This window comes from Diadema antillarum, unplaced genomic scaffold (genome assembly GCF_040938485.1).
Source record: "Diadema antillarum isolate AM-2024a unplaced genomic scaffold, OU_Dant_1.0 seq00000782_RagTag, whole genome shotgun sequence".
Classification (NCBI taxonomy): Eukaryota; Metazoa; Echinodermata; class Echinoidea; order Diadematoida; family Diadematidae; genus Diadema; species Diadema antillarum.
Window position 1 is genome coordinate 757,194 of NW_027271670.1, and position 140,916 is coordinate 898,109.

The 140,916-nt window shown below is 38.9% G+C and overlaps 4 protein-coding genes across 4 annotated transcripts; 2 read left to right on the top strand and 2 right to left on the bottom strand.

Annotated features, from left to right (window-relative positions):
- Nucleotides 1-17,932: 17,932 nt before the first annotated feature.
- LOC139739073 (lysophosphatidic acid phosphatase type 6-like) lies at nucleotides 17,933-106,702 on the bottom strand. The gene is made up of 9 exons (XM_071649685.1): nucleotides 106,380-106,702; nucleotides 99,916-100,047; nucleotides 99,352-99,482; nucleotides 98,689-98,777; nucleotides 97,544-97,770; nucleotides 88,473-88,660; nucleotides 78,070-78,238; nucleotides 74,446-74,621; nucleotides 17,933-18,382 (listed from the first exon to the last, which is right to left on the bottom strand). The coding sequence occupies exons 1-8, from the start codon at nucleotides 106,638-106,640 to the stop codon at nucleotides 74,502-74,504; spliced, it is 1,317 nt and encodes a 438-aa protein (XP_071505786.1). The 5' UTR covers nucleotides 106,641-106,702; the 3' UTR covers nucleotides 17,933-18,382; nucleotides 74,446-74,501.
- Nucleotides 106,703-109,154: 2,452 nt separating this feature from the next.
- LOC139739079 (haloacid dehalogenase-like hydrolase domain-containing protein 2) lies at nucleotides 109,155-115,202 on the top strand. The gene is made up of 6 exons (XM_071649695.1): nucleotides 109,155-109,285; nucleotides 110,416-110,624; nucleotides 111,296-111,380; nucleotides 112,361-112,577; nucleotides 113,043-113,106; nucleotides 114,444-115,202. The coding sequence occupies exons 1-6, from the start codon at nucleotides 109,185-109,187 to the stop codon at nucleotides 114,545-114,547; spliced, it is 780 nt and encodes a 259-aa protein (XP_071505796.1). The 5' UTR covers nucleotides 109,155-109,184; the 3' UTR covers nucleotides 114,548-115,202.
- A 10,364-nt stretch (nucleotides 115,203-125,566) lies between these two features.
- LOC139739094 (uncharacterized) lies at nucleotides 125,567-128,878 on the top strand. The gene is made up of 4 exons (XM_071649714.1): nucleotides 125,567-125,680; nucleotides 126,099-126,158; nucleotides 128,537-128,733; nucleotides 128,764-128,878. The coding sequence occupies exons 1-4, from the start codon at nucleotides 125,567-125,569 to the stop codon at nucleotides 128,876-128,878; spliced, it is 486 nt and encodes a 161-aa protein (XP_071505815.1).
- A 6,844-nt stretch (nucleotides 128,879-135,722) lies between these two features.
- On the bottom strand, nucleotides 135,723-139,496 carry LOC139739081 (transcription initiation factor IIA subunit 2-like). Its single transcript, XM_071649696.1, has 3 exons — nucleotides 139,357-139,496; nucleotides 137,442-137,546; nucleotides 135,723-136,671 (listed from the first exon to the last, which is right to left on the bottom strand). The coding sequence occupies exons 1-3, from the start codon at nucleotides 139,426-139,428 to the stop codon at nucleotides 136,525-136,527; spliced, it is 324 nt and encodes a 107-aa protein (XP_071505797.1). The 5' UTR covers nucleotides 139,429-139,496; the 3' UTR covers nucleotides 135,723-136,524.
- Nucleotides 139,497-140,916: the final 1,420 nt, after the last annotated feature.

The following is a 140,916-nucleotide window of genomic DNA, read 5'->3' on the forward strand; positions in this document are numbered from 1 at the left end:
TAGTGTGTGTGTATTTGTGTGTCTGTGTTTTAAATAATATAGCTGATCAGCATGCGAGGAAAAAATGGAATGAGTTAGTATACTGGAAGCACGCAACATCCTGCCGACATTTGACAAGGGGAGTTCCGTCCCCACGTGATCAAGGACCAGGAAGTTCACATCTCCCTAAGAGATGTGTGAGAACCATGCATAAGATCATGAGAATGTGATGACATTATGGAATTGAGCAGCAAGGCCTGAAAAGAAGACAGCCAAAGAGAGATGACTGTTATAAGCGTATACACCAATGATGTAGGAGAGGGATGACTGTCGATAACTTCACATCTACGGAAGACAAGAAATTGTTGTACACGATTACACACTTGCTGGTATCGAGCGGTAAGAGAAAACACTAGCACCACACACAAACATACGCCCGCACACACACACACACACACACTGAAATGCTAATATGTATATTAATATACACACATTATATACATATACATATATATATATATATATATATTAATGAGAACATAAACATATATATTGTATATAAGATATAAGTATAATAATATAAACCTATGCACACGCGTAAGAATATCGTGTGTATTTGTTCATATGTAAGCCTACGTTAACTGATTGAAACATAGCACAGCATTAATCCCATATCATAAAGGTAATAAACTGCTACGATAAAACGGATGCTATATACAGTGTTTGTTATCAATGATTGTAACTTCTTTGTATGCCCCCCCCCCCCCGTCCTGAGGAAGAAGCATGCATTAATTCGGTAAGTGCTACACATTGGTATTAGAGATGGGCTATAGAGGGTCAATTTTAGGTCACATTTTCAGAACATGCTCATCACACCTTAGTTTGATGACTTTGTGCCTACTGACACCATTTTTGAAAAAATGAACGAAAAAAATGCGAAATCCAGGGTGCCCCGGCCGAAATCGTTAAAAATCCAAGATGGCCGCCATTTCGGCTTAAAAAAGACATTTTTGGCTATAACTCGGCTATATTTTGGTCAATTGTGATGGTTTTGGTGTCTAACCCCATGTTTTAGGGGTCAAGGAAATGGAATATAATGATAATTTTAGCGTAAAACTGGATCTTCCACTTGATACTAACCTTTTTCCCATATTTAGGGTTAAATTTTCCTTGTCCTCTAGACCTACCCCACCCGCCATTTTTAAACTTTTTTTTCTGTATTTTTTCAAGTCATAATATCAACCATACTCTTAATAACAAGTTCTAGCTATCAATCTGGTTTTTCTACCATTGATACAACAAGAACAAATAACTGTTGTTATACATGTATGTGTCATGCAGATACCGGTATGTGGCAAGTGCATTCAGGATGCATGCTAACTGTGTAACTATTGCTAATACTATTTCTGCTTTATAGTGCCCATTGACATAAATTGGTCATTAGACCTTTAACAATAGTCAAAGTGTACAATTCTACTGTAGGTGTACAATTTTGTAAAATGACGTGAATAAGGCTTCTTTGATATGCCAATATTGTCCAGCACAAAGGCTGGATGATGCATCCCATGAGCCTGTATATTGTACATTATGGAAGAATCTGCATCAGCAGTACTGTCTGTACATCAGCTTGCTTGGGCATCACTAGTGCTGATGCTGATCTGTCCCTTTCATTCTTTCCATGTGCTCGAATCCATATGCCTCATGCTCTTGGTGTCAACACATACCAAGGTGCCAGTTTCGTGCACCTTTGTATGTAATCCAATATCGCAATATTTGCAGAATCATTGATGCCCAGTTAACTATCAACAGTTTCTTCAAGGTTGGAATGGGCGGTTGGTTGAATGATGCCATTGGTTGACTTTAGATTGAATGTATTCACCAGGTCATCTTCAGTAGGCAGATCAGGGGCAGGAAGATTATCAGCCTCTCCTCCAGTAACTAGAAGAGTCAAGTTCACATTTACTTCCATCTCAGAGATTTGGTATCAAGACCTTAAATACACGTGTGGGTGCACAATAGTCTCGATGGGATATGAGTCTGCGGTATGACAGCTCTCCACGTAAAATAGCTTTGAGTTTGGTGAGATCTCGGGTATGTAGGCATTCCTTGAGTTCGTCAACTTTGTTAATCAATGGCCTCCCCATGTTTTACGATTCTGTAACAGACAGCCTATGCACATACTGGCACTCTAACTGCTTGTTGTGCTTGGGTCACATTTTGGAAATGGAAAAGAGAACCTAGGGACTGATAATAACAGATAAAATCAACAGATATTAATTACCTCAGCTTTAGGCACTTTCAGTCACAGAGAGTGAGATGATGACTTTACCATTATGATGCTATGTGAGGAACATACACGTACATTGTACATAACATTTGTTTGTCATAGAACTGGTTGGATAATCACCCAAATGGTATCAAATTTCCCATCAAACATGAGGACTCTTGCTTTATAAAAGTACAGCAATATACCGTACATGGTAGGGCAAAGCAGGCATGAGAAATAAAGGGACCAAGTGGTGATGGTGAAACACCAAAACTAGGCTAAAAGATGAAAAAATGTCTGAGTTATAGTAAAAATGTGTTTTCTAGGCAAGACGGCAGATACAATGTACATTGATCATCCAGTCAAGTATGGTGCTGGACAATTGACATGAAGAAGGCTTATTCAAGTCATTTTACAAAATTGTACACCTACAGTAGAATTGTACCCTTTGATTATTGTTAAAGGTCTAATGACCAAATGTCAATGGGCATTATAAAGCAGAAACAGTATTAGCGCTGGTTGCACAGTTAGCATGCATCCTGAATGCACCAGCCACATACCGGTATCTGCATGACACATACATGTATAACGAAAGTTATTTGTATATTTCTTGTTGTATCGTTGGTAGAAAAACCAGATTGATAGCTAGAACTTGTTATTAAGAGTATGGTCGATAACATGACTTGAAAAAATACAAAAAAAAAGTGAAAAATGGCGGGTGGGGTAGGTCTAAAGGACAAGGAAAATTTAATGCTAAATATGTAAGAAAAGGTTAGTACCATGTGGCAGATCTAGTTTTACGCTAAAATTATCATTATATTCCATTTCCTTGACCCCTAAAACCTGGGGTTAGACACCAAAACCATCACAATTGACCGAAATATAGCCGAGTTATAGCCAAAAATGTCTTTTTTAGGCCGAAATGGCGGCCATCTTGGATTTTTAACGATTTTGGCCGGGGCACCCTGGATTTCGCATTTTTTTTTTGTTCTTTTTTTCAAAAATGGTGTCAGTAGGCACAAAGTCATCAAACTAAGGTGTGATGAGCATGTTCTGAAAATGTCACCCTCTATAGCCCACCTCTATTGGTATGCATTTCTTTTCTAGGGCCTAATGCACCTTTGAACAAGAGTGCACTGCATTGTTCAAACTGTCGAGACCTAAAGCGAGGAAAACTCGTGTACGGAGAACAGACAGCGGCGGGACGGGCCTGATAGGCGGCAGTCACACCTTGCCTCGGGAACCCGTCAGAAAGTGACTTCGGGCGGGATGATGCAGTTAATTAGCACGAACGCGTCTGCACTGCGCGCGCGCGCACGTCAAATCATCTTCCCGCCATCCCAGTCACGTCTGTCCTTTGAAAACAAAAAGCGCCAAAACGTTACTCCTCCCTTCCGCACATGCCTTCTGTTCGTCAATTAAGGATGGAGAGAGAGAGGGGTAAGAGATGGAGAAGGTGGAAGAGAGGGGTAAAAGAGGGATTGGAAATGGAAAGAAGAGATGAAAATGCTAAAAGATACTGAAATTGCGTGAAGGCATGAAGTTTTCCTCCTATCTCGTAAATTAGTTCTGCCAAATTTGGCACCTTATTGAGTGGAATTCTCTCGTTCACATTTCGTCAGTTCAGGACAGAATTTCTTTTGATTTAGTGGGCGTAGGAGGCAGCGAGGGTGCAGATCAATTTGAGTTTTTTTTTTCTCAATTCATTTCATGTGTGTGTGTGTGTGTGTGTGTGTGTGTGTGTGTGTGTGTTTTGTATATGTGTGTGTGGGCAAGGGAAAGAACAGCTTGGGAGTTTATGTGTAATTCTACCTTTTCCTTAATCCACGTTCACCTTGTGATGCATAGGAGCCTAGCCTACGTTACTTTGTAAGCAAAATGAAATGACCCTGTGCATGTTCAATGATAATACATGTACTACACAATGTCGTGTCCATCAACGGGTGGTCCTTTTTTTGGGGGGGGGGGGGGTTAGTCCTGATAAATCATCATGGAGCATAATCACTTTGGTTGAGTCGTGATTGATGTCAGGTGATGTGATAAGTGATGTGGTTTCTCATGTCACTCCGTTTGAGAGGAGTGTAAACATTGTCATGAGATTTGACAGTGCGGGTGCAGTAAATCTAGCCAAATTACATCACACCCTCCATCTTGTACTCGAAAACTTCAAGAAGATGACACAATGCCAAGATTACTTACTGCAGGTGTGTGTTTTTTTAAAAACACTTCATCCTATATACAGGCGCAAAAGCGTGACCATTTTTAAGGTTTTAAACTGACTAAGCGTAGAAAAAGATTTTTATTTTTTATTTTAATTGAATACCAAGCTCGGAGAATCAATCAGTTGGTTCATGTTGACTAAAATTTCTGCTGTTGAATTTGATTTCTATTGAATTTAGATTTGAATCTAATTTCATTTAATATGAGGCAAATAAATGTATGTTGAACCTATACAAAGCCAAAGTTTACACTATTAACATAAGTTGAATAATATAGTATTTGATCACACCTACTCAAACAAATAAATCAAAACGCCTGAAAGAAAAATGTACTATCCTAATTACATGAACACACCCAATACTTTACACCCCTCTAGTCAACCAGTATGGGTGAAGGTGGGGACGCGGCTTTAATAGGTGTGGTCTCATGGGGATTACTGAACGTTGTGAGCCCATTGAGGAAGAGTAATACAACTGCGTTTTTCCTATTGGCTGAGCCATAGGATTCCTGGTTTTGAATTGAGTTGGACTCTAAAAGAACTATATCATTATCTTCATTCTCTCCCAAATGATATAAGACAATCCTGCAATAGATAATCGGTGATATTGGGCAAGGGAATGGCCTAACCAGTGATTGTGGAGAGGCAAATATAAGAACGAAAAATGATATTCAAATATATATATATATATATATATCGGCATGATAATAGAAAATGTCTTGATCCATACAGTTTTCGTTGATGCACAGTAATTTCACATACTTCTATGTCGAATGAAATTCAAAAGAATTTGAATGTTTGTCAGGCAACGACACTTTAATACCACCACTGCTTTTTGCAAGAAGAGAGCTATGAACAGAAGGTATGAGTGAGTTAACATTGTGGAGGTTTTGGATAGATTAAAGGCATAGGATTATATATTTCTGCGCTGCAAGGGCTTTTTATTTAAACTATAGTAGTCGTGCAGTCAACCCATAGCTTTTTTCGTATACTTTTTCACACACCACATGGCTGCGATCTTCTCAGCTTGGAGAGGATGATGGTCACGTGGTCAGCTTGTTACAACTTGATTTGCCTATCGTCCGGGTGTAATGGTGTGTGTGCTCATTGTCCGTTTACGATGCTCGAACGGTGAAAGAGTCGCGTGTGAAAATTCATGTGTGTAAATATGGGGCTAGAATGGAACTTTAATACCGCTTTCAAAATGTGCGAGACATAGCAGTGTTGGCGGGCTTCTTATCTTCATCTACGCACAGCAGTCGAAGTGTCAGATATGCAGATAGATCTTGTTCATGGAGATTTCCTGGCCGCAACCTTTCTGTCTCTTTCAATTCAGTAAGTTGAAGAGTCGTATCTGAAAACCTTTATTGCAGAAGATTTGAATCAGGTTATGATTAACTCTGATTCATCTTTTGAAGGGCCGTTGTTTTGTTAATCTAGTTTTTGTAGATAAGAAAAAAACAAAAAACAAAACAAAACAAAGAGAGAAAGAGAGAGACAGAGAGAAAAAAAAAGGATACTGAATCTTCCAAAGTTTGGATATCACAATGATTCCTAACGGCGAAGTGCCCATTCTTCATTATTGGTATTCTTCATAGCAAGGCGAAGATTAAAAATATCAATGTTTTTCTTGAGGAAATCAAGAACGAACTGTATTTAAATCAGTGTAATGATACAATGTATCTATATGATGCTTCGAAAAATGAAAGCTTGCATTTTTCCTGAACTAAAAATGACATTCTCCATAAAAGCTGGCATTTCATTGTTTTTTTTTTTTTAACTAAAAGAACATTCTCTATTCTGCTGCAAATGTGTCCACCTGCTCTTATTCTCATCGTGATTTGCACTCTGATATTGTAGCGTAGTATCTACAGATCTACACATCATGACCAACATTGTTCCTTTGCACCATTATTAATAATTGGTATGGAGAGTCCGGTACGGGAATATGGAAACAAGCGAAAGCTCGAAGACGGAAAAAGTCCATCGAGTCTAAACAGCACCGAAACATACTTACCTATTTCGGTGTTGTCTCTGGCGGTATATTCTTGTACCATATGTTATAAATCATATAACATCTAACATATACTCGATATCATATACTTTATATTATATATTATATATTATATATTATACATTATATATCGTATATTATGTATTATATATTACAATCATACATTATATATTATACATTACATATTACATAATATATTATATAATACTATTATGTATTATGTATCCTATATTCTATATTATTATACATAATATATCATATATTACAGATGAATAATTAAATCTCCTTTACTGTTCTGTGATTAAATGATTGCTATCCAATTCTGCATCATCCCTCGTGGGCAGCTGTTTCTCGGGTGACTAAAGTCGACACTTCAGATCATCACTTACTCATTACTGCTTGTCATCTTTTCCCAATCAAACAACCGGCTTACTTCAGATGTGTGTGTGTTGCACACCCCGTGGCCAAACACTGCAAACATAACTGTACAGCATGCTCTAATGCCTACATGATTCATGCATAGTCCAAGCTTATAATACAAGTTTTTATATATATGCACCTAACGATACACAGAAGAGCAAGTGTGATTCGGATTGTATTGCTTTTAGTTTTAATGCTACCCCAAGGTCTCTTTGCCGATCGAGTCATCAACACGTGATTCTGTAATTTCCGTCCCTTTGCAAAAAAGTCTTCTGGGAGTCGGGAATGAGCTAGGTTCAAACGATGCCGCTAGATGGTCCTAACTAACCTTGCGGCACCTGCGGAATAATATCGTGCCTGGAGCAGATTCAGCTCAACCTTCCCATTTCTTTCACGTTCAAACACGTCGTCTTTCTTTCCTCTGTTATCGCATATTCACGAGTTTTCTCTTCCCATCGCGCTCGTGCGCCCCGCATAACAACCCCACATCCATCTCAGTCGCAGGTTGCCATAGCAACCGAAGCGTAGTCCCGATGAATAGATGAAAAGGGAGATTGGATTTTTGAGGCATCCATTGATGGAGCCATTGAGGTTGCAACGGCGGAAACGGCACGCGGCTGACTCTGTCCACGCGACAAGGGCAGTTCGAAAAATGTTTTTGTTTGTCTCAAGGTAACTGACCAATTTGGAATATCTGTCGGAGAGGAAAGTGAAGGAGGGAAAAAAAAACAGAGAGAAAAATATTCGTCGCGGGGACAAGGTACGCTGTTATATGATCATAGGGCTCTGTGTTACCGTGACTCAGAGAGAAATCGAATTTCGGATAAAAGAGCAGCCTCTTCAGCGAAAAGGCGAACGCATCTCGTATCCATTTACGCGGGAAGGGAGGCTTTTAGGTCAGAATGGAGGAGGCGAAGAGAATAGAGGTGCTCTTACTACCGCTGAATGAAAACGTTTCGAATTACCGCGATCGCCCAAACCGAAGGCGCGTGTATCATGTATGGCATGACGCGCTTGACTGAATGAGTGCGCGCGGCTCTTGTTCCGTCTCCCATCGTTACCATGGTGACCTTAGACTCTTGTGAGGAGGCATGAATGAATGATAGTGGCAGAGGGACACATACTCCAGAATACTGGATCTTCGTGAAATTTTAGAGAATCGGGATTTACGTGTGCACAGACAATGCAAATTTTCTCCGGCCGTTTATTCACGACATATTCTCTTCCGTTAGCATATATCACTCCGTCTCTATTTCCCCCCTCCTACATTCAAACGACGGAGAGAAGTTATGAAATTAGTCAATACGTTGTCCGTTTACCCGGCTAGAATTACAGGGAGAGGACACATCAAACATAGATTTTCTTCCTGAAGAAAAATAAAAAAAGATAAAGGAAACAGAAAGGAAAGTCAAGACAGGGTTTATGACTCATCGCAATGTTTTTTGGCTTGACTATAAATTCTTGCTTTTTATTTTTGCAGGGGAGGGATGGGTGATGAAAAACAGGCTTGATTTTCCTCTCGTATGAGAACCGATTGATATTACTGTGGAATAGAGGCAGGCTGCTTATCCCTCAAACACACAAGTAAGACGCTGTGTGGGAACGAAAATATTTAACAATATCAAAACAAAAAATTCATATTCTCATTATTCAGTTGGTTTACTTTAAGAACAACATACGAAGGATATTGGGAAAAGGGAAAGTGAGGAAATGTCGATAAATAGGAACAGAAATTGAGAGAACAACATAAAAAAGTGAGAAAAAACGAAAGAACGCGAAAGGAGAAGACATGCGTAGATGCTCTGTACAAGTGAAAAAAATGACATATATATAATATAATTGCCGGACTGACGAATATAGAAGGATGCGTCTGTATACAACAATGAGTAGAAAGATGGTGATAGGGAGATGGATAAATATTTGGAAGGATGGATAGAAAGATAGATAGATAGATAGATAGATAGAAGATAGATATATAGATAGATAGATAGATAGATAGATAGATGGATAGATAGATAGATAGATAGAAAGACATGACCAAGAGACAACTAGACAGGAAGTCGGACGGGTAGAGAAAGCGGTGTAATATTTCGGAGATCGTGATGTTTGGAAAGTTAGTCCACTTTAGGTCACGTGACTGGTTCGTGCACTCGGGCTGCGATCAGCGATCCCTGCGACCACGTGGCAGATTTATGCGCGGCTTCATTTGTCAATTGCCACTTCACTGCAATAAATCTGGGAAATTAAGACGGCTATGTTAGGCACGTTCCAAAACGTCGCAGTGTCTTAATCTGGTCGGGAGTCAATATCGGCATGGGCCGCCGTGATTTAAGGCGAAAATATTTGGAGCGGAACATCTGGTTTGACAAACGATCGAGAAAGGAGTTAAGTGAATTAAGTGGAAGTAGGACCCCCTCTGAAAAACACACAAAAGACGAAGAATATTTACAGCACGAGCAGTGCAAATTTGCAACATTTGATCATGCATGGTTCTACCTAAACATTTATGTGTTATCATTCATTCCATCCTTCCAAGTACACTGCATTATGCGATGAATCAAGTGAAATGTACGGAAGAAAATAAGAGGGAGGATGAATTCAGGAGCATACATTAAATCAGACATCCATAGGCCTAATATCTGCTACAAACTTGGGAATTTCCTCGCAAATATACACTGTATTCTGATAGCAACGCAAACTGTCCTAACAGACTTTAATGAACGAGTACAGTTATTTTATACACACAAAGTTCACACATGCAGTCTGTGTCTGTCTGTCTGTCTGTCTATCTGTCTCTCTCTCACACACACACAGCACACAGACAGAGAGAGAGAGAGAGGGAGAGAGAGAGAGAGAAAAAAAAAAAGGAAGAGATGTACAGAGAGATTATTAGGCAATATCCGCTACAGACACCTTAATGTGAAGATCATTCGAAGCAACTTTAGGGAATCAGTCGTGCAGGGAGTATTTTCACAAGCGACGCCGACAACTCTCACGTATTTTATACTGATAAGCGCCTATGATAAGGCAAGCAAAAGTGTCGCCGCAAACCGCGGGTCAATGGCCAAGAAATAATGATGAAGACCGCCATATTGTACAGCAAGCAAGCAAGCAAGCGAGCAAGCTAACACATACGTGTATACAAACAAATAAAGGGATATTAAAGGGGTTGTATAGTTTTAGTTAAGACCTATTTTCACGTTTCTAACTTTTTCTTTGTGAGATAACGACAAACCTCTAATGAAATATGAGAGAACAATACATGTAATTCCCAGAGGAATTCACCATTTCATGAAAGTTGGTTTTGAAATGGCTGAGATATCCAAAACAGAGCGATCCTAATAAAAGGTGGGACCCACCTTCTATTACGATCGCTTTGTTTTACTTTGTTTATAGATGTCTCAGCCATTCCAAAACCGATTTCCATCAAATAAACTTTAAATTCCTGCCAGAATGATATGCTCTGTACTATTTCATAAGTGGTTTCTTGGTATCTCGCAAAAAGTTAAAAGCCCAACCTCATCTCCACCAATACTATGCTATCCCTTTAAAGAATGACGTCCACTGTCACTTGATTTGATAATTTACCTGATGAGTTGAGATCAATGACTGGAATTTCGTGGGATATGTACGAATGTACACCGGGTATAAATTGGCGGAAAGCGATGCACGTCATGACCGGGGGTCTATCTACTTTGAAAGCAAACATCACAACTGACCAGCTGCGACGCCAAATAATGATAATGGTCATTTGACTTCAGCATTCAAAGATTTGTTTACATTTTGTGGTTGTTATTGTTGTTGCTGGAAGGAAAGCCTGAATGAGAATCAAACCTTGTCGCCAAACTTGAACTTTGTATGTATGTGTGTGTGTGTGTGTGTGTGTGTGTGTGTGTGTGTGTGTGATATTGGAGTATTTTGTGGGTTAGGAGCAGACAAAACTACAAAAATAAATTATCAATAAGTTACAAAACAAACGAAAAGCTCAGATTTTTAGTATAGAGTTTGTCATTTTTTCAACACATCGCGATCTACCATACTGCAAACAAGCCTACCAACGAATGTCTTCCTTTGTTTTATCGACTTGTAATAAGAACCAATTTTAAAACAATCAAACTGTAAAAATAAATGTAATTATTCAGACCACCCTGAATAAGTGATTTTGGTCGGATTCAGTGACATTTTACATGTCATTTGGCGACATTCTGCTCCCGGAATCTAACCACACTGCATGAAACCAATATGCAGTTACGTGGAAAGACAAGACTACCGTCGTGAAGTATCAGAACTACAATTATAATTAGCTTTAAACAAGAGCATTCTGTTGAATTTCGGTCACGTGAAATGAATGTTTGTCTAGTCAACGATAAATCTGCCTCACGAGTCTTACCCTTCTTGGATTAGATTATGACGTTACTGGGTTGCAGTGATTACTCTAATGTCTACAAAGGGCCCGCCATTTACGGACACGTTATTTCTGATCGTCTGCTAAGTGGCACACGTACGTGCGATGAAATCGTTTATTGAAATGTGCCAGATCGAGAAAAATGTTGATCGTAATTTTCCCCCCAAATGAGAGATAATGTGTCAAGACGTCTCCCCGAGACAAACAGAACGATGTAAGAATTGACGCCGTTTCGACGTGCGTTGCGCTTCAGTACAACGCTAATCCCACTATTGGCAAGGTTATTGCATATTTGCCCGTCACCACAACACTTAGACTATACCTTCTATCATTTCTACGTGTTGTCTATACACTTTGACAAGCGCAAGCTCGCATCATCAACAGTTCTGAATCATCGGACTGTTTAAGGTTTATATAGCACGAGTCAGACTTACAATGTCGCAAGTTTACAAAATGCAGCTACTGAAAGTCGAAGCCACGAACGTATGGATGTAAGACTTATATTGTAATTACACTGTACTGAAAATGATTTTGCTAATAAGAATTATATCTAGGCAAAAAGGTCAAGCGATACGATTGTACGGGAAACGGCAAATATAGAAATTCATACAAAGAAAATAACAGAACAACATAGGATTCATCAACCTTAGAAAATAAATCACAGCAGTAAAGCAAGCTTGAGATTGAGTTAGTGCTTTATCACAGAAAGTGTTATTTATTTCCTCTTGTACGAATACCTAAGAAAAATACCAGTGAATGTGTCAATTTGTGCATCACTGGATTTTTATTTTTCATGGACAGAGACTAGTGTGTAAAATGTCCATACATTTTACAATGCAATGGATAACTAGACAGCAAGTTATAGCCTTGTGGATGAAGTACTTTTGAAGTCAACTGTGACCATGAGTAGCACATAAAAATTAGATATCATGAGAAAGTACACATGAGAAAAAAAAATCACACAAAAATCATGGTAGTGCATGTGATGACAATTTTTTTCAAGTTTCCACAAACTACAGACTCTAGAAGGTATATGCAGCATTAAATTCATATGAAAATGCTGAAGTGACATGCACAAACGAAAAATTAAATTCATGAATAAATTTCATTCAACAGAACTTAATCTAGAAACTGAAATAAAATGAAACGGATTGTAGCACCTTTGCTTGTAGTTTATATTGTAGTAAATGTGAAAAATTTCCCACACTATCTGATGTCGACAGTTATCAGCTTGAAAAATTAACAATGCCTCCATGGTTGCCAGAGTATTGCCCATCCCCCTCCCCCCTCCCCCCCCCCAAAAAAAGGTGTAGGCTTCATTTACTTTGCACTGTCCCAGAAACAATCTTTCCATTATTCTCTTGGCATTCAATATACTACAAACAATGGCAGTCTGTGATTAAATGACCGAATGTAGTCATACTGGAAACAAGGCAACAACTGCAAATGATCGTGCTTTGATGACAGTTTGGATCATATTAACAGAGAAACAATTGAGTACAATTTAGTAGACTATAAGTGCAGTATGTACCACTTACGGCACTAAGGATGACAGTGGTATAGTGATGGCAATGACATGATTATAATACTAGTACTACTATACTGCTGCTCCTGAAAATGATACTTGAAGTGTTTATAGCAGTTAAGATAATACTGATAATTATGATAATGATAACAATACCGTATGTCCTAAAAAAAAGTTTCAATGGGACCCTCCGCCATGATAACTTTAAAAATAGTGACTCAATCCAAATACAAGTTCAGGGTATGAAAATATAACTTATTACCCACATCTTACAGAAAACCCCATCCGATTTGCTTCAGTGGTCAAAGAGAAATGAGGAGTTTTGTAGAGCATGTCAGGAATCACTTCCCTCCAAGTTCTGTCCATTGTATTCACACATTATGCAGTTCCAAGAGCATCCAAATGCCTAACTTGGAAGATGACATGCGTTACAATGATCCACATTTATTTGTGACCACTAAACCAAATTGAATGGGGTTTTCCGCATAATATAGCTAAGATGTTGTATTTTAAAACCCTGAAGTAGCATTTAGACGGTTAAATCATATTGGAAGTTATCAATGCGAAAATCCAATTGTATTTTTTGGGGGACATAATAACATGATCATTCTCCCTATCATCATCATTACAACAATAATCAGAGTAATATCAACTTTTTCCTGATAAACCAGGCAGGTGCTGTGGGTAGGGTATCACTGTAAACATCTTTCCAATATATGTCATATACCACAAAACAAGATCCATGAAAGGCACACACTTCTAGTGACATAAAATACCCCCTTTTTTAAATGGATGCCTCCTAGTTTACTGAGAAGAGGATGAATGGTAGCAGAGGGGGAAAAGTGAAATAAATACTCCATCAATCTCTTGATGCGGTCTGGTGTTAACAGGTGGTATCAGCTGCTTTCACTAATGCCAGAATTTCCACTCCAAAGTGTGTACAAACTTCCCCTGGCGTTGGGCTCAATCTTTTGCCTGTACCCCACACTCATGAGCACCCAACTACAGTGTATCACATGATATCTACTCATGAGCAAATAAATGAATGCATCTGCTCACATATACAGACGAGAAAGTCCATGTAATATTAACAGCCGGGTTTAATGTTTGATGCAGGGTAGACCTAAAGAGGCATCAGCATTTTATGAAATATTCAGAAAGTCTGGATGTAACTGCCCACAGGAGATTCCAAGGAAAGGAGGTTCATGATGATGAACTTCCATTATCAAAGAAGAAAAAATGAAATATCCATGTGGAACACATGCAAACGACAATGTTTACAGACCATTACTCTTTCTTTCATTTTGCTTGGCAATACTCCATCCAAATATTAGTCGGCACATGGATGATTGAAGATATTTCACCACTTTATTTCCCACATTTTTTATATTCAGATAGGCCATTCATCAACCTTTTTGCATTAGCAAACTGGAAAAAGTCTGAACTGCAGGCAGCAATAGGAAAACAATGAATTGCCTACTCCTCATTTGCATAGATGCCTCTTCCATCATTCTACAAGAGAAGATACCAGTAAATTAGAAAGAGGTTGCCATGATTTCATTTCTCTTTCAAAAAGCCTCTCACAGTAACAAATACACATAATTATTCCTGGGCACCATTCTATCAAAAGATAAAATCGATTATAAATTTCCTTAACACACTGGCTGCCATAGATTTATGATAGAAATCAACTATATAATCAAATATAACTCTTCATAGAACAGGGCCCTGGACTTTTGATCATAACCTATTTAGCATTTGCAGGAGCCGAAGAGCGGTAAGACACTGGTAGAAAAATGTGTCATCCCATCTTAAAAGGGTGGCACAGTGGAACATTTCTCCCTGTGATAATGTTGATTCAGTCAATAAACACACTTAAAACTGTCAAGTAAAGAATAACAAAGATACTTGCAAGATGTAACTGGTAATCAATCTCACGCTCATAGGCATACTACACATAATTATATTCAGCATAATATATTTTATATCATTACTTCAAGATGAAGCCCAACTTCGTAAAAATCAAATGTCACATTGGATACAAAGGTGACCTGATGAAGCAAGTCATCTGGCATAAACAAAGACATGGAAAGATAAAATCTGATTCTTCAGAAACCTGACATAATGTGAAAAATGCAGAGACAACAATGAAAAGTCCACTCTTAAATATACATATATAAATATATACAGCACACACACACATATACATATATACATAAATATATATATGTGTGTGTGTGTGTGTGTGTGTGTGTATGTGTGTGCTCCCTTGTGTGTGTGTTTAAAATAAGTATTAAGCATCAGTTAAATTTGTTCACACAAATCACAAGACAGGATGAAATTAATCTGTGGGGAAAGATTTGCAGACTTAGATTTCTCAATGATTTTTTTTTTTTTTTTCAATCCACCTTGTGACAGACGTTTATCTATGTATCTACGACATAACGCTATCTATGTATCTTTCTACTTATTCATTTTTGATATACATATACATACATACATATATATATATATATATATATATATATATGTATATACATATATATACACACATATAGATAGATAAGCAGATAAATGTCTTGTGATCTATTTATCTACTTATCTATCTATCTATATATATAAACTGTTGGTAATGACGGCATGAACTTGGTTTATATACATATATATATATATTCATATATGCATCTTCATGTAAAAAAAAGAAATATTCAATTCAGAGTACAGACAATGCAAAATGAATTGACGTGAATGTTGCCAAGACCCTAAAACAATGCATTTTTCTGGACAAATTTTCTGGTCAATCTGTTTGAATGCCAAGCAGTGATCAAGACCAGTTACTCTGCTATTCTTACTTTCTTATTCTCTATTTTTCCCAATGCAACGTTATTCATTCATTCATAATTGTGGTGAATGATGAGTTAAGAAATTGAAGAAGTATCGTGATTGAGTTTAAAAAAAAAAAAAAAAAAAGGGTTCTGGGAGTAAAAGATCCTGCGGTATCAGAAACATGACACTGGAAAAAGCCATAAAAAAAAAAAAAAAAAAATTCGCAAATTGCCATATATCCACAATTCCAATGCTGCCAGCTTCAGTTATTGCTAGTCAAAATATGGCAACAGCCATATAATGACAATGGGATCACATTTGTGTGCAAAGAGGCAAATGTAAGATGCCATATATGCATTCTGAGAAAACAAGATCAAGAATCATCCTGTCCAGTACAAAATTAGGTGAAAAGGTTCTACCTGAAACTTCATATATCCTTTGATAATGCTTTGCAAATTCAGGGACCCACCTAAAAATATCCCTTTGGTATCACCAGAGTTATAACAATATAAGTATCTTGAAGGTACATTTAATATCCACTCATATACAAATATTTATACCTGTATATCCGTAATACTGAGACTATATTTGAACACTTTTTTTTTTTGTATTTGTGTTTGTACAAGATTATCTGCTGTGATGAAATCTTGTAAACCTTGTCACATTTCTATTCTGAGCATGATTTTACCATTATTCGTACCTTGCTTTTAGTGTAAGAATCTAGTCATAAAATCACTGCATTCTTGGCTGTAAGGCAAGTCACATTTTTGTGTGAAATACCAATGGTGAAAATATATATTTCTTTTTGTATAAATTCAGTATACAATATCAGCTTTCACTCATGCACGTCTTTTGCATCAACTGATCCAGCATCCAATAATGGAAAGAACATTTTATAATCAAAGCATATATTTGTATTATTACATCATCACACAGTAATATATCACATATTTCCTTTATTTCCTAATGATAGAAAATACATTACATGATCAAGAAATAAGGTACTGTCATGTTGAATATAAAACCTGTATTTTCCCTGATAATTCAGGTGAGCTCTGTATATCATAACCTCGCCATATCAAAATTGGCTGCTTTGATACCGGGGGCAGCTTTCTCAGCCCGATCTGAAAAGAAATTCCCTGGACAACAGAATATCCAGATGTCCTGAATCCTGAAAGATATATATTACAGGTCATCACCCAATAACACCAGAATACAGTTGGAATCTAAACATAATTTCATTTCTCAACAAGATATGACCTTCAAAAGGTTGGAAAAACATACCAAAGTGTCATCAAAGCAAAAATGCTTCTATAATCCTTTTACGATAACAATCTCATTCCTTGTCTAGAATATCTAATTTGCAAATTTGCAAATAACAAATAGTAAAACTTCATAGATGAACAAAAATATCACAACTGGAGATAAACATATTTCCAATAATACCTGCTCAAACTCTTCGTATATGTTAAACTACACAGAACTGTATCAAATCAACATGATTTTCCATGTTTCATTATGTAAGAAGGTTTGCCAACTGCAATACTTAGATTGCCTTGTCGGAACATCTTCAAAGGGTTTCTTCAATGTTGATTGTTTGTTATCTTTTATCATTGTAATTTCTCAGGCGTCAAGAACATGAAGCAATACCAACATTATCAGTGTTCTGGAAATCTCACATCATACAAAGGAAAGAGGATTTTGCTTTCTGCATTAAGTAAATTTTGTGTTGTTTTGATTTATACTGTAATCTTTTATCATTATGACTTTTGTCCCTGTACTTAGACCTTTCACAGACATTAGGGTTGTGTAATTTTTGTTTAAAAAAAAAATTACTTGCAGAGCCATATCTCTTACATCTGTAGCATCATCTGCAGCACTCATCATCCACTTCGAAGGTTTCCATGGCAATGAGCCATGACGGAATGCATCATTGATGGTATCAACATGAGGTCAGTGATGCAAGAATCAGAAGACAGACTTCAGAGGCTACCAATCCAGCAACAGCAAAGAATGATACATAGTAGTAGTAGTAGTAGTAGTAGTAGTAGTAGTAGTAGTAGTAGGAAGTAGACAGATAGATAGATATATAGATAGATAGATAGATAGATAGATAGATAGATAGATAGATAGATAGATAGATAGATAGAGAGAGAGAGTATATGCGTGTCTGTGTGTTTGTGTGTGTCTGTTGGAATCAAAATTCTGCTCTGCAATCCTGACATTCATTGATCATTGAGACATTTTAACAGAAGCTTCCATGTTTCCTTTGCCTGTTCAAATGATGTTGCTACAGAGAGTCCATACTACACACAAATGGCCTACATCCTGTCATCAAGGCCCTTCTGCTTCTCACAGTAGACCAATCCTTGAGGCTATAATGTCCGGAGAAAAGCAAACGGGCATGAACACAATAATCACTTGTATTAAAGTTAACATCCTTTTGTGCCTAACATGCTGCAACGTCCATTGGCTCTCTACATTGCAAAGTGCCCAGACAGAATCACACGCATTTGCACATTGGACTTCCAGCGATGTGCGAGGGCTCCCTTTGAACATGGTAGATGTTGATGTGGGCTGAATGCAGACTGTTGAAGTAATGCCCAAAATTTGACTTCAAGAGGAATGGAAGCAAAATGCCCAAACCACCAGACTCAGACTACACACAGAGATCTGCTCATCATGTGCAGTTCCTGCCGGGATCAGCCATCATCTGATCTCTCCAAAACCTGCAGGTGAGAAATAAAACATGAAAGGAAATTGGACAGTCTTGCAATAAGATTATAAGACATATGAATATGGATCACTTCATAAGCTGAGAACCACACGGGTGCTATCACATTCTAAGATTTTGGCATAAATAAAAATGAAACAATCAATTTTCATGAAATAAGTAGTTTACTTAATCAAAAATGGGTAGATCTATAAGCATTGCTCTAAATATTGGAAAAAAAATAGAGCCCTTGTGGCTTTGATTTTCAGCATTTTAACTGAAAATGAAAATAGTTTAAAATTGACACCATAATGTAGAGGAGATCAATATCTACAATGTGATACCAACTCAATACCCCAAAAAATTGCAATAACACCCTTCTGGTTCTCAGCCGATGACTTGTAATGATGCCTGTACAAATGGCACTGATTTGGCAGAATGCTTTTAAACATCATTTTTTTTTTGTACTCTGTTAATGTACAAGAGTTGATTTCCTGCTTGTGTTGCAAAGTGATTAGGGACAGCTCTTTTTTAGACCTAAAATTCACTTGGTAAAAGAGATAATATTCACTCTACAAAGAGGGAAATTCACATGGCAAAGAAATGAAATTCAGTCTGAAAGAGCTAAATCATTCACTTATCTCACTCCAAAAGAAGTATTCCCTAATCACACTTCCAAATGAGCAAGCGTTTAACTCATTTACATTTACAGAGTTCATGTATTACATGCTAAAAAAAGCTTGCAGCCAATCTTTTTTTTTTAAAACATCAAAGAACAACCACTTCAAAAGAGGTTTATCACATAGCCGTTAGCAGTAAAACATTGGTATGAAGGTAATTACATCCGTCTGCAACTAAATCAAATCTTGCCAACAATGCACTGTGACAGCATTAAGCTTTGCTCCAGTTTCGTACATCTTGTCTGTAACCCCCAAACTTCTCAAAAGTTTCTTAGCATGGAAAAAATATGATGAAAATACAGTCAAGCTAAATCAATCATCCACTCTATATATCACCACATGTAAGTAATTTTGGTGTACTCTTCTGGAGCAATGCACAGATAATTTGCAGTGAAAACAAAGGCAAAGTGGATTTGACACAATGTGACCCCTATCGTGAAAAAAAGAGAGAAGACGATAAAAACAACAGGCATACAGGCTTCTCATTCCAGGAAAAAAATTAATATTATTTAAGAGTGCCTTAAGACATGCACTAACAGTGCAAGAATGAACTAATCCTTGAAATTGGTTGTTTGCCCTCAAATTTGATGGGATATTAGCATCTGAATCCACCAAGTGAATTTGATTGAAGGAATGTAATAAAGTCGCTGAAACAGCACACGATGACGCGTACATTGACACTGGTACATGTAGCTCAAAACAACTTTATGATGTTCTTAGAATGCATCAAAACACACACACACACACACACACACACTTACATTTAATTGATATACGTATTAATATAATGTGTGTGAGTGTGTGTGATGAAAAGATGTGTGCATTACTGTGAAAGAAATATCCCCAAGGGGATGGGTCTCGATAGACTAAAAGCTAAAAGGCAAAACAAAAATAAAACAAAACAAACAAACAAACAAACAAACAAACAAACAAACAAACAAACAAACCCCCAAACCATAAACTAATATACTAACAACTTAACAAAACCTTCATTAAAAAAGACAAAACAATACTATATACCTAAAGCTGTCAAATATAAAATATAAAATCGAATTTCAAAAACTGAAGAAATGGAAAAAAATAATGAAAACTACAAACACTTGTACTGCAATTAAAATTTACATACTACAGCAGTATGAAACAAATTATGCTTATTCATAACATTGTCACAGGATTGCACATGGAATAAAAAAAAAAATGGAATACCTACTAAATGAATATCACCTGTCACCTGTGAAACCATAATACCATTTTGATCAACCTCAATGAAATCAACCTCAATGAAAATTGCTGTGAAATCTATTTCACAGCAATTTAGTGTGGTTGAATTGCAATTCTGGTTTTGATTGTCTGATTAATAAAAAAAAAAAAAAAAAAAAAAACCCGAGATGAACAAACACTATACAGATTGCAAAATCTACCTAATGTTTTCAAAATTCATGAATTTATACTTCTATTCATGGCAACTGCAACAACGTTTGCTTGATTCATGCATAAAGACAAGGACTTAGTTATTCATTGCTTATACAGTCTGTACAGGCATTGGTGCAATTGCATTTTTTTTTTTCAGAGAAATGTGTTTTTTTTCCTAATGCAATGCAATATCTCTTTGATAATCACAAGTCCTACATAACAAAATTGCTTATGAAACATAGAAAATTATTCATGACAATGCTGTAAATGACAGGAGAGAGAAAAGGTATGTTCTGCCTCTTCAAATGAAGTATTATGATTAAGATTAATACAGTATATGCTCAGATTGAAAAAGAGAATAACCTGCATGAAACAAAATTTAAGCAATTGACAGAACTTGTACTGTGATAAAGTATCTACTTATTCAAAGTCTTCTACTGCCCCTGCTTTTATTGAATCAGTGCTTATGCCTGATGTCTTCCTTTTATAGTGCAATGTAGGTAAATGTAAATAAGTATATTGTTGACTTCTTTAATTCTGAAAGAAAGATAGTATTCAGAGGGGTGAAGGCTCAGGTTTGAGTTTCTCCACTTTGTCTCCCTCTACAAATGAAAAATTTGTTGAGATCGCAACTGCTGATCTGTAAATTAACAAACATGTCGAGTCCCACTGGTTCCTTTTTTCCGACATGTTTGTTAATTTACAGATCAGCAGTTGCGATCTTAACAAATTTTCTTTAATTCTATTGTATCTGTTCAAATACTTTACAGATTTTCGTGATCATTATGGTGTGAATGCATCATAATGGGGATTTCTTTGTTCAAATACATGCATTGTTAATGCCTATACTATTTTCATGGAAATATGCAGAAATAAAATCCAACCGAACTGATGTGGGTACTTGATTCGCTATGGCAAAATCTATTCAGGAATAACTAATGCTGACTAGTAGAAGACATATTCAACAATTCAAGATGAGCATTGGACTAATAGTCCACAAGTTCCCACTGCTTGATTGATATGGGTGATTCAAAGAGATTTACAAATTCATCATCCTAAAATCATTTTCACTGAGCCACTTTGAAATTGAAATTCAATCTGGGGATACACATCCATCATAATCTTGCCCTGCTTTTCGGATGCGCCTCGCTCCCGTAAAAAACACTCGCTTGTGCAAATTCATGACGGAATGTTCACCCATCACGCCCCATAATCCACATGTCTGTCACCATTTGATGCCTAATCTTTTTATGGTGACAATTTTTACTATTCATCATTATACAAATAATGCACATGTGGGAAGGCCAGTGGAGATGCAGCGCACTGGAGGGAATTTACAATGGTGTAACATTCACGAGGCACAGGCGAGTGCATGTTGCACAACATTGTGAATAACCAAGAGTGAGCTTTGTCTCTGCTATCAAACATCCTGAACTTAAACTTGTACAATATTTGCTTTATAAAATGATTCTACAAACTATATTTCATTTACCTTTATGGGTAAATACCAGCCTGCTATATGTAGAGCTTGCTTTTGAAAGCCAAGATGTCCGAAGAAATGTTCCAAACACATTGGTAGTGGCATTGAACACAAACTTGTTTACGGTAAGTAGGTGATTGAGCGTGCGCTTGTACCTGAGTCTGCATTGATAAAGTATGCAATTATGACGTCATTGAGTGTGATTATGGCAAGCCACAGTCACAAGTGTATCTCTTAGTGGTTGTTAGTATCGGTCATTAGTATGTGGTCAATGGTAAAAACTTATGCCCCCTGGGCATGCTGAGCAAAATTAAAGACTGGTCACGTGATTGCTCTCGGCCAATCATTTGATAAGGATTCATATACTATTTTTATAATAGTGTTTTATGAGGTAGAATAAACTTCTCTTTGTTTTTCCACTGCTTGCTTCAGAATTGGAATTATCAAAAGCCTTTTAATTTCTGAATCTCTAACTGATTCTTAAACTTGCAACACATTTGAATTTCTTCTTGTCTTGCAGTTTGCAAAATTATTCAAATTTCTGATTTTGTGCATACCTGAAGAATGCACTCAGTTCTGTCTAATCATTCTCCAATATGTATCATGTATACTTTCATATGTACATAATAATGTACATGCATATCCATACTTTGTATAGGAATACACATATACATATTATACAGATGCAGTAGAGTAGATCATACAACACCTCAGAATGATGTTGAATTGTGATTGGCCAAGAACATGTCACATGACATTCAATAGAAAATACCTATCAAACTCATTGAGAGTGACAGCCATGCAATAGGCCCCTGGCATGGGCCTATTGCACGGCTCGAAGGTACTATAGCACGGCTTCGCAGGGGGCTACTATTGCACAGCCGCTCACTGTAGAGTTCTGTGGCTCACACTAGCAAAGCGCCAGCAAACTACGTGCTGGCCGGCTGCGCTGCGCTGCCGGTAAGTCTCACAGACCAGGCGCGGCAGAGTACTGCAACGTTAACGTGTATGCGCAGCTACCTTACCTAGCTAGTTGCATGTATTGTGGCCTTACTGTATACCTACTGCTGTGTTTTTACTTTTGACTCTGATCTGCTACATGGACCACAGTGATCCTAAAATCAAGACTTCATTTCAAGTTGAGAAACCGTAATTTGATTATTTTTCTGTGTTTTTATACAAAATCATTTTCGGAAATAGACAAAGTCTAGACCTACTACTAGATCTACCGACATCTCAGATCGGCCTAACAGTCAGGCCTAACTCGATCCAAACGTTAGTGTAGAATGGGTATAGACCCTGCAGAGTTTGTGATTCCTGTGACTGTGTGGTCGAATCATGATGAGTGTTTGAAAGCAGTACACAGGGTGGTTTACAATTCTCGGCCTAATTGTTACATTTATTTTTGGGCCTTCATGAGTTGGCGGTCACCAATTTAGTACTGTGATTGTGGACAAGGTGTTGTATAAAACGAATAATTTATGATTTTGTTCGTGCATTGGGGCACGTAATATCGCACTCGGCGCGAGATTTGCCACTGGTCTATTCAACGCGGCGCTACGCGCCTTGTTGAATAGACCAGTGGCTTATCTCGCGCCTCGTGCGATATTCGTGCCCTGATGCACTCACAACTCATAAATTATTCGTATAATGATTAGTATGTTGTTCTACTATTTCATGCTCTAATCTTAGCTCGGATTTTGCATATCAGTACAAGCTTTGAAAGAAATTATTTCATCAAATGGTTAAAAGTTAATGATTTCTGACATAAAGTACCAATGATTTAAACCTTTATATTATTTAAACATGTATACACTAGGAAATTTTCAGTTACACAAGTTATTAGATATAAAACATCTGAGTTTTTGGTATACAAAGTAAATGTCTAAAATTCAATTCCATGCAATAACCAGTTTGGTTGTAGTTGTTTAGCCTAAGAGAGGAGAGTAACAAGACCTGACACATCCTGGTATGATAAAGGGTAAATTAGCAGTACAATAATAGTAGCACTCAAACAGTAGGAAACTACATCATCAGCTGCTTCCATTACACTACTTATCAACATTGGTAGTCAATAAAGATATCAAACCCATACAGATGAATTACTACACTTGGCTTTAAAAGTTGACACTGTTGCTGGATATATAAATGATGTATGGTCAATTGTAGGCTGTTTTGACATGAGAAGCCATTTTGATTGCACAATAAAATGCAGACTTGATATTCCAAAGGAGGAATGATGCCAATGCTTCTCAACATCTCTTCCATTTGGTCTCCATGGTAACACCTATTACAGGCCGCACATCAAGAGGTGATTGACTAGAGTAATATGACCAGGGGGAAGACATCACAGCTAATCCCCGATTCTTGATGAGAGAAACGTATGACGTCAAGACAAAGACAAGAAGGTGGGAAGACGGGATGATGATATCCCCCATTTGACCGATGAATATTCTCTCAACCTAAACAATACATCTGCCTGATAAAGAAACACTTTCACGATGAAAAAAAAGGGTATTTCTACAGTAAGAGGGGTTGTTTCAGGGATGTCACATTATTTTTTGTTTCCATGATGCATTACCCCCAATACAATACAATCTTATAGAACACTTTAATGAGAGATTACTTTGCCCCAAAATTGCTTCAAACAAGCAATCTATTGGATACGAATTTTTGCCAAAATGAATATTTTTGAGTGAACATATGTTCTCCAGCTGAATGGCCTGACATACAACTTAATCAGAAAAGAAAGAACAACTCTAAAATTCTATTGAACACTGTGTTTCCATACCATTTCTAGACTTGGTGGTGAATGTATGTAACTTGTGACACAATGTGACAAATGCATAAACATATACACATATGGAAGAGACAACGACTCAAAGAGTGTGTGTGAGACAGTGAGTCAAGGTATATGCGTTTGAGAATATGGAGCAAAAGCGGGCAAAAAAAAAAGGACAAATGAGAATATGGGCAAGAGGTACAGAAAATCCACCACATGAGAAGAAGACCAATGTTCTTATAATGTAGGAGAAGTGCTTAAACAAACTCTGGCATTAGAATGACACATAGAGAAAGAAGACAAAAAGAAGGAATAAGATTACACAGCCCTGTGAAAACTGGTTACCATCCAACGAGGCGGGCATCAAATTGCTCAAATGGGCCAACATTTGCTCACAAAGGAGTGCGGCAACTCCCTCTCCCCAAGCACACATGATGACCAATCAAGGGGGGAAAATCGGGGCTACCGCTTGATCTCGGAGACTCCTACCAGCGGAGGGGGGCTCCTTGCTCTGGATTTCATCAAATTGTTTTCGTGATGGCCAGCGAATACACGTCGCAAGTGCCTGTAAAAGGAAACCACCAATAACTCCCTGCGCCGAAATGTGGCAACTGTCGTGGTTCATTACCCAGCTCATCGTCAAAAGGACGACAATCTGTCTACCCCCGAGATTGGAGTAAATGTTTGGATATGAACTGGTCATGGGCTCTCCCATCACCGTGAAAAGCTGCAGACCCAAAAAAAAAAAAAAAAAAAAAAATGCCGCTTGGATATCTCTGACAGTGTCCCGATTACTACCATCAGTGACTCCAATCGCTTTTTAATGGCTACAAATCGGTCGTTCATCACTTATGGCCTGCAAAGTAATGTTGCGATGAAATTGCAGGGGCGTGGCCTGGAACATGGGGCCGTCGCCATGGAGATGACTGGCGGCTCAACCGATGACACATACCACAGACACGGAATAACACACGACCTACATTTCAGCCACTGCGCCTTGGGTTCAAGATCTTCCCATCTTGGGATGACTGGTCAAACTGGTAGACAAGTAGACTTTTCAAGGCCGTTCGAAGAATCATTGATTCATGAAACCTTTTTATAAATCCATTCTTCTCTTCAACTTATATCTTTCTGATCTATTCTCCTTCACCGCATTGCTATCTTAGCCAAAGTCTATATTACAAGTGGTGACACCCATAACAACATTATAAGATCCCGAGAATTTGATTTACAGGACAGCCTTCAAATTAAAGTCAGAAAAGGACAGGTGTAATATCAGTCACAATTATGTGGGTTTTTTTTCACTACCCTTTTAAGTTAGAAATATTCCAAGAGAGAAAAGTTCATTTTTATGATCTTACAATGTAGGACCAATTATAAAAGATATCTATAGCTACGACATGCAGACAAAATGTATCATCATTTTCAAAGCCTTCATTTAACTGCCATTTTGCTGTAATCATCTTTGATACCAATAACGCCTTAGGAGTCAAGTGTATCTTTTCTATGTTTGATAAAAAAGAGTGAGCCCCTTTAATCACTAAATTTTGATTCTCTCTGTCAAATACTGAAGTGATTGAGGAAAGACAGGGAGAAAAAAAAATCACTCGGATTCCAGCAGAAAAACTTAACCAAACCCTAGCATCAAACCAATAAGCGGGCCTTCCACTTTTGGCGCGCCAGGCTGGCGACAATTTCGAGGGTGGGGAAAGAGGGGCGAGCCGGGCCTAGGAGAAGTTCAGAGTGACGGGAGGAGACAGTCCCTAGACTGACAGGGAGGTTAATTAACCCCTTGCTTGTGAAAAGCTGGTACTGTAAGAGTGGAAATTTTTCACGTGAATAAATTTTTGCACTTGGCCAGGTAAGATGAATTTTGGCATGTTTTTAATTCTGCAGAATCACAACATTAGATAGTGTTATGCATAAGAAGCAAAAGTATTTGCAAGCTTTTTATTTTTGCACAAGTTTCTGTTCACATGAAATGCAAGAGAATTTCCACTTTTACAGTAAGTCCTATTCAAAGTCTCTGCATATTTCAGAATCCTGTACAGAACAGGTTAAATAGCAATTCATATATACCACTGAGTGGGAATTTTCTCCTGGAAAAAAACTCTAATGGCAGGGATGGTGTTGTAAAAAACAAAACAAAAAATGACCGGATTTTGTAGTGGTAGTATCAAGTAGTAATTGTAAGATACATAAATGAAAAATCTACAACAATTAAAATCCATATTGTGATAATAAGCAAGAGGAAGCTCATATTCCTATGAAAAAGTCTCGCCTGCTTCTATCTCTATGTCTACTGTACATGCTGAACAATTCGAGAGGTTTTTATTTTCATGAATTTCGTGAGTCAGGTGCTATTCACGAAATTAAAGACACGCGAAAATAGTGACTCTGATCCCGATATCAATGTGACGCACACGTATACATTTCTCCATTCAGAACAGTACTCCAAGATCGCGAATTTAACCCCTCGCGTAATTGTCGGGGAAGCCCTATTCGCGAAAATTTAGACTCGCTAAATATATGGCATATACCATATCTATCTCTCATACAAGCAAATATATATATATATATATATATATATATATATATATATATATACTCCTAGATGGGTCATTTGGAAGACATTTCCATTTGTTTTATATGCAAATTTTAAAATACATGTTCAATGGCAATTTACGCAATGGAGACACGAAAATTGTCTCCTTAATGACCAGTTGTCTCCCTAATGAAGACACTTCCCCCCAATATGTCTCCCTAAGGTGCCAACTAGGGATATAAATATATATATATGTATATATATATGTATATATATATATGTATATATATATGTATGTTGTATATATATATATATATATACATATATATATATATATCCACACACTTAGAGTCCTTTTAGATTCTCTAACCGTCTCTATTTCTCAGTCTTCGTATTTACTTGTAAATAATGGAAATACATTTATTTCTCTCCCCATTTACTTTTTTTTTCAGTCTCTTCTCCTGCACTCTCTCTCTATATTTGGCCTTTGTATCTTTCTCTATCTCTTTCTTACTCTGTTCTCTTTCATTATATATATATATATATATATATATATATATATATATATATATACATATAATTTTTTTTTTTTGGGCCACATGAAGAACCCCCCCCCCCCCCCATTTGATCAGTTTTTGCATCGGCAATCTATATCCCCACCTCTCTCTTGCTTACTCATCTCTGCTACTGGAAGAGAGAGAGAGAGATGGGAAAATATGGAGTTCCTACCACCAAATCAGGTGTAACACATCTCTACAATGATAGCTCCCTCTTGGTTAGTTTCGTCCAGCCAGCCGTGGTTAAAGCATGTCACATGACCAAGAAATTACTTGGATCAACACACCATGGGGGATTTCGGTCGGAAGGCTTTTCATGTGTCGCCGCGGTAACGTCTCCGGAGAATCGGTGAATGGCAACCAGGTTAGGCATACATGTTACCAATAACAACGTGTCCACGGCCGACTTAGCCCAGACAAGCGGACGCTAACGAATTCGGCAAACAATCGCCGGTACGGAGGATGTGTCACACCGGTGGACACAAAGGATGAGTCATAATGTGTAGGATATGAGACAAGTATATATACCTACACATTTATTGATATCTAAGTCATGCATGTGGTAATCTGAAGTGACGCATTGTTTGTTTGGTGAATAAGCTGATATCGGTGATTTGATTCCTTTGACCAAGAATCCAGAGTCCGTGCTGTTATGAAAACAAACTATATCATCCACATCTAATTGATATGGATCATGACTTTTCAGCTACACATAACAAAGAAGAAAGTTGTTCAAAAGGGGACAAAAAGCATAGTTTTATTGCCAGTAAGGACCATGGATTCTCCGGGATCTCACCATGTCCTTGTTGATCCTGTGCAGTCCGGTTTGAAGTTTTGCTGTCGGCGTAGGCAATTTCTGATATGAAGCACAATATCATCGTTACACTAGACCTCTCTTCCCTTGTCAAACTGAAGTGATGTGTCACTACCTTGACAAAATTAATGAAGGCCTTGATGAGGGACAGATGAATCAATAAACTGACACACCTTTTAAAAGAATGTTCACAAGAATCACGAAAGAAGCAAGTAAAAAATGTACACATGTGCTTGGACATCCTCTTTGTCAAAGAGAGCATCTCTTTTTTTTTTATTCAAAGAAAGCAACAACAAAAACTACCATGCTACCATACTTGAATAATGGAAATGGAGCTAACAAAAGCTTCTGCAACAACACCTTACTATCTTCCTTAGATGTCAAAGCACTTTTTGCCTTGCTTACACTGGCACACAACATGTATACAAGTTTAAGACACACAATGAACAGTTCTGCCCCTGACATACAAACCCCAATAGACACGGTGTTAACCTCGCATGAGATCAGGTGACATTGAAAGATACATGTTGGCCAATCTGGTTTTTATCATGAAGCCAGACTCGTTTCTGGTCCATTTCTCACTGGCACAAGATTGCTAATTCTCAGTCTTATATGTGATAAATGGGCAAACAATTGCTGGATGTGTCTCCTAATGCATTTCCTTTGAGAGATTTAAAATTACACGGTTAACTCCACCCAAATAACCATTCCTCTTGAAGGCCTATACGCAAAATCCCTGGAGTATTAAATCTCAACATGAATATTGATGTACAATGTCAGTATCAAAGAAATCAAAGAAATATGTCACAGAAAAAAAGTAATTTACTTGTGTTAAGGTGATATATTTCTGATATTAGGTTGCCACATTGCACGATGGGAAATATGGTGAGTGATTTGGGGATGAATAAAGAGAAAAAAAGAAAAGTATCTAGGGTTATACCATATGACCCAGCAGCTAGTGTTGTAGCATATCAGTAGTTCAGGTACAGTGTCATAGCATGTAAGTGGTATTGGGTGTTTCTAGGGTAAGTTAGCACTCTGTATAAACACAACAGGTTCTCATAGACTAGTTCACTACAGACCACTGTCATTAGGGGAAAGGGGTTATTAGGGACACACATTAGGTGAAGGGCTGGAGTTCATTGACATGCTACCATTTTTGTAATTGGGTATCATGCTCTCGACATCTGCGTATCCTCCGGGCATGTTCCGTAAAGCCTTACCTCCTCCATTCTCCATCCCCCCTTTTTCTTACATGCATCCTCTTTGCCCTGCCTCGCCCTCAAGTCCCCCCCCCCTTTTCCCCACTCTATGGGCTTTTCCACTTTCTGACTCATTTTTATGCACGTATCTATACTATCTTCCCTCAATCTGTCAATCCAAATCACCTTACCCTCTTCTCTCTCTACCACGTAATATCCTCTTAATCACCATCGTCTCATAATCTATTCCACCATCTTCTTTTTTCATACACACCAGTCTGCTTCTGCTTTTGTCTGCATATTTTCTCACCCCTTTTGTTCTATTTCACGGCTCTCTCTCTCTTTCATCTCTCTCTTCATCTCTTTATCTTTCATTGTTTTTCATTCATGCTTTTCCAATATTTGTCTTGATTCCACTCTTTCTTTTTTCATTTCTTTTCCTTCATGGTCACATTTCATCTTTCTGCTTGTGTTCATATGTCCTTCTGTCTCAATGTCTCTTCTGTGTGAGTTCCTATATTAAATTGCTCTATTCTGCTTGCATTCTGGTGTCCATCTCTGTATTTGGAGGTTCTACGCTATTTTACCTTTTTCTCTATCTGCCTGTCTGCTCAGCTAATTTCCCCACTCCTCTCCTTCTATATACCCTATCTCTCTCCCCCACTCTTGTCTCTCTCATTTCTCTCTCTAACCAAATCTATTCCCCTCTCCCCCTCACTCCCTCACTTTCTTTCTTTTTTCTTCTCACTTGCTCTTTAAAGGGATGGTACAGTTTTGGTTGAGGTGGGGATTCAGATTTTAACTCTTTGTAGAGATAATTAGAAACCACTTAAAAAATATTAAAAAGCATACAATTCTAAGAGAAACTCAAAATCTATTTCATGAAAATGAAATGGCTGAGATATAAAAAACATTAAAAAGTGCTGGGAAATTCTTTGTTTTTGGATATTTCAGCCATTTCTAAACCAATTTTCATCAAAGAAACTTTCAATTCCTCTCAGAATTGTATGCTATTTAACATATCATATGTGATTTCTGATTATCTCGCAGAAAGTTAAAATTTGAACCCTCCATCTCAACCAAAACTATACCATCCCTTTAAATCTCTCCCTCTCTCTTTCTAATTCTCTCTCTCACATTCAGATCTCTCTCTCTCCCCCTCCTTTCTCACTATGTATATTCGTAGTCTGCCAATCTCTCTTTCTCCTAATGTCCAGGTCTCGCTGCATCCCATGAATATTCATTGTGGATCAGAGGGAGAAAATGAGCCACTCTCACTCGCAATAATGCTGATCCTCTGGACGGGACAGTGGAATCATGAATGGCTACCAGATACAAAGTGTGTAACAATGTTTAGTCATCTTATTCACTCTGTTGTACTGCCTCCCTGTCCCTCTCCACTCTTCCTCTCAATGATCCCCCCCCCCCACACTTCAATTTTGCCCCTCAAATATGATTGCAGCAGGTGATTTTATGCGGAATTTCCTCACTTTTTCTCATCCCTTCCCATGCATCATCCCATATAGAATCACCTCATTTCATACATAATCTACATGTCTTTCTGTGTCTGGCTGGTCTTTGAGCTATGATATGAAGTCTGCCCCACATCAGCATTAGTTGAGTTGAAAAGGGGTTGGGGATGAATGATAGCACACTAGTATCTGAATTAAGCAGCAGTCAGAGTATATCTGTTTCATGAGCGGCTCTAAACACACACATTTCTGTGCAACAGTCTGGTATTCTGTGATAGTGTGTGTGGTGATTTCTTCCTCATGTGGTGGGTTAGGATTGGAAAGGGGAAAAAAGGAACAATATACTGACTTCAACAATCTGTTGTCTATCTGACACTAATCTGGACTTTGTACCATTTTATGCAATCATTCGTGATACAAAACACATCATCATGGCCATCATTAATCATTAATATTCTTATTTTCATCTAATATAATCCAAGTATGTACAGTGTAAGTGCTAAAAATGTCACAATAAACAAAATATAAGAAATAGCAGGCAAACTCTATACATAGATATGAACAAAAACATGAATACTGTAAACGTCAATATTTTCACGTGACTAATTTTTCCCACTGAGCAGCTCACAAAAAATATTCACACGTTCCTGAATTTGCACTGTGCAATTGCCAACCCATTCTAAATGTGCAGAGAAAATTGTGATGATATTTTTGTAGGTTATACAATTCACGCTAAGCCAAAAGCAGTGTGAAATACTTGAAAACTAATGTACTGCATAAATTTCCGCATTAACAGTAGACCAAGAGCAGACAGGGATGATTTATAGCCTTCTATAAACTGTGATAAAACATATGTTTTGTGGAAATGCACATTCCTCCATTAGTGATGAGCATAAAATGTCAGAGTACTGTCAATAGTGTCAACAGAAAATGCTCCTTACACTACAAGACTGTCAATTTTGGTCAGCTTAAGAGCTAGCACATCTTAAATCATTATGAGAGGATGCACACACACACACACACACACACACACACACACACACACACACATACACACACACACAGACACACTTTAATGAGTATGAGATCTTCCCTACTCAAACATCCTTATGCCTCAGTTTCAGGGATGATTGGAATCTACATCTAGTCTTCTTGCCATATCAGATTAAAGCTACTGGTATCTTTGAATCTTCACTGAGTTTCCTCCATTGACATAATACCAACCTGTTACCCAAAAGACTCTATTAAATAAAACGTACACACATTTTGCCCAAAGTGCCTATAGGCTGAATTATACTCTTGGAATCACATGATTGCAGAACTATGATAACTTTACTCTGGTCACAACATATTATTTATCAAAAGCATAACATATACCCAACACTTTTAATGCTGATGTGAATAGAATAATGGATCATGTTCAAATGGTTCATATTCAGAGACATAAAAGGAGAAAGGCTCACACAACCTATGAAATATTACGTGTGGGAATTTTGTATTTTCTCACAGATACTAAAAATAACTAAATTCCAATTCATCATCAGACTTTAACTCCATGTTGATATATTGCTTTAAAGATCTAGGTCTCTATCTCCATGGCAACTGGGGTCAACGGTAGCATCTTGAATAATGCAGAGCTATCCCCAGCCCCTTGTCAACCCCTGCCCCCCCCCCCCCAATCCAGTTTATACCTACAGAGGGAGCACTTTACAATTACAAGTCTTTTTCGCAGAAAATTTGACACTAAAGTCACGGCTGACAGAAAACTTCAGTAAAAGTATGCATAAACAAAGCACATTTTCTGTGGCACCGGTAATGCCTCACTGACACATCATGAATATGCGTAGGGTTTACTGATCTACATGTACATTTGAAAATGCAACAAAACAAACTATCTAGCATTTCAAAGATACAAGATTCAATAGGAAAGTAATGTTGTATACCAAGTAATATACGTCCAAACATACTAACTACGCTCACAAAATATTGTGTGAAGTCTACATATAACCTGACTCTCAACTATGCAAAACTAGAAACAGAATTTCCTGATCTCTTTTGACCTTCGACCCTTTAAACCAATGCAACAGGTGCAACAGTTGACAAAGGGCCTGGAAACTAAAAGAGATCTCGAGTCCAGGAGATTTGAACTTGAAAATAGAAGCTTGCTATGTATGCACACAACATTGACATCTATTACTTATGATCTAGTGTCTGAAAATGTGATTATGCAAACTGGTTGTGCCATGTAACTACGAATACTCACAAAAAAAAATATGAATGCAACGAGGGCGGGCATTATCAATTGCTCATTAAGGGCTCAGCCTTTTTAATCAGCCACCTAATATTCTTTTAGCATCACTTTATAAAAAAGAAATCTGTGATAAAACATGGAATGCAATACAATAAAGGCATCAACATTAACTACTTCTACATGTGTCCCAGAATAATACACTCATCTATTTCAGGGTCTTAAAGACGTCTGTCTGCATTTGACGACTATACACAGGTAAAATCAATCTTACTGACAGAACTGATCTCTCTCCTCCACATATATTTTTTTAACAACAGTCAAGTGTACAGCCCCATCGGACATTTTTAAAGCAATATGAAAGCATGCATATCAAAACTCTTTCCTCCTCTTGCACCTTCGACAGAATGGATCCTCCGACCCATTAGTTCTCCGTAATTGAGTCAAGTTGCCACGGCAACAAACACCCGAGCAGAATGCCCTTGGCGTATCGATGCCCCTGCAGAATTCACATTCAATATCATATTTCCAGTATTTTGACGACAGCTTTTGCAACTCCTCCCTAACCAACCAACCAACCCTCCCCCTTGCATCTTGATATATTGTCTTTCTCCTTCCCTTTCCCGGGGAATACACTGAATTGGCAACAAATCTTATCAGTCACTGACACCCAACAACATGGTTGGTTTGTACCACCGAAAGGTGATTCGGTTTCAGATATTTCTTTACATTCTGACACTAGAATGCCTGACAGGAAAAAGCCTGAAGCCGATGGCTGATAGCCATTAAGATATTGTCCTTTCCATTTCCAAACTCCAGTGACAAGCTAATACATAATGTGTTGAACTTAAAACGGAATATAACACAAGTGAAAAGTAAAAGACAGTATTCATGGCTTTCAGACTCGTAAAGAGACTAAAACACAAGGGAGTAAACTGCCGTATCGTTATCAAAATAGATCTGAATGCAACCAACATATTGTGGTTAAAAGATGTGAAGTTGCATAGTCAAAGAAATCTATGGCATACACAGTACTTCCAAGTAACTTTGCTGGTTGCAATGAAGAGTTACTCACAACTATTGTCAAATGCAGCAAAAATGATGGGTAGGATATGTATATTTGCTCAATCAATATACAATTGTGTGCATAGTGGCATGCCTGCAGTGGGCATACTGGCATCTTGCGCCTTCCACCTTACAGCCATGAAAGTAACCACTTCTCGCTAATGAAGATTCAAAAAGAAAGAGGGAAAATTAGGATAGTGCTTGAAGTTTGACGCAGTCAGCATACTTACATCTTTTGTGCAAACACAAATAAAATTGTTGGTGGAATTTTTATCAAATCTTTTATTTTTCTTGACTCCCAAAGTCAAGGTGATTTTCACACACGACTTTGACGTATACTCCCCACTTAATTGTAGGTGCTAAACACACAACATACACTGTCTCAATGCTTCATCAATTGGCAAAAAGCTAGAGGACATTAATGATAATCATGAAATACTGAAAGGAATCCAAAATCTGCAACTAACAGATACAGGATGAAATGATGCCCATGATTCCAGGCATGACAAATAAACATGAATTGATTTCCAACAACTATTACTCATTGCAAGCAGCTACTTTAAAGAAACAGAAAAAAAAAACAATGGAGGAACTTTGACAAGTCTAATTTCTTGCACACTGGTAAAAGGCTATAAAACTTATGACTAGTACATCAATGTGACCAGATCTTAGTCAGATAATTCAAATGAGATGATGACGAAAAAAAATCAAACAGATCGTTTTTAGACATATTACTCAGTTTTTTGCAAAGACTGAAAAGTCACATGGCTCAAATCCCCCTCCCTCTCCACTCTCTGCCTCCCCCCTCCTCCTCAGGATTAATTGGTGGTGACCTTCTAGACAATTACCTTCCCTCTGGTATAATCTATTGTGTTACTCCACAGGCACGGTAAGACCGGAGGATTCATTTGTGGCAAATGAATGAAATGAAGTCATCTTAGTCTCGTCACACAACATGCACGAAGTTCGCTCCTCGTTTTTATTTTTGTCTCTCTCGTTTTGTGCTCTCCCTCCCTCTTTTCTTTGTTTGTTTCATCTGGTAGGCTGGCCTCGTCTGGAAACCTTGGGAACCCATGAGTCACGTCGGTTCGCTGGAGTTGCAAGGCGTGCACTCGCTCGCGCTCGCTTTTAATGGGCGAAAGTTAGGGATGTGCCCGGCTCGTTTTGGTGGCTGTCGTCATTACTATTTGTTGAATCTGTAACAATTATCTCTTTCCGACTCTGTTCGTCCAATACTCTCTCTCTCTCCCTCTCTCGCTCTCTTTCAATTCCGGTTCTTTTCTAGAGTTGGTATCCTGCTGGCAACCATGATTAACCTCACGCAAATGGCTGTGCCCAACCTTCCGATGGGAGCGCCGTATTAGAGAAATTAACTTGAATCAGTTGGGTCTTTGATATAATATTGTCTATCAGAGATAATGAGACAGTAATATTACCTCTGGCCATAATTTGAAATCCAAATGCTGCCCACTCAAAGTTTCCATTAGCCTTAAACTGATGCTGTGTGCCTGGCTCGCGGGCAACTTGTTGCTTATGTACTGCAACCTGTTGATCATGGTCTTTTGAGCTACAAACAACCAGTTTCATCAGAAGGAAACATTCTGTTGTTTCAAATAGGAAATGGAAAGTCCTTCATGTCAATTAAACTCTAACAAAGAAGACAGTGTGAGGAACATGCTAATTCTGAAAGATTTCTTGCTTTTTCATTAAGTGTCTGTTTGAGCATTGTATCATTGCATCTTCCATAAAACAAAAAAAAAATATCTCTGGTACAGACAAGACAGAACACACCCTCTGATTTTATAGGTCAACATTTCAGAGATGAAATGAGCTCAAATAAACCTATACTTCATTGCAACTGATTGACAAATTGCCCTACACTTGAGGTGATAAAATCCTTTTAAAATTTTGTTACAAAGTCGAAGTGTGGGCCATGACATATCTTTCATGATACCCTCAAAACAAAAACAAAAACAAAGACAAAAACAAAATCAACAATCCAATTCAATAATCTTTGTCACAATTATCATAAAGGGGTGAAATAGGAATGATGACATACAAATCGTCGGGTGCCCGTGCATTGGCCGCTAATGCAATACAAATTGTATTGCGTTAGCGGCCAATGCACGGGCGCCCGACGAAATGTCATATGATTTAATCAAAGGAAGACATATAGTGCAGAAGAGAAATAACTTCCTAATGAGGGACAAACAGTAACAAAAACAGCACTAAAATAACAATCATCACAGTCTCTAACTATCATAATTTCAAATTGATCAGTTGATTGCTGAGTTTAAAGCTGTGTTACTCCCAATGACAGACAAGAAAGTTAGCTGGAATCACATGAGGAAAATGAATCTGAGATGCCAGAGACAGGTCTGGTAGGAGACAGCAGAGCAATTAATGCATCAGACAACCTTGGATGACAGCAGAAAGATTTCTTTGTGAGAGCATGATACATTCACGACTTTCGCTGGATGATTCACCATCTCAGGACAATCGCCAAAGAAGAAAACCCCAACAACAACATTTAAACATATCCCAATAGAAAACATGAAAGAGAATGAAGAAGTAAAGAAAAAAAAAACTGACAAAAGAATAATGATTAATTCCAAGAAAGACTGAAAATGATTTCCCTGCCTGGTAGGAAACCAATTCATTGTACAGTTGAATACAAAAAGAAAGAAAGAAAAAAACACCAACAGAAACAAATACGTGTGAGTAGTGGTGGGATGGCTTTGGTCGGCATGGAAACGGATACCAAAGCAGATGCTCCTCCACCAGAGACCAAATCCACCAGCATCTTGAGGTGTGGATGACTCACAGGCCTTGCTCTTCCTGACTTTAACCACAGCTCCTCCACTCCAGACACCACCAGCTTCCTCCTCCCCAACTCCATCTCAACACTTGTTTCATTTGACACTCTCCTTGTTCACTCATCATTCTTGCTGCCAATCCTTTGTCCATTTTCTCTCCCATTTTCTCATCAAGTTTTATTCTAATTGTACATATTTTCCTTTTTTTGGGGGGGATGGTGGGGAAGAGGTTGAATATGTGGGAATTCATTCTTTATGTATGATTTATACATTTCAAGTATATCTATCACCTTCTGTTTTTTTTCTTTTCATCTCTGTTTTTTTTTCCCATCTCTATTTCTAGCAATCTACTAGCTATTTGTCATAAGGCATGCATGTGCATGCACAAAAGCGCACAGACATACATACGAATATATATGTCTGTCTGAAATATTAATGATGTGTATGTTTGCATATGATGTCATCACAATGAGTCTCTTTGCTTTACCAATGACTCATGTTATTAAGCAGGACTTGACATTAGCACTGGCCCGGTGGCCTGGGGCAACTGAAAGTCGATTTCGGTCCACTAAATCCCCTTCTTGGTGGCCCAATCGGGCATCTAAAATACAAAAGGAAGTTTCATACTTCTTTTCATTTGGGGCACCAAAATTTCATATTTGAAGATTTCAGTGGTCTGAATGGGCCACCAGAGAATTGAAATACTGTACGAGCTGAAATTTTCGTGGTGGTTTTTATTTTCGCGAATTTCGCGAATTGCCTTTGAACTGCGAAAATAACAACACGCGAAAATAACAACGCGCAAAAACAACGCAGGGAAATGAAAATCAAGCCATGCCATGTGCTGCAGGATCGTGCCAACTTGTCGACTGTGCATGCATGTTGCACAGTACAGCTAGCTATAGCTGTTTAAAGTGCGTTCAGTCTACTCTTGCAGCTGCATTCTTGGTGTTCGCCTGTCAATGTCCGGCATGAATTTCGAAAGTCCTTGTAAAGTATTTCTTTTTGATATTTGTTTTACTTTCAAATTGAGAAAGTACTAGTACTTACACGTGTAAGGTACTTTAAGTTTAGACAACTATAATTTTTTTGTGAGAGTTCAGTAAGTTCAGTTAGACCCTCGCAACCGCGAAATTAACAACGCACGAAAATGTCCTCCAAGAAGCAATTCGCGAAAATATCTGTACGCGAAAATTTCAGCTCATACAGTATCAAATTTTTAGAAAGATATACAAAAGTAAGCAATCAAAATGCAGATCATCATATTCTTGTATGAATATAAAGGAAATGCCACAAGTGTAAGAGAGAGAGAGTAAAATGAAGAAAAAAATTAACAGGCCAAGTGAGAATTGTGTTTTTCAATAATGCCCTAATTGCTGATATGACATATTATTACTGTAAACATCACATCTCTTTTCTGTTCACAAAAAAAAATCAACTTGCCCGCAGTACCACATATCACACCCTGATATATTTCATGCGTATTAAAGTAACTTTATAGGGCATCCAAGCAGTCAAAGTTAACAATCTGTTACTACCATGGTGGTCATATTGCAGAACACTTAGTTACATGTTTTCATCAAATTCATGTAATTTGGATGCAATAGTCCATGACCTTGTGTTGTAAGTGTTCAGCTGGTAGCAACTTTGTTCTGAGCAGGTCTGGAACAACTCAGTTGGCAATTAAAAGACTAATGTAATACAAATGCATGCTTCCATACAATGTCCTATGATTAACAAAAGATATTGCATGCTGGAAACATGCAAGTGATGCTTAGTTTAAGTGAAGTTGCACCCCAATATTTTTGTTAATCATATTACTAATTTAGCAGTGATTGACAGATGACGTCACTGACAGAATCTTGGTTTGGCAATTTTTTATGTTTGTGTGTGTGTGTGTGTGTGTGTGTGTGTGTGTGTGTGTGTGGGTTTTTTTTTTTTTGGGGGGGGGGGTTGTTTTATAACTAAAACTGTTCTGGTGTAACTTAAATCTATGTAAATATCTCATCTTAAATAGTGACCCCAGCTCAAATGTTAATTCATGGTTTGAGTAAAAACTGCTATGAAAACCATGTCAGCTGAAAACAATCATATACACACTACAGATAGACACCTTTAAGCATAGGTGAATGACTTTTCAAGTAGGCAGCGCGGAATAATCGACACAAGGAGGAGGTTTCTCCATTTCTTCATTTTCTTTTTTCTCCCTCAAGATGCAGGGAATACGAGAAAGGGAAGCATCAACATGAAACATCTATCCCTTTCCTCTCCCAGAACCCCCCCCCCCCATCCTCCTCCTCCTCCTCCTCCTTTTTCCACCACGTCTTTGTTCTCCAGATAACACCCAGACAGCTTGCTCCTGGATGCCCCTGGCTCAGCAATCACCTTCCCTCGCTCACTGGACCCCCACAAACTGGAGCAGTCCCTCACTCGTACTGCGAGTAATCCCACCACTGGTGTTGGGTCCTGCTACCACACACTTTTTTTTCCCTCGGTTCCCCGGGAGAAACTTTCTCCCCTTTCTTTATATACCCTTTGTTTCTCCTTGGTATCAATGCACACTCATTTTATTACTCACATCTTTCCTTTCCTCTCATCTTAATATATTCCCCCCCTTCTTTCTCTTCACTGCTTTTTCTAGATACTGCTGCTTTAGGGGAAATTTGATTGGAAGTGATAAAAAAGTGCAGCTTTGCTAGTGCAGATTGCTAGAAATGGGGTGAAAAAAATTAGAAATGAGCAGGTTAGATGATATTGGTCATAAGTGATGCCATATTGTCTTGCACGACTTGATTATTTTCTGTTTCAAAGGCAGCAGTCTGGCTTTGTCAGCTAGTCTTCTTTCATAAGCGAACTCAATAAAACAAAAGAAATCAAATCTTCTAAAGACAAACCTTTTGTATTTGACAAATTATGTATTACAATTTTGATTGATTTTTGCCAAATTTTGACAAGCAAATACAGATCTTATTTTATACTATTTTTTATCATTCTATGTTATTGTATTGTAACAATTTTTTTTTGGTCAAAAAGATACATAGTCACAGGCAACAACCATCTAGTCCAAAGTCGATCCATATTCTGTTGACTTCAATCAAATGAGTAAATTACACAAGAAAATTGATTGAAGTTTCATCAAAATGGGACATTATGCAAAAATACAAGATTTTACATGTTTATATAGATTAGTACTATCTAAAACAACCATATATGCAAATTACCTCCAGTAATTGTATCATCACCATACCACTTTAGGCTGACACACAAGAATAACCTAACAATGTTTTAGATCAATAATGTATAGATTCTTGTAATATTATTACAACACTACAATACTATAATATAACTTCTTTCTTATTTCATTAGAAAAAAATCCAAAGGAAAACAAAGTAATTTTTGTGTACAGGAATATCAGAAATGTTTGAGGCCATGACATTATCACTCCTAATTTGTATATCTAGTCAAGACTAATAACACTGTTATATGAAAACATGTGAACATTTAAAATACACCAACTTGCTTATGCCATGTCCGATTGTGATGAAATTTGCATGTATGTTTGCTTAATTCTTTATCAATGTCTACCTAACTGTTTCAAGACCACTGGGATAAAATCCTGTTGACTTTGCATATAAACATCATGTTAACAGTTCTGAAAGAGTTAAAGGTCCTGTTTACCTTCGGGAGCAGTGATTTACAAAATGTTCAAGATATCACATTTGATGCATATGTGTAGGTCTGTTGTATCACAGAACATCCTACCATATAAAATTTTTGCAATAAAGCCTAAGATATAAGGAGATATCAGTATTTATCTCATTCAACCGTAACTGTAAACGGTTTAGTATGAAAACATTTTTATTATAACTATTGTTCACATTTTGTGTATTTAACAATACTTAACATCAATAATACAGATTCACGTTTTTACAGTGGTTGTTTCTATCTCTAACTCACATTTCAGAACTATTTTATAGCACTAATGCTGGGTTTTATTTCTTCTGCAAATGGTAAATTATGCCTTTAAACAGGGAGGGGTATTTCAAGGAAAAACTTCCCACATAAAGTCACAGTATCAATGCCCTCTCTTCACCCAAGAATGACCTGAAGAATTGGAAACTTCCAAAAATGATGCGTTTCTCCACGACCACTGACACTGATTGACAGCGGAAGTGAATAGATTGGTCAGTCAAACTCGGGCCGCACAAAGCATTCCTCGGTCAATTTGAGCCACTGCCCTCCGAGAGGAGATGAGACGTGAAAAAGCTTGGGTAGATGGAGGGGGCAAAGCCACTTGCTGGATAACATTAATGAATTGAAATCACAACATGAGCCACACATCATTCCCTCCTAGGAGGGAACAGATGGCGTGCACTCATTGAACCCCAAGATTGCATCCTGGAGGTGATGAAGCTGAAAAAGAAGGAAGCGAGGCACATCGCCATGGCAACAGAATAATTAGAGAGAAAGAGAGAGATGAGAAAGAAAGAAAGAGGGAGAGAGAGAATGAGAGAGATGAGAGAGAAAGAGTGTGAGAGTGAAAGAATTAGAAGATGCTGTTGATTTTGCTCCTTTGTCTCGGATCGGTCCAAGCAGGCGAATGTGGAGATGACTGAAAGACAGTGTTACATCCCTTGAGAGAGGGGAACTATGCAATGCAAATTGCCCATTGCTCTAACTCTAAAGAGACATGCTGGCACACCTTCCAAGACTACTCAAATATCTGGAAACCAAAAACTGTTTAAGATTTGTTCTGAAAGACCAATTACAACCATTCATACAGAGTCATACATGCAAAAGGGCTGTCGGGACAAACAGAACTGAAGAAGAAGAAAAGACCAATGTGCAACAAAAAATATTCACCCAGACAGTGTAAATTCATTGAAAAATATTTGGCTGTGTAGATATTGTAATTTGTTCACATACTAAAACATGAACATCAAATGTGCCATATGTGTAAGCATTATTTCCACAGTAATATCAAGAGTTTTTGATAAACAACTAGAAACACACATGCCACATTTCTGTTTCTTGAAATTTATCAAAATGCTTTACTCTATTTAGATGACTGATTAACTCATTGCTTTCTATAACAGGGGGGATGCTGTCTAAGTCTGAGGAGGTTTAGGAAATTCAAATAAAATGGGTTAAATGAGGATTTTACAAAGTAAATCCCTAAGACATCATGTGCTAAGGCGGAAGTCAAGATTCATCAGATCTTGGATTCAATAGATTTTCATATCCCTCTTCTCGTCAAACAATGTTCAACTTTTTTCTTGTTCAACTGAGAACAATTAATGTTGACCAAGCCATGGAACATCTATGATGCTATACTACAGCTTCATGTACAGGGTGTTTAAAAAAAAGGAAATCACACGGTACTCCAAAAGAAGCTGCAAACACTACACTCACCCGTCTGACTGTGCATCAATTTGATCTCGTATCATCATCATTAATGATGCAAACACCTAGCTCTCAGAGATTTACGGAGGAGAATGGAAAAAAAAAAGACACATGATACTGAGATTATTTTCATAGCAGACGATATGCAAAGCTTTGAATAAATATTACTCATCAGTCATTCTAGTTCTCTTTATGTCCAAATTGGAGCACCACTAATGACCGGAGGGACAGCTGATTTTCTTCCAGTCCCCGACACCTCAGATCCAGCCGTGATGCCATTTCAGTCAAGTCGGCTTCCATTCATTACGGAAGATATGAATTCGGGGGGCAAGTAATGGATGAAAATAAGGACGGGGTAATTCGGAAGAGTGTGTGAGTGTCTGGCTTGACTTAGCCACCCACAAATGACACCTGTTATATTTGCTAATGCACACACACCGCCTCTCATTCTCTCTCCTCCTATACCAATCCAGCTCTTCTTTTTCCCCTCGCTTTCTCCAGTTGTGAGAACATACAACACCCCTGTTTGTATTCATTACCAGAGTTTTTTTTTTTAAAAACTTGCCAGGGTATCACAGGTCCTCGCTGGACAGTAGGAGCAGCAGGGATGCCCTATTTTTCACCCTCCTCCCTTCTTTGTCGACCAAACTCACGCCAGTGACTCACAACCTATTGTCCAAGCGTCTTTGTGTTGGAGGAAGAGGCATGATTAAAGCCAATCTAATCACCTCTCCATCAGGGCTGTAATGGCGGGGCTTTGATCTCCCCCGTGTACTAATAATTCTTCTCTTTGGGGGAATGACCTATTTAGTTTTGTGCGACTGCCAACATGAATGGAGGCTGGAAAGAAATTATGACAAGATGGGGGTGGGGAGGGGAAGAAGAGACAAACAATACATTTTACTGTACAAAATATTTTCCCTCATCTGCCATAATAATTATGGCCTGGCTGTATTCTACACACTATCCCCTTCAAGGATGATAGCACTGTAAGCTGGACAGGGAAACGGTTTCCAATGGCAACAGGCAGTGAGACGCATCAGGTAGGGAGGATGCGGTGTATGCTCCACTGGTAACTCTGGAGATTTCCAAGTGGTATGCCGGCCAACACCGGTTGAGCCGAATTGATGGGAAGCACGAAGTGGAGTTCAATAAACTCTTGAAATAGACTAGGTGAAATATTAATAGCTTTAAAAGGGAAGTGTCACCATTATTAGTACATAAAATGGGGTAGACGATGTGCAGTGGTTGTGCTTTTCTTTAATCCACCCATCAGTTTTTCTAATCTTTTTGAAACCCTGCTTCCTTCTCATTCAAAACAATGCTAAAATTGCAGTGTTTTAACAGAAGCTATGATGCACAATTTTGAGAAAAGGCAAAAAAAATTGGGATAATGAAAGACTAATAAGTAGGGGGGAGATGAAATGTCTTTAGATAGACAGAAGGATTAAAGGATAGGTGGATAAATGGATGAACAATTTGATGGATCGCATATCAACGCAAACATTTAGTCGCTAACAGTTGGGTCCATATGCTGGTCCAACGCTACATGCCAATAAATGAGGTGGTCTTGTGCATCTGTGTGTAACACACAGAGGTCAATCGGGGTCACACTTTCATGGTTCACTTGTGCACTTCTGGTACTAATGCAGAGTTACTGTGCAGCAGGCACTGGCACAGCATATATATATCAGCAGTAATCACAATTTAAAGGGATGGTTTAGTTTTGGTTGATATGGGGATTCAGGTTTTAACTTTTTGCCTGATAATTAGAAACCACTTATATGAAATATCTAAAGGACATACAATTCTAAGAGGAATTTAAAGTTTATTTGATGAACATTGGTTTAAAAATGGCTGAGATATCCAAAAACAAAGAGGTCCTAATAAAATGTGGTACCCACCTTTTACTAGGACTACTTTGTTTTACTTTGTTCCTTGAAGCTTGGTATTTGAGGTGGCATAGCTGTGCCCTTTCTTGAGGGGGGGGGGGGTGGAGATAGACAGGGCACTGAAAGGGAAAGGTGGTAAGGGAAGGGGAGGGGAGGGGGAAAGATGATGAAATGACTTTGTCATCCTCTGCACATTAATGCCATGATGACTTGTTTGTTGGCAGAGCCTCCACAAATGGTGGCAATCTCCGACGCACCCCTCCATCCATCTCACCCAGGCCCTGTCAGCTCGGCTTTAGCCCCTGACTGACAGTAGTCATACATCAAAAAATCCCCCTCCATTAGCAACGGGGGACAAAGATGATGCCTCAGACAAAAGAATTGTTGATGAGCCCCAGCGCAGGACCGGCTTAGAGTCCGTGGGGGGAAAGAAAGACGACTGGAGAAAGGGGGATAATCTCTGAGGGAGGATGCTCTCTTGATGCCAGTTAGGGAGGAGCTTGAGGGGTTGGGGGAGTTGGGAACTCCCTGCACATAGTTCTGATTTATGATGCCCTGTTTCGTGAGTGAGTGTTATTACTCTCCAGCATTTCTTCCCTTGACTCTCTTTGGAAGAGTTTCACTCCAAAAGGAGGCGATGGGTAGCTGGGGTCGGTGGTGATGGGGGTAGGGGTGCAGGGAAATCTTCTCCATAATTCAGTAGCTTTGGCTGATTGTGCTGTCACATTTCATTCTGTGCTATGTGGCCTGCAGGTGATAATTCTGGTATTACTGTTACTACTGCACATCCCATTGAGGATTGTAGTACCCTCTGCCCTCCTTTTTTTTTTTCAAAGAGGCCTCATTGCACTGAATACATTAAACACTGGCTAAACTTGCATGTAAAAACACTGCATTTCAAAACTTCAATGGATATGATCTAATGTTCGTACACAAGTGCAAAAATTTTAGGCAAAATGTGCTCAGATTTGTTAGTTTGTTTGTTTGCTAATTTGTTTCTTTCTTTGTTTCATTTTCCATCTGAGAAAATGGCTGGATAGCCAATATTCAATTACTGTAAACGTCAATATTTTCGCGCGATTAATTTTTCGCGCTGAGCGGCTCGAAAACGTATTCGCGGGTTCTTAAATTCGCGCTCCGCAGCAGGTTACTTTACTGTAGTACACATTCACTGCTTTCATCCAAAGCCTCTGCTACATAGCTTGCTATGCCAGCGTACGACAAGCGACGTAGCGAGCGGCTCGACTGCGAGTACAAGCACTCAAATACGTAGTACAGCTGTGACTCTAGTACCGTAGTCACGGGGGACTGTAGCATCGATGCGTGCGGTGCACACATGCATGCTACAGTACACAGCAATCTAGGGTATCGTCTCTTCGCACAGTACTAGTAGCGTAAACATGCCTGTACATTGTACTACGTAGCAGTATCATCGATGAGTTGAAGCGCACACAATTCATCCCGTTCAAAATGTGCGTAGAAAATTGTGAAGATATATTCGCGCGTTTTTGAATTCGCGCTAGCCGAGCGTAGCGCGAAATCCGCGAAAATTAATGTGCCGCGAAAATTTCCACGTTTACAGTACACTATACAACAGTGTAGCTGGCCTTCCATGAGGTCCAGTTGGATATGAGGAGGACCACTTCACCATGTTATGCACCATGGTTTTAAAAATGAATGAATAAAGTAGGATCTTTTAAGTGCATGAGTTGTGTCTTTCTCAAATGGTACCTTCATTTTATGTCCTATATGATGGACAGAGTGTTTTGACTAAGGAGATATGAAACTGTCTTACACACTCACACACACAAAAAAAATAGAATGTATGGATTTCATAAATCATAAGTGGAATCCACATGGTGTTTGATAATGTGATGAAATGTAAGATTACCATGTTATAACAAAGTTATGTTTGTATCAGTATTTTTGACAACAGAATTCATCATCACTGTAGTCAGTGTGCTTGACTAACAGTCCCCATTATAAGTGTATGTTGTTTCGCTATGCATTCATTAGAGAGTGCTAACTTTCCCAGGAGATGAAGAGGGGAGCATGTAATTTGTCAGCGATAAATCGTACCGGCCAAGTCCTCCATAGAGAGCGCAAAAGTTACTTTCTATAAAAACGCATTTGAAGTTTTACGTTTCGCGTGATTAATCATCAATGCAGAACAGGCAAGGCCACTTTTTCTCAGAAATCATATCAAATTTTGGGTCTAAAATTTTGTCACAACATAGACCACACCTTCTACCATTAGATAACAAGAAAACCTCAAATTCAAATATTGTGCATTCTTAAACATGCATTTGGCTGGTTCGATTTATTGCTGATGAATTGTGCATGTTCTCAGGATAAACAATGAAAACTGCACATAGCAACAGACGACTAGGTATCATGTCAATAAGTGTAAACTGATACCTCCACACTTATCTAGAAAACTACTCTAGAAAAAAGGTACAGAAAAAACACAATTGAAATACAAAGTTGCATTTAATTTTTACCTAAAATAATCTAGCTTTTCCAATACACCCTTGTTTTTTTCTGTCTGTTTCTCTCTCTCTTTCTTTCTCTGTCTCTTCCTCTCTTTCTATCTATCTCCCTATCTATCTATTCATCTATCTATCTTGTCCCCTCCCTCCCTCCCTCTCTCTCCATCTGTATCCCCTCTCTCTTTCTATCTCTCTATCTATATATCTTTCTTTCTTTCTCTCTCTCTCTATCTATCCATCTATCTATCTCTTCCCCTCCCTCTCTCTCTCTTTCTCTCCATCTATATTTCTTTCTTTCTCTCTCTCTCTCTCTCTCTCTCTCTCTCTCTCTATCTATCTATCTATCTATCTTTCTATCTATTTATCTCTCTCTTGCCTCATCCCTCTCCCTCGATCTCTACCCCCATCTCTTTCTTTCTCTCTATCTTTCTTTCTATCTATCTTCCCCTCTCTTTATCCCTCCCTCTCCATCCCTTTCTCTCTATCAATCTGTCTATCTATCTACCTTTCCCCCTTTCCCTGTCTTTTGTAGTAGTAGTTTGAGCCTCTAAGAAAAGTAATTACAGTTCCAATGCCGTCCATGACTCTCACTGATTACATAGCAATGACCCACTGCCAAAGGTGAGTGTTTGTCTAAGAGTCAAAATGACAAGTTAATGAATGTATGGAGGAGATAGCCCTGAGTAGTTCAACCACTGGACACTCTCTGTTTGTATGCATAGTGAATAATCCATTGTTGAGGGTTTTTTTGGGAATCCAATGCAGACGGAAATTAGCTCTGCTGAGAGGACCTTTTTAACCTCATCATGATGACATGTGTATAGTACAGGAGACAGCTTACGGGGGGGGGGGGGGGGGGGGGTGGTAGAAAACGAGAAAGGACAGAGAGGGGGATGTGAGAGAGAAAGAAATACCAAAAAGCTGCAAAAAGATGAGAAAGAAACAAATATAAACAAAAAAGTATTCTCTTTGTGTATGCACGAAATGACATTTAAGATGCCATTTTTTTTTTTAAGCAGAGAAATCTCAAAAGTTTTACAAACAGTTAAAAATATATAATATGGGAGGATAGAAAAGGTAGGGGATACAAAATATATTTTTTTTAGCAAATTAAAAAAGAAAACACTAGCATGGCATATGATCATAGTACTATTTTGTGCATACTCTGGCACTTATCAGCACACAAAACGGTCAATATCCTTTCAAACAGCCCTCAGACACAGAGGAGTGAATCATAATTATCTGAACTCTTCCATGCTGCAATATAAACAGAAAACCTTCCTTCCTTTGAGCCATATGAGAGGTGAGTGTCTATTAGAAGAAGCAATTTCTGGTTCAGTATTCATTAGCTTTGAAAAAAACAACAACAACCCAGCAACTACAGATGAAGACACACTGTTAATCAGAGTCATATGTCAACTCAAGCCTAAAGATGAACAAAGATGCCCAGCTTCTGACCCCCCCCCCCCCCAAAAAAAAAAGAAGAAAAGAGAAAATGGTGGAGAACTCACGCGATCCCCTTCCTACCACTACCACCGCCAAACCAACACCCCAAGGGGTGGGCGAGGCACTCCCCTGCGGTATTTTTATGAATGATTAACGGGTGCGAGTGCACTGTTGTCAGAGGGCAGACCCAAGATGCTGCTACACTCTGGGAGAAAAGTGCATCCTCCCGGCCCGATGACATCATCAGTGGGGTGGGATGTCTCCTCCCGAAGGAGGATGGAAGTCATGTGTCACCTCCTCACATCACCTCCACTCACTCATCTTCCAGGCATCTCCCTCCACCACCTCCTCCTCCTCCTCCTCCTCCTCCACCCTACCATAGCTTATCAACGCTGGATGCTGGTAGAACCAGCCTCTCTCATCCTATCTCCCCCATCTCTCTCTCATTTCTATCCCTCCATCACCAAAAGCAACCGCACCAACAAAACAACTGAAAGTTCTAACCGCAGAAGCACCATTTTACTTCATACGATGCCTTTCCATCAATAATTCCCATCTATACTAGAATCCACAAAGATAAAACAGTAGTTAGATTAATTTCAAAGATGATCAACATTGCTCACACAATATTGATACAACAAATTTCCGTATTCAATACAGCTACTTGGTGTATTCCAACAAAATGTAGGACCCCCCCCCCCCCATAATTGTTGGAAGTACTCATTTACCACACTAAATTCAACAGAAATTAGGTCTATGTGGGGCACCAAAATCAAAGCATCATTCCTGATTGAATATTTTGCCTGAGGGAGTTAAAGAGGCCTGTACAAACTCTATGGAGGTTTAGATTCTGAGAAGAAGTGGGTTAGGACCTCCTACACCCATCAGGCATTCTAAAATGCATTAACCCTGATCCATATGGTAGAAACAAGTTATTCCTATAGCTGAATGATGGGTCACATGAATGTGTAGGCTCATCCCTTCAAAAATATTTTCATAATCTTTTAGTCACTGGTCATCCAAATTTGGTTAAGCTCAGTACTGCTGGAGGGAACCAATGTGATTGGCCTACTAAATGGAACAAAAAAAAAAAAAAATCTCCTGAAAAAATATCCAGGCTGGCTATAATTGCTCATAATTATCTGCACAGTGGTTCCATAACAGTTGTTCCTCCAACAATTGCTCCCATGAAATTTCTACATGCTAATCCAAACATAAATTCTACCCACAAACCTAACCCTAACCCTAATCCTAACCCTAATCCTCACATCAAACTAAACCTAAAACCCTATTACAACCCTAACCCTAACCCCTTAGTCCTTGGATAAAGTAAGACCAGAGCAATTGTCGCAGGAGCAAATGACATGTCACCCTGAACAGTATACAAAAATGATATTTTAGCGTTATTCAGCCATGACTTACAACAGAGAAGACAGTGTGGTACAATGGTGATGCAACAAGTCATTGGCACTCCTTTACTGTTGTGAATAATCATGGATTCCAAATACAACCTAACACTTTTCCATGTGAGCTTCACTAATGCCAATGATAGGAACTTGTTTGACTAGATCCACAAAAAGTCAATGCCTATAAATAATTTGTATCACAATAGGTTCGTTTGGGTGAGAATGATAACATTGCATGGGGGAGAGGTACAGACAGAGAAGAAGAAAAGAAAAAACCCTGAATAAGTGAGAGTGTAAGAAAGAAGGGTAGATGGAGAGAACAAGGGAGAGAGAGAAAGGAGAGAGATGGAGAGAGAAAGATAGCAAACACAGAGAGAGAAATCAATGGAGATGTAAAACTTATGTCCATCGTAAATATGGCCCTCATCTTTGAAGTGTGAAAATCACAGCTCAGGTAAAGCTACAGCTTATTACTCATCGCCCCTAATTCTGTTGTACTCTGAATCACTGGTGACAGCGTGGGTAAAAACAAAGGACATCCAACACAATTCATGAGGTGGTCATCTTCCACTAACCATTAATGACGGCAAATCTAATTAGTGTGAAATTTCATCCAGGAGGCGGGCTCCATGGAAACGGAGGGGGATGCTAAGACCCCCAACACCTCATCCCGGACCGAACGGTGTTTTCCCCGAGATTACCGTCCCGTCATTAGCTGGCCAAGTCAATCCTTTTGCTTCGGCATTTGTCATGATTTTTTTCGCGAACAAAAGAAGAGGGAGGGGGAGGGGGTTGTCCAGGAAACTGACCCACCGACAATAATTGGCTCCCTCCTAACTCCCAAACCTGCCCCCATTGTCGACCCACGAGCGAGAGAGATAGCGATGAGAGAGGATCATTGAACGTTGACAATGTTTGGTGTGGGATTAGGAGGAAAGGGATGTCTTTCTGAATCATTTCCCCTCCTCCCTGCCCACGTGGGCTTCTGGAGTAATTAGAAGAATATATTAAATGCAAATAATGAGTCACGCCATAGAGGCGGCAACTTTCCCTTTAATGATCTGACCACTCACCAGCACGGGGGAGGGGGGTGTTGGTTACTAGTGGCTACTTCCTACTGGTATCACATTTTTTATTGACAAGCACCTGAAGGTCATGGTAAAGGGCTTTGATATATTACAATACACTTGTTCCTATCTTTTTGTCTCCCCAACTCCCTCCATAATGGACTATTTAAAATGAAATTGTGGTACCATTATTTATTCAATCCTAAGTTTCCCTGAGGGCTTTTGGAGCACCATATTCCAAGTGGCTCAGAGTCCTTTCTGACACACGATGAATTTGATGAGTTATAGAATGCCTGCAGCAATATAAACAAAAAGTAATCTGGTCAAAATGCAATGATATTGCTCCAAAACTAAATGGCTCTTCTTGTGTATGCGTGTGTGTGTGTGTGTGTGTGTGTGTGTCTGATTTATTGTTGTACATATGCCATCTCAGCAAACTGAGCTATTGTTTGTGAGGGAAAGAAGTTTGATGCACTTTTATTAGCACAATAATCTTTAATTAACATGATAACCAAGAAAACTAAGGTAACCTGAAGGAGAAAAAAAAATCGTCCAGGCCTAAACAACCAAAAATCCATTATGATGATTACTGTATACCTTTTTTTTTTCATATGCATGATCACATAACTTCGATTCATTAGCAATAAATGATGACAAGTATGTAGAAAATTCAAGTAGAAAATTGGCAAACTTAAAAAAAGAAAATAGTGACCATCCCTCATTTCTTGAGGGCAGGATGAAAAATAAATTCACTGCATCAGCATTTGTAATGACACCTTATATGACTGTATGTGTATGATCTATACTGGGATAGATATTTATATTATTATATTATTGCTAAAATAAGCTGGGTGTTCCATTCTCAAATTCATTGTTCATATCACAAGGATATGATATATTTTTGTTCCTGGCTCTCCAAGATGAAACAGCTTTCCAGAAGTAGATGTTATTTCTCACATACCCCCTCCCCCACAAAGAAACAGAAAATCACCTTTCCCAATCATCTATATTTCATTCAAAATTGTGTACTTATCCTGTTTATTGATCGGGGACAATTCTGTCCTTCTGAACAATTCCATTTTTGAGTGGGAGAAGCTGAATTAGTGGCTGCCACAGAAGAGGTGGAGACCATACAGAAAAAAAACTTGAGGGGAGCACGACTCTCCCTTCTTGAGGTGTCCAACGCAGTTAACCCATTCCATACTGAATTCTGAAATCCCCATAGACTTAATACACAGGGCACCATGTTCCCGTAGGGAACGGGTTCATAGATGAATGACAGACCCAAGTTCAGACCGGTCGCAAGTTCACGTTTGTAGTCAGATCCACAAACAATGAACATCCAACCCTCTGGGGGGAGTACAGACACGAAAGGGGGCCAGTCTATACATACAGGGTCTGGTTTCCAAATTTCTCCACTCTCTCTCATTTTTTCCCTCCCCTACCCCCTTTGTCTCTGTCACAACCCGCCCCTCCTTTTCTCTTTTTTAACATCAGAATGATGTCTAGTCTACCTAAACAGTTAGCCACTTCCAACCTAATTCTCTCATCCTTCATCAAACAAAACATACTCAGCAATCCATCCGAAATGAATAGACAGTGATTTTTTTTTTTTGGGGGGGGGGGGGGGGGGGGAGGGGAAGGGGTAATTCTTTGCATTGTTTGAGTCTAGTGAAACAACATATTAATGGCCCATTGTCATATCTCCACTCTGGGGCCCTTGGGAATGGCTATCTAATTTAGCCATTCCTCTGGGATTCCCTAACTCGCAGAGACGAGCATCAGCGCTGTTTGCCATTCCAGGATGAGTGCACAAAGAAAGCACTGCCACAAAATACATTTTTAAAAAGACCACACTGAGAGGGGGAGGGGGAAGGGGGAGAGGTCTTTTAACTGCCTTGGAGGGGACTGTAAATATTGATCACCGGGGATACAATGTCGGCAGAGACAAAAAGTGGACGAAGGTTGTTTAGTGCTTCCCGGCAGGCTTCGGTTGCCGGGCGGAGTCCCTCGGTCAAGGCATCTCCTTGTCATAACATTTATCAATTGGGGAGGAGGGGGTTTTCACAGTCTTACTCACAATGATGTTGGTAAACTTTGGAAAAGGGTATGGGATTACTCGCCAAACCCAACGCGAGTCATCCGCGCCTGCCTAAGTCCATCTCTCCTGGTCGAGGTGCGCGACATGGACTGGACGAACCACTTTCGCCATGGTCAGTATGAGTCAGTCAGGGATATCTTCTCCCTGCCTATCAGAAAAATGTTTTGTCTTATCCAGGGTTAACGTTCCATGATTTCAAGATTGCATCAAACTAACTACAATAACTCAGACTATGAGGGAATGTCAGTAACCCATGTTATATATATATTTTTTCATAGTTTGCACATTTTCTCTTCTTGGCCTGATTCTATGCATGTACCTCACTAATAATTAGTGTTCTGCACGAGGAAAATGAGATCACACATTGCTTTCACTTAAAATTTGTCAGTAATGACATGTTAATGCCTTTATGTACCATTCAATATGTTATAACTCTTGTCCCATTTTCAAATTAACCTCCAGCTCATGGTTCAACGAAGCATTTTTATTTCTCTTGGGTCCTGCCCTGATTCTAACCATGTATTCCACACCAATAATCAATGTTCTACACGATATCTGGGGCATGCAAAATGGGGTACTGCAATTTTCTTTACTCTAATAATTTCTGCTCAGTCCAAGATTCAACTGACACACTTTAGCAAGTCATAAATGCAACATACACAAAAACAGCAACAAATGGGCAACAGAATGTTGTTCCCTTTTCTGGATAGGATATCGAATGCCACTAAATCAATTTGGAACCAAGTGCAATAATCTATATTTCATATGTGTGGTAGGACTAAGCCAGAAATGACTGCATGTGTGAGAGGGTCTCTGACACAGAAAAATCAATCTCTAGTCCCATATATTGGAAACGGTGGTTATCACACTTGACTCCGATGAGTGATAGAGAGCCACATTATGACTGACCTGCCAGTTTTAATCCGTGGCGTATACAGGATTTGGGGTGGCATGTATTAAGGCTACGGGAAATAACAGTATATCAGTCACAACAGGTTAAGCAAAAGAGCCCCCAAAACTTAATAACTTGGAGTTCCACTCTACTATCAAGATATGTATTATTGCAATACCGCCCTCTACTGCATATTCATTAAAGGCTACTTATTCATTAACTATTTTTATACTGATATTTCACACTAGAAGGGAAAAGATCAACACTTAATATGATGAAATAAGACTTTCTTCAATGTAAAGTATTTGATATTTGTATATTAGTATTTGATATTATCCACTGACACAGAATATCTAAACTCTAATTGTTTTAATTGCTTTAGCATAGGTAAAAAAATGTCAGGGGTTAAAGGTCAGAAAAAACACTGTCCCAACAAAAAAGTGAAGGGGAAGAGGCATTAATCTGTTATCAAAAAGCCACAAGGTCTGCTATAGATCTGACAGACCCAACATTTTCTACTCTCCACATTTTCATTTCTGATATTCAACTCTGGCACAAACATACCAGTGATCTATGTTCACTGCACTGCCACTGTACGATTGCCTGTCTATAAACTAGTCACACCTGAATTCTTCACTGCAATGGATACTGTTAAGATACATTGGTGAATTAATCACTTAAGCTAACCTTTTACTCATATACAAATGATGCACAAGAGGTGCCTTAGTGTAGGCGTATAGTGCACTCGAGGGTATTTACAATTGTGAAACATGCACGAGGCAAAGCCGAGTGCATGTTGCACTACATTGTAAATACCCGAGAGTGAGCTACGCCTCCACTAACGCCACGAAATAATCCTGTGCATCATTTGTTTTATAAAATGGGTCGAAAATACGAAAACTAACAACATTTTTCAGTGTTTTTCACGTACCTTTGTGGGTCAAGACGTCCGAAGATGTTGGTCCCAAACATTTACGCACATTGCACTCGGAAATCCCGCACATACAGTATAAGTATAATGGGGGGTTGGGTTTCCGGACACTTAAGTTCCCGCATGAAAACTTACTTATTTTACTTAGAATATGCACCCTTTACCTTAAAGACTTGATATAGACTCCTCATATAGGCCTACTAGACAACATACTCTGAAAACGGCGTGAGAATTAACCTGCTAAATCGTTGGATTTGCCCTTCAAAGTGACTCCATGTACGCGTCCGGTCCCACAACGCTTGGTCTACTGTACTGTACAAAGTGTACGTATAGTAGAGTATACGTACGCCACACATGTTATGCACAAGGGAAGAAAGGCCGGCCGGCCGGCAGCCCGAACTAGAAGTTGTTTACAGGATTGACAGCGCGTATGCATGCAATTCAAAGGAGCCGCCGCGCGCACAGACGATCGGCAATAGGATTTAACACGCAGTGCAATGGGACTGAGTAACCAAAGCACACGTGACTCATTTCAGCGCTTCCTATTGGCTACATTCTTGAACCCATTTTATAAAAACACAATAATGCATTTCTCCAATGTTAATCTCACCTGATAAATTCAGAAAATCAAGACATATGCATATGGTAGACATTAAAAAAACTACACTATTTGTTTGTTACTTTTCTTATCATTTGAGAGCATACAAGCACACTGTAAATGACTAATCAACTGATGATGTATCATTCAGTCACATCTAATATAAGCAAAGCCAATCTGTATCAAGCCAAATCCATTCAGGTGATGTACATGTACTTAGTAAATACGTATACCACACACTAAACGTCCAAAGCAGGTGAGCTGATACTAACCCATGGATACTGCATCTATGGGATACACACAACAGATTAAATGCCTCCAAGCACTGGTATTGTGCGGTGAGAATGTATGCCCCCAGGGTGACATATAATACTCTTCATATCCTGCTCCTTCATATATCTCAATATCAAGTCTTGTTCCCAAGTAACTTTATCCCAACTCAGTATGAACCCATGCTCAATATTTCTTGCCCCTCTGTAACCTTTGATCCATCTCCCCCGCCCCTCTCACTCCCCACCCATCCCATATCTCAAGACATCTTTCATGCCATACACCATCTCCTTACCCCAGAACAGGTGCTCCCAATACAGTCTTCTTCTTAGTCACTACCCTTTATCTGATCTTATCCCCCTCCCCAAAGCATCTCTATCATACAAGTCACCCCTCCCCCCATCACTGATCCAATAGTTCCATATCCCAAAGTCAAACCCTTCTTTTCCTGAATGCATCACAAAACCATCCTCCTCCTCCTCCTCCTCCAGCCTGCCTTCCAGATTCCTCCCTAGCCGTGGTCACACAGGCAAAAAATCGAGAAGTTTAAAATGGCAAAGTCTTCACAATCTTTGGTCGTCTGTTCACACTGGCAGTCAAACTTGTCAATGTTTAAATCAAGAAGTTTGGGTCATTAGTGTGTGTGCACATGGAAGAAGAAAGAGTGCGCCGTCTGATGGTTAGTAATTGTGACGTAACGATAAACATCTATACAACACAATAGCCATGCGCTTCTGACGCACCGCCCGAAAACAGTTGGAGGACTGGTCACGTGACAAACATCACAAAGTTTCCGTTTCTAGCGTTCACAGTGGCAAAAGATAGAGAAGTTAAGCGGAGGTGGGGAAATATCCCTAATTTGAGTGGGAAGTTTTGTGAGAAGTTTGGCGGAAAGTTTGGCGGGAAGTTTGCAGTCACACTGGCAAAATGCCAAAACCTGAAAGATCGCGATCTTAAATTTCGCGATCTTTTGCCAGTGTGACCGCAGCTACTGATGCTGCTTCCTCATCAGTGACTACTCCTCATCATACTTAACCCTCTTCTTCCCCAACCCCACCAGGGTAAGCCTCACCCCTCCCCCTTCCCCCCTCCCTCCTAACCTGTGGTACCTCGGTGGTTTCATATCTTCCTTAGATGGTGTAACGATCCAGGATCTGTGTTGATGTACGATGGCCCAAACGGATAGTGACATGGCTAATTGTCTCGTGTCATAGCGTTACAACGTCTCCCTGATTAAAACAAGAGCAGAAATGTTTCCCGAGGCAGAGCCGCAATTAATTGAGACATATATCAAGTGATCACAGCTCATCATGGCTCTGTCTTCCCCCATCCCCATCCCCTCCCTACTTTCTTTCTTTCTTTCACCAAAAGGATAAAGGTAAACGCCCTATTGGATGCAATCTGCATACTGCTTAATGCCATAAACTGCACTTTGTAGCACAGATTCTGTGCAGGTGCATTTAAAGGGGAAAATTCCCCTGCATATGTATGGTGAATGTAGAAAGATTAGTGACATATTGATTTAAACTTCTGAGGAAAACTGGATAATCCATTCAAAAGTTATAAATGACTAGTCTTGATTACTTCCATGTACTACCCTCTGTGGATGGAAACTCTACATCAAGTTGTGATGTCATAGTAGAGCAATATCAAGTATTCCTGAAGTCCTACAAACTGGTTGTGGCGTAACATGTAAAACTACTTTTCTGTACTTGCTACCGTTACTTTTCAGTAGTTGTAGCTTTTCTACACACGACTGACCCCTTTTCTACATCTGACTGTAAAAAGAAAATATTTCACACTTTTGAAAACTTTGTGCATTCTGTGCCATTTACGATACCAGTACAATGATACACGTGTGCCTAGACTATGCTTACCTCGTATTTCATTTTTTTCCATGTGGATATGGAGAAAAAAACAAAACAAAAACCAAAATAAAACATGCGAATGTCCTCTCCTGAGACTGACTGCGCAAAGGTGAATTGTGGAAAAAAATTTCGATTTCTACATGATTTGGCAGGCATGGTAATTTGACCACCCAAAAGACATGAAAATATGATTACATGCAATAAATGTCATTGCAATTCATTCCTCTTTGACCTGAACCTACCACCTTCTGCAGCTGACAACTCTGTGCTATCTTGTGAGTAACTCATCCCACACGTGTGGGTTATAAGTCCTCTTGCAGTATAAACAACACTGCTATCACTTTGCTCAGCACAAATTTGACACAAGCATAATGCTGAAAGTTTCCTAGTTCGGAATGCTGGGAAGGTTGATGTTTACAACATAAGAGAGAACACGACCTACCAAGCAAGAAACACATACCTTCAGGGGGAAAACCCTGCATAATTCAATGTGTTTAACGCATTACACATCATGTATCTAGCTTCAATATTTTCAGATGAAAAACATCATCTTTCCACACGAACCCGAATATCTCCGGGCGGTACTGCAAAGCCCATGTTTTGCATCTCAATCGGAGAAGAGAGAGAAAGAGACCCTACGTTCACGTGTGAGAGCGTAAACCCACTGATGAATTGAATGCGACATCTCGCGGAGACCGATAAAACTTTGCGGGGAATGAGGTCATATCCTGGCCTGAAATGTAAGACGGGGGAGCCGTTGGCGTAGCCATTTACACCGGGTGAAGAACTGGAGCACACAGTTGTCAGTCGCTGCCCAAAGATGGATAGAATACAAATGAAGAATTTCTGTGTTGATAGCACATGGCAAATACTGGAAATAGAATCAAATGTATACAGTTGGGGGTGGGGGAGAGAAAAACAATCTCAATGAAGAGGCAAATGCAATATTAATTGTCTTTAATCTTGTTAGCACCTGCCTGTGACTTGGTCACTGCAAATTCTGAGAATTCTTGACCCACACATTATTTTGTAACTTCTTCAAGGAATTAAAGTCCTGAGATTGAAGGAAAACTGCACATGAACCCCAAAAAGAATAAAAAAGACCCCCCCCCAAAATACAACCAAACACAACAACAAGAAGAAGAAATGAGTGATGAAAAAGGAATAGAAAGATATAGTGAGAGCTATCTAAGTAGTACATCACCAGCCAAAATGCTTATGGAAATAGAACCTTTCCTACAGTTTCTATGTCTTCGAAGAGCCCATTGCTTCTACAATACTGTATGTCCCATAGGGTTATTGCATGGAAGATTCAGTTCCAGTATGTGATGGGTTAAAACTTACCCTGCAGAAATCGATGTCGTGGTTACAAGACTGTACACTGATGTTCATGCATGATTTTTAGGCTAAGCAGGATTAAGGGAGATGAGACCAGAGGGAAGCATGTGCTAAATGGCCTGGCAAGCTACAAATCTCATTACGAATATCATGCAATATTACTGAGGGATCATCTCCAATGTGATGATTATGCTCTGATAAATACATGTGTTTTCACAAGTATGTGTTTTCATATCTGTATAATGAAATCATCTGATTTAAATTGATTCCATCCCCAGCCTTTCTCTGGGTGTGTATATAATCAGCAAATATATTAAAGAGGCAAAGAGAGTGATATTTTGATGAAATGGAATTATCTGCACAAAACATCAATAACCTGTAACAATATTCAGAATTCAACTCACACTAGAATGTCTGCAGTACAGAACTGCACAGCATGGGCAGCACATATACAACTATATTGAGTGAGGGACCCATCTACACATCCTAAGTAAGACACACACACACACACACACACACACACACAAAGTTATAAAACTTTGTGGAAATACATGAAAATATAAGAGACTGCAACTCTGATAGGTCACGTACCCCCATACTGCATTATCTATCTCACAGGAAAATAATGTAATCTTCTCCCTCACTCAGCCATGGCAAAAATTATCTTTACCACTCAGGCATGCCATAGTTGCATAATTTTTTTTCACTTGTGGGGGAGTGGTGCCAGGTTCATGTGAGGTTGCATCCAGTAGGTGAAAGTGGCACGTCCGCCTCACTTTCTTACCTCAGGGGTGTAAGCTGCAAGAATGTGCTCATTACTGGATAGTAGCTCAAGCTGGTAGTTGTTCTTTCTCACCGTCATGGTACGAAAGAGAATCCTGGTCAAGGTGTCATTGGTGCATATAATCAGAGATTGTGGCAATGCTCCCGCAGTAGGGAGGGGCAGAATTTACACAAACCATATCCCTCAAGAGCTGCCAGTGCCAAAGTATCTCCTAAAGTTTCAAAATCTCAACACTGTCATAAGAGACACAGTTGATAAATTTTGCTGACTTCATAGTATGCACTTTCAAGACAGAATTTATTTCATATTGCAAAAAAAAAAAAATGTTTTGTGAAACATTTCACTCTAGTAAACTTTAATTTATGCTATTGTAATATTAATATTGGAGTGCAAAATGTCATCTGACAAAGTAAACTATTTGTGACTTATCATACATGTCATGTAACCTTAAAAGTCAAAAACCTATGAGGGTGCATGATATTATACTGTATAGCAGGTACATCCCCTAAAGCAAGTCGTGGAGAATAAAAGCAAAAGGGCAGAGTTCTTGTAGTCTATACATCCAAGTTTGGGAGTTTTGTGGATGCCTCAAAAACTCTTTTATCTCCTCATACGATGAGTCGAGCGATAAAAATAGGGATCTATGTCCTTGTCCCCTCCAAAGACACATCTTTAACAGTTGATTTATCATTTGTATCTTGCAGTGTTAGAAGCACAGCGCACTTCCTATGTAGTCTGTACTTGGCGCATTATACGTAAGTGCCTCACGTATCATTTGATCCACAAGGGCGCAACAGCGTCTGGGCTGATAATGCTGAGCAATGATGATCTTTGTGTGGATGCGCGCCTTCCGTTCGCTGGGTCTCACTTCCCGATGTCGAAATGCAAAGATTTTGGAGATAGAGGGATATATGCGGGACTCAATTCCGGCCGCGAGAATACATCCTGAGCAGACGAGACTGCTCCCAAACACCGGGAGTGTGAAAGCAGCCCAACAAACATCCCTAGCCTCCCAGAGGCTATTACCGACCTAGATTGGAAGACATGTAGGAAAAGAGGATGGGCGGGGGAGGGGGTGGAAAGACAACTAATACTACAGTTGTGAGATAAACTAAAGCTTTGGGTTACACAGGCAATTCTTCCTTTGGAAAGAATAACCATTATTTTTTTTTCCTGGTAGTGCTCTAAGAATAGAATTCATGATTTCTTTTGCCACCTTTGCCCCGGGGGATGCTATGAAAACTATTTGATGATCACTGATCGCGATGAAGTATTAGCCAGACAAACACTGGAAGAAAGAGACCAAGTTCTTTCTCCGGCTCATATGCCACAGAAAGAGAAGACAAGAAAGGATGAGAGACATAGAAAGAGAGAGAGAGAAAGAGAGAGATGGAGAGAGAGAGAGAGAGAGATTGTGAGGAAGATGCCTTCCAACCATGGTGTGTAGCATTAACCTCCCTTGCATCCACATGCTCTTATTTAGGAATTTTGAGTCTAAACATCTCTCCACTTTATACCAATATTATCACGTTGACACTGATGAACATCAAGGTTACTGCCCCCTGTCAGGGGAGGACAAGCCAGATTTCCATGGATGACAGGAAAGTCGAGTCTTAAATCCTGCTTCAGATGAGACAGAATGCATAATGTTTATTCTTTTGATTAATATGTGATTTCTAGTTGGGCATTAACATTGCCAAGATAAAGTTGACTTAGATATCATTCTGATATTATAACTTACTTCCCAGGGGAGAATAGGAAATGACAAATTCTGTCCTTGTGAAATATAGATCAGCTAACTTTTTTGTGTGCCATGAAATGTATTATTACTTTTGCTTTTCTTGTCTGTATGCCATTTAGCAAAGTATTCTCTCTTTCCACTTAATTCTTCAATCAACCATAATTTTGCTACAGAGTTGGAAAATCATACTGACAACTTTCTTTTTGTCACAGAAGTTTTCAAGTCTTCACACTTTCAAGACATCATGATTTGCTTAAGATGCTACTTATTCCATAATTTCTTAACTTTTTTTGATCTCCAGTATGGCCATCAATCAAGTTTATTAGTTTTCAGTGCCTTAAATCAGAAAAGATTAATCTCTTATAACACAGCCTAGCAAAGCAGCAAAGAACAAGACACCTCATATGAGTTGGAGCAGAGGCTATCAACAACTATCCTCCAGTTATCTTGGCAGCGTTACTTCAATTTCTTGGCAATATTTCCTCCAACAACCAAAAACGTGATTATTGAGTAGTCATATCAACAGGACAAACCTTTTTTTCCTTTGGGAGCTAAGTCTAAGAGCATGCTCCATGAGATTTTTGTAAGACTACTTGTAAATCTGATACAAAGAGCATTTTTTCCTTTGTTTTTGTTTTAATTTTTCTGATCATCATTTACTGTTGTCCTGACTTCCTCACGATCCAGGAGAACAGAGCGCTTGAGATTCCATCCTGACTGGGGATGCAGACGTAAACAGATGGGGGCCCCCAGGAGAGAGAAACAAGAGGGAGGGAGGGTGAGAGAGAGTCTATGCCCTGGGTCGTCCTCTTGGAGTGCTCCACAATCACAGACTGACAGGTGAGTGACATCGGTAAACATTGCCATGGCAACTGCACCAAGGGGCATCTTCACCAACGCCCAGGTACCGCTGCCTGGGAGAGATCGGAATCTCCTGAGATGGAGTGGACAGGATTAGAATCAGACCCCGTCTCCATCTCCTCCTCCTCCCTCTTGTCCCACTGCGCCAGGATGCCTTCCTGGATGAAAAAGATGACAGGGTTTCATCCAATGTTTCTCCTTCTCTCGCTCAAGATTCCATTTCCTGAGGTGAATTTTCAGGAAATGATGGTGATATTGTATACACCATGGAGAAATTAATATATTCAGCATGATTATTTTTTGTTGTTGTCGGTAATCACTGCGTAGGGAGACAATGGAGTAGCCGACTTCTCCCTGGACCCTGGCTCCAATATTTTGCTTCTCAGAGCAGCCACAGAGGTCCCATTTGGTTAGGTTGCGGGGGCACAAAGTCCCTTACTCAATATCCATCATGTTATCAGTTGACATATCTTTCCTCAGTGGCAGCATAATATCAAATGAAGTTTAAAGTCCCCAGTCAGTGTGTAAAGCAATCACAAAGCTACATCATACTTAAAGACAATGCACTGAAAATTAACTATCAATGTACTTCATAATCTGAATACTAGTATATTTCATGGTTTGTATATCTGGTGGTGGGGTGATTTGCGCAATAAGCATGTAAATGCCGACCAGGCTAGAAACATTCGCTTGATGACAACTCACAAGATCTCCTGTCAGTTGGTGGTGACCATTCTGCAAAAGTTAAAGAAGTCCCATTCCATACATTAACCCAGCAACAATCTGGTTGCACACAAATCAATGGTAGTTTGATGTGATGGGCTCAGAGGGGTTAAGGTACTTGCGAAGTTCTCTCGGCACACCACATTTGGTCGAACTTTGAATGCTACAAGAATGTCCGTTAGTCCCTACACTGCCTTCATCACCTTGGGTAATTACATGTATGTGACAACTCAGTATGTGATTGTCTCGGATGCAAAGCTACAACAGATCAATATCTTGGATGTAGAGCAACACACTGCAGCCTCAAACAATTCCATTCAATTTGAATATTCTCTAACATCACAACATTTAGATACTTTACCTGTGGTGTGATCCCTAATTCTTCTTGGATTAAAGGTACAGCCTATAACCATTCAGAACAAAGATTTTTGGACTTTAACGCATGGTTAGAAAAAAAAAAAACCCAGAATGGAAATGCTTCAGTCTCTAGGAACTCTAAATGAACATTAAGACTTAACATGAAATGTATACCAGACTTTGTCACAATCTGATTTTTTTTTCTCCCCAAGTTAAAGTTGCCCTTAAAGTTATGAGTAAGGATTCAAAGCTACATGTAATTTGGGCTTACAGTATCACTGTGACTGAATGATTAAAAATGTATGTAATCATAGCAATCATGGCATGCTGTAGTTTGTATGACATATGTTGACACATAGTATATGAAGATTAAAGAGTTGATGAAAGGATTCAAACTTTGACATCCTTTTCTTTTTTGATAGCCATGAAGACAGGATCCAAATATATCTCTAAATCCCATCTTGTTTTGGGAAGGAGGTAATGTAAGCTCTTAAGTAAGTAGTCAGACAAGCCAGTGCACTTGTGGAGTTTAAGTGGATTAGCATTATATGCCCCAAATGCCTGAATCTCCTCTTTTAAATGTGAGAGAGCATTAACCCAGAATGTCTCCAGTCCCCTCCCTGCATATCAAAACAAAATGTCAACACACATCTGCCCCCCACACACACATACATACACACCCACAGACCTACACACACACACACACACACACACACACACACACACACACACACACACACACACACATCTACACACACATTGACTATTCAAAGAAAAAGAGGTTATAAAGCATATTGTTCATTGCCCATAGCCATGAACTGCTCTGCACTCGCTCGGCCGCCAACTGACTGGAGTCAGATTAGTTGGCAGATCACGTTTATGCCATTTTCAAACGATCGGTTCATGAAGGATTTAATGCTACATACTGAATGTAGACAGATGGACATTAATCTTTATTACCTTTAAAAAAGAAAACATCATGGCCTAGTTTTATACATTTGATCAGCAGCCATGCTGTTTTCCATCATTAGTTTTTAAATGAGCAAGTTTCTCACTTGTGAACATTTACCGCTAGGTTGTTGACATAGCCCCAATATTTCTAAAATCGAATTTCACAACAAAATCTTCTGAGAGTTCTCACATTACTTAAAGTGTTGATATTTCTTTTCAGCAGAACTAGCACAAATGAAACTTTGAAGGGATGGGGCTGGATCATTTGCCCAAGTAGTACAAGCACTTTGCTGCTTCCAACACTAACAGCCCTTTGTATGGCAGGTGGGAGCAGCAAACACAGAAGACACCATCACATATGTTCAGATTGTGTTCCTGAGTGTTGCTACAGTATAGCTAATTGAATGTCATTCATAAACTACAGTGGTATCTAGAAGACTGAGGAACCATTTTCATTTTGGTTTTGAAATTATCTTCTTGAGAGATTTCATTGAACAGTTGTTCTGAATGACTGATTGTGCTATCAATTTTTAAGTCAAACAGTGTTGGACTTCATGAACTAAACATCTTTAGAAAAAAGAGCACATCAGAACATTATCAGAGACATAACTGTTCTGAAAACTAGTACCAGTTACACAAATATTAGTGAATGGAATGGAGTAGAGCGAGCAGACATAATATACCTTAAACTTCCTGAGAGTGTTTGAATGCTCTTTTTGAAGCACTTGAAAATGAACTTTCTTCCGATGTGGTTTATTGAGACCACTTGTACATATTCCATTAAATTCAATTCAAAATCTTATTTCCAATATCACATAAATTCTTTCAAACAAATACAATAATTTCAAGAAATCACTGGTATACAAAATGAACATATATTGGAAAGTGGAAAAGAAAAATCAGCAAGAGCATAACCTATATCCAACTGTTTGAACAAAGTCATTGTGCTATTGGAAAAGAGAGGCCTCTGTAAAAGACTAGCCTGTGAAGATGTGGACCACTCAATTAATTGGATGTAAAGAACAAAAAAGATATAATAATGGAAGCACACAGAAGTATACACACATACAGACAGTGACACAGACACAGACATACAGACACAGGAATACAATAATTGAGGAAACAATGACGTAGATGGGACAAAACAGCAAGAAACATTAGGAAGGGACAGTTAAAGAGAGAGAAGGAAGGACCAATATATCGTCGTTTGTAATCTAACGGAGAGAGAAACGCAAAACCTGAATGATGTCCCACATATATATGAGAGGGACTGGGGTTAAGATGCAATGAATGGACACTGAGGAATGGGGGACCACTGAGGTTGGTATGGGGGAGAGCAAAGATGCGGGCCATCCATTACCCAGCGGTGCGCTGGCTTCTTAGCTCCATTACCCCAAGTGTTCACTCCATCACTTTGGATGCCGGGGCACTCTGCAGCACTCCTGCCCAACCGACTGCATCAACCTTAATCCGTCCCCATGGCAACATCAGTCATCCAGGATCGGGAATGGCTTTGGGTTTCTTGAGCTCCCCTTGCAGAAGATAATATATGCTTTCTATGGGGATATGATCGATACCAGTCTGCAACAATTCTTGTTAAGCCTCAGAAAATCATCAGCTAAATACTGTGTAGATTTCTTTGCTTTGCAATTCATCTCACAATTTTGGTATTCCTGAGGGGGAAAATATACCCTAAAAACTACAGAAAAAACCCACCATGAACTACCAATGAAAATTGGGCAAGAAAAGACATGAAAATATCTCATTACCCAAACCCTCTGCTAACAGACAGAATCAGGCCTCCAGAAGCTAATATTGATGAATTCATTGTAAAAGCACATTCCAAGATGAGGACTGCAAAAAAAAAATAAAAAGAGACCCATAATTGTTTTATGAGTTGGTAAGAAAAGACCGATTCCAAGAAGACAAAAGGAAATGCATTTGTAAATGACCTATACACAAAGATTATGTATGTATGTAATAATCATAATTTTTGCATTTTTGTATTATTGAATTATTGCATTTTTTTCTTGATGTACAAGTTTTAAAGGTTCACAAAGTTTAAATATATTTCAACCTTTGTAGTCAACCACTGGGATTTCGTGATTAGTTTCATTTGAAAAACAAAAACAAAAAACAAAAAACAAACAGCTCATTTTGTCAAAGAACAAACAACTGTATAGACTGCTTTTGACCAGTTAAAGTTCAGAATGTCACACCACTAAAAACTTTATCTGCACCACAAATTCATGTATCACTAATAGGCAGCACACTGCCATTGAATTAAATATATTCCTGGAGATTTGCCGTGCTGGCAGCACTACCAACTTCGGCGGGGAAAAAAAAAAGGGGGTGGGGAGAGAAACTTTACAGATCCACTGCAAAACGTACTTTGTGATGGCCATGTTATCAAGGAAAGTACAATGTGGCAAGTATGTTTCAGGTATGAGCCGAGCTCATAAGATATCATGCCATTAAGAAAATGAAATCATTCTGATACATAAAAACATGTATCTGTAGCACACAAAAAATACAGTCACATAAACACATGCAAATAGACACACACACACACACACACACACACACACACTACGACAGTGCAAGATTTGATTGATGCCAGAAATTTGCAATGATCACCATGGTAGCACGCGGCAGACCCAAACAACAATAGAATTATTCACGGTGAGTGGACGCTGGCTGCCTTCGGGCAGATTTCCTCTGCAAAAAAAGGCTTTCACAGGAAGAACACGTTTTCTTCCTGCGAAAAGACAGGAGCATTCCCCTAAATATTACATGTATGATCAAAAAGAGAGACGATACACTATGCGTGAGAGATTAACTTGATGAATAGAGCAAGTATACATATATTTTTTGTTTCTTTTTTTGTTGTGGTGTCCTGCAAAATGACTCATACACTTGAGTTAGTGATATTGCATTTTATTTTTGCAACACACTCCTAGACAGAAGGTTGTCAGACTTTGGAGGTTAAGGAACGTCTGAAATCTGATTTGGACAACAACAACAACAAAACAAGAAGGTGTGAGAAATCAATTAGGGAGATGAGCAATGTTGCTGAGATGGGTTCTGATGGGAAAACGGCTCACACCCACGGAGGTGTGTGACTGTACTGTGGGCACAATGTCCCACCTTACACTGTGATGTAACAGGTACAATCCCTTATATACGCTTATGAGTCACTACTGTGATATACACATCTTTTGTATGAAAAATGCAATTGACATATTCAGAGCTGGTAAGTAAAGGGCCTATCTCACTTGAGGAGACATTCACACGACTGAGACTCCATGGCAATTAACTTCCAAGATGTCTCCACACATGGTGACAATGTGTTCGCTGCGTGAAGTCGCCGCAATATCTCCGAGACATCATCTCTATCACGGAGACGTATCTGCGATGACTTCACTTCGTCACCAGTCATTCGCCACGGGTCTCCGCAAGGTCGCGGAGAAGTCGCGGAGACGTTGCGGACAAATCAGTCTCTGCAACTTGGCCACAGCTAGGAAGATGTCACAAAGACATCACAGAGACATCTCTGAGACCAGCTGGAGACTGGAAAAAGTCTATGAAAAAGTTTAACAAGTTCAATACTCTCGACTCCCTGCAGACCAGGCAAGTCTCCAAGAGACGTACGTCATAGAGACGTCTCCGTGACCAGGGAGACTGGAGTCACCATCAGGTTGCCACCTTGTCTCCAAGCCAATGAGATACCCACTTTAATATGATAGAAATCATTACATCTATACATAAACTCACACAAACCATTTTTTAGTTTGTCTGTCTGTCAAAATGAAAACAACCACTTAGTCATTTTGAAGACAGAGACAAACAATGCATACTTTGTGGGTACAAATAAGATTGACAAAGCCAATTCATGCACCAAATTTCTTGTGCTGTGGACAAGGGATCCTAGCACCAGTTGGAGGATTGCTAATATCCTCCATTGAGAATCTGATCGAAATGTGAATGAAAAAAGTAGGTATTTTGTTGTTTTGTTTTAAAGTTTTGTTTTATTGAGGAAAAAAGGGAAAAAGCTGGTTCTTTAAAGATTTGTGGAGTTTCTGCATTGATATTGAGTAATCAACATCTGATGCTGCATTAATAACAAAATTTCAAACTGTGCTCCTTGATACTTCTGCTATTAAACTCTGCATCTTGGGATATTCACACGAACTTGCACCAGACTTATTATTAAGGTATTACATGGCATGCTGATGCTCTCTGTATTCAAATCATTGACTTTTACATCAAGTTGTTTTTATCTTATTTTTTTATTACAACTAATTAACAGATTGCCTTTCATCTATATTACACAAATATGGCTACTACTCAAAACAATGAATAAATGGTGTTTGAAGGCATTTGTATCAATGAAGGGTAATGCGTCAATCAGTTGCAATAAAAATAAGTCGACACAAGAATCAATACTGTACTTTGAAATATGCAACCACAAGCTCATACATTCTTGATTGCACACTCTATGCAAAAATCATCTTTCATCTCATACTTTGATTCCCTACACCATATCTGTTTCCCACTCAGTCTCTCTCTCTCTATCCCTTCCCTTCTCTCTTTCTTTCTATTTTCATCTATCTTTCTTGACTTATCCATGTATTTTCATATCAAATATTTCTCTGTCTTGAGTGATTAGCTGAACATCCCGTAGACTGAACTTGTCCCTCACGTCCTGCAGTATGTGCCAATAATGCATCACATCTTCGCCAGTATTATGTCAGATCAGAAGCAGATGGGCATTAACTCTACGGAGTCTGGATGTGTTTTATGTCCTTTTGGTCTTAAACCGCTGGGATAATGTCACGATGCGTCCTACATCAGGACAATCCTCTTAAATTCTAATCTTCGTCTCTCTTTCTACTTGTAAGGCTACCGTCTGGTTGCCTTAACCCCACATTCCCTGCCTTCTTTACTATTATTACATTTTCCAAAGACTTGATTTCTCTTTGAGCATGAGGAGACATTATATATATGTGTGTTTGCTTGCAACATTCAAAAATTGGAGCTGACAGCCTATTTTGCGGCACAAAACTTTCACATATTGTCACTGGCATTCAATGCATTGTGTAGACATTCAAGCACTTCCACATTTATTTTACTTTCGCGAATCTTGGCTTCTCACAAAATCTACAAAAGTTTCATACACACAAAAATTTCTTGTTTTACAGCATATATTTTTGTATGAGTGTATGTGTATGAACAGAGATGAATGAATGTTTGTATGAATGTCTATGTCTCTCCCACATTTCACATACAAAACAAGTAACAGGGGCGGATCCAGGAATTCTGAAAAGGGGGGTTCATCTCATTTTTTCTCTTTATTTCTTTTGTTTTAACAGCTAATAAAGAGAGAGCGCACTCCCGGTGTACCCCCCTCTGGATCCGCCACTGAGTAAGGATCATTTCTAGCTCTGTCTTTCATATATGTTGCTTTGAAGTTGTTGTTTTTTCTGTCTTTCTTATTCTTCTTTTTAGAATCTCTACAATTTTCTCCCCCCTCTCTCTTCCTTAATGCACACAGGAACAATTCGCTTTTTCAACAATGAGGGATCAGAGTTCTTTTCTTCCAAGGAGCTTGAATACAAAAGGCACCATCTCTTTTACCCTTTCTTTCGCATATTTGTGTGTGAGGGCGTCAAAACTTAAACATACAGAAAGCAATACAGATGTACATTTCACACACAGCTACATGTAGCTTCCAGTGCTGATACTGGCTGTATGAATGCATAATCTGTGAATTTCCACTAATTGTAAGCACTACACAAAGTCATAAAGACGCCTTATATGATATTCTTGAAACGTAATGCTCTCTGAAATCAAGCAAACATACTGCTACATCTTACCCTTGCCCTTTCTCTCCATTCCATCATCTATATCTCTATCCCTCTAATCAAAGTGATTAGTCCTGGTAGCATGGGACGTTGACCGACTCCTGGGATGCGGCCGCGGCGTAACGCCTCCATTATGTATTCGAGTTAGGCACCGCGCCTTGCTCCTCCCAAATTAAGAATGAGCTCAACCGTGCCCCCCATCAAAACTCCACTGGGTGTCTGATGAGATAACCGTGCTCGGCCTCCTCTACCTTCCCTCCCCAGTTCAGTCACCTCTACCAAAACGAGGCTCCTGGAGCACTTAAAGATCCAGGAAGATAAGTTCTGAATATATGAAGAGTTTGTTCGCAAAAACCGATAAGTCCATTTTTAAAGATTTTGAAGTATGGTCTCTGTCATAAAGTAAAAAATAATACCTTTTAAATGATATATTGGTCACTAAATATAAAGGTACATTTTTGAAGGTATGGTCAAAAGAAGCAAAAATTTTCTTAGTATTCTCTTTATTTTTCTTGACCTTTAATCGCCAATATCTCCATTTGGCAAATATGGACTTATCGGTTTTTGCGAACAAACTCTTCATATATAGGACCTATATATGCTCTGAATCTATGGTGGTGAATACAGGGGGCAGCATTAAACACGCTGCTGGCATTAGCAGAGAGGCACATTCTGATAAAGACTTTTATGTACATACAAAGTAGGTATGGACAGCACCACACAGCAAAGTCATGAATATGGTATAAAGAGATTATGACATGATTGGGTTTTATATTTTAATTTGGGGATATATTCAGACCCAAACTTTCCAATATTTCTGCAAAGAATGTGTCATCCCATAACCAGTAGAGCTGGCATGTAACTCTACCTGTAACTTAGGAATCCTCCTTTATCTTACTGTAAAGCAATCACGGCATAGAAAAAAAAATCAGAAAACTCAGTTTTCTCTTCTTCTTTCAGCTTAACAAGTATAGCTCACAGTAATCATCTTGTGTATTTTCAGCACACAAAGAAAAATCATCCAAAATATTTACACTTGAAGAACTATTATGTCTAAGCCAGGCTCACTGAAATGAATGATATTTTGCAGCTTTTTTTTCTCATATTTTTGTAAAAGTTGCCCTTCAAACCATCTTCATATGAAATCTTCTGAATGAAGAAAATTTCAATACCCTGTCTGTCTGCCGCTGGCTGAACAAAGCATTGTGTCTGTCCCTGGGCCTTTGTGCAAGGTCACTGAGGTGTATGCAAATTGGCCACTCGGGCTCCGTCATCGCCAAATTACCACAGATGGGCAAAAATGCATGTAATTTTTGCTGTTGCTTAGAGACGAGGGTAAAACGTGAAAAATTGATACAAAGAACCACTCACCACTCAGTAAGACCCCTATTTGCTTAATTGCATTAAAAAAAAAAAAAAACCCACACACATGCAGATTCAAGAAAATGCAAGTGTACAGTCACAAAGACTAACTTTCTTCATATCATCTTTGTGGGTGAATGGATGGGCAGACGCACATGCAGGCAGCATGCTGTTTTGCAGCACAAATGTTGCGTCGTCTGCCCCCAAGCCATTGTTTGTCACGCCACGTTGCCACGGCAACTGTACACAGGGGTTCGCTCGCTAGCCGCGGGGTGTCTTTTCAATCAAATATCTTCCACTCTCGCGATGGAAAATATATCCCTTGCTCTCATGCAAATTGCTACCAAAGAAGAGCAAATTTCCAGTTTTCTTCCCCCCCACCCCCCCACTGCTTCTACACTGATATACATGTCTAGGATACTTGAGATGTACTACAGACCGAGTTGTACGCTGAAGACACAAAGGGACTTGATTTGAACAACAGAAACACACAAACAGGAAAGCTGTGTCTTCTTTCTTGGAAAGCTTGATTATCATTATCGAAATCAACATACACTCATCCTTGAATATTGCCTCTACTAAAGATGAATATTTACTTTCTAAGAATATGTACTGTGAATGAAAGTCTTCATGATTTATGTCACATAAAATATATAACTGTATTAAACCTTGCATCACAAAAGTACATGATTGCATCAATTTGGGATAGATTTAGAAATTTGTGCTGTGAGACTGCTTTGTAGATTTAAACTTTTGGGAATTTCTTTATGGAGCAAACTTTTTTGTATCTAAATATGATGTTTGAAATCAAAGAATTAAGTAAAAATTAGTAGTTTTTTTTCATAGTTCTCGTAGACCCATCTTTCTTCGGTTTTTCCCCATTTTCCTGTCATTCGAATGATGCACACCATTGTTTACATGAAAACCTGTGAAAATCTTTAACAAGCAGCCAACAATCACATTGCCACAATAAATCATGATGAGAAATTGTTTTCAGGATAATCAGATAGTCCATTCACAGTGGTTGCTATTGAGATTAAAATCCCTTTTTCATATGCACATCACAGAGAGTGGGTCGGTGAGCTCCAATAGACCCTGAATATCAAAGCCCGCCCCCCTTTTTTTTCCAAAAGTTCACAATCCCAAAATGTGGATCTTCTATAATCATTTCAGTTGGTTGAGAACAGGCAATTTTGATGAGTTTATACCTCATTGCAAACGTAACCCGCACTTTCAAATATGACTCTACAAACCCCAAGGTCTCATCTGGGGATGCCTTGGTTGGATTTATGATTTAAGATCAAATAATACATCAGAGTAATCCAGATCTTCTGTCAAACTATTGAATTTTGTGTGTTCTTGTTGAATCTGAGATTTGTTTTCCCTCTTTGGAGCCCCTCACTTGTGCCACTAGTGTGCCGTTGACAAAATCGGAATGACCGATTGACCAACATATTCATAATTCACGCATGTCCTTATAGCAAAGGTTGTTCCTGGCAACAAGGAAAGTCTGCCAGAGCCTTACCTTACAAAGAAAAAAACAAGACTAATGCACACAAAGTGGATTCCATGTATTGAAACGTGAGTAAGGAGCTTGTTACCATGTCCTCCGAGGAATAAAAATCCATGAATTTTAACACGGTTGCGAACCTTTCTTTTGTCCAGCGCTGATGCAAGTATGAATGAATAGCTGCAAAACTCTCAAACATGACTATAGATGGCGCTCTCTACAGATGGCACATAGAGCAAAGTCATCTCAGAGGCAGATCAGGGCGCTTACCAGGTATTAAATGCAAATTTCTTCTCACAGCAAGTGACCCTTGAGTGATATCGAAGACTAAGTAGGCTTTTTTCTTTCTGTGACCACAACTGAAAAAAGTGTAATTTTGTGCCCTTTGGCACTACAATGAAGACATTGCCTGAATATGTTTACAAGTAAAGTGCAGACTGGAAATATGCATGAAGGTCTACATTCTGCAAAAAGAATGTCTTGCACGTTATCTTTGTATGAATAACACTACCTCCCACTCTCCAACCCCCCCCCCCAAAAAAAAAGAAATAAATCACAAGTCCCATATACCCATGTTTGTGTAGGTAATATTTACCATACAATGTTAAATTGCATTATTTTGCTTCAGATTCTTATAAGCTGTTTAATGAAAGCATCCATACACAAGAGTTAGCAAAGTTATCTATTTCTGACAATATTAAAACAAAAACTATACCAGGGCCTGTATTTCATTGTAAGACTATAAATGAATGGACTATAATCTCTATGTGCGGCAGACCATGTTTCCTGAACTATGAAATCTGTGGATGCGAAAATAATATTTGCAAGTGGCTGCAAAATTTGTACGATGTAATCTCATTTTGATAGCCTATCCCCCTTTTTCTCTTTCTCTCTCGGTCTGCCTGTCTGATTGTTTATTTGTCTGTCTGTCTCTGGTTCTCTCTTTCTTTTGCTGTCTGTGTGTCTCTCTGTTTCTGTCCATCTGTCTGTCTGTCTGTCTGTCTTTTTTTTTTCTCTCTCTATTTTTACCATCACATACTTTTTCTTCCATTCATCCTTTCTCTCTCTCCCTCTATCATAATTTCCATGTACCATTCATGTCTTTCGGTATTGCATGATACTGCTGAAAATGAAAAGAGACTTTGTCTTACCTTTTCTCTCTCTCTAGTCCTAGCTACATTGGGTTGCTCACAGCTCTCCACTGTCGTCAATGGCTCAGTTTGCATGCATCGACGTAGTCTTCATTTGTGTACGACACGGGGGCTATCAGCTCTTTGAACTTCTCCAACGGCAACAGCGTCTTGCCAGATTTTAACATCTTCAGCTCCTATGGGGCACGGAAAAACTGCCAATAGTATTCAACAGAGCTTAGATATATGCAGCCAGCATCAGCAAGTAGGTTATACAGTATAACCATGTATATAGAGATTGGCAGATCTATGGTACAAATTAAGATAACAACTTTTATAGTGGTATGAAAAAAAGACATTCAGTAAACTTTTATTTCAATAACATCAAGCTTAGCTTGGTTATCATTATTCATCCTTTGCAGATTAAATACCATATCACAGTTACTGAAGGCAGCTGTCTTGAATAGTTTGCAGGCAACCTGTTTACTATAGTTACTTTGATCTTTATCTTTACTAGCTGACTGCAAACATGTTTGATAATAAACAAAGTGTTGAGAAGATAGACAGATAGGTTGATATAATAAGAAAAAAATGAGAATGATAGAAAAGTGAGAGAGAGAGAATACAATGGAAAACAATAATAACATATTAAATGTACACATAAATGTAAAGAATTCCTTTATACAGAAGTCCTTCTTACAGATCTTGACTTTGAATCAAGAAAGGATGCCACAAGAGGGCGCTATTACACATATCTACACAGACATCCATTGAGACCTGCATTCACAAAATGGCTTTATCCACAATGTAGGCCAACATTTGGTGAAACTTTCCTAGTTAGTTCATACAAGGCAATGGTGTGATAAAAGCTGGGCAGGCAAGGGAGACTAGATGTTAGATAAAGAAATGCATCAGAGCATTTTTATTTTGTACAATCGGAAATTTTAATGTGATCAATTTTACATGCTTGGTCAGGTCAGATGAATTTCATGTGTTTTTAAATTGGCAAATGGTTACAACAATTGAATGAGTGCTTCAAACAGCTCACCACTGTCACAGCAGATAAGGGTTATGGCAGCACATACTAAGGTAAGCAGAAACTGGTCTACATTACCACAGCAAATTCACTCATGCTACAGGACTAGCTAACATGGAAAAACCACAAATAACAAAAATGCAAAACCAATAAGCAAAACATTCACACACTGAAGTTTTTGTGGAAGTTCCATGTCGCATTTGCACACAGCAAAAATTTATATTCTTACAGTGTCAACATTAGAATAGGTAAAGGAAAGGTATATACAACATAACAGAGCATACATGCATAAGATATAAGGAAATGAATATAAAATGGGCCTTAGAATCTCTGCAATGTGATTGGTCAATAGTCATGCATTGATTTTTACTGATCCACACTTAACCATGCGTCCGGTGAAATCTGAATGCATGGCTCAAGTCTTGTATACTATAGATTCTAGGGTTGTAGGTATACCAGAGGCATGATGGAGAAAAAGGTTGTATTTCATGAATTTATGGGCCCATTTTATACCACGAATGATGCACAGGCCTATTTCGTGGATCAGTGAGAATTGGATGCTCTTGTTTAACTTTGGAACAGTCTAAAACCCATGAGTGCAGCGAGTGGGTTTAAACATCCAATTCTCACCAATCCACTCTGTCCTGTGCATCATTTGTATTTATAAAATGGGTTCAAGAATGTAGCCAATAGGAAGCGCTGAAATGAGACACACCTCCTTCCTTTACTTCAGTACAATTGCACTGCCTGTAATCCTATGGTAGATTGCCGATCGTCTGTGCGCGCGGCGGCTCCTTTGATGAATTGCATGCATACGCGCTGTCAATCCTGTAAACAACTTCTAGTTCGGGCTGCCGGCCGGCCGGCCGGCCAGCCAGCCTGTCTTCCCTTGTGCATAACATGTGTTGCGTACGTACGTATACTCTACTATACATACACTTTGTACAGTACAGTAGACCAAGCGTTATGGGACCGGACGCGTACATGGAGTCACTTTGAAGAGCAAATCCAACGATTTAGCGGGTTAATTCTCACGCCGTTTTCAGAGTATGTTGTCTAGTAGGCCTATATGAGGAGTCTATATCAAGTCTTTAAGGTAAAGGGTGCATATTCTATGTAAAATAAGTAAGTTTTCATGCGGGAACTTAAGTGTCCGGAAACCCAACCCCCCATTATACTTATACTGTATGTGCGGGACTTCTGCGAGTGCGACGTGCGTAAATGTTTGGGACGAACATCTTCGGACGTCTTGACCCACAAAGGTACGTGAGAAACGCTGAAAATGATGTTAGTTTTCGAATTTTCGACCCATTTTATAAAACAAATGATGCACAGGATTATTTCGTGGCGTTAGTGGAGGCGTAGCTCACTCTCGGGTATTTACAATGTAGTGCAACATGCACTCGGCTTCGCCTCGTGCATGTTTCACAATTGTAAATACCCTCGAGTGCACCACGCCTACACTAACACACTCTATCCTGTGCATCATTTGTATAATATAGACAGATGGTTAGTGCAGATGACAGACTAGCTGGTAGCTGGAAACAGATTGCTAAAAAGACGGGCAGATCCCTACAAAGAACAAAGAATTGCCAGATGGGACATATCGTTGCTGGGGCAACAAGACCTCGTATCTACAAAATGTCAACTGTTCAGGAGAGCAAAAAAACATGGCGACCAAAGCACTATAGCGAATGGGATAGCCTTTCCTTTGACATGCCGTGGTGGTTTCATTTTTGGAGTAAGACAGTTGGGATTTGGACAGGACATCATTTAACCCAATATTTGACTATTAATCAAAAAAAGTCATTTTCACTAAAATTGCTGATACAAGGTCTTGTCACCCCAGCGACGATATATTATCAAACCATGAATTTTCGCACCCATGAAACTTTCACAAATTTCAAGAATCAAGATTCGTGAGACTACAATGCATATATGAAATTTTTTATCTACACTATGCATTGAATGCCAGTCGCCAATTCCTGAAAGTAGTATCGTTGCGAAATTGGCCGTCGCCTCCAATTCATGCAAGTTTCATGACGCAAATGTTTCTGATTTTATAGTATGGCAATAGGTATGAGCTGAAAAAAGGAGAGAGAGAGAGAGAGAGCTTTAGAAGAAAAGAGTGCATCTGGGCCCTGTTTTATGAAGAGTTACATGTATAGTTGATTATATAGTTGATTTCTATGGTAAGTCTATGGCAGCCTGTGTGGTAAGGAAATTCATAATCGATTATATCTTTTGATAAAACGGGCCCAGGGGGGCATTTCATGAAGGAACTTGTCGGATAAAATGTCCGACAAGTCAATTATATCCGACAAGTTCAGAGAAATTAGCCAATCAGACTAAAGAATTTCTCAAATCTTGTCGGATATAATTGACTTGTCAGATATTTCATCCGACAAGTTCCTTCATGAAACGCCCCCCTGGGGGGCATTTCATGAAGCATTTTTGTCCGACAACTTGTTGGACAAATTTGCTCTCAGCCAATCAGATGCAAGGATTTCAGAAGCTTTTAACATTTTGTCAGACGAAATATCTGACAAAAATGCTTCATGAAATGCCCCCCAGGTCTCAAGACGAAGGACTGACAAAGAGAAACTGACCTTGCCCTGGTACACTGCCCTGACGTAAGACTTTCCCTTCTTGTCCTGGTAGAGTTCAAAGATCACTGCCGCGGTCAAAGGTGGCCAGACATCATCGTAGGCATCCAAGGCCAGGAGGATGGTCATCAGAGTGGTGTCATGGCACGAATTCAGGTGAAGTTTGTAAGAGCTGATACAGGAAAAAGACATGAATTGTGGTAAGAATGGTGACACGGCATGAATTCAGATGGAATTTGTAAGAGCTAATAGAAAGAAAAACGTGAATTGTGGTGAGAGTGGTGACATCGCATGAGTGAGTTCAGGTAGAGTTTTTAAGAGCTGATAGGAGTAAAAGACATGGATTGTGGTGAGAGTGGTGTCATGGCACGAATTCAGGTTGAGTTTGAAAGAGATGATTGAGGAAAAGACCACTCGAGTGGTGTCATGACATGAATTCAGGTGACGTTTGTAAGAGCCGATAGAGGAAAAAGACATGAATTGTGGTAAGAATGGTGACACGGCATAAATTCAAATGGAATTTGTAAGAGCTAATAGAGGGAAAAACGTGAATTGTGGTAAGGGTGGTGACATCGCATGAGTGAGTTCAGGTAGAGTTTTTAAGAGCTGATAGGAGTAAAAGACATGGATTGTGGTGAGAGTGGTGTCATGGCAGGAATTCAGGTAGAGTTTGCAAGAGCTAACAGAGCAAAAAGATATGAATTGTGGTTAGAGTGGTGAAATTGTGTGAGTAAGGCGGAGGTTGTGAGAGCTTGGGGGAAAAAAATGGCATAGCAACAGATGTCCACAAAAATAAGCAGAATGAGCATGTGGAAAGAATAAAACTTGCCTCATACTCATCCATTCATACACGTGTTAAATTATGTGTTATTTTGCTATTTTATCTATTCTCCTTATATATTCTTCATATCATTTCACAAGTGTGACATCACAAATTGTTGTAGCTTTCTCATACAGCAAAGACTACATATGGATTTAACCTAAATTTTAAACATTTATAACTATTAAGTGGATTTATTGTGTGATTATCCTTCAGCTCACAGAAATGTTGTAGTCATTCTTCTTCATTACTGAATGTTTGGGGTAAATTAAACTTTCACTAACCTGTTGCTTCTATTGAAGTATCATAGTTTCCAATAGATGGTATAGGGATGGTATAGTTTTGATTGAGGTGGGGATTCAGGTTTTAACTTATTGCAAGATTATTAAAACCCATTGATATATAGAATTTTATTCAAAAGTGCATAGAATTCTAAGAGTACTGGTAGTTCAAAGTTTATTTGATGAAAATCAGTTTTGAAATGGCTGAGATATCCAAAAACAAAATAAAATAAAGCAATCCTAATAAAAGGTGGGTCCCATCTTTTATTAGGATCACTTTGTTTTAAATATCTCAGCCATTTCAAAACCAATTTTCATCATATAAACTTAGGAATCACTTAGAATTATATGCTCTTTCATATTTCATGGGAGGTTTCTAATCATCTCAAAAAAATCACATAAAAACACATTGGAAACCTGAAGCCCCATCTCAACAGAAAATGTACTGTCCCTTCAATGCATGGTTCAACTGGCACCCACAAATAAAGGTTAAATCATTTATAAAGAAATATATGCAGGCTTAACGAGTAAACATGTATTGATTGACTAACTTCAAAAGCATAAATATGATCGATTTGATTTATATACATTAATAGCAAAACAGCCTGCTTCAAAATTTGAAAATTTGCTTTGTACTTCAATATGCCTGGGTGAGTAAGACAGTCATCCCAAATAGAATTTCTGAGAATAAGAGACTATCCCACCCAACCTTTCAAACATTGTTATAACCAGTCTTTGGGTAATCATGGCAGAATATATATTGTTTGAATTGAATCATGCTAGATATTATCTCTGCAAACAGGAGTGGATGAAAGATGCTGCAATGATTCTTTCCAGAGGGATACGTGGTGAGGAAGTGACAAATTGCTATGGGAACTGATCCTTGTGGAAACCATAACACAGTGACCGATCGCTATGGGAACAACTCCTTGCAGAAACAACAACTCTTTAATAGGCTGGTCATCGCTGCCGAGAGATACACGTAGCTCTGAAGAATGAATTCCAGTTGACAGATTGACACTTTTCATCAAAATATTGGTAAGGTGAGACATACTATCACGTCGCTTCCTTAACCCTTTATGTGCGTAGGGATCTAGTTTAACTTGCCATTCTTAAAAAAAATAAACAAAAAATCAGCACTCAGCAATCAAAGCAAACTTTGTCCTAGTTGTAAATAATGTTAGCAAGTCCATGCACTGTAGGTGCATCAATGTGCCTCAGTCCAATAGGAAGGCCACAGTGATACAAAAGGGATTAGAGGGATTAGATAATCTCCAGTCATTGACAATAATATTTCAGATACCAATGCCAATTGTCGGAGAGAGCCCTCTAGTGGCATGCCAATTGGCAAACAAGGCACAGTAGGAGCTAAATGACATAAGATGTTACACAGTCATATGGGAAAATAAATTTGTGAGCTGTATTCCTTAGTAGTAATCCTTGGAAATTACCAGATTTTGGCCTACTAATGCAAGGTCAATCTAGATGAAACTGACTTCTGGATTGTGCCTGCATTGTCATCTTTTGACAGATGCGTAAGAAAGGCAACTAGTTGAGTTACCAGGAGCAAGCAAACTTCACTTCCTGGAAACTAAATCTGAATTTCACTTGCCCTCATGAGTTAACACTAGAGAGAAAAGACATGGCTTAACTTTTGAGACAAAGGAAATCAGACAGATTCCTATATACCCACATACACACTATGTGTGGGTGGGATTGGAGTATGATAAAACAGGAAGCATAAACAGGACAATGCTTTTGAACAAGCAAGAGATGAATCAGAATATAGTATACATGTATACAAATGTCAAGTACTCTGTACAGGTGAGTGACTTCCTGAATTCAGCAGTCCAAACTTGTTTTCATATATTGTGATGATTGTGACATTGAAACAAGCTAGTGCTAATCTAATCATTAATCTGTCCTTTTCATGGCTGCATCATCATCATAAACATTCCCCCTAAAAAAAGAAGAAGAAAGATATAAATATGAAGAAAAAAAATAGTCATATACTGAACGACATGTTTAAATCTGTTGATAGCATAACAGTATTTCAAATTTATAACTTCGATCATCACATGACAAGACATAATCATATGCCATAAACATACAGTCTATAACACATCTGAAAGTGATAAATACATTACAAATATCACTGTTAAATCAATTTTTGACTTTTGTGGAATCAAATCCCGAAAGGTCTGTACAAAAAATTTAAAAAAAAATCCTAGATTGTACACATGTATCAACTAGAACTCCTTCCTGAAGATGGATTGTGTACCAGCAGAGTTTATCATACATCATGACTTGCACACTGACATTTACAGACCCAGGGGATCTGGGAAGTGAAACATTTCAGTCCCATCAAAAGAAAAATCTAGTTGTAGCAGGATAACAGTTCTGAAACATACTATTTCTAGTGCGGACATATACAGTATGTTTACATGAAACATTTTTAGCCCTGCCCTGGGGGAGATTGTCTTTGGAAAGCTGGAAAGACAAACATGACTTAGGACCTATTTCACACGATTTTGATCAACTGTTGTGAATTCATTCACAATGTATACCTTATCACTCGTTCATCAGATTATTTCCAAGGGGGAAAAATCATGAGACCACATATTTCAGAAGTACTTTAAAGACCATCAAATAAAAATTGGTTTTATGATACTACAGTCTCCCACCACTGTACAAAATCCTATCCTATTTCTGAGTACCGGGTACCTCCAAAACATTTGATTAATAACATCATCCAGCTTTTCAACTAATTGATTCATATGTGACATCTTAACCCATTGAGGGCGGGCTGATTTGGCTACAACACGCATTTCCCCTACACACCTGCCCGAATATACTCGGGACTTGTCCTCAACGGGTTAAGATATTGTTACACAGAATCAAGAATAAAATTAATAAAGAAGAGATCCTGTCTGCACTGTTGGTCCTGATTGAATCTTTTACATTTTTATATGAACAGGTGAACTACTTTAAAGTGTAGGTCATAGTTTGTTCAATTTCTCATCTGTAAAATCTCTATTTATTGATGAATTCATCAAACAAAGAAGGAAAATACAAATTTAGCAATAAACCAACATATGACATTATGAAGATGTGTATAGATGGTGTATCCTTGTAGAGGAAACTCCACATAATGTTCAAATTGACACCAATGAATAATATAAAAAGAAATGAAATTGTGAGGGTTTGAATAAAATTGGTAGAATATACAGTATACAAAAGTTATGGAAATTTGAAGTTTTATATTTCTATGAAACACTAGCACCAAATGCAATCACAAATGCAATGAAGACATTCAAACTAAACTCTTCATGAGATACAGCTGTATCCTTTATGAAATGAACTTGAATAGAAAATATCATACAATTCCTAACACTTTTTTTCTGAAGTTAATTCAAGTTTGCACCACTGACTTTTTATAGCTGGAGAATGGTTTAAACACTTGCTCAAAAGTTACGAAAAGACCTTCATAACATTCTTCTTCAAACTAATAAAAAGGTTATGAGGCAGTGATATGATCACTTCATCTAATTTGCATATAATTGGGACTGATACCCCTGTTTTGTTAAAATGATAAATTTTGATATTATTTCACTTAAGTTCTTGTCAATGTTTCATGCACAAAAGCATGTCTTAATTGATTCATTCCGTTTACTCATTCATTCATTCATTTCATCTGCTATTTATTCAGCTAATCATCATTCATATGGTGGTAGATTAGAAGTTATTATTAGATCATTGTTCATACAAAGCAGACTTGTTGTAACTAATATGCAGTACTACAGAACAGTACAAGGCTATGTACACCAGACAGTGCAGCAATGCTTTAACCACTATCCAAAGCACATGAAAAGAGGTTGGAAATGCTACGCAATTGCTCTTCTAAATGCTGAATAGCCCTGCTTACTGTGACCAAGCAGTGTAACGCCTAACCTTCATGGTATCTGCTTCGATAGCACCAAAGAATATATATGAAAATGAACAGATTTTTTTTTTTCAATGAATCTATGGTTGGAGTGTTGCTGTAATTCACAGTAACTGTACAGATACAGGTGTATAGTGACTGGAACAGTGAGTGGTGAATGCCAGTTTCATAACTGTGCCAATTTTCAACTGTGAGTTCAAAATCTGGCATCCAACTCGCACAGAAAATGAGTCAAACACACCAAACAAACCGCCCTTATCTACTGAAAAGTGCATTACACAATACATGAATCTTCCTACTGGAGTAAAAATGGGTATAAAATATTGCATGAAGAAGCTACCACACTTGCGATGTCTCACGTACAGAAGGGTTCCCCCGGTCGGAAAAATGCTTTAAATATCAGTATCAAATATCTTTTGTCCGTGAAATTTCACAGAAACTGGACTGGTGTGAAACTTAAAGCTTACTAAATCCAGTGAAGAAGCCTACTCCACTCTTTCCTGACTGCAATCATCGCCTGAATCTGGGAATATCTTACCATGGCAAAAAGACCAAAACAAAACAAAACAAAACAAAACAAAGCAAAACAAATGAAACTAGAAATGTCGCTACAGCGACTGGTTATACCCCCACCACACAACATTTCATAAGCTTTGGTCAAAAAACTGAGGAAGTAGTTAAATCCGCAAGATCTTTCCTTGATCTTCTGCCATTAATATGCTGTTACCATGGCAACGTACTTTCGGGTACTGTCGAAAAATGCGTCTTGCACATCTACAACCAAAGGCACACATCTGTACCAAGTTTCATGGAAATTGGGCAAAAACTGAGGAAGTAGTTTGCAACACAAAATTTTCCATCATTTTGGCTCATAATATGTGAGCTGTTACCATGGCAACATACTTTTTGTCACTGTCAAGAAATGTGTCATGCTGACCTATATCCTAAGACAAACATTCAATATGAATTCCATGAGAATTGGAAGAACACTGATGAAGCAGTTTTGCCATGAAGCATTTTGCCCTATATTTTACCAATAACATGCCGTTACCATGGCAACGCACTTTTTGCCACTGCGGAAATATGTGTCTTGCACATTAACATATTCAGATGAACATCTGTACCTAATTTCATAAAAATTGATCAAAAACTGTGGGAGGAGTTTGCGACGCAAGATTTGTACCCATTTTTGCCCATAATATGCCGTTACCATGGCAACGTACTTTTGGGTACTGTCAAAAAATATGTCTTGCACATCTACAACCCAAGGCACACATCTGTGCCAAGTTTTATGGGAATCGGTTGAAAACTGAGGAAGTACTTCGCGACGCAAGATTTGCAACGGACCGACCGCCCGACCGTCCGACCGCCCGACCGCCCGACCGCCCGACAGTCCGCTGATTCCTATATACCCCCCCTTCAAACTTCGTTTGGCGGGGGTATAACAAATCCAAAGCCTGAATCCACATCAATGACCCAAAATGCCCTGTTCTTAGACAGAAAAATCTTTCTAATCCCACATGCTGGTTCGAATTCTACACATCACGTAAATTCTATTTGTGTTTTCAGCTGGAATGAGAAATGGACCTTCATATCTTACAGAGATATCATATCCTACAGATGGCAGATGACATCAAATCAACACTCTCATGACTACTGGATGCCATTACTACAACCAGGCACTAAAACAACTTATCCTTAAGAATCATTACACAAAGCAAAATGAGAATAAATTTTCACAACACAACAACAACAACAACAACAAAAAAGAAGGAAAAATGGAGGCGGTGGAGACAATCATAAGTATGTGAACAACATGAAGTAAAGTAGTAAAATAAGTTTTTCACACAAGGGAACTGGTGCATGGAGTGGAAAATGAGGCTTCATATTGTATCATTAGCACAGGTGGAAGGTGACATGATCCGTGTAACTTCCAAAGTTTTGCCTGCTGCAAAAGTGGTGGCTGTGCTCAATGCATGCACAGAGCCTAACTTGCATGGGGGAGAATTTTTTGAAAGTTCAAACTCATATTGTTCTGGTATGATTCTTGATAATCTAAAGGCAACCCAACTGTAACAGCAGATGTCGCAGGAAGCTGGCTTGACCTTGTCGTTTTGCCACTGACAAAATTGACAACCTCTCTGTACAGAGCGTCAAGGGAAATTTGAAGCGGTGATCCTACGAGAATAAATGTGGACAGCTACTAATTTATAAAACAGTACCTATATTTGTATAATTTCTCAAAATGCTCATTGGTAGTTCACATTATACATTACAGAGATATGTCAGAAATATCTTCTTCTGAAAGGAAGAAGAATTATGCTGAATCAGTAAAAATGAATCAGTGATACTGTTTAAGAAGAAAAATGCTATGAGGTAATGCAGTTATAGTGAAGAAATGCTTTCCTCTTTAATGTTCCTGCTTGCAATAAAAGATACTGTAGGTGTGCCATTACCACTACTAATGATTTTTTTCCTTCATTTTCTAATTAGATACATGTATACTGCTGCTACAGATTTTGAAAAAAAAATGCATGGAAACAGAAACACAAAAGGCACATTTTTTCTAAATATTGATGAACAGCCTTTCAGTAAACATCAGAGTAACTAAGTTTGCACTTTCACTTTTTTTCCTCTCCTTAACTCCCCGTTATCAGATGATCTAAGTCCCTAGGAAGTACTTTGGTTGCAACAGGTAATTGTTCACTTTGGGAATTTCCTGTCGGTTAGCATGGGGTGGCTCTGTTTAAGGTCGTGTAGGCACAGTTTCACCACGTTACTGCTCCCTAATTATCAAAATAAAATGACATCTAAAGGTTGCAGTCTTCCTACAAAAATTCTGCCATGTATTTCTAACTTTTGCTCTTTGTTTTTTCCAGAGGAGAAATTTGGCTCACATTTCAAGTTACATGTGCATCATATCTTCAAGAAGGGATGTGAGGAGATATCTGGAAATATCACGTATTCCTCCAAGCTCCTTTTCCAGCTCATGTTACACCGTACCCAGAGCAATGTCACAAACATAAAAACAGAAAGTTGCCTAATATAATTACCATGCTGTATGTCAGCATTGCTACAATTTGCATCAGCTGTGACTGCCCGCGGAATCAAACTATTCTTGTGTGCCATCGACTTCAATCCAAACATTTTATCAGCCACTTTGTTGCTAGATTTTCAAAGTGATCAGAAAGAGGTCATTATGTAACAATGTGATTTTTAGATGCCATTTTTTCTCTTTTCATTTTCTATTCTCTAGTAACATATTCTCGTAAATAAAAACATTCTTCACAGGATTCAAGCAATTACCTTGTTAATGCATTAATCCTTGAAATTACATTGCCCTTTGACCTGTGACATCAAAGATACATCGCATTTGCAGGCCTCGAAATAGGATTTTGGAGGGGCAAGGCCATTTAGAAAAGGGCACTTTTTCCAAGAGGCCGGGGCACTTAGGTCAGTCAGAGGGGCACCAAGGCCACGTTTGAAAGGGCATGTTGGGTGTTTATACGTGATGTGAATGCCCCATAGCTGTAAGCTATCAACTGTGCTGCTACACTCCAGCAGCGCACGCACGCATAAAATCTCTCCGCAGCAGACGACGTTAGGCAGTAGGCCATACGCAATACGATTTAGGTTCTGTAATACAGTACGTTCTCAACGCACACGCTGCGCTCGCTTTGGAGCACCTCCAGCACCATTTTGCTTTGAGCATGCGGCGTTGGCGCGGGTCGCGTCGGGCGGGCATGAATGCAGAGTGCGAGAGATGGCAATGCTCGCATACCGCAGCCGTCCGACAGGCCTGACATTTTTTAGCATGGCTTGCGACCACTTGTCCGGCCCGCCGTTGCCTAGCTAGTAACTCTATGGCCGCTGCGCTGCGGAGGCAGTCGGGACGGTAAAAGCCGGTCGGGTGTAGACACATGTACGTACACGTCGTCTCGCATCTCGGAAAGATACTTTGAGTTTGAATCAGATATATTGGGACGCGAGTGAACTGAAGGTATGATATTTGAGTAGACTTTGAGAAAGGGCATATTATACGTCATAAATAATAACTTTCATTCTAAAAGGGCACCACTGCCACAAGAAAAAGGGCACATTTTCTTTGGCCGTAACTTTGATCAAGGAAAAAAAGGCATTGCGGCCGACAAGAGGGGCACCAACGGCCATGGCCGTCGGTGGCCGTCGGTTAATTCGAGGCCTGCATTTGATAACTCTACCACAGTTTATTCCTACAAGATATTTCAGTCACAATTTGTCAGACATTGTTTCAGTTACTACAAATCAACAAGGATAACAAACAGAATTTGAGCTGGAGCTACAACTGTCATCAAATCTAAAACGTACAACTGTAAGCCATAAAATTAGTTTTTGCCACAAAAGACAAGATTGGACAAACTTGTGGGTTGTTATGGAAAATGCTTTGTTCTCTGGTCATGCACAAAAGTTAAATTCACCAGAAAACTCCCTTATAAGGTAAAATACGAGACTGAAGAATCATGCTACCATGACAGCAGAACTTGTCGAATGGCAAGTCACAAGTTTACTGGTATGTCATTCAAAAGTCAAATCCCACACGGAAGCATGTCTGTCAGTGTTGCTTGTGCAATGGAAGTTACAGCTTTTCACAGGTTTAGTCTCTGACCTACGGTATATGCTTTGGCGGAATGAAGTGGCCATATCGCATGCAGCCACACACAACTACACACACACACACACAAACACACACACACAAGGCAGATAAACATAAACACTGAGACATATATTCATGCACATACTCATATCAGGGCAGGCTATAGAACACATACATTTATATTTAAAAAACATGTTTACTGTTTTCTAATCCCACATGTGCAAGAATGCATGCAGGTTTTAAAGGGATATATTGAATGGCCCATTATTTTGTTAATTCATACTGTTATTAATACAGTAAAGGTGAAAGTCCTACATCTGTGTTTCATTCCACTGGCTCCAAATTCTAGAATTCTCCAAATAACAGTATACAAGGTACTTAGTTCCTCCATTACTGACAAAAAGAATGATTTCCAAACATTCTTATAAAGAAACCAATGAGAAGAGAATTGTGCACAAGTGAAATCATTGACTCGTCTCGGTAATATGCACATATGTTTTGCAATTGCTGCCCCTGCTTCAGAAAAACATTGCATACTTCAAAATTTAATAGCGGTGGGTTTTACATTATGAAACTTTTACAGTCATAACTATGTAAGATTTCTCTCTGTACTATGGTCAACTTGACCACAAAATGAACTTTCCATTTAAGAGAACAATTTTGCTACACCTTGGGGGAAGTTTCAATTTGTTACACTCATGATATTATATTGTGGTATTTCATACTCACATTTCTTTCTTGCAGACTGCATCGAGCGTTTGCGTGAGATAGTGCATCGTGGGTCCCGCTGAAATTCGAATGATGTCCTTGCTGAGGGCATTACTGCCCTCTATCAGGTATCTGCAGAGAACTACCGCGGACCTGTCGATGAGGTCCAGGACTGGGAGTAGATAGGTGGGCACATCAACATCATGTTCCTGGATATCAGGAAAAGAAGATTTCTTGTAATTACTATATCAATACCGTAACAACAGAGTTTAGTTAATCCAATTAGTTCACTTAAAAAAAAACACAAAACAAAACAAACAAGGAAAAGTAGAAATTACGCGGTGTGTAATATATGTCCCCGCCGAAGTAGCATTTAGTAGCAAAATGTACAATATAGGTAAAAAGATCAAGGTCAAAGGTCAAAGAAGTCAAAGGTCAAAATTCTATGTAGAAGTTTTGAAGCCCTCACCTAGTGCCATCACATAAAGCAAACGGAATCGAAATCGGGTTAGAAATGGCGAAGGAGTAGCATTTTGTAGCCAATGTACAATATAGGTAAAAAATCAAGGTCAAAGGTCAAAGAAGTCAAAGGTCAAAATTCTGTGTAGAAGTTTTAAAGCCCTCGCCTAGTGCCATCACATAAAGCAAACGGAATCGAAATCGGGTTAGAAATGGCGAAGGAGTAGCATTTGGTAGCAAAATGTACAATACAGGTCAAAAATCAAGGTCAGAGGTCAAAGAAGTTCAAGGTCAAAATTCTGTGTAGAAGTTTTGAAGCCCTCACCTAGTTCCATCACTTAAAGCAAACGGAATTGAAATCGGGTTACAAATAGCGAAGGAGTAGCATTTTGTAGCAAAATGTACAATATAGGTCAAAAATCAAGGTCAAAGGTCAAAGAAGTCAAAGGTCAAAATTCTGTGTAGAAGTTTTGAAGCTCTCACCTAGTGCCATCATATAAAGCAAACGGAATCAAAACTGGGTTAGAAATGGCGAAGGAGTAGCATTTTGAAGCAAAATGTACAATATAGGTCAAAGGTCAAGGTCAAAGGTCACAACTGAAATTCTGTACCGGGGTATAGAAGTTTCAAAGCTCCCATGTAGTGCTATCATATAAAGTGAACAGAATCAAAATCGGGTTAGAAATGGCGAAGGAGTAGCATTTTGAACATTTTGATCACACACAGACGCACAGACAGACGGACAGACGGACAGACGGACAGACGGACACACACACGTACGGAGCCCGTTTCATAGACCCCTGCTCGAACTCGTTCGGCGGGGACAAAAAACATTCATGAAGGATTTAGTCTACTCACTTACATGATATACACTTTACTACTACACCATCACATTCATGAGTTCAGTTTACCCACTTCTATTACTACTACATGTACACAGTCATACACAAGTTCAGTTTACTTTAAACCTTTACTATTGAATGAATACAATCACAGAAATATATCGATCACATGAGATTAACCCTTAAAGGCATAATTTACCATTTGCAGATGAAACAAAACCCAGCATTAGTGCTTTAAAATAGTTCTAAAATGTGAGTTAGGGATATCAAACAACCACTGTGAAAATTTAAAATCGGTAAAATCGATGTTAAGTATTGTTAAATACATAAAATGTGAACAATAGTTATAATAAAAAAGTTTCCAGACTAAAACCGCCTACAGTTACGGTTTAATGAGAAAAATACAGATATCTCCTTATATTTTAGGCTTTATCGCGAAAAATTATATATGACAGGATGTTTTGTGGTACAACAGACCTACACATATATGCATTAAATGTCATATCATGTAAATTTTTTTTAATCACTGTTCCCAAAGGTAAACAGGACCTTTAACATGCTTTGTTCTGCGATGGGCATATCCCTAGAGTATTGTCTTTGACAATTGCTTCAGACGTCTGGACACTAGCTGTCAATGAATAGAGATGACCTACAAAGCAATCCCCTATAATCCCTATTCTGTCACTGAGGTTTCCTTTTGGACTGAGGCACAGTGTTACACCTGTGAGGGCTGGCTAACTGCCAAAACACCTGTCTACAGGTAGGTCAAGTTCGGACGCTCTAACTTAACCCACTGGAGATGGACTAATTTTCGTATACTAGTAATTTTTTACACACTTCCAATTTACCAAAGCCACAGAATCCAAGACTAGTCTTCAATGTGTTACACTACAAGGTACTGTACGATGTAGGTCAAGTTTAGATATTCTGCTTTAATACCGTAAAGTGGATATTTTCGCGCGACTAATTTTTCGCGCTGCGGGGTAAGAAGAGTTTCACGTGTTTTTAATTTTGCGGAATCAAGACTTCAACTACTGGAACATTCGGCAAGCAAAAATATTCGCGTGCTTTTATTTTCGCGCTAGTTTCGGGTTGCGTGAAATGTGCAAAAATTTCAACAAAGCAAAAATTTCCACTTTTACAGTATAAACTATGAGGTACTGTATGAGCTGAAAATTTTGCAGCACTTGATGAAATTTTGCAGTGATTTTAACATACATTTTAAACAATGTGCTAGTATGGTACTTTGAATGCAGAACATACTACCTTTTTAATGAACAGGGAAGCACATCATAAAAACATTCAGTATGTGTCAGTACTGTTATATGTTGTAACTCATTCTCATATTCTTATTTTGTGAAAGGTGAAGTTATCAGACCCTCACAACTGCTAAAATTAATATGCGCAAATGTCTGACAAGTAGCAATGCATGAAAATACCTGTACGTGAAAAGTTCAGAACAGAACTTATCTGCTGAGGAGGACACCCAAAAACATATCACTCTCATTACCAAGAGCAGGTCTGAAGAAAATTTTTCATGGGAGAATTTGTGAATTTTCTTATACAAACCCCACAGAGAGCTGGTCAACTTTGACAATTGTTAACTTCTTTTTAATATCAGGGATTGACATTAAAGGTGGCCTGGTGGCCCAGTGGCCTAGGGCCACTAAAAATTGATGTCAGGCCACCAAATTTCCAAAAAGGCTCTCCTCTAGAGGACTGGTCAGGCAACTAAGATTAAAATTGATTCTAATGTTTCCTTTTATTTTGGGCTACTTCATTTCTTCTTCGGGCCCAAACATTTCAGATGCAAAGATCTTAGTTGCCTGAACGGGCCAACAGAGAAAAAAAGTTATTAACAAGCCCTGTTTATGTGTCTGATTCCCCCCCCCCCCCCAAAAAAAAAAAAAGAAAAAAAAAGGAAAAAAAACCTAAAATGAAATAAAAATAAAAAACAAAAACAAAAAATTCACTGAACTACTTTTCTTTTTTTTCCTGTTTTCATACAAAAGCAACAGATATCTGGATGGAATTTTCTTTTGAGTCAATCCTGCAAAGCAAAATCCCACCTCGGGTGTAATAAAGTAACAGCCCTGCTCAAAGGCCATTGATACAATAGGGACTGATTGGATTACATAATCCCCACTCCTAGACAGCTTGTTTCAAACAACCTGTTTTGATCAGTGAAGAAAATGTAACAACAGTGAGGTGTTGATTGTCCTTTGTCAAAATGTGGCAAGGGTCGGGACTTCATAAGTCACTTGATCACATTGGTATAAATGAATGTATGTCCTGTGAAGGAGGACTATTTTGCAAAGTTTGCACTCAACGATGCTAACACAAAATCAAGAAGACTAGCAAATAGTTTTGCAGATGTTGTGATATGTGCAAAGGTAACCTCATTTATGAAATTATCAATAAGTGAAGTTTACTGAAATGGCCCATTACAAAAAGTTAAGCACATGGAAATTTCCACTTTTAGAGTACAGTATGTATGTTTGTATATATATGTAAATGCTCGTATGTATGTGTGTGTATAGTGGTGTGTTTGGTAGTATGATACAGTACATGAAAGGATAAGCAAATCTATTGGCGGCAAGGGGAGGGCAGATCGAACCTCCTTTTGCCATTAATACTGCACAGCAAAACAAAAACAAGATGACCTTCTAGCAAATGTCTCAGCTTTGTAAATAAGTAGCTGATGTTTGTATGGAAAGGATGGAGCCAATGGTAAGAAAATACATGTACATAAACTGGGATTGTGGAACTTCACCTGAACAGCTGATCAGCACTCTATTATATGTGATCCTGCATCACAAAACCAACAAAAAGTCCCTAGACACCACTATGGATTTTTAGTTAAGGGCAGACTCTAAGCTTTGAAATGATGCATGATAGCTCAATAAGCCAGTTCGTAATTGGCTCATGTACACGTTGGTACAAATGACCTTTCTTTTTTCTCAGTTGGTTAGGCACTTCACTTGTTTTCAAAGCGACATAATGCATAAGCTTGCCCGACGTAACAATTCATGGAATTCATATTCAAACAAAGAATGAATTTGCGTTTAGACCAGGTGACCAGAATGGCCAATTGACATTTCAGGAGGCATCCATTTCATTGTTTTGTATTGAATGCATGAACAACATTTTCTTTTGATATTGCCAAATACCATGCAGGCTTGCTGTCAGGTGGATGTGCTGGCGAGCACCATCTATCAATATAAGGATATATGTGACCCGCGACAACGGTTTCAGGCAAAAGTCGCAAGAGCAAATTCCCTCCTAGGCGGGGTACAAAGATTTTGACCATTATTTTTGTCGATTTAGGTTTTTTGCAGAAATCGAATCTCTGATATGTTTTCTACATCTACACTAAATTTCATAGCATAAGACTAACTTTTTCCTATCGAAAATGGAATTTTAAGCACCCTATGTTGGATCGCACTCGTCAGTTTCGAGCTTCTTTCGAACGCCGCGCCAATATCCCCAGTGTTGCTACGGCGCAAGGACTCGCATGCGATTGGCTGGTGCGTCGCATACATTTACATAATTCGGCTTTCGGAGACACCAGTTGCAGCGTTTGGGGAATGCTTTGTCCACGCGTGCACGACTCGACTACACGCTCCATTGTTCTTGCTATAGTGGTTTATATACGTTCGCTCTGTAGTGCGTGCTCTTCGTTTGGCTTTCTATCCAAACTATTCTACCGCAATGTTCGACAACGGAAGTGAAACAAAAATCATGTAGCATGACATAACCGTGTGAAAAGAAAACTAGATATTCTCAAATTTGTCTACTTGTACATGTAGTAAAAATTATGACAGCAGACTGACTCAATGGAAGGTAGATGAGAGGAAAGGAGCGGTCACATGTGACTAATTATATTCAAATACTACACGTCAAGATCGCACCAAACTAACGAGTCGTGTTTGTTTGTTTGTTTGTTTCAATTTAATTAGCACCACCGAACAAAGCAACATATGATGCATATCTTGTAAAAGCAAAACAAACAGGAAGCATGACCCTTGCCAGCACTAGCAATTTTCTGCCTTCAAAAGGGTCGCCAATGATATAGACAAATCAACCACTATGAAAACGCGATTTGTAAATGTGTAGATTCGCCATCGCTCCTGTTACATGCACACGGTCATGGCGTGTGGATGCCATTGCGTAATGCGTGCACCAAATACACATGTACATGTACACCATACAGCTGTACGTGCAATTATCGTATTCGCCATCTTGAAAGACGTACTGTAAACAAACCCGAGCGAAACGCATTGTTTTTCGACTCCATACGCTGAGCTCCGAGGAAGGTGCCCGGGAAATTTGACTCTCTCAGTGAGCCAATCAGAAGGCGATGTGGTTGCTAGAGGCGGAGCTTAACATCGATTGGCACCATCGTACAGATGGGTGATTCTCCCCTCGTATCGCCGCTCGGACATTGTCTTTGAGAAAGAGGTGAATCTTCAAAGCCTGGTTTCTCGCAATTTTGACAGGTTAACAACTTAAAAAGTGCATTTTATTTCTCTTTCTATGCCCACTTATGGTGCCGAAGAATACAAGTGTTTTATATCAATGCAAAGCTTAGAAAATGGACAATGTGATTCAGTCAAAAAATGAATTTTCAAAATTCCTGACTTTTGCCTGAAACCGTTGTCGCCGGTCACATATGAATAATCATCACATCACAGATGCTTATCTCAGTGAATTAACAAACCAAAATGCCTGTTGTCACAAATGACCTTTTTCTGCTCATGTGCAAAGTGGAACTACGAACTGGTCTATTGAACTGGACTCTCCTAACCTATCCAAATATTGGAAAGAAAGCACACACTCTGGAAAAGTGTGAACTGAGAAAAGAGGCTCTGAAGTACAAGGTCTATCTGTCTATTCAACCACTTAATCTTTACCAAACCATGCTAGCTGTGCGGTGAATGGGACAAAAAACAGGGTGTAAACCACCAGAGTAACAACAATTAAGGGATTATCAGATTAAAGGGACGATTTTCATAATTTCACATCACGTAGTACATAAATCAACAGTTCCATAGATTCGTGGAATTTATTGTTGCCTTTGAGCAGAGAAACCAAAAAAATGAAAATCTTAAACAAATTACACTGAACAGTGTTGATGACATCAGAGCCTCACATATTTCAGAAATGTAGCAGTGTAATTCCATTACAATACCACCCGCTTAACAAGTTCACCTGTGAAGAATCTATGCATGCCTTATTCTTTTGTTCTGCTTCCTTGAGCCTCAACTCATGCATTCTTATGGTGAGGCTGCCATGTCATCATCCTTGTTCATTACAATTTGTTATAAATTTTGGAAACATTCTCATTCCTCATCCCAATCACTATAAATTCAGAAACTCTGTACTCGGTTTAACTAATTTATAGTTGTTCAGGTGTAAAAGTCTGAAAATCATCCAGAGGTCCCCTTTAAACTGAAATTACACATGCTCTATCAACACATTCTGTCCATCATTAATGCCAACTTTCAAAGCAGTAGTGTTATCCCTTCAAAAGTTACTAGACTTGAAAGTGAAAAGTGTGCAAAGGGTCATCAAGAAATGAAAAGGGGCCTCTAAGACATACATGATCTCTCTACTCTACAAAAAAAAAAAGTTGTAGAAAAATTGCCGAAAATGCACTTTCCCATTCATATAATGATCCCAAACTTAAGAATAATGTAGAAGAAGGGTAGCTGTTTCAGAAAATATGAAAAACCCAAATATTGACTTGGTTGACCCGCTTCACCTTTTTTGAGTCCTCACATAAAATCAAGGGGTGCGACTTTTTGTTTTGTTTTGTGATGCACAGTCACATATCTCAGTGAGTAAGAGTCAGGCCATTGCACCTGTTTGGCAAAAGCCCACTCTGAGAGCTCCATAAAATATACACCACAAAGGGGTTGACAACAACTAATAACATGTGGCAAATTCCCTCACACACTTACACCTAGAATCATTCTAAGCAGTGATACATTGCAAATAATGAACAGTAAACTGCCTCAGATAATTTTCCTTGACGAGTACTGGGCATATCTTGATAACAATCTTATCATACAGAGTAGTGAAAATATCATCAGCAAGATGGACATGATTTGCTTGCTGTTGTATCTTCAGGAGCTTGTACAGGTATACAATTGAGTGCAATTCACCCTTAGACTTATCATGCTCAGTTTATCACAATAAATCAGTACTGAGAGTATATCAAAATGGTGATTTTTCTTTCGGCACATGTGGAATTTACATTAAAAATGTGCATAAATGCGATTCCACTGAAAATGCCAGACTGACCAAATTTGACAATATTCATATTATCCGTAATCTTCTATACGTGTCAATCTAATTAAAAAAATAAAATCATCAGGGATCAAACTTTGATCACTTCTTTCTTCTTTATAAAAGGCAATTAACATGTTATACAAGCATTAAAAAACAGCAAAACATAAGTTGAAAGCTCCACTCAACAAGCATAATGACAATCATTTGATCTGAAAAGTGCTAACTGTGAGACCCCTTTAAAGTGTCCGCAAACAGAAATCTATGACATCATCACTCGGCAGGTCTCTGCATGGTGTGCCAGAAGGATAATTCATCCTTGCATTGTGAAAAAGGAAGTGAGCCTTACATTTACAAAAAGCTGACCCAGGAGGAAGAAAAGAAAACAAGAAAAAATAGATATTTACCACTTCAAATTTTACAAACAAGTGCTTTGTATTCAGACTCTCAGTTTGAAGTCCATACACAGTTTCTTTTTATAAACTAATACATTTTACCATGACATTTTGTTGTTGTTGTTTTTTCTACCAAGGATTAGAGGAACTATGCAAAGTAAATGCATAACTTGTATCAATTCATAATATCCTCATCATCACTTCCATGTGGCAATAGATTATGTAAATACAAACCATATATTTTGGAATATTCTTCTACCATTTTCTTCAGATTACTTGGATACACCCACACACACACACACAAATAAAAAAAAAAAAAACCACCTTCCAAACGAGGATTCTGCAAGTGAAATACCAATGAAATTGATATACACAGCACCAGGTTCGCGCATGGAACAGGTCATACATAAGTAAACATGGAAACATGTAGGTTATGCTGAGCCTTGGGAAAGGTACCTTCATGTGCCTTTTGTTATCAATCAGTACTTTATAGCAATGATTGTAGGCTATACAAGTAATCTGAAGAAAAGTAGGAGAAAAAGTTATAACAAAATACATGGCACATATTGAGATACAGTGGACTCCCGTTCTAACAAAGTCCTCAGAACCGGCAGTTTTCTTTCACTATACCGAAATTTCATTGTAACCAGACAAATAACCAATAAAAATACATAGAGTGGATAAATGTTGAGGCCTGAATTTTGACTTTGTTGTAACCAGAATTTTGTTATAATCGTGTTTGTTATAGTGGAAGTGCACTGTATTCATGTGGCCACACATAAGTGATGTTGAGGGTATCGTGAATCAACACAAGTCAACATGCATTATACGTATTACATACAGTAAAACAGAAAAAAATCACATGCATGAAACTTTCGTTAATTTCACGAGGAGCCAAGATTCATGAAAGTATAGTGCGCACAAAAGTTGACCAAATCCCTGTATTAGTAGTACATGTAGTACACTCTTATTTTTTTCATGGTTAACAATTTGCAGAAGTTTCATGCCGCAAAAAAAGGCAGTTGGGTCCAATATTCAAAAGTTTCATGATGCGAATATTTCTGGTTTTACAGTTAGTTCCTGTAAATGAATTTGATGAACTTACAATTCTGGCAGTTAGGTCATCTCTGACACGAATGAAGTCCAGCTTTTTTGTCTCCCCCTCGCTGTAGTTGAGGAGTGGTGCAATGACGGCCGCTGCGTGCCGGATTCCAGGAACGCTGAACATGTCCTTGAAAATGGAGGAGTAGTGCTGCGACAACTGCTTGCAGTTTCCACTGTTCGGGTAGAGGATCTCCCTGGATGATTCGGCCACATACAGGGTAACAGGGCCTATGCAAGGAGGGGTACAGTTTAAATTCAGTGATTTTGATTTGGGATTGGATACATTTCACTCTGTAAAAGTGGAAATTTTTGTGGTGTTGAAATTTTCGCGCATTTCGCGCAACCAGAAACTAGCGCGAAAAAAAAGCATACGAATATTTTTGCTTGCCATATGTTCCTGTGCGTGATGTCTTGATTCCACGGAATTAAAAACACGCAAAACTCTTCTTACCGGGCCAAGCGTGAAAAATTAGTTGCGCGAAAATATCCACTTTTACAGTAGTCACTAAAGAAGATAGCGGATGCTTATCAGCAGGGCAACCGTGGGGATGACAGCGTAAGTCCAAGATATTCACAGAATACAATTTAGCAGAGGCGTAAACCCAACATAAATCCTTTTGTATCTGGAATTCAACTCCAGGCTATAGAATGATGAAATGTGTTGCTGGCAGTAATATGTTCAATACTGGATACGTCACTGCAGGTATTATGGATCTTAATTTCAAAACAACAGATTACGATTCATTCCTTGTTGCCATGATACTTATGAAGTCACTGACGAGTCAGTGACGTACTCCAAATCCAAAGTTGCATTCATAGAATAAGTAAAACAAAATCTATGGACAAGAAGAATATAATAGATCCGCTACACACAATCTTTTTCTTCATAAAATCCACTCCATTTCCTTTGCTTCAATACCCTTGAATATATCAGGATCTATCAAGTCTATGGAGGCAGCAATAATGGAGACTGCTTTAATCACAACACACTACATTCACTCTCTGACTAGACTTTTTGACTTTGTTACAGAGAAGTACAAGTGCTTCTCACATAATTGCAAGAAAGTCATACATATTGTACGTTATCTCTTCTTTGTTTGAGCTATGTTTCCTTCCACGTATATTTTAACCATGGATAAGCCTCACCTTTCTGGGATGCCATGTCCTGGCCGTACAGACCACCTAACAAACAGCCTAGAGATTGTAATGTCCGGTGGATGTTTGTTGATCTTGTGCTACAAAAGGAGCAAAAATCCAAGTATTATTTCATCATTTTTTGCACTCTTGGTATTAAACACTAATCTTTAATCCACGAATACCTCTCATCCATCCTAACATTTGAAAATTAAAAAACAATAAATAGGAATAAAATCTCCACACAATCAACATTAATAACTGCACTTTCAATCAAGTCAATCATGTTCTGGTAAACAAGTATTTGCTATTATGAAATCCATTTACAACTATTTCTGAATACAGAAGAAATTCTTCTTCATCAAGTACAACTCATAAATTCACCATACTTCACAATAAGGCATTACACTTTCTCATCCTTGGCAAACACAGACTACAATGAATTTCAAAGCTCTAATCAATGCAAATAGGAATATTCATCAGATGCAAGACAAGTTCATGAAGCATCCTTAGTTATTTCATTTTTAGCTACTTTACAGCTAGGGATTGCAATGACACACTACCTTTGTCTCTCACTACAAATGCTTCAAAAGCAGTTAAGTTATTCCAAAGTGAGGGAAAAGTGGTAGACAGTGTTATGACATGAAAGCAGACTATGTGCCTGCTCACACTTACTAGACAAGTTCCGGGCTGAATTCGGCAGGTAAAAAGTGAAGATTGTCAATGTAATGCTTCCTGAGGCTGGTTCCAAGCTGGTGGGCTTGCTTCATCCCCTTCGCTGTCAGCTGACCTCCGTATGACCCACCCTGAAAGACAACACACCGGGTCAGAATTGGGCATGCTAACTAGGAAGCAATATTAAGACACCATAGGATGTTTATCGGTTCTCTCTTTGCTCATTCCCTCTAGTCCTTTCTCCCCCTCTTTCTTTCTCTATCTATCTATCTATCTATCTATCTACCTATTAAGCTATTGATTCCTAATAGCATATTCCAGTTATTCCAAAATGAAAATGCAGAATATCTCTCTACAAAATCACAATTACAACAAATCACATTATACATATTTTGATTTACTTTACAAACAAGTTGTTCATAGAAAATAGAATTAGACGGATTTCTGATCTCAGAAAAAATGAAATTTTGGTGAAAAGAGATGGCCACTATCTTAAAATAACAAACAGATAAAACTATACACACAGCACTTTACAACTTAGAAGATAATGCTAATTAGACTTGCCCTGAGTGTTCTCCTCCTGTAGTGATTCTCAGTGTGCCACACTGGCTGCTCCCCTCCTTCCAGATCGCACACGTTGTAGTCGATACATAGATCCGATGCTCCTCCAAAGATGGTGCTCTTATCCCAGTATGCCTGAGACCAGAACAATGAATGAATGAATGAATGAATGAATGAATGAATGAATGAATGAGTTGAATCAATGAACAAGTAAGTGAGAGCACATAAAAATACCTGTATTAATGAAATGCATGTACAAATGAACATACAAAACAATAAACAAAGGAATGAATAAGTGATAAACAAGTAAATCCACAGATAATGATACATCACCATGCTGTAAGAGGTAAAACACAAGTGGTATAATTTCCTTTAGGTGCAATACATGAACAAGCATGAGGATAGAACTCAGAAAATGCCAAAGCAAATCCTGACTTTGCTAATTCTCATCTGTGAATGTCTTCTTATTGTCTCTCATAATATCTTCCTTTGCTCTTCAATCTTTTGTCTATTTTCATGCCTCATCTCAGTTTCTCATCTTCTCCCATTTTTTTTTTACTGTTCCCTTCAGTGCTATAGTCCATGAATTTTCTCTAGTGTATTTCTTAGAACTGCTACCTCTGAAAACCACAACAAACTAAAAGGAAAGTACGCAAGAACAGTGATCTCATGATTTCAGAGACTCACAGTACAAGACAGACTGGTGCTGGGCCAACTGTCACAACATGTCATGGTGCTAGCTTTCACTCTGAAAGCAAACTGAGTTGTTCCAGTGCAGTGCCGAGTGATACAGTGAAGCAATAACAACAGAAAATGCCTTTGGATATTGTGATACAAGCAGTAAGTTGAAAACACATTAAATTCATGTACATGTCTTGCAGAAATCAACCTCAAGATCCTAAGTGAATGATTGTTGACATGTATGAAGTCTCATCATGTTGTACATGTATGTGCATATTTGTCCTGGATCCTATGGTTTTCTGAAATTCCCACAAATTTTGTACTTGACACAACATAATTCTAGTACTGGTAAGCAAAGGGTTAGATCTTTATATGTGCTTAATGCTTTGAGCTGTCAGCCATCTTATTGGCATTAAATGGCCAATCATGCCCAAAATCTGGCTGTAAAAAGGGTTAGATGACCAACTCAAGTATATAATGATACCGCAGTCCTAGACAAAGGTCCTTTAATTGTGACACAATAGGAATTACAAGGACAGAGCAATACTTATCAAGTTGACAGTAATTGTGCTGACCCACAGAGAAGGCTTGCCAGCAGATGAACTCATTGGCGATACAAGCAGTTAGGGTAATAATTCAAATTGTATTATGAATATTCAAAGAACATACATTACATTATTCTCCATGCTCCAGGGCCTATCAATACATTGTTCAGTGTGCTACTGTATAGCAATGTGCATTTAGCGTATCAATTCAATCAGCAGAGCATAACACTTAATCTTCTTTTGTCTGTTCTCTGTTCATTCATCTTTCAGCTTTAATATCTTTTTGCTCACCCACCATGCCTTTTTATTTGCCTTCTATCCTACAGCCTCTGTCTCTATTTGTTTTCTTCCTTTCTAATTACATTTCATGTTGTCTTTGCTTTTTTTTTTTTTTCTTCTCTTTTTCTTGTCTTAACTTCTTTCATTCTAACCAGGGCTAGAACTTGCATTTTGTATGTGTGTGCTATTAAAATACTGTCATGCAGTTTCGTATCCAATCGCTGTCTCATTACCTCAAGTTCAGATGCATCAAACTTGCAAAAAATATATTCATTATTAAATGTATCAAATCATTCAAGGAAGTTTGAAATACATTGCATTAATCTGCCATTATGGAAACTGCCGATTCAGCTTCAGTATTCGGCCTTAGCGCTTATTATTTAACACAAGGCTGTATATATTTACAAAAAAAAAAAAAAAGCTGTGGTTGATCTATAGATAACCATTGTGCTATGTTAACGTAACAAATGCATCGTTTGCATACTAGAATCGACCACAGCTGGGTGTATCATACGGTCCTCCCCAGGGACGTTGCCAAAAATTGATACCAAATCGACACTTTCAGTAATCCAATGAAGACGTCTATGTAGCTCATTCACAGCAAAGACCTGATACATGTTAGTAAAAATTTTTACAATTTTTGATGCAGCTCATTTGTCTATAAAGTTGATATGCTTTCTAATTTCTGACACTGCATGAGACTCAGAGAGCCCGTTTTTTTTTTTTTTCCCTTGGGGCCTTGGCTAATGCACTTTAAATATAATTAAATAGATGTCTATTACTAGTCTACAAAGACTAAACTTATCATCATCAGTTCTTCTTCTGATCCATAGACCATTTACTCCTTCACCTTCTTCCTTTCTTTTACAGTTTTGTAAATTGTACATGTAACATATGTCTGTCTCTTCCGTCCTATTGCTGTAGACACTGGAATATATGTGCAGTTGGTTCATCATTTACAAAAAAAAAAATGTTGCAGTACCATTACCAATTTACAAGACTGACAGAAAATAGACTCATTTAAGTTTTACATTCTGATGAGTTAATTCACAATACAGCAGACACAGTAGGCCCTACAGTATAAACAGGGCACTACATGACTTAGTACTGTATCACTATCCCTGACTAACTATACCCAGTCCAGTCGCTGTACATGGTAAACGTTTTCGCATAGCGTAGTAACAGCGTCTGGTCGGGCTACACTATCACCTGAGTAACTATCATTAGGGTGTCTGAAGGTAATTTACAATATTGCTTTGAGATGCCTTTAAGAGATTTTGCTTACATATTTGATAAGAGATATGTCTAAATACAAAATGTGCCAAATATCAAGGCTCACAGATGTTTTAATCACGAGATATAAGCTTCGAAAGTTGATGCCAGATTAGACTATTTTGGCCAGAATCGCGTGAAAAAAGTGGTTCACAGCGCGAGTGCGAGCACGTAAGATTTGCCCGCACAGCCCGGCTCGCGTGCGATCAATTGATGAGCGCACAGAGGCCATTAATACGCAACCTTCCATAGCGATTCCCGGCTTGGATACGCACTCGTTAAGTCCCGCCCACTCTAACGTACGGCGCACGTTACGCTCTGCAGTGTGTACTGTACTGTATACTGGACATAAACACGGAAGCTGTATGAGCTATCTCGCCATGTAACCATCCATCGGCCTGGCCTGCATCACCGGGGCCGGGGCCGCCTAGGGATGGGCCTGCAGATCGCGCCCGGTCGAACGCATACTGCCGGCATTAAACACTTACGAAGAGCCTGAAATCAGCGCTGATCAGATCGGAAAGGGTGTGTAAAGTGAGTATGATCGATATTGAAGTATAGTTTGACCTAAATTGTAAAATCAAGAATTCAGAGTCGGCGGTGTCTACCTAATACCGATATGCGTTTTGATTCCACTTTCATACACGTGGCCGGCTTCTACATTGCTCTGTGTACGTTTCGACGCGCACACGTGTACCTGTACAGCAGTACGAGTATACGACTCAGGATTTTAGCTATTATTGCGTTGAAATTTGGAAGCGCAAGCACGAACTTTGCGCAGCTTTTTTTTTTTTTTTTTTGTGGTCATTTTGAACACTTCTCTACATTTTCCTCTTTCCGTTTAAAAGTATATTTTATTGATTCTAGTGGTCTATTATTTTTCCCGTGAAAACTGTACTGCTCTGGTATAGTGGTAATGCTTTTTCATACATGTATTCCCCCTTTCATTTATTACAAGATATGTTTTTATCTTATTTTGTTTTTCCATCTTTTTTCATCCAAACTTCATCGCCTATTTGTAGCTTTCCTCACTCCTTCATTGTCTTGTTTTTTCTTCCAGGTATGCTTTTGATTTCATCAAGGTTCCAGGCTCTTGGTTTTCATCACATCTCTGCAGAACGGAACACGCAGACCTTTTTATAAAACGGACATTTTTTTTTTTATTCCATGATCAACGTTTTTAACGAGTGTTTCATGTTTAGTGAAATACACGTGAATAATCAGCCAGTCATGTAACTAAGCTTATACATTTATATTTTTGTGGATTTGCATTTGCTTCAAGCACTCAACCAATTACATCCACGCTGTGAAGTTTCACGCTATGAATAACTTGTCTCCGTATTAAATGTTGAATGGATGTACAATTCAAAATGCTAAGGCTTCTTTGTTATCTCATCCGTGTATTTGTATGTCACTCGTTGAGAGTTATAAAACCTCAATAGAAATACAGGCAAAACGATCAATTCTTCATAATTTTGACGAGAAACAGATAATGAAATATTCACATCCTCGTATAGGCCCTATCACACACATTAATTGGTGTACTCTTGTTTCAAAATATTGTACAGTGATACATTTTGGGAAAGAAATAATGTGAGAACAGTAATATGTCCATCATCGCATTGTTGCTGATCGAGTATGACGTTCAATTTTCGTTTGCTCTTGGGTATAATTTGTGAGATTTGAAATCAACATTTACGGAAACGGAACGCTGTTATCGACTACCGTTATCGCCGGACAAACGATTAGTGTCTAAAAATGAGAATATCAAATATCATTATGACTGGAAATTAATCAGAATAAAAGCAAAAAACAAAACCAAAAAACAAAAAACGGAACAGATAGTTATGAAAGAAATAATTATTGCGTCTTTAGTTTGATTTGTTGTCTCTTGTTTTACGTCGCGACGTGTTCGAAGCAGATGATTATGAACGGATCTAAACGGAGAATAATCGTTCCTTTATGCGTATTTGGTATTATGCGTATTTATGCGTATCAGTTGGCGTGAGTTTGTGTGTGTGTGTGTGTGTGTGTGTGTTTGTAGGGATTTATTGTGTTTTGTCATTATTTGTTTATGTTTTGATCAGTGCTACATAATATCGCAACTCCGTCCACGTGTGTCATGAAAACGTAGTGCCTCCGACTTTCTAGAATATGCGACAGTCATTCTTCCGCTGGAAGCAGTAAAATGTATATTTCGAACAGATAGTAACCATCGTTTGGAACCGTGAAACTTGACTTCGATGTAACAGAAGTGGAGAGGTAAGTTTTTTTTTTAATCTATTTTATCAGGTTTCCGATTTCCCGACACACTAAGAAAGCAAATGCAACGGAAATTTGTCTGCATTGAGCTGTTCATGCGATTGAGCGACACATTTGCGCAAGAAACAATTGTGGACAGATTCTCTCTTGAAGGAATAAGATTACACAGATTACAAACGTTAATCAAAACAAATACCCTGATTTTTTTTTCTTTCAATTAGTCATTAGTTGCGGTTGAAAAACGTTCGCATTAGCGTATTATAAATGCTTTCAAAAATAGCATAAAACAAAATAAAATCAACCCTTGTGTGCGCAGAGTCACGCGTATGCCGATAAGGGAGAGCAACATGACAAATCTAAGATATGCATGAAATTATCTACTTTGTGAAAATATTATTTTGACAAATATCAAAATTTGACATTTGATTAAAAAAAAATACGGGATCCCAGGCGGAAACGAAGACTTGAGAAAACAAGACTTTGAAAACGTAATTCTTGGCAAGCTAATTTACTGTTGATCGGCTAAGTGCAGTCATGAGGAATGAGCAAGTATTCATGATAATGTGAAATGCTTTAATAATTAATGAATTTATTATTTTCTTTCATTTTTCAATGTCTTATTTCGCGACTATTTAACCTCCGTTACCTTACGCTTTTGAGTGCTACGTGTGCTATGTTATGCATGTCAAGTACGTCACACGTATCGGGCGGGCCGGCTCTGTATGCATTACGCGAAGCACGTGCGGGCCTAATCTTCGCGCTGGAAGCGTCATTGTGGCTTGTTTCGCGTAAAATGCATATGCATCAGTCCGCTTTACGCGTTGTCGCGCTGAAGTGATGAATATGCAAGCCACGCCTCCTCCGTTCGCTGAGCTAGGGAGTGAGTGATATGGGTACTTTCAGCACACTTTTATAATATGATCCCGTGGAGCTAGCAAAAAACTAACCGTACCAATGGATTCCGGATAGCCGAAACCTCTTAACACTCAGTCAGCATTGCAAATAACGAATCCGTCTCGGAATAACAGCTAAGTTTATGTTTCTTTTGCCGATTTTCCCCAGAAATACTTCGAATTTTGAAATGCTGACTGAGGGTAGTATGGAGCAAACTCTGCCCTTTCAGATGATACATAACTTGTCGAGATTGTTGATTGGGATCAACCTAAGAAATTGCCGGAAAGGTGATTTTTTAGCGGAAAACCGTGACCACTTTTTGATGCGCGCGCTCGCCATTCATAATACACGCAGCGCCACGCAAAACCTATGGGGAGAGATTTCGGGCGACACAACTCGGTGCGCGATCAGACACCCTACTATCATGGTCAGATCACATCAGTGCAGTGATTTATTCTGCAAATTGAACCACTATTTACATGGATAGGTCGTAGGGCCGTCAATAGTACTTCTATAGTCGATATCACCACTCACCTCTTCAACATTCGGGATTGAATTGAGCGGCGTCCTCGCACCATGCCTGAAGAATATTTGAACAAATTTCAGTTCTAGGTCATCTCTCGGTAACACCGGTATCATGGTCTCTTGTGCCCCCGAAGCTCCCGGCGGGTTGTTGCCACCACCGGCCGCTACTGGTGAGCGGACGATATTGCTGCCAAAATACGCTGAAACACCTCCAAAAGTTGTACCCAATAGGACAGCTCCTACAGGCAGTGCTCTTCTGAAAAACGACATATCTGTTAATAAGTGTTTATGTTTTACAATGGAACGTTTATCAAATAGAAGATTACTATCGTTGCACACACGTCCTTCAGTTCGAACCAGGTACGTAAAATACGCCTGCAATGCACGTTTAACTCCGCGATGATGCGACCGATCCGCTGCCGATTATTACCACAGTTACACACGTTAGAAATCGCATCGTGGTCGCATCGGTACGTCGTAGGCTGGACTACCGTGATGCATGACGAGGTGGTAAGATAGTTCTAGATCGATTGCTGAGATAGACTCAAAAGTAGTCGCTCAAAGTAGTCTGATTTTGTGTATTTTTTTTTATGAAAAAAGACTTAAAATCTACTATATTTAGCAATATTTATATTTACATAAATTTAGTAGAATGTATTTCTAAGGAAATAATAGACGGAATAATAGATATATCATCATTCAATTAATGGGGATTAAAAAACACAGCGAAGAGCTCCAGTGCCAGATGCTTACTATCGATTACAAATTTAACAGCTGATTTTACTGACGTGATGCAACTCTTGCTAACAAGCTAGCTGGGTAGCTGGTCCTGAGATGATTGATTAAATGCGACAATGACACCGCTGTGGCGCTGACAGGGAACTGGTAAGATCACACCAAACCAATCTTTAGACTTTCAGTTCAAAGCATACCAGCATATCTAATGTCGATGTATCTTCATAGGCATGCCATCTTGATAATAATCCAACATTTATGTTGTTATAACTCGATGATTGAGTATGTAACATAACAATACATGCAGCACTGCCATGCCACTATGCACTATCTAGCATAACTGCGACCAGCAGCCCCAACGTACAACGTACAGTGTTGGGGCTGCGCCGTTTTGGCCTCGATATTTTAATGTTGTACCAATCGGGTGCCGTTCCGGCGCTGTATTTCCTTAATTTTTCAACAAAAACTACTGGGAATACTTACATGGGTGGACTAAACCTAAATGATTCACATCGGCGACTGTTTGATGTATTTCATTGCTTATGATGCAGAAAATGCTGTCTTATAAGGCAAATATCTTCAGCTCACCGATGCTCACTAAAACTCACAATCACTTGCACATGCGCACACAATGCATTCAGTGCAGTGCATTGACAGCTGTATTACTCGCTACATGATGCATATTCACCGTGCGATGATGCATTATTCATATCCTTTTGCGTCCGTAACGTTGACGTCGTTGTTTACGCATGCGTAGATGCGTACTGATGGATATACACGTTCAAAATAGCAGCAAAGCTCTCCACTAGGGCAGACCACCTACTCCTAAAAAATGTGGAAAATTATTCAGTTTCCAGATAAATTGGTGAGAAGGACCAAGGCAATGGGGTAGTGTATATTTCATTTTATATTGTCACTGTGTTTATGATGGACATTTAGCCATGGTTTATTTGTGAAGTTGCCGTATATGTGGCAATAGGGAGTTGTTCGTGATTCTCACTTGAACGAAACTGCGGGGTAGCCGCCAGGACCCCGCCGCAGAGCGGCGGGTCTCCGGGGCTATATCTAGCACTGCCCTGGCTGGTCAGCACAGCAGATTCGATGTTCGGGTGTCCAGTCAGTCCGCAGCGCTGGCTAATCCCGTCTATTTTATCCAGCACGTATGCACGAGCGTGTCGCTGAGGTGTTCACAGCAGCAGCAACACAGCGAACGAGCCCCCAGCACTTGGGCGAGACATATGCCTGTTCACGTTTGCTTAATTCTGTAGGAGAGGCCAAAAATGGAAACGTGCTCATATGCCTATAGGCATTGAGATTTGCAAATTTGCCAAATCTATTTTACAGAGAGGGAGAAATAATGTTGCACGTATTTGTTTTTGTTTGTTTGTGGTTTGTGGTTTTTGTTTTTGTTTTGTTTTTGTTTTCTTTTCTTTTCTTTTGTTTTGTTTTGTTTTGTTTTGTTTTTTGTTTTTTGTTTTTTTTTTTTGGGGGGGGGGGTGGGTCAAGGGTCAAAAGACACCTCTGGCCCTCCCCCAGGGGTGTCTTTTGCCCCCCCCCCCCCCCCCCAGCTTCAACAGGAACAATCTAGACCCTAAATGAAGAAACCTTGCTTCAGAATAAAGTCATGGGAGTTGTGATTTTTTCCAATTTTATTTTTTCAACTTTTTGCCTAGCTGTGGAGTGTGGTGCTTGAACTTTTTGTTTGTGTACCAACCAACCTAGCTAGCTCCTAAAACAACCATTTTAATATTACTACGTGTATTACTAAATATATTCATATTAACAAATCATGTCTGCTTTGTTATTTGACCGAAAGATCGGTCTGTATCTGGTCGTCGGGGATATGTTCCGCGGAGACTCCTCCGGACAGACGGATATCTTTCTGGCTACTTTTTATTGGCCATAATTTACAGAAAAATATACTCGGTGTTCTAAGTTATATAGAGGACTAGTATTTAAGTCAGAGGAATAGGGAGATTGATATAGTCCATAGAAACGTGTGATGTGCTAGATAAATCAACGCTTTTAATATCGTCTTTCGTTACAGCTTGCGTAGCATGATCACTGCACTGAACGATTATGGCTACACGATCAAGACTGAAAGCTGTGTTAATTGATCTGAGTGGAACCATACATATTGAAGACTTAGCCATACCAGGGGCAGTTTCTGCATTAAAGAGGTATGTGAGCACATTAAAAAAAAATACAAACACAATCCTTTTTTTTTTCCATTTCAGTCTTTCATTTGTCTCTTTTTCTCCTCGTACATGGATATTCCACATGTCTGTCCATTTATACTAGGTATGCTCTTGATGAATTTGAGAAATTGAAATGGTCAGCCCAAGGAATAGTACTTGCAAAAAGTTTTTATAATTCTTGATTTTGTTTAAGATTGTGATCTATTCACTTTTTTACAGAACTTTAATTTAAAACAAATGAATGAATTCTTTCTGCAGAAGGGGTGTACGAGTATTAAATTTTGAAGAAAATTGCTGGATACTCGAGCAAGTCTACATGAGAGCTTGATTTTACTTTAATATCTTGCGTATATTAACTGTACACAGCCCAGTCGCTGTACGCTGTATTCGCACAGCGTATTAACAGCGTCTGGTCGGGCTAGTGTATATAGATAGTGTGATTCATACAACTTGTACTATGAAGCATTTTGACACATTTATGCATTCATTTACTAGCACATTGATGTCTGAAGATTTTGTTTATTTATTACAGGTTTTAAAAATGTACAATTACTGATTTGAGACCCCCAGCATTACCCCTTTTTATACTTCATGCCAATATGATGTTGGTGGTGATGGTGATGATGGTGGTGATGATAATGGTGATGATGATGATGATGATGTTGGTGATGATAATGATGATGATGATGATGTTGGTGGTGGGGATGATGATAATGATGATGATCATCATTACTGGTAGTGATAATGACTTGTTATTAAAATTTACCATTATATAAACATAAGTGTATCATTGTTAGGAGTTTTGTAAGAAGGTCGGATATTGCAAGATACCGGTAGGCCTACCAGATGAACAAGGTAATTTTGCAGGTCTCATTCCTTTTATATTCTGTTGTTTTTATCCCTGATTTTATAATGAGATATCTGATATAATCAGGAAATTTCAGTGGTCCTAAGAAGCTAGTAATGAGGAGGTTCCCTTGTAGTGGTATTGTTATTATAGTCAGATGAATCATCATTTTTATCAGTTTATTTCACTTCATTCTACTTGTTGACGTTGTTGTAGATTATGGGGCTTTCTGATAATCTTTGCTTTGTCTTGGTTGGGGAAATAGGTTACGAGATGGAGCCCTCAAAATCAAGTTTGTGACCAACACGACCAAGGAGAGCATGGTCACCCTCCACCACAGACTCACAAAGATTGGATTCAACATCCAGCCCACTGAGATCTTCTCCTCCCTGACTGCAGCAAGGAATCTGGTCAGGGAGAAGGGGTGCAGACCAATGCTACTTCTGCAGGACAGCGCCAAAGAAGACTTCAAAGGTGGGATATGGGCAGGGTTACTGTATTGCACACAAGTTCTCTATACTGTATATCACACTAGGTTTATATTTTTGTTATTTTTCACAAGTCATGTGTTATTTGCGAATTTAACAACATACAAAAATATCAACTCTGATCCAAAACAGGAATGTGCAGTACATAGTATAGTCTACGCATAGTAATAGGCCTAAGTCTTGGCTGAATTACTGTGTGAAGGCATGTTTACACATTCCGATCTCTCTAGTGCTGTATGACATGATCATTGATTTAATCATTCATGAAATTATTGGTAAGTCCCTATTTGCAAAAGAAATAGACTCAATAAGTATATGGTGTGTACAGTATTACATGTAAATTGTATATTTTGTATTATACCACTGTTTGTAAAATCAATTTTGTGTGAATTTTTATTTTGAAGAAAGGACAAGTGTCATGAATGCTATGAAATTTGAGGCAGACAGTTGTTTTAGAGCCAACAGGCTCTGAGAAAACATGTTTATGTGTAATGTGTCATGCCACAGAAAACTGCAAGAAAATAGATTTGTAACAGTGACTGATAGAATGTAGATACATGTGATTTTTTCATATGATTTCCTTTAATGTCGTAAAGACAAACTTCTGTTACATTGCATTTAACATTGGCACTTGACATTAATCTTTTTATATCCTAGGTATACCAACAGAGAATCCAGACTGTGTTGTAGTGGGTCTTTCTCCAGACAGTTTTAACTATGACACACTCAACACAGCTTTTAGGTGAGTGATTCTCTTCTACAGCAAGAGGAATTGTCTAGTTTGTTCACAATAACTTTTAAGCTCATATCTATGTATGCTGTATTGCATTGATTTCTTAGATTATAATCTATCTAAAATCTCAAGTCAATGCTGTCATAATCTGCAATGTTAGAAAAAAGAAATTTTCTAAGACAAAATTTTCAAAAGTTGCAGATTCTGACAACCAAAACCTGTTGCTGTGCAAGGAAACATTTTTATAACCGGTACATGTACCTCGTTGCAAACGTAATGAAGAAGCTACCAGTTAAATACTGTGATGGAAATTTGGGACTGCCAAACTCATCTTGTTAAAAGTGGTACCTCGTTGTAAGCGACCTCATCATAATGGGTTTCCCTGTGTATATGAGTTGAAAGGAGAGCTATGCTCCATATGAACAATTCTGGTAGATAGTGTGCCAAGATATCCTAACTGTTTTGAGTAGCCATATACCAGTTAAATACTGTGATGGAAATTTGGGACTGCCAAACTCATCTTGTTAAAAGTGGTACCTCGTTGTAAGCGACCTCATCATAATGGGTTTTCCTGTGTATATGAGTTGAAAGGAGAGCTATGCTCCATATGAACAATTCTGGTAGATAGTGTGCCAAGATATCCTAACTGTTTTGAGTAGCCATATACATTGTACCAGTTAAATACTGTGATGGAAATTTGGGACTGCCAAACTCATCTTGTTAAAAGTGGTACCTCGTTGTAAGCGACCTCATCATAATGGGTTTCCCTGTGTATATGAGTTGAAAGGAGAGCTATGCTCCATATGAACAATTCTGGTAGATAGTGTGCCAAGATATCCTAACTGTTTTGAGTAGCCATATAGAATTGATTAAAAATTGACTGAAATTCTGATCACCTATGCCACTTCTTACAATGTTACTTCAGAATAATGTAGAATATTTTGTGTTCAGACAGCTGTTTTGCTTGATAATTTCCTCACTGGAACCAGACTGGTCCTCGAGGGCAGTCCTCTCATAGCCATCCACAAGGCCAAGTACTACAAGAGACCCGATGGACTAGCCCTTGGACTGGGACCATTTGTGGCAGGGCTGGAGTACGCAGCTGGTGTCAGGGCATCGGTAGTCGGCAAACCAGAGGCAGCATTCTTCACGGAGGCTCTGAAGACCTTGGGCTGCTCACCAGATGAAGCCGTCATGATCGGAGACGTGAGTGAGACATTGCACCCCATGTCAGCTCATCAAACCATAGATGCTGTTAAGAATACTTGAGATACGCTTTGATATGTCGATGAGGTGTGGTGTTTGTAAAGCTAAAGGTGCCTTTCACACAAGATTTCATTTTATATGTGAGAGTCATTTGTGAAATGTAAATTTAGGACAGGAATTGATTGAACATCTAGCCTTTCGTGCAGTTGTAAATCACAGTTGATACATTGCAGTTTGAAGATGAGAAGCAGTACAAATTTGCAATAGGCTTTGCAACTACTTGGAAATTAGAGGTAATTTATGTGATGCAGTATTCAGCAGAATAGCGTTTGTATTTCTAGCGTCTATTGTGGAAGTCACATTAAAAAAAAAAAAAAAAAAAACAGAAAAACATATACTAGAACACTGGTCGTTTTGAATCAATGAAAGATCTTTGAATCAATGCAAGTTCTTCTTTTGTTACAGGATGTCCAAGGAGATGTTGAAGGTGCACAAAGGGCTAACATCAAAGCCATCCTTGTCAAAACAGGTGATTTTTGCATTTGTTACAACACATATGAATGATTGTGCTGTCTGTGTGTAAACCTCAGTATGCCACTTTGAAACATTTTCATAAAGTGCTCTGAAAATGAGTTATGATTGCTTTATAACATTGTTGATATCAATATTGCCAATACTAAAACTTTATTATTATCATTATGATAGTGATAGTGATTATTATGTTACTAATATTATTTGTTATTATTGTTACTAAAAAGTCTTGGTATTTATTATCATTATTTGCATTAGCATTATTATTACAGTGCACTCCCGTTACAACGAACACGGTTATAACAAAATTTCGTTATAACGAAGTAAAACTTCTGGTCCCAAACTTAACGTCATTATAAGTCTATGGTACAAAATTCGCTTATAACGAACACGGTTATAGCGAAATTTTCGTTATAACGAAGTTTTTCTGAGCACCACTGACAAGGAAAAACAGAAGAAATGTGCTCCGTTATAACGAAATGCGAATTGCTTTTGAAAATACGTAGTGGAACAAGCATTTATAGCGTCTCTGCATGGGCGAACGCTTCACGTCACTGTGTGTTCGCCCCTTGTGTCACGCACAGTTTCTGAGGGGAACTTGCGTTTAATATTGTAATACAATAATCCCATCCCATTTCACATAGCTTTCCATGATGAGTATTCAGCAAACAGAATATATATATATATATCGGTGGTTTCCTTGTTTACGTTATATATTGTATTTGTTCGGTTATAACGAAATTTCGTTATAACGAAAGAAAACTGCCGGTCCCGAGCATTTCGTTATAACGGGAGTGCACTGTATCAGTATCATCATTATTGTTTTGATCAATACAATCATCGTTTTTCAAAGTCAAACTCAGAAAGACATTTATACAGATGGAAATGCATTGCAGCATCATTCAATTTCAGCATGTGGACATGGTGACAAGTTAGTGACCTTTATTTTATTCTTACTACTTCTTTAATTGAAGGAACTTTTATTCTTGACTGAGGGGTATTGTGTTGCTATCCACTGCACTCTACAGTTGATAGTTATACTAGAATGATGTGCAAACTTTAGTGGCCAGTGGTGTCCTATTTTAATCTTTACTTTGATTTTTTTTTTAATGTCAAAGATAGGTCAGGTTTCATTGCAAGGTTTTTGTTGGTGTGGCAACTCGCAGTAACTGCAGCTATGATAGTAACAAGCCAGCTTGTAGTCTTTCTGCTTCTTGCTGTGGTAGTTACTCTGATTAAAAGTTACCGTTATAAATCTTTACCATAGCAGGGCTATGATACGTTCAAATAAAGCTGCAAGATAACAAAGTTTGATTTCCTTTTCTCTTTCTGCAGGAAAATACCGCCCAGGCGATGAGGCAAAGATAACTCCTGCACCCATGGCTGTGTGTGACGATTTCTCAGCTGCTGTGGACCTGTTGCTGAAGGATTTTTTATGACATCAACTTCAGAGACTTAAATAACTGTATTTCGCAATTGGCTGTATTACTTAATACATTGAACTTGCCTGAATCAGCTCATTGTACATCCCTAATGAGAATACTTGTATACTGTCATCCTGAGTTTGAAAGACATTTTGCACCGTGCATGGCACTACGTACATGTGCTGAGCATACTCATCTGTCTCTAAATGTGCACTGAAGTATATGGTATATTCAGATATGTTTTCGTCACCATTTACTTTGAGTGCATGTGCAGTGGTGTCAACCATATTTTACTGAAAAGGCCGGTATAAACTTCACATGAAATATAAAGAGTGATGATTTACGACTACTCTACTTCCTTCTTAAGAAGTACCTTCCTAGTGCTTCAAGCATACATTGATAAATAATGAAATAGATGCATATAATCATGCACACATACATTTACTGTATACACCGAAAATTCGCGAGGTTTTTATTGTCGTGAATTTTGCAAGTCAGGTGCTATTCGCGAAATTAAAGACACACGAAAATATTGACTCTGATCCCGATGTGGATGTGACGTAAGCATAATGTACATTTCTCCGTTCATTATAAGACTCCACAATCGCGAATTTAATCACTCATGAAATCGTCGGGAATTCCCGATTCGCAAAAATTTAGACTTGCGAAATATATGGCGTATACAGTATGTAACCAACCAGACAAGCCCAATCAGTGGTGATTGTGGTAATTGCTATATTCAGATGGTCTTCTGTGTACAAATAAAATGTCTAGCTTTGTTAGTCCTTTAAATGTTCATGTTCAACTCAGTGAAAACTGTATTCTAGTGTTTATCTACTAGATAAACAATGGAATAAAGCAGAATGAAAACTTGTTTATAAAAACTGCATATAATGGTTTAATTTGCTAGAAAAGGTATGTGTTTTTTTACATACAAATTTAACATGACTTTCTGATTAGAGTTGTCTGGCATAGCACACAGTGTATTTATAGTAATTGATAATTACATAATATGAATCGTGAGGTTACGCTGTATATGCATTTAAAAATATTTATTGTGTTGTATGTCATTTCTTATAGTGCTCCCACCAGGTTGCATGGATGATGTAGGGTTACCTAGCATCTATGTGTCGTCGTCTGATTTCACAAGGTCAGGACAGTAGAAGAAAACGACGAAGACTCGTTGATTGAGGGGGATGAGTTCTTTTATTGGGCTGGCAGCCTTGGTGCTTGCATGTAGAAGATAAAAAAAACCAAAAAACCTCCAACTGAGGTTTTGCTCTCACTAGCCTCGGACGCCAACCGCAAGACCAGTAGACTCGCTCACCAGCTGAATCTTCACTCCTCGAAGAGCTGTAATCTGTATCACCCTCTAGTGACACCAGACTTTGACTTTGGTTCTCCCACGAAACGGAACCCTCACAAGTCTGTCAAAAACCAGCTCTTTCGATGACTCTTTTCAGCTTGCGCATCCAGCAATCCAACACATCAAAAATCACCAGTGCATCTCCGGAGGAGTGCTGGTCAAGCACTTTTCCTAGCAGAGGGCTAGTTTTCCTTGCCACTTCACCTCATTAGGGATGCGATATTAATCCACCAACTACTAGTCAAGCAGTCATATAACCAACTTTGTACACAATCAATTGCCGTTACACGGTATGCAATTGCAACATACTCTTGGTGACAAACATATCTGACTATTCACACTGTGGTATGGTGCTATATTTCATCTTCAATGAAAGGATATCGAGAACACATACTTCTTTGATCAAGTGACCCTCGAAGTCTCTGCCCTGATCAGAATGGATGCGAAGAGGAATCCCGTAATGGACAAACCAAACATCGCGTAAGACTTTTGCAACTGTGTGGGCACTCTGATCTCGACACCGAAGACGTCAGTCATTATGACGTCAGTCATTACATGTACAAGAATGTCTTCATATCCTCCTCGACCTCGGTCCATCTTCAAGAAGTCTATTGCTAGAACTTCATTCGGCCTGAATGCTAGTAAGTGGTGCATAGGGCTTCTGACTGGGAGTCGGTGCTTTGGCCATTGTACAGTTAAAGCACGTCTTGATATGCCTGCCGTGCATCTGCATTCAATCCTGGCCAGAAACATCTCTTCTGCAACAATGCAAGAGTTCTCGTCACACCTTGATGTCCCCATTTATCATGTGCTGACTCTAGTATGACCTTCCTCATCTTGGTTGGGACAAGTAATTGCTCTACAAACTCTTGTTTGAAAGACACACGTCGATATACAAGACTCCATCTCTTTTAGTGATGTGTCCCATTCTCGTAAGTAGCTCTTCACAGATGGTGGCTCATCTGACATTGGCTCAGTTGGCTTCTTTTTCTCTTTCCAGTAGTTCCATACTCGTCCTAATGCTTCATCACTCTGCTGTAGCTCAGACAGCTGTGAAGGGCTGAATGATGGGAAGATACTGGGTTTACAGTCGTCTTCTGTCGTCTGTCGAGATGGTTGTCGTCTATTCTCAGCTTTGGGGAGAACTTCTACTGGCATGGCAGAACAATTTAACATCATGTCTATGCACTCGTCTTCATCTGTTTCTTTGTCATGGGGACGGCGACTAAGTGCATCAGCACACCAGTTTTGTTTGCCTGCTTGATACTTTATTTCCAGGTCAAATGGTGCTAACTGAGCAACCCATCTTTGTTCTGTAGCTCCCAGCTTGGCAGTATCCAAATGTGCCAATGGATTGTGGTCTGTGCGATTGTGGTCTGTGCGCACTTCTGTCTTACTTCCTATTAGATACTCCCTGAACTTATCTGCAGTGGCCCATTTCAGCCCGAGCAGCTCTAACTTGAAGCTTGAGTAATCTGGGTAGTGTCACTTGGCATGTCGTAGCCCCCTGCTAGCATATGCTAGTGGATGCAGTTTGTCATTGTCACCTTCTTGTAACAGACTCGCTGCAAGTCCTTTCAATGAAGCATCCACCTCCACCACAAAAGGCTTTTTGAATCTTGGGTAGCCCAACACTGGTGTTGTCGTAAGTGTGTGCTTCAGCCCATCAAACGCACACTGAGCCTCCTCTGTCCACTCAAATGTTTGCACACCCATTGCTCTGTGCCTGTTCTTCGATTTCTTGGACATAGGCTGACACTTCCCAACCAGGGCATGTAGTGGGGCCGCTGTTGCCGCAAATCCCGCCACAAATCGTCTATAATATGACGCGAGTCCTAGAAAAGAACGTAATAGCTCTCCAACATTTGTGGGGCGGGGCCATATGTCCTAATCGTCTCAATCTTGGTCGGGTCGACGGATATGCCTGCTGCTGTCATCACATGGCCAAGGTGATGCACTTCCTCTTGCAGAAATTTGCATTTTTTACCCTTCAACTTCAAGTTGTGTTCCATCAGTCATGTGAACACCATCTGCAACCAGGCCAAATGTTCTTCAAGTGTTGCAGAAAACACAAGGATATCATCTAGGTAAATGACAACATGGGTCAGATTCAAGTCACCCAGTACTATACATCGTGTAGTTCTATCAGACGTTGGAATGTACTAGGGCTATTGACTAGCCCTTGGGGCATCCGTAGAAATTCAAAGAGACCCCAGGGTACTCTGAAAGCGGTTTGCTTGATGGAACTCTCTTCCATGGCCACTTGGAAATACCCGTTAGCAAGATCCTATGAGCTGAAGAACCTCGCTCCGCCTATTGCCTCAAGTGTCTCCTTGATCCGAGGGAGTGGAAAGGAGTCTCTGACTGTTCGACTGTTGAGTTGTCTGTTATCAATACAGACTCTAAGGGATTCGTCCTTCTTACGGACAGGGACAACTGGACTAGCAAATGGGCTGCTAGACTTCCTGATAATTCCCTTCTCTAGCATCTCTTGTAGGAGAGATTCGGTGCAATGCGTCGATAAGGCAACCTTATGGGGGACTCATCACGGAGCTGAATCCGATGAGGAATAGAATGAGCTGAAGAACCTCGCTCCGCCTATTGCCTCAAGTGTCTCCTTGATCCGAGGGAGTGGAAAGGAGTCTCTGACTGTTCGACTGTTGAGTTGTCTGTTATCAATACAGACTCTAAGGGATTCGTCCTTCTTACGGACAGGGACAACTGGACTAGCAAATGGGCTGCTAGACTTCCTGATAATTCCCTTCTCTAGCATCTCTTGCAGGAGAGATTCGGTGCAATGCGTCGATAAGGCAACCTTATGGGGGACTCATCACGGAGCTGAATCCGATGAGGAATAGTGCCAGTGCAACACCCCAAACTCGTGTCACTCTCCACAAATGCTCCTGCATTTTCAGACAACAGCTTTACTATCTCGTCAGCCTGTTCTCTGTCTAGATGATCCAGTGTCACTACAGATGGCACAATGTTGCAGTTTCACTCCAGATGCTGTAACATACTCTCCAGCCTTGTCTTCCATCAATATGGGCTGTAAGTCTTCTTCAGCTCGAGTGTTTTTCCGCCAGCTTCAACAGCAACATCAGCGATGTTCACCTCGACAAAGCCATCTCTTTCGAGTAACACAACCTCCTCTGTCACTCCACTCTAACAGCTGATGCCACAGGTGTTCCTTTTTCAAGCTTCATTACGCCACTGCTTCGGTTTGCAACAATCACGTGTACCGTTTGATGATCCAATCCACCTGAATGCACCCATCATAGATGTCTAATGCGTCTCACTCCAGATCTGATAGCTGCTTTAGGATTTCTACTAGCATATCATTGCCAGTTTTGTTAGATTGCGGTTTCCATGCTGTGTCGACTTCCACATCAGCTCCTTCCAGCAGCGTACCTTTTTCTGTGTTGCACTGTAAACTTCTCAGAGTCAATGGTGGCATCACCTCATCCCCTGTCGTGGTGAGCATAGAGGTTGCGGCAGACTTGGTCACTTCCCTTTTAGGTACTTGGAGAGTTTCTTTGATGAGACCCCATCCATCCGTAGTGGGAATGTCTCCTTCCTGAAGAATTACACATAGCGCATTGCATCCTAGTATGATCGGGTAGTCATCCCTCCGGGGTGTGTAGACTCCATCCTCCACAATGAGAAATCCCACTTCAGCAGTTTTTCCTCCCACAGGTATTGGGACACGCATATACCCCATAATAGGTGCTATGTTTTCCGTCACCCCTACCACTTTCACACCACTGCCACGTCCGTCTAGAGGCCCTGCCCTCTCCCTTAGATGTTCGTTGTAGAATGAGGCTAGGATAACTTTATACACAATCAATTGCCTTTTACACGGTATGCAATTGCAACAAACTCTTGGTGACAATAACAAAATACATATCTGACTATTTACACTGTGGTATGGTGCTATATTTCATCTTCAATGGAAGGATATCGAGTGATGAGACCTACTGACCAGCCGCTCCCTATCACTCTTTCTGGCATATAGTGCCTACCATTGTCCTGGCCAGTTCCTTATCGTTGACACTCTGGCACATAGCAGCCTCCTTTGTTTACTATACATCTTATGGGGAGAGTGCAAATTTCCACTCTCCTACAATTGCATATAATATTAGTTCACATCCTTGGCAATGCGTTAGTGATGTATTGTTGATATTATCATGTTCTGTCAAATTCATTCAGTCTGTAAACACTTCACAAAAGCCAACGGTGCCAAAACTTTGTGAAGACAGAAATAAACTCTTGGTGTACCGGTACAGCATGAAAAGTTTCCAAAGTAATTTCTTTGTTCTCCTAGCTGCTATACAGTCAAACTTGTCTATAGCGGCCACCCAAGAGAGACAAAAGAAAAAAATGGCAGATAGAAACAGGTGGCCACTATAGGCAGGTTCTTTAATATGCTTTTTCTCTCAGAGGAAATTGTTTTTAGTGGTCGTATATTTAAAGGCAGGTGGCCGTAGTAGACGGGTGGTCGCTATACAAGTTTGACTATACATGTATTGATACTGTTTGGCCATACATATATGGATTATGAAATGCTAAACAGAAGTATACAAGGTGTATAGGCCTATATCAACTGCTTTGACCAATAAAAATGCAGACATGTACCACAGCAATATCACATAAATGAAGACTAGCATAAGTGTGACATCGATCGAGAGACACTCCTTCAATGCCAAAACAAACACACAAAACAGCATTGTGGACTAGTGTATAGTCAGTGGCAGATTGAGGTGGGATGGGGGATGGTTGGCGCACCAGGCGCTCCCCCTTTATTTTTTGTTAAAGCAAGAGAAACAAAAGTAGAAATGAAAGAGGGTGCATGCACCGGCCCCCCGTTAGGTTTTTTATGCCTCCGCCAACGAAGTGGCTGGAGGCATTGTGTTTTCGGGTCGTCCGTCCGTCCGTACGTCCGTCCCGTTATGTTTTTGTTGATATCTCAAGAACCGTGAGGTGGTTTTGCATCAAACATGGTATGAGGGTATATCCTGGGGGGATGATACTTTGTTTGGATTTTAGGGTCATGGGGTCAAAGGTCAAAGGTCACAGGTTATTTTGTGAAAAAAGGTTGAAATTTCATGTTTTTCTCTATATCTCGCAAATGGTTCAAGGTATCTTCATGGAACTTAGTATATATGCATGTACCGATGGGCAGTGATTATCTAGGGAAGTTGGGGGTCATGGGTCAAAGGTCAGGGGGTCAAAGGTCAAGGTCAACTCCTCAAAATATCACCACTTTCCTTATATTTATGCAATGCCTGAAGGATTTTTTTTTAACTTGATGTATGCATGTATAACCCAATATATATTCTGTGGGAAGTTTCTTGCCAAAAGGTCAAAGGTCAAAAGGTCAAAGGTCAAGTGAAAGTGCTAAATTGCACTTCTTCCTCCATATCTCTAAAGTAACTCAAGGTATTATCATGAAACTTACATATTTATGCATGTTCTACCTTACAGTGATTCTCTTTGGAACTGTGAGGTCAAAGGTCAAAGGCCAGGGAGAGGACTTAATCACAGAGTTAATTACGAATCGGTATTCTGAGGGTGTAATTAAGTATGAAAGTTAATGGAAAACTTAATGATACCAAAGAGTGTCATTAACTACTCCGATATCACGCATTACATCGTGTTTTCTCGGCCACAACGATGCTTACCGTCTTCGGTAACCGAGGAGCGGTTGAATCTTGTTATCATGGTATCCGTAGAATTCAGAGAAAAAAGAAATATAGTCGATCTTCGAGGAATTTTGTCATTTTATGTGAGCAAAGAGGTTGAGGTCTTCGCGTGCGTAGGTGAGGGGTTGTAATCAAATACCGGAGTGTGCGCACGGCTCTTGGGTTGTAATTACAGGGGGCGTGCAGGAGCGCGCATTGAGGGCATATTTGCGCGTGTAATCATCATTTTGGCTTCTAACAACGCGTCTGATTGGATGGAATAACAATCAGATGGGAGGGACCTAAGATAATTACAGGGGACTTAATCATACCTTAATTACGTCCTCAGAATACCGATTTTGCCCATGATTAAGGGCCTATTAACTTCACGACTTAATCACGAAGTTAATTACAGACTTAATTACGACCTCAGAATACCACCCCAGGTTTAGATAATACTATTTTACCATTTGATACTGAAATTATACTTTTTCTCAATACCTTGAAAATTACTCAATGCATAAACTTATAAAAGGGTCAAAAGTCAAATAAAAATCATCAGTTCCCCCAAATACCTGCACTCTGACGTTTTAATCATTCATCCAATTGAACCTAGTTCTATAGGAAAGTGAACATTCAGCACATTTGTGGCAAACCTGTCATTTTAATATTTTGCCAATTGTCTGAAACTGTCATCACACATTGTCAAGACATTGTATTATAGACCTATTAGGAGAACCATGCATTATGGTGGAGGCATACACCAGTCGCCGTAGCGACATTTCTAGTTTTTTTATTCTTTAAAGAAACCATTTTTGTCGATCAGCACCGCCGCCCCCTTTACGGAATTCCTGGATCCGCCTCTGGCAGGCAATAACAAAGATACACACAGAATACTAATCTGCCATTAGAAACGAAAACTGAATGAGCTAGACACACTCATTGCATATCGGATTCGGATATGCGAAAGTAGGATAATCCTACATTCATATTGCAAGAATGCAAAGCAGCTGCTTTGTCATAATTATGTTTTGTGCATGGACATTTACCAGCTGAACAGAGAACCATGTTTTCTTTGTTCATTTTTTACAACTTACAAATGAATTTAAAGACTATATACCGTACCCTTCTTCTTTTGCACAATTTGATCTAGCTGTCTCCTTGGATACCGGGTATTGGTTGAAGTTTTCATTATCGTTCAAGCTATAGGCTTCCAAATCTCACGCAATAAGGGTGAGACGTGCGCAATTCACCCAATTCTTACTCTATTATTTATTAAAGAATGCTCACACTAGATCCCCCAAATAGAAAGTATATATACATGTACTCAGTACCAGATTGCATCATTTGACATTTGAAGTGTAGATTACTAGTCAAAATTCCTAACCTTTGAAAGGGTAAACCCCCTTTCACATCTTTATGCCTCCGCCACGAAGTGGTGCCGGAGGCATTATGTTTTTGGGTTGTCCGTTCGTCCGTCCGTCCGTCCGTACGTACGTCTGTCCGCTTTCGTTTACGCGATAACTTGAGTAATATTGAATGGAATTTTACCAAACTTGGTCCAAGTATAAAGTGTGATGGGGCAATTACTTCATTAGATTTTGGGTGAAATCAGCAAAAGGCCAAAGGTCAAAGGTCAAGGTCAAATCATGAAATTGTATCTGTTTACGCGATAACTCAAGACTGGATCAAGCAAAGTTCACCAAACTTTAGATTGTCCGAGGATGATGTATGCTTTTTTGAGTGAAATCGGACAGAGGTCAAAGGTCAAAGGTCAAAGATCAAGGTCAAATCCTGAAATTTGTCTGTTTACGTGATAACTCAAAACTGGATAAAGCAGCTGTCACCAAACTTGATCCAAGGATGATGTATGATGGGGCAATTAGTTATGTAGATTTTAGTGACATTGGCAAGAGGTCAAAGGTCAAAAGATCAAGGTCAAATGCTAAAAATGTTGCTATTATTTTCCCCATATCCATGCAATGCCTGAAGGTATTTTCTTGAAACTTAGTGTAGACATGTACTACTGCATAAAGATTCTCCAGAGAGTTTCATGTCATAAGGTCAAAGGTCAAAAGGTCAAAGTTAGGTGAAAATGTTACAATTTCACTCTTCTCGTAAATGGTTCAATCAATCTTGTGGAACTTGGTGCATACGCATGCAGAGACTCCAACTCTCCCGTTTTCGACGGGAGATCTCCCGCCGAAAACCTATTTTTGCAAAATCTCCCGTTCTCCCGCTGGAGATTTGATTTCTCCCGCCCTGGCTCTGTGTCTCCCGGTGGAAAGGATTTCTTACTTATTGCTATCGTATGTTGAAAAAAATAAGCCTTAGATAGCACCAGAGAACATAGAACACTAGGAACTTCGCGCTTCGCACGCATCAACTTGGAGTCTCCCGTTTGCTAGGGGTTTCGGGCGGGAGAATCTCCAGATCAGAAGGTGCTTGGGGTTGGAGTCTCTGCGCATGTACTGACTGGCAGGGATTATCTAGGGAATTTAGGGGTCATGGGTCAGTAGTCAGGGGTCAAAGGTCAAGGTCAACTCTTCAAAATTTAACTATTTCCCTCATTTACTAGTATATGCAATGCTTGCATTATTATTTTTAAAACTTTATATACATGTGTATTACGGTACCTAATTGAGATTCTCTTGGAAATTTCCTGCCAGAAGGTCAAAGGTCAAAGGTTAAGGGTCAAGGCCAGGTTTAAGTGCTATATAAAAAAAGAATCTATTTTATACTGTAATTACCGGTACTTTCCTCATACCTTGAAAATTACTCAATGCATAAACTTATAAAAGGGTCAGTCAGATGTCAAGTAAAAATCCTCAAAAAATTCCCCAAATACATGTAGGCCTACCTGCACTCTTAGACAACTATAGCAATTTTTTTTTTACCTAGTTCAAGGAAAGTGAACATTCAAGATATTTCTGACAAACCTGTCATTTCAATGCTTTGCCAGTTATGTGAAACTGTCATCACACATTGTGAAGACGTTTAATTGCACTATACACCTATTGGGCGAATCGTGCATTATGGCGGAGGCATCAGTCGCCATAGCGACATTTTTAGTTTTTCTTTTTTTTTTTATTTGATTTATCATCTAAAGAGTGCAGTATTTAATTATTACCTACACGCGTGACTATAACGTATGAAAATTGTAAACTGTTGTAAAAAAAGTGAATGTAGAACCTGAAAATTAAGCACGACCTGGGGGGCGTTTCATAAGGGAACTTGTCGGATAAAGTGTCCGACAAGTCAATTATATCCGAAAAGTTCAGAGAAATCAGCCAATCAGACTAAAGAATTTCTCAAAACTTGTCGGATAGAAGAGACTTGTCAGACATTTTATCCGACAAGTTCCTTCATGAAATGGTCCCCAGGTTCACTGCATATTACATGTACTGCAATGATTTTTTATAGCAACGCTTGCCATAGACGAATTGGCATGCTTATGGTTTTTATGGGACGCGCGCTGTGCATGCGTGAAAAGAGTTGATGCCGCGGTACAATGTGGTGCCAATGCATTGATGCATGCTCGGCGGCACTAGCACTCAATTGACGCCTTATCAATGGGGCACGCTACTACTAACTAGCAACAGAAAAATCCGTCTGTCCGGAGCAGTTTATTTTTTTGACTTTTACGACTCTCCTCTGTGGTAGACATAGGAGGTCGACATAGGAGAAAATTCCGTGAAGCCAGACGCAGACTCCATGGAACATTATCCCCAACAACAAGATACAGGCAGACCGATCTATTCGGCCAATGCCAATGGTGCATGGTGCTCGCCCTTGCAAAGGGCCTACTGCTTACTGCGTAGCTACCCGAACCTCCCCGGTTGATCCTGCTGACAGTTTCGCATCTAACTATCACAACCAGCAGAGAGCAGCAATACCCCACTTCACCGGTGTCTCCACGTGCTGCGCGCCGTACCCGTTTAACGTTAGACTGTTCAGTTTGTTATTAAATGTGTTCACAACAAACTAGTCATGAGTTCCAAAGACGATCAAAGAATACTATCTAAATTGAAGTATTTGCGGCAAGAAGACAAGGCCCTGCAAGATATTGAGACCAAGCTTAAAGCTCAGCTGAACCGCTTGAAGGTAATTTAATACATTCTGAACTGTGAGAGTGAGACTAGACTAGACCTAGTTTGAGTAGGAATGTGTTCATTGTTTTCAAAAGAAGATAGCATACAATCAATCGAATCTTGACCACTTTCAAAAAAGCATGTAACACAACCTGTGTAACACTGGAGAAATATTTTGCCAGATATAATAATAACTGCATGAGTTCATTCATTGTGGGATTATGTTTTACCTTATAGGTCATGTGTTTTGAAGGATAACAGGTAGACAGTGGTAGAGTTTCTACTCTACAAAATCGAAAATGTAGTATGTACCAGGTAGTTCTTTTTCTTGTGATGTACATGGATATATCAAGTACGACAATACTCTTATCAGAGGGATGTACTCATCGGAAGAAGAAGAATATATCGTAAATATATTGTCCTTTCTGCAGCAAGAAGAACGCGTGCTCCGTCAGCAGATGAGGCAGTCAAGTGGAGAGGCCTATGCTGAAGCCGCGGCAGCAAGAGCAAGGATAGAGGAGGTAATTAAGGGGATAAATTTAGTCAAATTAAATCTAGACCTTACATTCTACCTTGTGAAGTGCACATAGTGGGGGGGGGGGGGGGGGGGGGGGGGGGCAAGCCCCATAGTATACAGGAGTCCTGGGTGGTATTCTGAAAATCTTCCTAAATTTCTTCCAAAGTTTCTTCGTAAGTCAGAAAGCTAGGAAGTGCCTAAGTAGGAAAGACAGAATTGGTATTCTGAAATTTCTTCCTCGGAACTTCTTAATGCAAATTAGGCCATCCTTATAAGCCTGCCCATGTCCTTTCATAAGCCAATATGAAATGCTGTATCATAACGAACCAACCAATGACAATTGCATATTATTATGACGTAGGGTTAAATACACGTGTCACGGCATGTCCCCTTTCTCATGCATGCCCATTTTGCGCATCAAAGTACATGTTGCGCGCAGTGAATGACAAGCTCCTGTCACAATGTTTTGCAGCTTGCTATATCTTAACAAAGTACCTTAGGACAGGGGTGGGGCTTTCCTAAATATATCCTCCTAAAATTCTTTCCTAAGTGCATTCTAGAATACATGTACCAACTTCTTCCTAAGTCAGAAATTTGCATTAAATTGCATATTTATATCCTCATTTTCAAATCTTCCTAGGCTAAGTTTCTCCCTAAGTTTAGGAAAAAAGTTAAGAAGAAACTTAGAAAGATTTTCAGAATACCACTTAGGAAAAAATCCTTCAGAAGGATACCTCTTGGGATTAAAGTTCTTGTGTCCAGAAAATTAGATTCTTTTCATAAGTTGATATATCAAATATTGACCTTTCCTTAGAATAATAAAACTGCAGAAACATCTTTATGATGTAGGGGGAATCAATATTACAGATTTTCAATGAATTTATTTGGACCCCATAACAATGGGGAGTGTATTCTCAAGTGACATGGGGTTAATTTTTCATTCCTTTTTGTGAAAGCTCTGAGGTGTGTTACTAGTCATGGCGTTGGGAGAAATTTTCTTATTTTTCAATCATGCACAAAGTGTTATATGTTTGCAAAAGTGATGTAGATGAACTTAAAGCTGCACGCATGCTCTTTTAGTAGAGGGATGCAACATCTAGAATGAGCAGTAGATTGATGACATCAAAATATATTTCTTTTTTTTTTTTTACTGCTGTTGACAAAACTGCTGTTTTGACAATTGGTCAAACTTTGTGTGATTGAAAAAAAAAATGCAATTGTCTTCAGTTCTTCATCTCCAGTCAGCATTGATTCACTAAAAGTTGTTTAGATAGTGCATAGAAAATCCAGCATGAGCTACATTGTAGAGGAAGATGTCTATTTGGTGATGTTTAACCTGTTGAGGACGAGTCCCGAGTATACTAGGGCAAGTGTAAATGGGAAATACGTGTTGTAGCAAAATCAGTCCGTCCTCAATGGGTTAACATTTTCTAAAGAGAGCTGTCTACAAGTGGCTCTTCCAGGAGAGCCAATATAAAATGCCCTGCGAGAAATGTTTGATTTTAGTTCATTCTTTTTTAAAAGTCAATATTCTGGCCATGAAAACCATGTGTGCATGCAGCATACCGTCTATGACATATCCCTCTTTGTGTATCATATATCTGACACCTTGCCAGAATGCTTTGCTTTGAAGAAAGGTAGAAAGATAGAGCAACTGTAGCAGGCGGAGAAAGTGAGGAAGTTTTCGAAAATTAGCAAAGTATGGATTCTTTTTTTTAACTGAAAATACTGTGAAATAACAATTTAATACAGAGTTTACAACCTATCAGATATCGTGATGTGTGTTGGGAATGTCTGTATTGCCACCACATATTCTTTCTATTGTTTCCAGTTTCTCTCATCCGTACCAATTTTTGTTTGTTTACCCGTGTTAAGAATTAAACGCTCAGCAGACTTTCAATTCTTTTCTGATAAATAAAGGCAGCTCTGACAATCTTTATTCCAAAATTCAGCAAATGTCAGAATTTGATGGGGTTTCCTATTTTCTGCAAATTTTGTTTTTCTACAAAATATTGTACAAAAAAAGAAAAAAAAGAAAGTGTTTCATATTTGTTTTCTACCTTAGCATTACCACTACAGTTTAAATTGTATATAATAACAAATTCCACCAGGAAAGCAATTTCACCAAACTTGGAAGATCAAGACATGGCAAGGGTCAGTATGGCACTCTCATCAAAATGCAGCCATGGCATGTACATCCAGATGCATTTTTAGTTCACACACTTGGGTATGGGTAGAGCGTGTCTTAGTTTTAAATCTGTCAGTTATTTGTTCATGTCTTCATTCATTCATTCATTTATTCATGCATTCATTTGTTTGTTTGTTTGTTTTGTTTGTTTTTTTGATGGTGAGCAGGAGTATGGCGTGCAGCAGGATGTGGATGACAAGGAGCTCATGAACAAGAAGCCACTGATGGACCTCAATGATGCTGCAACCTCCATCCTCCAGATGTGCCAGGCCCAGTTTGTAGGACAGTACGTGGCGGAAGAAGAGGAGGAAGAAGAGGAAGAGAACGAGGAGGAAGTGGAGGAGGAGGAAGGTGATGGAGAGTTTGGAGCCGGTGGACATGACATTCACAGAGGAAGCATCGAGCAGGAGGTTGGCGATGAGCTCGGGGCGGCGTACCAAAAGCTCTTTAAGGAGATGCAGGCAGAGATGGATTATGATGATGATGATGAGTTTGACGACACTTGAGAATCCAACATGCCTTGGGAATCAATGCTACAGCTGTAGCAATAGTACACATCACCTGTAGGGCCATAACCGCCATTGAAGAGAAAGTGTCCAGTACTTTTTATCACCTATGCAGGCTGAGAGCCATGCCTCCTCCTTGCCACCATCATGGGTGCGGTGATGACATCAGAAGATGGTATTAATGTGGGAATCCATAGTGCTGTGAAAACCAGTTCTGCGCTTGTACTGTACCAACACTACGTATCACTGGAGGTCAACAAACTGATGTGTACAGTAGCTGAATCGAGTCGAATTGCCTAGGCAGATGAGAAGTGCCCATACCATATGAGTATGATCATCATACCAAAAGACGTTAAAAGATGGGAGTTGCTGCTACCTTGTTTGCCGTTCAACAGTTGAAAAGGTTAGAGCAACGTCGATCTGGCGCTGCTCAGTGGCTGCCGGGCCCACGATCAATTGGGCAAAATGAATTTCCATTCTTGGACTATAAAATTTGGAGTTTTTGGAGTTTATATCCATAATATGATGGAATTGGTATTCATGCAAATATGAATATGAGTGTAGAGCCAAAGAGTGTTAGCTGGAAACATCCTATTGACTGCTTAGAGAACCACAAGCTAGTTACCTGTGTAAAGGGCGCAGACAAATATAGGTACATTTTATGATGCAAGAGGAAGTACTCTGCGGGTTATGAATGTATTTCCAACTCGTTCGCAAGAAAAATATCATGATTTTTTGTTGTTGTAAACATGTCTTTGGTGTTTGGTGTTTCACAGTGTCATACGACCAAGTGTGTTTCTTGTTTATTGTTTCCTTTGTTGTTGTGTCTGCTGAGAGTAAATATGCCATCATATAGCATGAGAGATTATATGAGAAATAACTTATAGTGGATCATTATCACAGATAACTTTAAAGGGTGTGTACAATTCTGGTTGAGGTGAGGATTTAGTTTTTAAAGTTTTGCGAGATATTCAGAAACTACTCTATGAGATGTCAAAGAGCATGCAATTCTAAGGGGTATCAAAAGTTCATTTGATGAAAATCGGTTTTGAAATGATCGAGATATCTAAAAACAAGGTGAAACAAAGAGATCCTAATAAAAGGCGTGGCCTGTCGCCTTTTATTATTATCACTTTTTTGGATATCAGCCATTCTCAGCCACTTCAACCAGTACTTACAGTCCCTTTAAACTACCTTAAAGATCACCACTGAGCTATAAAAGGAAGACTTGTTTATTTTTCTTTTCTTTTCTTTTTTTGCTTCGAAAACAAATACCAATGATTTATCTATGACATGGTTATGATTTCTGGGAAACAAAACCAAGCAGTTAGTGATTGCATTTATGGAATTCATCAAGCATGTACATTCTGTGCAGGACTTTTGTCTGTTAGTGCATTTTGATATTCCATTTTTGTCCAGTGCTTATTGTTTCTAAAAATGGAGTCCACTGTATCAACAGGTGTAAGCATTAGCCACACACATACACACACACACACACACACACACACACACACACACACACACACACACACACACACACACACACACACACACACACACACATGCAGTTGGTATAGACTACGTGTAACTACATCATCGCGCAGGTGCGTGCGATGATTCTGATTGGGTCCACACAGGGGTCAGTGAGACATTGCTCTATGTACATTGTAATATCATGTACGTTGAGTGGAGTATCATTACAGGGCACCACCCAGGCAAAAGATTACACAAATTTTTGAGATTAAAATTGTTGTGATTATACATTTGTACATTTACATACATTGTATGTGTTTATGAGTGGAGTACATGTATCTGCCGTACAGCAAAAAACAAAGTCCTCGCTTGGCTGTAAGCCTCCAAAATTTCCACTGATTTTTATCTGGAGCTAACATGACATATCAAACTGGCATTTTGAAAGTGTAAATTCAAACTATTTCATCACCAAGCAGTACCAGTGAAGTGTTTCATGGATATGGTTGAACTTTCCCATCATGTTCAAAGTGACCTTTATTAGTAGGATGAAATCAGATAAATGCAATAATAAAAGTTTCACCAAAGTCAGACATAGAATGAGAAAGTTATAGGCCGGAATTCACGATGGTGGTACAATTCAAACCATGGTTTAAACCATTTTCAAAGATCGTAGTTTTGTTTGGGGCGGCAAGTGTCGGGCCTATTTCGCTACGAAATCAGTCATTTCGTTGATTTTGTCAAGGAAATATTAACATTACATCAACGAAATGACTGATTTCGCAATGAAATAGGCCATGCGACACTTAGTGCCTCATACAAAACTAGTCTTTTTCCATGGTTTAAACCATGGTTTCAATTGCACCACTTTTGTGAATTTGGGCCATAGAGTCTCAGAAGTTCACATTTTTACTCCCATTGGTTTGGGGTGGATGTTTAGCAACTGCAGCATCTGTTCCTTGAGAAGTCATTGTTGCCACATTTATGTTATGACAAGATCACAATAATTTGATGGAAATTATTCATCTTATTCCTATTGATTTCATGAAAAGAATGTCAATTTAGTAAAGGTTTCCAGGCAGTTAAATGGGAGACTTGTGATGATTCGAATACTGTATGTAGTAGTGACTACTATTACAGAGTTCAGAAAACTTAAAAATCCCTGAACTTGCTTATTTAAGGTCTGATTTTCAAGAAACCTGTACCATTCCATTCAACTGACACCATAAGCCAGTTCTGAGTTAGTTCATGTGCACATGGGTACAAATGACCTCTCTTTATGCTCAGTTGGTTAGGTACCTCACTCGTTTTCAAAATGACATAATGTGTAAGCTTGCCCAATGTAACAATGAACGGAATTCATTGCTCTTGTTCAAAGCATAAACTTGCGTAGACAATTAACACTTGGGGGAAAATGTCCGTCTCCTTATTTTCCATTGACTATATGAACAATCTTTTGTATTTTTGTCCCCGCCGAACGAGTTCGAGCAGGGGACTATGAAACGGGCTCCGTACGTGTGTGTGTCAGTGTGTGTGTCTGTCCGTGTGTCCGTGTGTGCGTCCGTCCGTGTGTGATCAAAATCTTCAATTTGCTACTTCTCTGTCATTTATCAGCCAATTTTGATTGTTTGCTTTATATGATAGCACTACATGGGAGCTTTGAAACTTCTACACAGAATTTCAGTTGTGGAGCTTTGAAACTTCTACACAGAATTTCAGTTGTGACCTTTGACCTTGACCTTTGACCCATATTGTACATTTTGCTACAAAATGCTACTCCGCCATTTCTAACCCGATTTCGATTCCGTTTGCTTTATGTGATGGCACTAGGTGAGGGCTTCAAAACTTCCACACAGAATTTTGACCTTTGACTTCTTTGACCTATATTGTACATTGGCTACAAAATGCTACTCCTTCGCCATTTCTAACCCGATTTCGATTCCGTTTGCTTTATGTGATGGCACTCGTTGAGGGCTTCAAAACTTCCACACAGAATTTTGACCTTTGACTCCTTTGACCTTTGACCTTGATTTTTTACCTATATTGTACATTTTGCTACAAAATGCTACTCCTTCGCCATTTCTAACCCGATTTCGATTCCGTTTACTTTATGTGATGGCACTAGGTGAGGGCTTCAAAACTTGTACACAGAATTTTGACCTTTGATCTTTGACCTTGATTTTTGACCTATATTGTACAATGGCTACAAAATGCTACTCCTTCGCCATTTCTAACCCAATTTCGATTCTGTTTACTCTATGTGATGGCACTAGGTGAGGGCTTCAAAACTTCTACACGGAATTTAGACCTTTGACCTTGATTTTTCACCTGTATTGTACATTTTGCTACAAAATGCTACTTCCGGCGGGGACATATATTACGCACCACGTAATTTCTACTTTTCCTTGTTTATAGCCAAATACATGTACCACTTTTGCTGTCAGGTGGATGTGCTGACAAGCACCGTTTTTAAGGATTAAATGCACTTCAATAATCATTAAATCACAGGTGCTTATTTTCATGAATGTAAAAGCCGAAATGCCCTGTCGGTACAAAGGACCTTTTTCTGCTTATGCGCAAAGTGAAACCTCGATCTGGCGTATTAATTGAACATGACATGGAATAGCACCTTCAGTGGACTGCTAAAAAAACCCAATCTTCTGATTTAATGTTCTTTGCAATTGCTTACTGCAGGAAAACCTTGGTGTAACAAGCTGTTTATTTCATCACAGCAAGGACAACTGAAACAAATAAAAAGAATATACCGTAAAAGGAATGGGACCTCCAAAATTACTTCATTATGTGTCACTACCATCAGGTATCTCTCTACATCTAATATCTATTACCTCGTTATAATGAGGTTCTACTGTACATGAGTAGTTCTCAGTACCTGAAGGAAATACATCTAGTCGGGTTGTCAAGAATTTTGTCCATTTGACCTCAACTCACATTTGACCTTGACGTCATGCCCATCCACATACACTGTATTACACAGTACACTATACATAAAGGGTTACTGCATTGCAGCATATCTTTTATTTTCTTTCCATGCACACAACTTCCCATACGTAATACATTGTATGCAACACTGAACACATCTGTTGGAACATGTACATGTATTGTACGTGGTGGTTAGAGCTACAGTGAAGTGGCAGTTGGCCCGATGCATGTAGTATCAGTGCTGTAAACATATTCTTTTTGGAATCCCCTTTTGGGCAATCATGAATTCACCTGAAACTACAATGTAGCAGTCATGAATTTAGAGGTTGTTTGTTGCGTTCAACTTTGAAGAAAGACAAAAAAAACATTTCTGAAAGCTATAATGAAGCCCATCTAGAAATCAATGCCATGGAATGTCAATAAAAATAAATATCAAATTAATTTGTGTTTCAAGGTGTACCCTTGGTGCTATAAACCATTATTCCTGCACAGGTGCAATTTTTTTTTTTTTTTGTTGACATGTGGCCTACACTTCTGTGCCAATCACAGGTGTTTTTACCCAATTGGAAAAGCTCTTTTTTTTTTTTTTTTTTTTTTTTGGTCATACACTGGTCTATCAATACTGAAATTTAAGTATAGTCTAAGGACTATTGGATACTGTACACTGATATTTGCATATTATGAATAAAGGTTTAAAATTCCCCCCTTAACCAAGTAATGTATGTGATTGTGTATTTCATAGGACTTGATTGGGTATGGGCATGTGTACATGTACATACATATATGTATGGCTATTTCCTGCAAGAGAAAATGAGAGAATCCCAAATGAATGTCGATGATATGTGGCCGTAAGAATACCAGACAGAGCACATTGTTTGTACATGGAGAGAAATATCCAGTCTTTACACTAACACATGCAGTTAATATTGCAAATTTAAAAAACAAACATAAATCATTTTCTTGACATTATTTTTTTCTTCCAAATTCTAGCACATGGTATTTTCAGCCAAAAATGACCTACAGATTGTACATCATGTGTGGCAGTAGAGTGAACATACATGTATGCATGCTTTCACTACAGTACTTTGAAGAAAAAAATGTCTTTCCTAAATAACCAATCACTTCTTTAGATGCCTCCAGCTGCCTTACATGCTCATACACAAAGGTAGGTCACACTGCATTTGAATAGGCTGAGTTGCAAATCTACACTGTACATGTATATTTTTTTTGTATGACCTACAACTCAAATGTATGTGGCAATGTCTAGCTTTTGATGCACTGTCTCCCTACTGCAAAAACAAACAACAAAGCACAATGACAAAAACTCAATCTAGCCCGATATTATGAAAACCTTGAAAAAAAAAACCCAAAAACAATAAAAGCAATACAAAATACACATTAGACAAAAGTAAACAAATACAAGTGTACGGTACTATGACTTCCTCCAACATTGTCCTGGCTTCAGGGCCATTTGCAGAAGAACGAAATGATTGTTGTCACACACTCTACTCTCTAATGTTCACACATTACTGTATTCGCCATGTATCTAGCGAGTCTAAATTTTCGCAAGTCGGGACTTCGACAATTTCGCGAGTGGTTAAATTTGCGCTCATGGAGTACAGTACTGAATGGAGAATGTACAGTACCACATACAAATTGTAAGCGCAAGTCACATTAATATCAGGATCAGAGTCAATATTTTCCGGTGTCTTTAAATTCACAAATAGCACCTGACTCACCAAATTCGCGAAAATACAAACCTCACAAAATAGTTGGCGTATACAATACTCTTCTTCTGATGGGTTGGCCCAAACCCCTTACGATAGACAACTTTCTCAAATCACCCTTCCTTCCCGTTCACATGCCATCTACGTCTTAAATACTGTACTAACGTCTACTCATTTGAGTTGGAATATCGAAGACACAAAATGACTCTGGCCTCTTCATTTTTATAGGTGAGCTTTAAAGAGTGCTCTGGTCTTTGTAGGTAGAATCAGCAAATGATGCGAAATGTACAATTATTGTAACTTTTCTAATTGTAGCTGTGCAGAAACCACATGTCTATTTTTTTTTTTCCTTCTGAGACCCAGGTCATTACTTTGTGAATGAGACTGACCTCACATACGTAACACTGGTTGCAATTACAAATTGTGTTGGGTTCACAGAGAAGAAGGATATCAATACTGCTAATAGCCATGGCTGAGAGTGGTGTATGTCTTAAATATGAAGAGGTATACCTTGTATTAGAAAATATAATTTCAAATCTGGAACACATATGACAGACATACAGGGTAAAAATACAGTCATCTGTGACCCCTTGTACAGCTGTCATTCTTCTGATCTGAGAAACACTGACATAACCATGTTAGACATTTCACATGATGAGCTCAATCTAAGATGTAATGGTTTACACTAACAATAAACAAAATAGCATATCCATGGTAGTCATACTTACAGTACTTGGTACATTGTATGCACTTTCATTATGCCTCTTTGTCCAGACATATTCCATATTTTTGTTTGCATATTATATATCACCTGTAACCCCACACTCAATTGCAGATTCACCTGTATAGCTGCATCAACTGCATAATCTTTTGAAACAGTCTGATCTCATTCTACTTGCTGTAATTCATCACCTACTGTACATGTATGTTTTCCCACCCTATTATGTCACATTCTGCACCAAGAATTATGTATATAGCATATCTAGACAAATGAGGGATGAGACATTGGTTTTTATGTTTTTTTCCTTCAATAACCCCCCAAAAACAACAACAACAACAAACAAACAAACTTTCAAATTATCGGCTCTTTTGCAGTACAGTGATATATACATTGTATATATGACATGTCCAATTTCTGACTGAATTCAGCACCACAATTCTTGATGGACACGTTCCTTACAAAAATATTTATGGGGGAAAAAAACCCTCAAATAGTTTGAATGTGAATCATTGGCATATGATATACATGTACCATTTCTCTACTGAAGATACCTGTCACGTCTTGCACAAGTTATGCTAGAGTAGAATCACCTTCTAAATAGTCCGCTGTTAAAAACAAGACATCATTATTGTCTCCATCAATAATTCACAAGATTCTACATCATTGATGAGTTTCAGGCAAATCTGTCCTGGTATTCCATCATAGACAAGTGCAGTCTTTCACTAATTTAGGCATCGGTTCAAGAGACTTCTCTGGTTTCCATGGATCAATCCTTGCATGCCATCCCGTCAGTCCTGGGCAGCCGACGATATCTTGCCATCAACAGCCACAATCTTCACTTTGTCAACTGTAACAAAGTCGCCATTACGGAACTCTACGTCATTCAGTACGAATGTCCACACGTTGTCACAGAATCTGTATGTGTTGAGGTGACCCTGTCCACAAAGTTGTACCCAAAACACAGACAAACATAAGATAGAAATCTTCACCACTCTTGCATAATCCATTTCTTTTACATGTCTGACGTGCCTATTTTTGCACTTTTTGCAACATTTATTGTGGACTCATGTCTGCCTGAGATCTGTGCACCAAAAAAGGTTCAAATTGCTCACATTTGTGAAGTTCCAGTAAAACTCTCTTCTTTTTGTTGCTTAATTAAAAAAAAAAACATATCTTCACCTTGAGCTATTCCTTTCTTGTACATGTACAGCTTGTAACTGTAATTAGCCAGAAGCAAGGACACTGAAAAGTCCATTTCAGCAATAGTTTACGGTTAAACCAATACAACAAGCATCTAGTTTGCTTTGGCAAGGAACTCAACAAGGTGTAAGCAACATCATTATGAGGAAAAATTCATAATTTCTTGCAGGAAATTCATTTTGAAGCAGTTTCAAAATGGTTGCTTCTCAAAACTAATGGAAAATTGTATCACACACTTGTACTCATTTCTCAGAAAATTTTAGGTTATAATCATTACATTTAAAGGTAAATGGTAATAAAAAATGGACTACACACCCATATTTTTTTTTCTTTTTTGAGTGGATAATAATACAGATCTAGGATATTCATCTGTTCGCTATCCATGTCAAAAAATGTGTTCTGGTACAGAAAGTGACAGCATTGTGTATAGTGCGTGTAGTAATACATGTCGTAGCTGTATATTTAACTGTTTAAATTGTAAATGGTCCATATACTGTAGTCTTACCTTAAAACTGATCTTATTCTTGAGTCTGTTGGCTAATGCATCGTTGATGGCTCTATCAAACTTGAGCAGTACAGTGAGTGCCAACTGTGGTGTAATAAGCCTTGCCTGTAAAATACAGAAACATGTTACAATCAATGCAAGTACAGAATACAGTCCATGTCCTATTTGAGTAGGTTTTCAAAGTGCAGGTTAATCCATATTGCATGGATTCTTCACACTGAACTTTCCTACTGTAGCTCAGGATTAGATCTGCTGAATGATCCTGTACAACTTGAAGTCTTGACTTACTGGGCATCATCATAATTCAGCTAAGGTTTGACTTGGAGTTGAAGTTTGACAGATGCATGCAGTAGATACTGTCTAAGTAAAATAATGATAATAATAAAATAACAATAATAATAATAATAATAATAATAATAATAATATATTGTAATACTAGAAAAGCACTCTGAGAGCGCAGACCTCCGCCAAGCATGCAGCTTATTTCCACCACTGATCTTGTTCTTCCATAGAGATATCATACGTACACACAGCATCGGTGCTGAAAGTCGCCCGATTTCCCAATATAGATGCCTTTGTTCCGTCATAAACCCTCAGCTGCACGGCGCGCCTCGCCCTAGCAGAAACTAGAGAACGCACTTTAGTGCGTGCAGGCAAACCTCAAATACGCGCAGCCTGAACTCCCAAGTTCATTGACCCTACCTGCCAAAATATCAAAAATCCTTCATAAATTCCCAAAAAATTCTTGGATCATTACCAAAAGTTAATCGTTTGTTACTTGTGTCATTCTCAACCTTTCCTGCAAGTTTCATCCCAATCCGTTAAATACTTTTTGAGTTATTTTGCACACGGACAAACAAACGAACGAACGAACAAACCAACGGTAACGAAAACATAACCTCCTCCTCCCTTGGCGGAGGTAATAATAATAATAATGATAATAATAAGCAAGAATAGATGATTAAGACTCAAGAGTTAGAGTCTAGATCTATCCTGATTCTTACTAAATCTTAGTCTACTTCGGCATAATCATGATATAGTCCCCACCGCTGCGTGTCCGTACTAAATTAAATAAAACCCTACCTAACCCTATACCCTAACCCTAAACCCAACGGGTGCACACGCACGTGTGGTGGCGCAGCGGTGGGGACTATATCACAATTATACCTCTACTTCTAACTGCGACAGCCGCCACACGCAGTGTGGCGGCTGCGCCGTGCTCCCATTCAGATCTTCATGTTGAACAAACGGGTGCCTTTGCGGCGCTATATTTCCTTAATTTTTCAACAGAAACTACTAGGAATACTTACATGGATCGATGAAACCTAAATGACTATCATCGGTGACTGTTTGAGGCATTTCATTGCTTGTGATGCACAAAATGATGTCTTATAAGCAGCTCACCGATGTTCACAGAATTCACAATCACTTGCACAAGCACACAGAATAGGGGGAGCTATTTGTTATTCTCACATAAGCGAAACTGCGGGGAAGCCGCCAGGACCGCGCCATGCGGCGCGGTCTCCGGGGCTACTCTACTTCCTGCATGCATCCTGGCATGGCATGGCTCCTGTTGATCTGGAGCGTAGCAGGAACAGTCATGCAAACACAATACTAAGTATACGGGACTACACAAACTAGCTTAAATGCACAATCAAATTATACCGGGGGGGGGGGGGTGTTTCATAAAGCTGTTCGTAAAGTTACGAACAACTTACGAGTGACTGGTGATCAGTTCTTGTGCTGAATTATGGAAATTCTGATAAGTATAGCACATCAGAACTGATCACCAGTCGCTCGTAAGTTGTTCGTAACTTTACGAACAGCTTTATGAAACACCCCCCGGGTCTTTAATTGGTGTGCGCTGACAGCTCCAAAATAAGCATGCAGGGATGCAGCAAACAACAACTGTTACCTGAATTAATTCGTCAAGGCTCTCTTGCAAACTGTTCCCAAGGACAGTGTTCCTGTACAACTGGTGACTCATTTTGATGTTTGCACAGCTCAAATATAATCAATTTTCTTGCAGTGTTCACCTTCCTTTTTCATCCAATCTGTTCAGATTGCTTTGAGCTTGAGAGCGAGCTAGCTACTAACTACTGTATGTATGAGCAATTCGGCGCAAGCGCCAGGAGAGGGCGCCAAATAGAATCTCTGACCAGACCACAAAGCTAGTCTCTTGGGCAGCCATACTATGAATAAATCCCGTCCAATTGATATATAAGTTAGTCTAATAAGAAACTTTACTGAAAGAGTAAAATATTTAGAGTCCAATGGTAAAATTTTGATCGAAATCTGGTTAAAAAATAAGGAAGTTACATGACATTTTGAAGTTTCGCTAATTTTTCAGGAAACAGTTCTTGAAAGGTCAATATGCAAAATGACAACGTGAGCATGTCATACCGTTATAAGGGTGAAATGCCATGGTATCACATTATTTTCCGGCAATTGACTAGTACTAGTACCATAGTGACTGGTACTAGTTATACACGCAAACCGTACTTATACTTGTACAATGTTTTCTGTTATAACAGAAAAATGTATGTCGTCTCCCCGTACATAATTCTGTCTGGTTGTACTGCAATAGCATAGCGATGACGACTTTAATGATTCACTAATTTGCGGATGACCGTCTGACCTATAGGGCAAAGGGTTTTGGTTGCTAAATTATTGTCGACCCAATATATTATTTTCAAGATCTATGTGAGCGCACAAACCACTACGTTAATTCTTTGGAGAGGACTGTGAGCTGAAAGTACGCATTTTATACAGCTGATTTGAATGTTTAAATTGTGGATGCAACCAATTGTTCCCATTCGGTGGCCAAATGTGAACGTTTGAAATGTGTCAACAATTCCCCCCTTTTTTCAATAGTCTATTCTCATGAAACATCACTTTTCTGTTCTTTTGATTTTACTGGTTTTCAGGCAACTTGAATGTAGTGTGAATATTTTATGCACTCTATAAAACGACCCGATGTTCACTCATGGTACCTTCATATATCAACGTTGGTGGAAAGTGAAAAGAATGATAATCATATCGATGTTCCAGGCATTTTTACCATCACTGAATACATGTTGTGCACTCCCTCCTGCGAAGTTTTGGTATGAGAGTTATAGGCCTTATATGCGTGCTTCTCTATGATGTCTTTATTTCCGGATATTTGATAGGACTAGAATAGGGAAAGGGTAGAAGGTAACGGAGGGGTGCATTGCATATCATGGAGATAAAAAGGGACATAATATTTGAATGGAGAAGAAGAGGGAGAGAAGAAGGCGGAGAAAGAAATAAATGCAGAAGAGGCCTGATACCAAGTTCATTTATACGAGAAAAATAATACTCTTGTATACGCGCACAGGCACCTTTTGCGAGAAGAAAGAGCTGCTTAAATTCAAAATCATAGTAGTCAATGAGTGTCGAAGAAAGGAATTCACTCAATCCCTGAACCAATAATGGTCCTTTTATAGCCACAGAT

What these genes read in the sequence shown, in the direction of transcription:
- LOC139739073 (XM_071649685.1), bottom strand. Translation starts at nt 106,640, where the DNA reads ATGTCGTTTTTCAGAAGAGCACTGCCTGTAGGAGCTGTCCTATTGGGT. An exon ending in GGACATGGCATCCCAGAAAG is followed by an intron (nt 97,771 to 98,688) that starts GTGAGGCTTATC and finishes CTCCTTGCATAG; the next exon opens with GCCCTGTTACCCTGTATGTG. An exon ending in GGGCAGTGTACCAGGGCAAG is followed by an intron (nt 74,622 to 78,069) that starts GTCAGTTTCTCT and finishes CGTGCCCCATAG; the next exon opens with GAGCTGAAGATGTTAAAATC.
- LOC139739079 (XM_071649695.1), top strand. Translation starts at nt 109,185, where the DNA reads ATGGCTACACGATCAAGACTGAAAGCTGTGTTAATTGATCTGAGTGGA. An exon ending in ACACTCAACACAGCTTTTAG is followed by an intron (nt 111,381 to 112,360) that starts GTGAGTGATTCT and finishes CACTGGAACCAG; the next exon opens with ACTGGTCCTCGAGGGCAGTC. An exon ending in AGCCATCCTTGTCAAAACAG is followed by an intron (nt 113,107 to 114,443) that starts GTGATTTTTGCA and finishes CTCTTTCTGCAG; the next exon opens with GAAAATACCGCCCAGGCGAT.
- LOC139739094 (XM_071649714.1), top strand. Translation starts at nt 125,567, where the DNA reads ATGAGTTCCAAAGACGATCAAAGAATACTATCTAAATTGAAGTATTTG. An exon ending in CTCAGCTGAACCGCTTGAAG is followed by an intron (nt 125,681 to 126,098) that starts GTAATTTAATAC and finishes TCCTTTCTGCAG; the next exon opens with CAAGAAGAACGCGTGCTCCG. An exon ending in GAGGAGGAAGGTGATGGAGA is followed by an intron (nt 128,734 to 128,763) that starts GTTTGGAGCCGG and finishes TGACATTCACAG; the next exon opens with AGGAAGCATCGAGCAGGAGG.
- LOC139739081 (XM_071649696.1), bottom strand. Translation starts at nt 139,428, where the DNA reads ATGAGTCACCAGTTGTACAGGAACACTGTCCTTGGGAACAGTTTGCAA. An exon ending in GCCTTGACGAATTAATTCAG is followed by an intron (nt 137,547 to 139,356) that starts GTAACAGTTGTT and finishes TGTATTTTACAG; the next exon opens with GCAAGGCTTATTACACCACA. An exon ending in AGAATAAGATCAGTTTTAAG is followed by an intron (nt 136,672 to 137,441) that starts GTAAGACTACAG and finishes CTTTGTGGACAG; the next exon opens with GGTCACCTCAACACATACAG.